At 41.8% G+C, this 114965-nt stretch overlaps 4 protein-coding genes across 5 annotated transcripts; 3 read left to right on the top strand and 1 right to left on the bottom strand.

Moving 5' to 3' along the window:
* The first annotated feature begins 6973 nt into the window (after positions 1-6973).
* Positions 6974-16593, top strand: pla2g15 (phospholipase A2, group XV). The gene is made up of 7 exons (XM_080002495.1): positions 6974-7278; positions 8795-8951; positions 11426-11544; positions 12452-12550; positions 13581-13805; positions 14247-14359; positions 14999-16593. The coding sequence occupies exons 1-7, from the start codon at positions 7104-7106 to the stop codon at positions 15398-15400; spliced, it is 1290 nt and encodes a 429-aa protein (XP_079858621.1). The 5' UTR covers positions 6974-7103; the 3' UTR covers positions 15401-16593.
* Positions 16594-16983: 390 nt separating this feature from the next.
* On the bottom strand, positions 16984-24519 carry usb1 (U6 snRNA biogenesis 1). The gene is made up of 7 exons (XM_080001736.1): positions 24227-24519; positions 23946-24085; positions 22306-22489; positions 19801-19854; positions 17924-18029; positions 17670-17750; positions 16984-17219 (listed from the first exon to the last, which is right to left on the bottom strand). Exons 1-7 carry the CDS (start codon positions 24385-24387, stop codon positions 17112-17114), a joined length of 834 nt encoding a protein of 277 aa, XP_079857862.1. The 5' UTR covers positions 24388-24519; the 3' UTR covers positions 16984-17111.
* A 23712-nt stretch (positions 24520-48231) lies between these two features.
* csnk2a2b (casein kinase 2, alpha prime polypeptide b) lies at positions 48232-61539 on the top strand. 2 transcript variants are annotated; one of them, XM_080002552.1, is made up of 12 exons: positions 48232-48437; positions 50632-50743; positions 52807-52908; positions 56225-56275; positions 56543-56602; positions 57360-57443; positions 58501-58611; positions 58748-58849; positions 59436-59536; positions 60495-60643; positions 60775-60858; positions 60960-61539. In XM_080002552.1, exons 1-11 carry the CDS (start codon positions 48334-48336, stop codon positions 60849-60851), a joined length of 1053 nt encoding a protein of 350 aa, XP_079858678.1. In that variant the 5' UTR covers positions 48232-48333; the 3' UTR covers positions 60852-60858; positions 60960-61539. The 2 variants fall into 2 exon arrangements, with proteins under 2 accessions (XP_079858678.1, XP_079858677.1); XM_080002551.1 differs by having other exon boundaries at positions 60957-61539.
* Positions 61540-78328: 16789 nt separating this feature from the next.
* Positions 78329-111267, top strand: fa2h (fatty acid 2-hydroxylase; the record flags this gene model as incomplete). Its single annotated transcript, XM_080001812.1, has 7 exons — positions 78329-78601; positions 98269-98403; positions 101164-101306; positions 101564-101664; positions 103121-103293; positions 104000-104252; positions 111200-111267. 7 exons carry the CDS (start codon positions 78329-78331, stop codon positions 111265-111267), a joined length of 1146 nt encoding a protein of 381 aa, XP_079857938.1.
* Positions 111268-114965: the final 3698 nt, after the last annotated feature.

Here is a 114965-nt window from a genome sequence, read left to right as displayed (position 1 = left end):
ACATGGGTGTCAGTCAGAACAGATCGATGCTTTGATTTCACATGTTTTAGGGTAGAAAACACAGACTCGCAGACGTATGGTGACCCAAACATTGACAGTATCTTAAGCGCAGCCCATTTGACATTGGGGTATTTTTCCATTGGCACACTTTTCCAGAACTCAATGGTCCCTTCCCTAAAAGCAGCTTTCAGTCGGTCCTCCTCACAAAAATCGATCATCTCCAACTCAGCCGTAGCCTCATCTGTGACGAGCGAGGCTTTCAAACAGTCCGTATCCGCATTAAACGGGTCGACGAGGAACGTAATCTGTGGCCTTTTCAGTTGTAGATCACGGAACCGGGTCACAAAGCTTTCGTGCAGGTTTTCAACCAGTGTTGCACATCTGTCTCTTTTCTTTTTCAGGGCGGCGCTGGTGACTTGCCCGCTGGCTTTTAGCAGAGTGGGAAAATGCGTTAGATCTCCCTTTTGAATATGCGTCTTGAACAGCTTCAGTTTGTTGACAAACGCAAACACACTTTGCACCAGGTCAGGCAGCGTTTTTAACTTACCCTGCAGGGTCAGGTTCAGTCTGTCCAAGTGACACAGCAAGTCGACCAAAAAGGCCAGATCCATAATCCCCTCGAGGTCCGAGAGCTCGGGATAGTCCTTGTCCTTCTCTTCCATGAACAGTTTCACGGCATCCAAAAGCTCAAAGAAGCGAGAGAGTACCTTGCCTTTTGACAGCCACCTCACAGTGCAGTGCAGCGGCAGGTCACCTGGAAGCCCTTGGTCCAGCTCAGCGATAAGATTCCTGAATTGCCTGTGGTTAAGCGCATGTGTACGTCATGAAGCCTGTGATTTCCATCACAGGCTTCATGACGTTGTCTAAATTCAATGATTTAGACACGAGTTGCTCCCTGTGGATGATGCAGTGGAAATTCCAAAACTCGGGAAATGTTTGGTCAGCTTTGCACAGCCCCACAAGCCCGTTCACAGATCCGATCATGGCTATTGCAGTTAGTTTCTGTATGGGCAGATTTGCTTTCGTAAATGCAGCCATCATTGTTTCTTTCACATCTATGCCACGGGTTCTGTCTTTTAATGGCACAATATCAAGGAGTTCTTCTTTGATCACACAATCGTTTGAGACAGACCGTACAAATATTGCCAACTGAGGCTTGTCTTGTATGTCACAACTCTCATCCAATGCGACACTAAAATACTCACATGCTTGAAGGTCAGAGTGCAACTGTGATTCAATAGCCGTGTTAATGGCCGATATTCTGCGTTCAACAGTGCTGCGGGACAGTTGGATGTCTGATACACTTTGTTTTAGTTTGTGGTCTTCAGGAGACAAGATTTCAACAGCGTCACTGAGGCATTTTTTAACGAAGTCCCCTTCATTGTATGGCTTTTTAGCCTGTGCATTGTTCCAAGCCAGTTGATATGATGCAAGCGTTACGGTCTCTGAGTGCTTCGTCAATTTTTTTAAAAACTGTATCTGCTTTTCTGCCTGACTTTTCAAAGTGACCAACTTGTGCTTGCGAAGTTCAGTCCCTTTTGGAAATTCCTGGTCGATGTTAGCATGGAGTGAGCTGAAGTGGCGCTGAAGATTTGAAGTTTTGAAATGCGCTAATGACGCCTGACATATAAGGGAGAATGGCTTGCCATTTCGTTCAACAAAAAAAATATAAACTCTCCCACTCTGTCAAAAACGTCCTGTGTTCATCTTCATATTTTCGTTTTGCTGTGCTTTTTCTCCCTGCCATTATGAGAGCGAACTTGACACATTGTTTATTACTGAAATGATCTCACGGTCCGCTTGCGACCGTAGAGATCAGTGTTGCCAGATTGGCCCAATCTGGCAACACTGGCTGCAGCTCGCGTGTCGCTCGCGAGTCGCGACACACACACACACACACACACACACACACACACACACACACCCCTCCAGCCTTCACAGTTCTCCATCGGGGATGTCGGATACGCAACGCAATTCGCCGGCCGATCCATCTTATATGTTGACTACTAACCATGTCAATAGTGTTGAAAATAAACTTCCAAAGCTTTTCTAATCTTATTTGGTGTTTTATTAGTCCTAATGCCGCGTTAGACGCGTTCCAGTCGCCTGGAATGCGTCTATACGTTGACTACGCTGACGTGGCATTAGGACTAATAAAACAGGCGTTAATGGGACATGACTCCTGCTGCTGGCCGCTTTGAGTAAATGAGGAAGTGATCCGCGGTGGAAAACGAGTGATACATCATAGCGATTTTATAATCATAATAGGGAAAGCCCCTTAAGAGCCGCATGAAACCAGCTAAAGAGCCGCGGGTTGGCCAGGCCTGCTCTAGACTGATCACAATAGCTACCTTATTTCTACTTGACTAACTGAAACTAACCGATTCCTAAAACGTAATGCAGTAAGTAAATAGAATAATATAGAATAAAATAAAATAACAAAGTAATACAGAGTGGGGGTACAAAATAGAAATAAAGGGAATAGACTTATGTATATGGTATGCTATGATATATACACAGATATATGCATCAATGTGGCTTATGTGAATAAAGTGAGGTCGTGTGTGCGGAGATATTCAGTGCAGTGTACAACAGTACAGCGCAGCAATACAGTAACACCAAACAGAACAGCAGTACAGCACAGTATGCAGTAACCCAGAACAGTGATACAGTATGGGGCACAGTATGCTACATACGGTACAGTAAGGCAGTGGAGCCTGTGTGTGTGGCTCAGTGAGGACCTTTGGCGAGGTCAGCATTGACAGTTCTTATGGCTTGCGGGAAAAACTCCGTCTCAGTCTCTCTGTTCTCGCTGTGACTGCGGAGGCGTTTGCCTGACCACAGCAGCTGGAACAGTCCACTGTTGGGGTGGTGAGGATCCTTCATGATCCTGCAGGCTCTGCTACTACACCTCCTGGTGTATAAGTCCTGCAGGGAGGGGAGTGATCAGGCCCACGACAACGGTGTCATCAGCAAACTTGATGATGGTGTTGGAGCTGGACCTGGCCACACAGTCATGAGTGTACAGAGAGTACAGTAATGGGTTGAGGACGCAGTCCTGGGGGGATCCTGTGTTCAGAGTGAGGGAGCTGAACAGGTGCCTCCCTACCCTAACCACCTGGGGCCAGACTGTGAAGAAGTCCAGGATCCAGGCACAAAGTGGATTATTCAGTCCGAGTGCCTGCAGCTTGACAGCCAGTCTGGTGGGGACTATGGTGTTGAAAGCTGAACTGTAATCGATGAACAGCATTCTCACATAGGCCCCCTTCCGGCCATCCAGGTGCGTGAGCGTGGTGTCCAGTACCTGGGAGACCGCGTCATCCGTGGATCTGTTCTGCCGGTACGCAAACTGCGACGGGTCCAAGGTGCGGGGGAGGGAGGCGCAGATTAGATCCTTAATCAGCCTCTCGAAACACTTCATGACCACCGAGGCGAGGGCCACCGGACGGTAGTCATTCAGGCAGGCAGGAGAGGCCATCTTCAGGACAGGAACGACGGTGGACCTCTTGAAGCATTATGATTTTAATATTGCAACAGTAGCTCTACTTCATCTTTAATCTTGACATTTTGACTTATCTTGTAATTAAGTGTGTTTCAATTCCAAGCTACATTATAACAAAATACATTCAACTGTGAAATTCTGTGTATACATTAAGGTCATGAGAGGTCACTAAAGGTAGGCTGGGGCAGTGCAATATAACTGAAAAAAAACCAGGATAAAAATATAAGTTTCAAAAGAAGTTAAAGTTCTATTCTCCAGTCAGTCAGTAGTTAACAAAGTCCAAGAACAAACTTAAAACATCTCAAACAATTCAGCGTCCACTCATTTAAAGCCGCGTTTCCAGTCCAGTCTCCCTCAAAAAACAAAATAACCACGTCTTCCCTTCAACACTGTCTCCACATTCTTAATATACTTTTAACCTTGTCCTCTACAGCACCTGTCCTATTTGCTGTAATTGCGTTTCATTTCTTGTCTTTCTTGTGTGAATTTCCTGCATGTTAAAAGGACATGCTCTATGGCATGGATCGCAAAGTCGCATTGGATGTTTTCCTATTGTTGTAAAGTTAACTGTTTCTGTGGTTGCTGTGCCCAATTGTCATCCTGCTGCTTTTGTTCCCCAACTTCTTAACATACCTACTCTGTTTTGGATTGTGTGTAAATGTCTCCCTTTTGTTGCATTATCCCACTGCTGTTTTACCCTTTCCTACACTATTCCCTTTCCCTCTGATTTTGATCATTTAGTATTGATTTCAACAAATCCTTTTTTGACTTCTTTTGCCAATTTGTCTGCGCTTTTGTTTCCCGGAATGCCTAAATGTGCTGGAACCCACACAGATGTGACATTTCTCCCCTTGTCTAACTATTCTTGAGTTGGAAGACAAGATTTCACGAAGCAGATCCGGGTGATTTCTGGCTGCACCTGTCTTAATGCTTGCGAGGGCTGACACGGAATCACTACATATTAATATTTGTTGCACCCACCCTGTTCAAACCATCCTAATGCCATCAGTATGGCAAACAATTCAACATTGTACATATTCAAACAGTCAGATGTTAATGTCCATCTGGTACCTAGGCACAGCGACTGCAGACCCTGTTGCCTCTGTTTGCGGATCTTTTAATCCATCTGCAAAAACACTACCTTTATACTTCTGGTCTCGATAACGATAGTATTCACTGATTAAATCGGTAGCTCTATTGTTGTGCTTCTAGACCTACACATAGTAGTTCACATCACAGTTTTGTACTCTTTATCATAGACTCCCATATCTTTTGCCATTTGGTCTCCTGTCCAGCCAAAGCTCGTTTTTTTGCGCCCTCCCCTTCTCCCAGCATGTCTGCAGCACCCTTTTTGTTGGAGGGCTGTCTCTGTGCCCCCTTAGATTGACCCAGTAATTGGCCACCAGTTGTCTCTGACGCAACCACAGCAGCATTTCACTTAACATCCAGGTCTGCTGACACAGATTTTGCCGCTGATCCATATACGATATGTTTACTACTGCCTGGGCTTGCTTGTACTGAATCATATGTTGAAAATGATGAGTTGAGTATAACTTGTTAACTATTTTAATTTGTTATTTATATTTCTCACTGCTTCTTCACAGTCATCCCACCATGGCACTTTTTCTTTCTTTGTCCTGCCTTTACTTTTAGGAATGGATTCAAATGCAGCCGATAATATGCCTTGCTTTATTTTGCTGTCAAGTGCTTCTATGTTCATTCCATCATTAACCTCACTTAAATATCCTTCACTTTTCTTTATAGAAACCTCTCCCAATTAGCTCTCTCAAGAATCCATTTCCCACCCGTGCTCTCTATTATCAATGAGGTAGTAATATTTATCTTGCACCATATTTGGTACTGATCACTCCCTATAGTGCAGTTCCTTCTTGGGCCACTGTCCAATAGCATACTGATGCAGTGGGGTTTGATACCAATGTAAGATCAGGCAAAGATTCTTTTCCTGTATTAAGAGAGTAAGAGAGCGTCCATTACGCACGATCCATTACGCACTATAGTTTTTCTTGTTTTTTGTTTTGCTTTGTTCAATAATGAGCGGAGTATAATAAAATACTGTAACCTGAATCCAAAATAAAACAAACACAATTTTTTTATTTGGAGGAATGGGGCAAGCGGACACACAGTGGAGCTCATCGCTGGCGCACCAATCCTTGATAATAAGTCATAAACTGGTGTAGATATATACAGGAATTTAAACATTCCGTAACTTGGGCTGCGGCTGAGAAACTTCTACATTTTGATACACATTTTGAGCTTGTGTCAGCTACCACAGTTTTGTAAGCACACACAAATTATACATCAAAACGTGAGCAATTTTGTCCCCTCATCCATGAAAAAATATAGCTGACAGAAGTTATAGTTTTTAAGTAGTTACCCATTTTTCCCTAAAAATTTCCCTCGAAAAATAGTGTCGCAGAAAAATCCAGTCTTTGAGATGTCACAATTGTCAAATGGAGTGTGGAAAAGAAATACGGTCTTTGTGATGTCACAACTCTTCAAAGAAATACAGTCTTTGTGATGTCACAACAGGCAAATAGAGTACGGCAAAGAAACCCAGTCGTGGAAACGCATGTAAACACATTAGGGGAATTCCCCACAAGGCTGTATTTCATGGACTGTCTCCAACCATTTTCATGCACACATGCGCAGCCACACAGGGCCAGCACACGATTCAGATTTCTCCAGGTATTGTCTAGTATTGGTTTTATTCTCGAAATATAATAAAAATATATTTTCTTATTGACCCTAAAGCTCTTCCGTACATCAGAGCTAGCGTTGCGTCACCACCCTCTGATGGTACGAAATGCACTATCCTGTGTGTCTATGTAATGAGCTCATGTTTTAAATGACTCAAGAATCTGAAGTCACTCCGGCAAGAGTTAGGCGACCAAGTGTATATAAACGGAAACTGAAAAGAATTACTTAGGGTGAATTGAAGTCGAGGACATTTCGCCTAATGCATATCGAATGTTCACACTTTGCATTCCACCGAAAAGTAATCATTTTGACAGAATCAAACGATTCCTGCGAGAGTTCCATTCACAGCTTGGAGAAAAAAACCGACTCTTTGGACTAGTTTACCCGAAGTGCATAAAATACACGGAATCAAAATACAAACTAAGAGTCTGGAAGTCGAACGACTCTTTTTGACTGGGCGACTCCTCAAGAGCCGAATCTCAAACTAAGACTCGAACCTTTCATCACAAAGTAACTATAAATATGAAGTTAATACAAACGACATGTTAAATGTCGTATTTATGGTCGAAATACACTCCGCCTTTCATTCCAACATTTCCACGCTAATCTCTTGTCATTTCTTCAAATGTGGCCCTAATCGTCCACCCGCACGGTCTTGAGCTCGACTGCTCCCGTCTCGACGGCGGGAACGCGCGCGATCTTGGATCGATTGCTCTGCGATCGCCGGTACCTCGTGACCATGGGCCGCTTATCGTCGGCGGAGCGGGGGCGTCGGCGTCCCGCGGATCGAAAAACCTTCCGAGCGCTCGAAAGTCACTGTTCCCCGAACACGACACCTAACCCCTGTCCACCATGACACCTCCGTTATGAGCGACCGGGAGCCATGGCTGCTTGGCTCGGGATAACTTCCCTCTCCTCACGGCCCCAAGTCACGGCGGCGGCGGCCGCGGTGGTGGTGTTGTTGCTGCTGCTGGTCGCGGCTCGGAGCAACGGTAAACCGCTGGAGAGACGTCCCCATGGCGAGTCGCGTCAGCCCGGAAGACCTCCCGTGGTGCTCGGTAAGTGTTGTGGAGCCTTCTTTGGGTTCCACGGGGCTCCCCGGCGAAATGGTTCCCAGTTAAACGTCGCTGTTATGTACGACGACGAGTGGTTCTCATCGTAGTTTCGCTGTCATCTCCCTAAAAGCATATATAGCCAGGCGTGGAGGGTTGGACTAAATCATATCAATAAATATCTTCTCGGACTGAGGTCCCAGAGACAGAACCTTACAAAACGGGGGTGACAGGAGCCTAATGCGTATCAAATCGGGGGTCCTGGGTGTGTAGAAGTGGAGATTCACCGGCTTCTATCTCCCAAGCAACAGATTCGCCCTCACCCGCTCCCACTCCAGTTTACACAGTTCACCAGGCACGCCACAGAACGACAAACAAACTAGACGAGTGGCATCTGGGAAGGTTAAAGTGTGTTTTGGGTAGTATTCTCTTTTTTTTTTTAAATCAAAACTATGCAGCGCTCTCTCGCCCGAGTCTTGAATTGGGCGTCTGTTTACGAACAGCTACAGCGCAGACTCACGGTCATGTGACTCCACTTGGCGTTGTAACCCAGCGTGCAGAGGTTTCCCAACCAGGTTCGAGGGAAATATGGGGAAGGGGTATATTTAGGCTCTTGTTTTCAATCTACGTCTGCCATGTACTTACATCAAGACGTGGTTCGGCTTTAGCTCAGAACCCTTGAAAAAACAAATCTACCATGTAATTGAATGTAGATTTTCTTTATTTTGTTTTCTTTTGGCATAAGCAATATCTCCCTTGTACAAAGCCATTTCAGGTTTAACCAAGTCACTGGTCTTGACCCGACGACTTGCAGTTTACTAGGAGTGAGTGAGTGTGTGTGTGTGTGTGTGTGTGTGTGTGTGCGTGTGCGTGCACGCACGCACGCGCGCGCTACTTTATCAAAGCACTCTTGTTTAAGTGACTATTCCACGCAAGGCATGGGAAGGAAAACTCAGGAACTCTAATCTTACAGATTGGAGTATGTTTTAGCTGAGCAGAATGGCTGCCAAGATTTGTGAAAAACAGGTAAACAAGAGGGGGAAAATAGTCTCCATTGATTGAGTTGAGCAACACAAATCTGTAAAATGGGGCACTGTGCTAGAACAGAGGTAAACACGGCCGGTATGCATTTAAATCAATACACTCGAGGGGAGTATCTACCTTCATAATCCCCTGTATCTCTCAGATAAAACACGATTGTCCCTCTGTTTTGTTACCTTTCTGTATTAAGCCACTGGATAACTAATGCTGGATTTCTGATGGGGTGGAAAAAAATGTAAAGTAATACATAAGTACCTTGAGAAGTAAAACAATGCCCATAATAATTGTACCTTGAAAAGACAATTTTGGAGGCAAGGTGTGTAGGCAAACCGCATAATACAGATCCAGTTTTCCCTGGGTGAACCCATTGTGTGACTATTTGACGCCTAGTCTTAATTGTATAAGAATTTTTTAGCATAAAATGTGTTTTCACAACTTTCCAAGGGAAAGTGTTTTGGTCAACTTTTGTTTTCATCTGTAGTTCCCGGGGACCTGGGGAACCAGTTGGAAGCGAAGCTCGACAAGCCCAGCGTAGTCCATTACATCTGCTACAAGAAGACAGACTCCTTCTTCACCCTGTGGCTTAACCTGGAGCTGCTGGTCCCTGTCGCCATAGACTGCTGGATAGACAATATTAGGTACTGTTCACTGTGTTCATGTGGGTGGTGTATATATGGAATGATTCATTCATGTACCATCCATCCTGTTTTCTTCATCCATGTCGTAACCATTTTGGGTAACCGTCCTTTCATTCACTAGATGATCAATAAGGTTAGACAATGTTTTGCCGAAGTGGTATTACGTATGTGTAAAGGTTACCAGTGGACTGAAAGCCAGCTCTTGCAATATTTTTGTGTAATACTCGTACTTAAAACAAAGAATAGTTGTGATCTAAACTTTCCAGATTCCTGGAGGGTCTGGCTATAGGTACGGCGGCCAAAAGACCCCGTTGACCTCCAGGGGAACAGGATTATCAGCCTACACTAGGCAAACTGAACTTTGAATTACCAACTTGTCAACAACATACTAAAAGAACTGGGTCTTAGGGCTGGAAAGCAACAAACAAAAATGTATACATCAATGAAAATATTACTCTATAAAACACAACATATTGTTGAAGATAGGCACAAGCATTGTTCAATGACATGACACTCTTTCTTTTTTGGTCTTTGACTGGAAAATGTATTATTCATAAACTAGATATGAAGACACAGGTTAAATAGAACAAATATCTATAAAGTACGCCCAATTTGAAACAACTTCCAGTTTTTTGTTTTTTTTAAGTTCATTTTGGGAGTTTTGTGGCTTAAAAGTCTCAGAATGTCAGGCGGTGTGACCATGTGTTAGAGAGGTAAAAGTCAAGACAAGGTTTTTGTGGCAGTCCCGCCTGCCCCACGCCTTCCCGAGTGGTGCTCTCAGGGCCCTCTGTCAAGAGACAAAAACGATGGGTTTGAAAACAAAACCGTTTTATTATAGAGAGTTGGCTAGGTGGAACAAGCCTCGGAGCAGGGACAGATGTCCATCTATGTCACGTACTGAACCAACGCTATTTTATTTCCATCCCATATGAAGAATGCAAAAAGAGGAGGTGCTCAAGGAACTACACTGTGCCAGACCCGCCCGGTCTGTTTGACGGTCACGTCTGGCCCATGTACGTCAAACACAAGAACATCAAACACAAAACACATAGGAGAGGAGCCCTTATGTCACCATAAGGGCTCCTCTCCTATGTGTGTGTGTGGGGGGAAGGGGGTTTTACCTGCTGCTCCTTAGACCAAGCAACAGGTACACAGTCACACTGATCCTGGGCCCAATTACCCTGAACCAGGACAGGTGTGGCTTCTCAAACCACACCATCCCCACACCACAGCTTTATTTACGGTTGTACCGCCTGACATTTTTAACAAATGATAACTTATATATATGTGGATAAAAAAATACTTTTTTTTCCTTTTTTTAACTAAATAAAAAACTATAAATGCATGTATGTCAATATTTATCATACTCCTCTTTTAAAAACATAATTTTTCATTTTACCATAAACACTTTTACATAGAACTGTGAGAGTGTAATAGGCTAGCTGCTGCTTAGGGGTTGGAAATGTATTTCTGCTCATGTGACACGCCAGATAGATCACCCCCAACTCTATGCCTGACTCTAAGTTGTGCGGTCTAGTATGAGAAATGTCTCTTACTTATAGGTAGTAAAAGAAGGAAGTAAGTGCTTTAGTTCCTGCTTCAAACCTTTTTCCCCCTCACTAACACAACAGAGATGAACTACTTATACAGCTATACAGTTATACAACTTATACAGCTCGCTGCCGTGGTTGTTTGTGCAGCGAACTTGCAAGGCTGACATTATACACTAATAAGATTCATGAATCTGCCACAATTACACAAGTAGCTCCTCCATTTCAGAAGTCCACACTCGCCCCCTTGCTGCTTTTTCTGGCTTTGGCATTGTGCAGGCACACCATATCATTGGCTGTTGAAAATTGCGATTGCGATTAGAGATGGATCAGATCTGGTATCGGGTGCCTATACTGACTTCATTCACTCATCTGATATCGGACTGATGTTGCCAATCCACATGCCGATCCAAATTCCAATCCATAGCTTGTGGTGGATCATGAACCCGCCGTTTTATTTAGCTATTTTAATGGTCTGCCTCCTTGAGAATTCAACCTCGGCAAATAATTAACCTGTAAAGCGCAATGCGCGAATAGGTATTGGCAGTTGAAGTTAGGCAAACCGTCACTGCACAGCAGCCATTCAGCAGTTATTCCAAGCTGAAATTTCCATTTGATTGTTGCACAGTGAACACACATTAGAGAAATATTCCTGGTAATGGTGTGTGAAGTGAAGACGCACAAGTGGAGGCGCACCGGCGCATTTCCCTCCCCTCCTTTATTCCGAAGTGATCTGCTGCGTGTGTATGCAGCTGGAAACGGAGTAAATTGAATACATCTAGATTTTTTATTTTCTTTGTTTAGAGAAAATAGCGCTCTGATCAGAGCTGTGGAACCGTGCGTAAATGCTTCTACTCTGTGTGTGTGTGTGTGTGTGTGTGTGTGTGTCTGTGTGTGTGTGTCTATGTGTGTCCTGGCGTGCAGGCTCATCTACAACAGCACCACCCATGCCACGTCGTCTCCACCAGGCGTGGACATCCGCGTCCCAGGCTTCGGAGAGACGTTCTCGTTGGAGTACCTGGACCCCAGCAAGCGCAGCGTGGGTGGGTGGAAGCCACATAGCTTTATCACACACACATGTGTGCATGGCAAGTAAAGTACTGGAGAGATGGGTTGAGTACTCAAAGGTACTCTTACTTTAACAAATATTATTTAATTACGTAACACAAGTAGAAGTAAAAGTAGAACTACTACTCTTAACGGTTATTACACCTGTTCTTAAATCCACACAGTAAGCGAGTGGTTTCAAGCTATTTAGTGTGTTTAAAAAAAAAAAAAAAAGGACTTTCTGTAAGCAAAACATGTTATAAAAACAGTACAAACGACGTTTGGGTAAAGGATTTAGCACTGTAAGTAAATTTAATACATTATATTAAAGGGCAATTTGCAGGTGAGCATACTCAGTAAATGAATGTGTGTGGAAACTATGTAGCAATTCGATTTTAAGAATTTCTTTTTAGAATTACAGCTGGACTAATTTTGGCAATTTTGTAAGCCATGCCCACCTAAAAATCTGATGTTGCCCGCAAACTTGAATGTTGACGTCACAGGCGTGAGATGGGATGGAGCTTGCGCTACAGTCAACTGCAACTTGGCAAGAGAAGCTCAGTGTGTTTTTTTTATTATTTTTTTATTTTATTTCCCAGTTTCCTCCTTGTACGAAAAACAAAGAACGTAAACATTGGCTTTGCCCCACGTGGAGTACAGAGTCTATCCAGGGAGATCTCCGCGAGAGATGCTTAAAATTATTATTTTTTTGTTTTTACAAACCATCTTCTCCATAAGCCCCCCAAAAAACATGAAGCATGTACAACTAGCCAACCCCCAAAACAAACAGTCCTTGGCATGGATCACATTTTTACCGCAGCCATGTCTTGTGTTTTCTGCTAAAAACATTTTTTTTTTTGTTTGAACTCTGCTTGAATATGCATGTGTTTGTTTGTCCACTAGGCATGTACTTCTTCACTATAGTGCAGGCGCTGGTGGAGTGGGGTTACACCAGAGGTGACGATGTAAGGGGGGCGCCCTACGACTGGAGGAAAGCTCCCAGTAAAAAACACACACGCACACACACACACACGCACACACACACACACACACAATTCAGTACACAATTTAAACAAAGGTGGTTGTTAGCATAGTTGGATTTATATATATTTATTTTGATAAGTTAGATATTTTATATTTGGAATTTTCATTAGAAATTTTGTAAACTTTTTTTATTTTATTTTTTTATGTGGGTTATTTTTTTTTTTAGATTTGATATATTTGAGTTCCAATTTTAGATACATAATTTTTCGACACTGAAAGTATGTTGTTGAATGAATGTTGTGCGGCTATTTTGTGTCTGATAATCAAGAGGAATGCATATTTTTCTTTCATTTAATTTAATTTATGCATTTTTATTTTTTCAGTCTTCAATAATATATATTTTTAACCTAGTTTTTGCATATGAGAATATCCCAAATAGCTGGGAAATATATTGAAGTGATTTATATGAATTCCCAAAGTAATTATAACCACAAACCACGAAGATGAACCATTCATAGCATCAGCGGCACGGGAGTCGAGGTGAATGAGTTTGCCATTTGACATTGGCTGTTTTTAATGGCGAGGTGATTCCTTGCACACAACGGCTGTGACTCATCAGCTGCAAGCACCATCTGCCTGGTACCTGTGAAGAACCGCTGCCACGTTCCTCCTAGGACGATCCCAACAACTGAAATCAAGAGTGGACAAGTTCCGATCAAGGCGTTTAGAGGCATTGGCCCGCACAGAACAAGTCATGTTTTCAATAAGATGCACATAATTAATGCTCGGTTCAAAATACATGTTTTGTTTGCTTTTATAAGGGAATTCCTTCTCAGAGAGGGCATGGCTTTCTTTTGGATGTGCTGACAGATTGAGTGTTTGTGTTGAGACAGGGACATTTAGCTTATGCTAGCCAATCAAAGCCACACCTCAAAAACCCAAGAGTACATAACACGATTTTTATCATATACATACAGTCTGAGCAAAAGCATATAATGCTGTCTTTAAAGTGTTACCCTGTTGGTCTGTCCGGCGATCCCTCTTCCAGACGAGAACAAGGAGTATTTTCTGGCGCTGCAGCAGATGATCGAGGAGATGGCGGAGAAGGCCGGGGGGCCGGTGGTGTTGATCGCCCACAGCATGGGGAACATGTACACGCTCTACTTCCTCAAAAACCAGCCGCAGGCCTGGAAGGACCGGTACATCAAGGCCTTCATCTCCCTGGGAGCCCCCTGGGCCGGGGTGGCCAAGACCCTCCGTGTGGTGGCTTCTGGTGAGACCAACAGCAGCGATGCAACATGCACCATGCTCTGTCTACACATGGCCATATTATCCATATTATCTCTGATATGAGACCAGATATCGACTGGGTTTTTGGTTATAGCAACATTGTGATACAGATAAGTGTTGTCTTTAAGGAGCATTACAGTAAAGTAATGCAATTTTTCTGAAACTTCAGATAGCTCTGTGAGGCAGACAGTACTCCAATATCCAAACGACTTTACACAGTTATTATGAAGGTTTTTTGTGGTTCGCAGCCCCGTACTGATAGGACTTGACGTGGTAGGACGAGTACCTCTCACAGAGTTGGGGTAAAAAAAAGACTACGATAAAATACGCTTGCATATTGAGCAAATGTCCGACCAATGGGCCGCAAAGAATGAAGGGTGAGTCAGCCGGTTGATTCTATCTGGTCCTCATCCGGTCTCTTCAGGTGATAATAACCGTATCCCAGTGATCAGCCCGTTGAAGATTCGCTCCCAGCAGCGCTCTGCCACCTCCACCACATGGCTCTTTCCCTACGCCCACTCCTGGCCCAAAGACCAGGTGGGTGTGTGTGTGTGTGTGTGTGTGTGTGTGTGTGTGTGTGTGTGTGTGTGTGTGTGTGTGTGTGTGTGTGTGTGTGTGTGTGTGTGTGTGTGTGTGTGTGTGTGTGTGTGTGTGTGTGTGTGTGTGTCCAGTGAATTGATATACATGTTGGTTTCATTCTAAAAGTAATTGCATGTTATTCATTTGATTGTATTGCTTGTGGCTTTGATTTCCATCAGTTTAATTTTAATTTTAGGATTTATCTTTCAATTGTTTTTTCCATTTCCATTTTTGCAAGCTTATATTTAATGTTCTTTGTCATTAGGTTTATTTATACATGACCATACCATTATTTTTGTCATCTTAGGTTCCACTTTCGGCTTCAACGCTCGATTTATTTCATTAATTATTGTGTATGACCACATTTTTTCCCAGTTCATTTGTTTCCCCATTGCTTTATTATTTTTGCTGATTTTTTTAATGTAACCTGTTGCTGACTGGGGATGTATGAAGTATCTGTCAAAGCAACAAGAACAAAATTGTAAAAAAATCTAAATCCAAATATCTTTCCATGTCAAATATATCTCCATCTCAGCGTGTCTCCATGTCCTTCCCTCCCCACAAACAAACAAATTTGCCTCATGGACCCCCCTCCAGGTCCTGGTGCGGACGCCCACCGCCAACTACACCGTGATGGACTACCAGCGTTTCTTCTCCGACATCGGCTTCTCCGACGGCTGGCTCATCCGCCAGGACACGGAGCCGCTGGTGGCGGGTCTGAAGCCTCCGGGCGTGGCCACCCACTGCCTGTACGGCAGCGGCGTGGCCACGCCCGAGTCCTTCCTCTACTCCGACAAGTTCCCCGACGTGGAGCCCACCGTGGCCACGGGCGACGGCGACGGCACGGTCAACCTGCGCAGCGCCACCCAGTGCCGGCGGTGGGTGGGGCGCCAGGCACAGCCCGTCCGGCTGCTGGAGCTGCCAGGCAACGAGCACGTCAACATGCTGCTCAACTTCACCACCGTGGCCTACATCAAGGGTGTGCTGTTTGGGCCCTGACGCCCGCCACAAAAAAAAGACGCGCACATCATCATCACCGCCGGCCGTAGCGGTGGAAGGATCTGGACTTTTTGTTTTTCCGTCTCTGTGTAAACACAGCCACACGGAGCAGGCCACTTCCAAGCCTGTCCTTTCACACTCAAATCCTACCTTGTTTGATTTCCGTTTCACACCGCGAGGCTAGAGTGCGTTTTGATGTCAGATTGTTTACCGCCGAATAGAACCAAAAACAGAAGATCTTTTAAAAATTGGATGCAAAGGTCGACAAAAGATTGATTTTACCTTGTTAACGCAAGTGTACTGATACATACATACAGTGTAGTCATTTTATATATTACTATGTGTGTGTATGTTACTAGAAATACCAGGCATGTGCCAATTTATTTCCAGACAGCCAGGTTGAGTTATGTACGGAGTTTTGTTTTTTGGTTGTTGTTTAGATTAAGCCTGAAGTCATTGAGCACACATTTCTACCTTCTTCAATGCGATGGGTCACATGGGCGATGGGTCTTTTACCTACTACTCTAATGCCGTTACAAGAAGACTTTAACTCATACTTTAACTTATGTCTTGTAAAGCAGATCTGAACCAATTTTTTTATTTCATATTTTACCATATTATTTAAACCACTCCAAGAACCCGTTTTTAACGTCCCATACTTTTATTTCTCAAGTTGCCGTTTCACCAAACGACTGGCTGTCTTATTTTTCCTATAAAAAAACACTTTTAACTTTGTATGAAATAGAAAGCTTTATTTATCGAGTTCCTTGCGGACGTTTGGGAAGACTGTCTTCGCTGCCAATTCCACTGCCCTTTCCCAAAGCTGACCTTATTTCAAGCCCTCTCTTCCCGCTGTAACGAATTTCGCCCACATTCCGACCCGGATGTGTATTTGGTACATGACGGGCACCTTTGCCCCCCCCCCCCAGATTTTCACCGTCGACGCCTCGTGATAGACATCTTTGTTGTGGAAGCCTTGTTCTTTATAACACCCATGCTCAGATCAGAGTCATGTAAAATGGAATATTTGTTCAAACGTTGACTGAAGAGCCCTGGACTTCTGTGTACTTGTACTGTGTCGCCAATGCTGGGCTGGACAGATATGATGTATTACACGTCATTTGCTGGGAGCTATCGTGAGCAGTGTGTTGTGCACGTGCTGCTTGTATTGTAGTAAAATGTGAAGAAATGCACTCTGCCTCTGGGATTTGTGTGTGTGTGTGTGTTAAAATCTTGTGATTGTTTCCCTTTTCCTGATCTGTAGAATTTAGCAGAGTCTACAAAATAGGGTAGTGAACTTTTTTGACTCACCGTTCAACTGAAAGAAGGTGTTAACCCCCTCACCTCAATGTTTCAGGCATTATTTTCTTGTTTTAAGGTCCATGGACTTTCCCGTCTACGCTTCCTGTAGTCTAAATGTAGTAGCGATACTTTGTGTATAGTGTTTTCATAATCTTATCCAGACTGATATTGTATCAAAAATCCAAGTTTTATTTACAATATAAAACATTTCACAAAATATATTTATAAAATTTCAATTTTTTTTTTTTTTAATAATTGAATAATTATAACCAAGGCTCCTGTCCGAAGTCCATAAGTGTTCAAAATAATCGATACAGAGTTCCTAGTTCCATGCTTTGCAGTGTTTTCATGTTTCACTATCAGGGTTAGGCCTTCATGGAGCTGAAGTTTGGGGTAGTGAAAAGGCTTCTTACGGCCCTAGAGGAAGACCGAAGGTCTTGTTTCCCGCCTTGCAGCGCAGCTCCCGACAGTCCACCCTCAGGAGGAATGGACCGTCCTCGTGGTCATCCGCCAGACTCTTAAAAGGGGGGCAAAAAAATAGCAAACTCATACAAGTCAGGTCTGAGTCAAAGACAAATCAAGTGGATGTAATTCAAAGTCAAATTTGTTGTTTAAATGACGAGGGGTGGTTAAGGATTGCCGTAATAACATTGAATAATGGAACCCTTTAGTCATGTCTTTGAGCCATTGACATGTTTGTATGCCCTGCTGTAAAATGAAATATATTCATCATGATCTGGCAAGTATATTCTCATATCCAGGGCTCCCGCATATTCTCAATCTCAAGGTTCCAGACTTCTCTGTCGATTTTTCAGACAGGTCTGACTCCCGACACAAACCCAAGAGTAAGACGGCTGTCACCTTGTATGTGTTGCTGATGAACACTGCAGTTCGGTGGCACACTACAAACATTCTGATTGGTCAGGGCTAAGGTTCATTTCCAGTTTTAGGAATGTTATCGCAGTACCTGCAGCTCCTGGAGACTGTCCTTCAACTGCTTGGTGAAGTCCCCCACGCACCAGGCCAGACTTACATGGAAGGATGGCTCCTAGTGGAACAATAAAACAAATGACCACCCCGACCACTTACTCAGTTTGCCGCTTGTTCAAAGTCTTACTGGGAAAGAGGAAAACTCAATACGTGATCTGCGGACGCACTCATTTGTGTCGCCTCGGAACAGCGACTCGCTTTAATTCACTTCCCTCTCCGACGTGGTGCTACCTTATAAAACGTCTCGAGACGAAACTCTGCCATGGTTTGGTCCACCGCTTTGACCACCTCCAACAACTGCGCCTGCCCGGTGGACACCTCCATCCCCAGGAATGTCCTGTAGGATGTGGCAAACAGAAAGAAAGATTCATGAAGACAAGAAAATGTGGCGTAGTAGAGTCGGTCCGATAAGTGGAAATGGAGCAGAGGAGAATTCTACACCGCGTTCCAATTATGCAAGGGACAGTCAGTATAATTTTCAAGTCATCAACCGTTAGGGTATAATTCAAATGTTATTGAACAAACCTCCCAATGATAACATTTTTTTTTTCAAAAATACAAAAACTCAAAATGCACTGTTCCAAATTATTATGCACAACAGAGTTTCAAAACATTTTATAGGTTGTAAAGAACTGAAAATGGTCATTTGTTGAATGTGCAGCATTAGGAGGTCATAGTTACTGAAATCAAAAGCTATTTCAATCAAAAACATCTTAACATTTACATTTAGTCATTTAGCAGACGCTTTTATCCAAAGCGACTTACAAGGGAGAATAACATTCAAGCTACATTGCGACTGAGATTAGTGTAACAACAACATTAGTGTAACAATAAATACTGCAAGGTGGTGCTAAGTTAAGGTCCTCTTAACATAGGACACTTCTTTGATATCACCTTCACAATTCTTGCGTCCATTGAACTTGTGAGTTTTTGGAGAGTTTCTGCTTGAATTTCTTTGCAGGATGTCAGAACAGCCTCTCAGAGCTGCTGTTCTGATGCAAACTGCCTCCCACCCTCATAGATCTTTTGCTTGAGGATGCTCCAAAGCTTCTCAATAGGGTTGAGGTCAGAGCAGGATGGGGGCCACACCATGAGTTTCTCTCCTTTTATGCCCATAGCAGCCAGTGACACAGAGGTTTTCTATGCAGCATGAGATGGTGCATTGTCTTGCATGAAGATGATTTTGCTACGGAAGGCACGGTTCTTCTTTTTGTACCATGGAAGAAAGTGGTCAGTCAGAAACTCTATATACTTTGCTGAGGTCAATTCCACACCTCAAGGGACCCTAAAGGGCCCTACCAGCTCTCTCCCCATGATTCCAGAACCAAAACATGACTCCGCCACCTCCTTGCTGACGTCGCAGCCTTGTTGGGGCATGGTGGCCATCCACCAACCATCCACTACTCCATCCATCTGGACCATCCAGGGTTGCACGGCACTCATCAGTAAACAAGACTGTTTGAAAATGAGTCTTCATGTATTTCTGGCCCCACTGCAACCGTTTCTGCTTGTGAGCATTGGTTAGGGGTGGCCCAATAGTAGGTTTATGCACAACTGCAAGCCTCTGGCGGATCCTACAGCTTGAGGTTGGCGTGACTCCAGAGGCACCAGCAGCTTCAAATACCTGTTTGCTGCTTTGTAACGGCATTTTAGCAGCTGCTCTCTTCATCCCATGAATTTGTCTGGCAGAAACCTTCCTCATTCTGCCTTTATCTGCACCAACCGTCTGTGCTCTGAATCAGCCACAAATCTCTTCACAGTACGATGATCACGCTTAGGATTTCGTGAAATATCTAATGTTTTCATACTTTGTCCAAGGTATTGCACTATTTGAGGCTTTTCGGCAGCAGAGAGATCCTTTTTCTTTCCCATATTGCTTGAAAGCTGTGGCCTGCTTAATAATGTGGAACGTCCTTCTTAAGTAGTTTTCCTTCAATTGGGCTCACCTGGCAAACTAATTATCACAGGTGTCTGAGATTGATTTCAGTGATCCAAAGAGCCCTGAGACACAATACCATCCATGAGTTCAATTGAAAAACAAAACATTAAATGTTTAGGACACTTAAATCCAATTTGCATAATAATTTGGAACGTGGTGTAGACTTTACCTGGTCTTCTCGGCGTTGCAATAGACCCTCAGCGTTCCTGCCGAGCAAACAAACCTGGCAACCAGAAACGCATTCCATCAATTTACAACCGGAGGGAAGAATTTCTCAAATAAATCTGTGTTGTTTTTTTTTTTATCATCATCATCTCTGTATACTTGTTTTTCAACCCCCGACCTCCCGCACACTCCCTCAAGGGGCTCCGGGAAATGTGCCTTCAATCGACAGGGTCAAACTTTAGGTTAAAAAGGATCCCGATCGTTGCCATGTCGCCTTCCTTTTTCACAAATGTCAAGTGTATTGCCAGCGGTACCACAATACCAGGTTCAATTACTGTTTCGTTTCGAGGTTTGCAGCTGGCCTCATTTATCTTTACATATTGAATAAACTGCATAAGAGAATTGTTAATGTTTCCTATTCATAGTTCGAATTTGAAATGGCTGTGACTCTAAAATGACATTTATTATGTATTTATGCACTTCCCCACAATGGGTCTTACTGTAACAGCCACTTCATCAGAAGGTTATGGGGTTGTGTATTTCAATTTCTGTCTTATTTGTGGATTATTTCTATCAAACAAAAATTGTTTTTTTTCCCCCAGTATTGAAAGTCGGGTGGTCAGGGGTCAGACTATTTCAAATGAAATTTGAAGACATCGAATGCTTTTTTCCCCAGCACTATTTATCTGGTCATAAGGACGCCACACAAATCCCACTTGAAATTGTATCCAAAACATTTCAGCAAACATAAGATCATTTTCATGACAATGAAGGAAAATAGAGGTTCACGTGTTTATGTGCTGCTTAATTCGCACTTTGGGAGAATAGATCTCTGTTCTGTTTGACTGGAATTCTGTTTATCACTGCAAATATTTTCCTGTTTAATGAGGAGTGAGGCTGCAATGAGGAGGTGTTTTTTCGGTACCTTCCGATATCAGAGGCTCATATTTCCAGATATCCTGCGTCTTAAAATTTAATAGGGTTCATTTTGTCATCACAAAAATACTTTTTTAAGCACTACTTTTTCCAATTTTCAAGGACTTGGCTCACGCAAAACAAATACAAATAATTGCTCCTTTTCAACCAGTTAATATAGGGATCTGAGGTCCCCAAGACATGTTTTTGAAGTTTTTATGCTGAAAATACCCCTCATATTACGCATTCTAGCCATTCTAACATGCTGTTCAGGGACACTCTGTTTCAGTGGGTGGCGCCACCCTCCTGAGGCCCATAGTTCTGTAAGGCACTGGGGTTTGAGCTTGACTTCCGGGATCCGTTGTATTTGGTCTGTAAACTTTCACTGATTTCACCTCACCAAAATCTGTTTCTGAATAACATGAGGCGAGAAATTAGCAACGCAGTTCCTGAATCTTCACTCATGTTCGATCTACAAGGCTTCATTTAAAAGATTATTCCAACTTTCGTTTCGCTTCAAGCTTGTTGGGGACACCACACTCTGGGAATTTTTGTCTCATGCAATCGTCAGATAATCAAATAAAATAAATACATCTACCAAAAAAAAGATTTTTTTTTATTGGAACCCTGTTCCGTGCCCTAGCCTACAGTCTATCTACTATATACTATTTTTCTGGTTTTTTTTTTTTTTTAATAATCACAGCAGCAGTCTTTTTAAATACTTACATTTCCATCGACTGCAGTTTTTTCAGACAGTTGATATTAATTCCTCTTTTTTATTTAAAGATTTGTGCTGCTGTGTGAAGCCAACAGAGCAGTTCCCAGCGGCGCTTGTTACTCTAAAATCATGGGTGGAGTTATTCAAATGGGGGAAAGTTCTAATTCTACTGAGGCGCCAAGTGATAGGAAGGGGCTGCAAATCTGAACGACTTGTTTCACCACATGTTTTCTGAAGACAGCTCACAAAAAAACTGACTGGGTTGTGTTATTTCAGTTTGTGTGTGAGAAGGCCCATCAGAGGCCCAAATGTACTGTGCATGCAGTTTTTCATAATAGGTCCCCTTTAAAGGAAGAAGGAAAAAAAAAAAAAAAAAAAAAAAAAAAAAAAATATATATATATATATATATATATATATATATATATATATATATATATATATATATATATATATATATATATATATATTTATTTATTTTTCTTAGTCTCATTGGCTATTATTTATCAAAGTATACCATATCTATTATTAATCTCATTGTCATATAGTATTATGAGTGTATTTCCAACCATGCTGGTTGAAATGTACATTTCCCTGGCATCATCTATGTCGTAAAAGTGAGTCTGGAAGAATCTTATTACGTTTATTAGGATTTGAATAACAAAACCAGGAGGAATATCACAAGTTTTCAATTATTGTGTTTTTTTAATTTTTTTTTTTACAATGACATCCAAGCACTTCAGCACAAAAGGGGATTATTTTGAAAGTATCCCAGTCCTTACATTTCTGAGAATGAAATTCAAGCACGTCAAGGCCCTGGTAAGAACCCTGTTCTAAGTTATTTTCTATTGGGAGGGTTAGGGGGGGGACAAGCTTACCTCCGACAGTGGACCAGTCTCGGTCTGAGGCTCTGCGTGAAGGGCTGGATCCAGTGGTGTCTCAAGACCACCGTCTGGGACAGGCTGAGATGGAACTCCGTCTGTGGGGTCAGGACCACATCGCGGGCCGCCACCGCCTCCAGCAGCTCCTCTAGAAGCTCTGAAAACTCCTCGTGCGGATGGTCTGGTGTGTGTGTGTGTGTGTGGGGGGGGGGGGGGGGCGATAAAGTGGGGTTCATTCTGGCCTTACAAAATTTAATTCAGGGACCTTATTACTTTTTTAAGCACTATTTTTTTTTATTTTAAAGGACTTCGCGCAAAACAAATATACCGGTTATCAATTTTCAATGTGATCTTTATTAATTAAAATATAATATATTCTTAGTCTCTGTCTATTTACATTTTTTTTTCTATTTACATTAGTATATATCTATATATTATTCATCTCATTGTTATCTACTACTAAAAATGTCCAACCATGCAGGATTAAATTTACATTTCCCTGGCATCATCTAAAGGCAATTCTGGATTTCGGTTCTTACGTTACGATTTGAATAACATTCAAATCGCTGAAAAGGATCACAGCCTTTCAACGATCGCAAGGGGCTAAGAGGGGTCATTTTCAAGGTATTCCAACACTTCATGTTCTGAGGTCGAAATTCAAGCAGGAAACAGGAACAGCGAACCGACAGCGACAAGAACTCGGGAGATATTACCTTCAGATGCTATTTCGATGAATTGTTGTATTATAGACTGTGTGTGTGTGTGTGTGTGTGTGTGTCAGATGCTATTTTGATGAAATGTGGTATTATAGACTGTGTGTGTGTGTGTGTGTGTGTGTCAGATGCTATTTTGATGAAATGTTGTATTATAGACTGTGTGTGTGTGTGTGTGTGTCAGATGCTATTTTGATGAAATGTTGTATTATAGACTGTGTGTGTGTGTGTGTGTGTGTGTGTGTCAGATGCTATTTTGATGAATTGTTGTATTATAGACTGTGTGTGTGTGTGTCAGATGCTATTTTGATGAAATGTTGTATTATAGACTGTGTGTGTGTGTGTGTGTGTGTGTGTCAGATGCTATTTTGATGAAATGTTGTATTATAGACTGTGTGTGTGTGTGTGTGTGTGTGTGTGTGTCAGATGCTATTTTGATGAATTGTTGTATTATAGACTGTGTGTGTGTGTGTGTGTCAGATGCTATTTTGATGAAATGTTGTATTATAGACTGTGTGTGTGTGTGTGTGTGTGTGTGTCAGATGCTATTTCGATGAATTGTTGTATTATAGACTGTGTGTGTGTGTGTGTGTGTGTCAGATGCTATTTTGATGAAATGTTGTATTATAGACTGTGTGTGTGTGTGTGTGTGTCAGATGCTATTTTGATGAAATGTTGTATTATAGACTGTGTGTGTGTGTGTCAGATGCTATTTCGATGAATTGTTGTATTATAGACTGTGTGTGTGTGTGTGTGTCAGATGCTATTTTGATGAAATGTTGTATTATAGACTGTGTGTGTGTGTGTGTGTGTGTGTCAGATGCTATTTTGATGAATTGTTGTATTATAGACTGTGTGTGTGTGTGTGTGTGTGTGTGTGTGTGTGTGTGTGTGTGTGTGTGTGTGTGTGCCCGGCGGCCTTACAAGGGAAGTATACGCAGGTGGCCCAGTTTCCTCTCTCGTGCTTGAAAGAACGGAGGCGTCCGCCGTGGAGGGAGCTGCCGTCGGTCTGCGGGTCCCCCTCTTCCGGAAACATGTCCAACAGACAACGCGGGACGGGCAGCCTGGTAAGGGGAATCACCTCACAAGTGAGCGAGCATCGACTCGAAACCAAGTAGAAATGGAGATTTAACACCAGTCACAGTCACTTCGGAGAACATCGGCATGAGGAGGATGTTCTCACATTTCAATTGGCGCACACGCACCTTGTTTCCGAGGTCGGCTCCTCCGCTTTGAGTTTTTTACTGACCGAGCTGCCACCGTGGTCAACGTCATGTCGTCTTTTACTGTTGTCCGTCAGAGCTCCTGCTTCACTCTCCTCGTCCGAGCCGCTGCTGCCGCTGCTGCTGCTGTAGCCAACCAACATTGTACAGTATCGAAAGTAAAAACACACGTCCGAACAATCGCAGCCGGTCTGCCGCGCAAAAAAAAAAACACCACCACAAAAACAAAACCTTCCGGGTCATTGACCAATCGGGTGCAGGCTGAGGACGGCGCTTCTCCGCGGAAAAAAAAGCTGCGTTCCTCTGAATTAGAACTCGGAGGGAAAAAGGCGTTTTTTTTTTTATTTGAAAACACGTGTAAAGTCGATCTAAACTATAATGTCATTTTTAAGGATACCTTGACGTATGTTCAGGAGTTTGGAAACGCACACGTGTACCATCAAACCTACAAATTCCGTGTTTCCCCGAACGGAGTCAACGGAACGCAAGCTCGGAAGCGGGGGCTACCGACTCGGAAAGGGCTGATTTCCGAGTTTCGTTGGAACGTAGCATAATTATCTTCCTTCCTGTGTAAACAATCTGTTGTAACCATAATGGATGTCCTACTGAAACACTGAGCGGTGTTAGAGAGTTCCGCTTTAGAACGGCGTTACATTAAACATGTAAAAAAAAACATGTTTTTTCACCATATTGAAAGTATATTTTTAGTCTATAAAGTGTTAATGGTTCCGAGTATGTTTCTGCCAATTTGCACTTTTTTTGTGAGTATGTCACTGTGTTTATTAATAGGTGGGTTAATTAAAGGTGCAGTGTGTAGAATCTACGGAACAGACTTGGCAGAAATAGAATTTAATATTCACAAGTATGTTATAATCCCATACAATTAAGAACCATTGTGTTGGCTTCACCTAACAATTCTACACACCGCAACTTAATAGGTGATTATGTACTCATTTAAAGTGTGTGCAGTGTGTAGAATGTATTGGCATCAATTGGCGAGGTTGCAGATCGCAACCACCTGAACACCCCTCCCCATGGCGGTGCAACATGGCGGTGCAACATGGCGGCCTCCGGGGACAGGGCTCAACACTAACTTTTAAAAGTGGTTGCCAGGTTGGCAACCAAGCACCAGCTTTTGGTGGCCAAAACTGAAAATAATATGGTTGCTATTTTTAGTCACCATATACAGTATTTTGAGTCTATGCAGTTATATGTCAGCTTAACAATGAAAATATGACATAAAAGAATGTTTAAAAGCTTTATTACAGTAAACAAAATAAATTCTTTGTAGTTAAGTGTTTTATCTGATATTACAGAATTTGACTCTTTAGAGGAGAAGAATTGGGTCAAGACCGACAACAGCTGTGATAACACTAACTCCTCTGGTCACACTTCGACCGGTCATACTGAGCCTGTCTCTGTCTCTCTCTTACACCCACATGTATATGCTCACCACACAGACAATAAGAATCTCAAACGTTCTTTGTCCCCTTATTGTTTCGATGGTAAATTATTTTTGGGTTTGTTTTTTTTTTAACATGGAAAAAACACACATAGAAACAAACAACAACATGTACATGGAAAAACATAAACATCAGACGACAACATGTATTGAAAAAACAAAGTTAATTAAGTCCAGGAAAACCGGAACAGTTATAGTCATAGTTATGGCAGTAAATGAGGAGGAGAGGGATGTAACCAGGAGGGTATTGGGGTGTGCGTGTGTGTGTGTGTGTGTGTGTGTGTAGTGTCCACCAATGAGTGTACAGGACTTGTCCCAATTGGTTCTGGTGTACAAGGCTGGTATTATATCGTAGCACCTCCAAGCAACAGAAAAGCCACCCCTGAGTTCTGCAGCTGTACAGACACCCCACGGCCTCGAGAAAGCCCCGAGCACCCCACCCTACAGCCACAGAAGACCCCCCAGCCCCCAGAGAACCCAGAAGCCTGCGGAGCCCCCCGGCCCAGCCCCAAATGGCATAACCCAGTCCCAGAGAGCGCGAGGAGACCCCGCACCCCCGAGGCGCATACATATGACCCACCCCCATGTGCAGGCACCAGACACAGGCGCAGAACCCGGGCCACGGGCGCTCGGCACTGACCGCAGGCCCGCACACCCCACCCGCCCCGCAAGTGAGCGGGCAGGGCCCCCGCACCCCACGCTAGGGCGAGACCCTGCCCACCACAGCCAACCAGACATCCCATCCAGGCGAGAGCCCCGAGTGCCCATCCACGTAGCAGAGTGTGTGCAGCGCAGGGCACCTGGATGTTAGCCCCTGCCGATGCTACTGGGCCGCCAGATATATGGGCCCTCCACCGCCTCCGGCGGCAACTGCCACAGAGAAGCCACACAGTGGGAGCAAAGGCTGACAGCTGCCCCCCACACCCCAACCCACACCCACAACATCAAGCAGCAAACAGCCCCGCCAGGTCGCAGCATGCCAGAAACCACCAGGCGCAAGCTGCCAGGACTCGAACAGGCAGGGGGAACCCAGCCGCCCCACGATCAACCACGACCCCACACTAACCCACCAGCGCCCGCCACCCCGGAAAAAAAACAGTGCTCGATGTGGGCTGTTGGCAATTGCAGTTAAAATTGCGGGGTGTGGGGGTGCGAGTCCTCCAAGCAAGTCCAACCCCTTGCAGCCCTCCTGCCCCGCAGACCCAGTTCTGGTCTGTTGGAGTGTTGTTTGGAGTAAGATTTGTGTGCGAGTGTATGTGTTCTAAGCTAATATGAGTGGTATTACAATTTCAGGACGGACGAGAAGCACGTCGAGGCAGGAGCGTGATGGGCAACATCGCAGCCACCCGCCACATCCCCACCTACATAGCTTGCACCCGACCCGTCCTGCAAACACTAGCCCCTTGTGTGGTGTATGTGCTGAGTATGAGTTTTGGTACCGGGAGAGATAGGCGAAGCGCAACCCGATCAACGGAGGGGTGCAGCAGGCCGGGCAGCGGCCACACGGACCCTCGCCCCCCCAGATCAGACCATGCACCAGCACGCCCACCTCCCGTACCCGGAGGCACCCAGCCCACAGCAACCAGCCATGGCGCAGAATGGCCCACCATCCGACTCCGCCATGCCGGGTAGCTCCGGGGAAGGGAAGTTTCTGGGTGACTGCATTCCAGTCTTCCCCACTGATTGGTGATAGTCCTGTTTATTGAAAAGTCTGAGATAGCTGAAAATTTTCATATAGGATTGAACACTTCCGGTAGGGATAATATTGCGTTCCGCAAATACAACAAAATATAATCTTGCATATAAACTGATTTTGTGAACAGAGTTTCCTGTTTGTATGCCAATGATATTACTGTTTTGAAGGATGGCCGCCGCAAGGGGTTCAGTAAAGATGGTGAACAGTAAAGGGGAGGGCGGACATCGTTGTCTTGTGCCACGTTGTAGAGTGAAACGCTGTGAAGTGTAACCATTGGTGATGACAGAAGCAGATGGGGAGTTGTAGAGGATTCTGATCCATTGAATGAGTGACTCTCCAAAGCCAAATTTCTTGAGGGTTGGAAAGAGATATGTCCAATTAACTATGTCAAATGCTTTTTTTCGGCATCTAAAGAAGCAATAACAGTATTTAAGTTGTTCCTTTGGGATATGCTGATCAGACTGAATAAATTGGCGCAAATTGCTGGATGAGTGTCTGCCCTCGACAAAGCCTCTTTGGTCTAGGTCAGGGGTCGGCAGCCTTCAGCATTAAAAGAGCCATTTGGGCGTGATTCCCACCAAATGAAACCCACCTGGAGCCGCAAAACCTATTTGACAGCTATAATGAAGATAACAGCGGATATACAGTATAGTTTTATTACACTTATGCTATGTACTGTATATAATAACTGTAGTTTGTTGCATTTATGAAATAAAAGAACTACAAACTGATAAAGACTGTCTTTTTTTTCTGCTTGACACAGCAAAACACTAAATTCTTTTGAACTCTGAAAAAAAAAAAAAAAGAATACCGGCACGTATCATTTTTCTTTGAAAAAATTACAAAATGAAGGTCCCTCACTTATCTGTGGATTTGGAAAAAAATAAATATTCACTTTAATTATAAGGGGCAAAAAAAATGTTCGTTTATGTTTTATCACGACTTAAGTCTATTTCATTGTGCCGTCATCCGCGACCTGAATATGAAACACAACGACATCAGTTCAGGGTCCCATATAAATATCTACATTTGCTAAATGAACATCTCGTTTCTCTCACCTGCTCAACGCGATTTCTGCCCCTGAACGTCACCGCAGAGCTTCTCCATATCCGGGCTGCATGACGTCACTCTGAGCGTCACACATGACTGTTTGCTGTCATCAGGGAGTCGCGACCGATTTTTGCTTCTTGTGGAGTTGATGGTGGAAAACGCCTGCTCGCCCAAGTATGTTGATCCAAAGATGGACAGGACCCCAAATGCGCACTTGTCCATGTTGAAATAGGTGTCGGGAATGGACATGGGAATTCCATGTCTCCATTCCGCTCCGCACTCCGAAACTTTTCATTTTTTGGGACGTATCCATGGTGAGCTCGAAACAAGTCACCGGCCCGGCGGCCACAGGCGACGCATACAGGGTGCGACGCATATTTTGATCGACAACATATTAAAACGCGTTTTATTCCAATGTTACGAGATCACCTACATCTCCAGAATCATAACTATTACTTTGGAAAAAAAATTAACTAAATAGAATAAAAGGCATTGGTATTAAATAGTCATTATTTATTCACACTATTTTCTCAAAGCCACAGGGAGCCACGGCAGAGGGATGAAAGAGCCACATGCGGCTCTGGAGCCGCGGGTTGACGACCCCTGCTTTATTTGTTAGTATTTGTTGGTTTATTTGTTATTTATCTGTATCTGTTAGTATATCTTTTAGTTTATATCTTTAGTTTATCTGTTTGTATGTGGTAGTACATGTTGGTATCTGTCCGTTCATCTGTTAGTTAATTTGTTTATATCTGTTAGTATCCGTTGTTTATCTGTTATTATCTGTTAGTATGCGTTAGTATATGTCAGTATCTGTTAGTTTATGTTAGTATCTGTTAGTGTATCTGTTATTATCTGTTAGTATGTGTTAGTTTATGTATTAGTTTAATTGTTAGTATCTGTTAGTTTATCTGTTTGTATGTGTTAGTATGTGTTAGTATATGTAAGTATCTGTTAGTTCATCTGTTAGTTCATCTGTTAGTATCTGTTAGTATCTGTTAGTTTATATATTAGTTTAATTGTTAGTATCTGTTAGTTTATCTGTTTGTATGTGTTAGTATATGTTAGTATCTGTTAGTTTATATATTAGTTTAATTGTTAGTATCTGTTAGTTTATCTGTTTGTATGTGTTAGTATATGTAAGTATCTGTTAGTTTATATATTAGTTTAATTGTTAGTATCTGTTAGTTTATCTGTTTGTATGTGTTAGTATATGTAAGTATCTGTTAGTTTATATATTAGTTTAATTGTTAGTATCTGTTAGTTTATCTGTTAGTATGTGTTAGTATATGTAAGTATCTGTTAGTTCAACTGTTAGTATCTGTTAGTATATGTTAGTATCTGTTAGTTTATATATTAGTTTAATTGTAAGTATCTGTTAGTTTATCTGTTTGTATGTGTTAGTATATGTAAGTATCTGTTAGTTTATATATTAGTTTAATTGTTAGTATCTGTTAGTTTATCTGTTTGTATGTGTTAGTATATGTAAGTATCTGTTAGTTCATCTGTTAGTATCTGTTAGTATATGTTAGTATATGTTAGTATCTGTTAGTATCTGTTAGTTTATCTGTTAGTTTATCTGTTAGTATCTGTTCGTTTTTTGTTAGTATCTCTTAGTATCTGTTAGTTTATCTGTTATTGTCTGTTATCTGTTAGTATGTGTAAGTATGTGTAAGTATGTGTTAGTATATGTTAGTATCTGTTAGTTTATCTGTTATTGTCTGTTATCTGTTAGTATGTGTAAGTATGTGTAAGTATGTGTTAGTATATGTAAGTATCTGTTAGTTTATATATTAGTTTAATTGTTAGTATATGTTAGTTTATCTGTTTGTATGTGTTAGTATATGTAAGTATCTGTTAGTTCATCTGTTAGTATCTGTTAGTATCTGTTAGTATCTGTTAGTTTATCTGTAGTTTATCTGTTAGTATCTGTTCGTTTTTTGTTAGTATCTCTTAGTATCTGTTAGTTTATCTGTTATTGTCTGTTATCTGTTAGTATGTGTAAGTATGTGTAAGTATGTGTTAGTATATGTTAGTATCTGTTAGTTTGTCTGTTAGTTAATCTGTTGTTATCTATTAGTTAATCTGTTGTTATCTATTAGTTTATCTGTTAGTATCTGTTAGTTTATCTGTTAGTTTATCTGTTGTTATCTTTTAGTTTATCTGTTAGTATATATAAGTATCTGTTAGTTTATCTGTTAGTATCTGTTAGTATCTGTTAGTTTATCTGTTAGTTAATCTGTTGTTATCTATTAGTTTATCTGTTAGTATATATAAGTATCCGTTAGTATCTGTTAGTTTATCTGTTAGTTTATCTGTTGTTATCTATTAGTTTATCTGTTAGTATATATAAGTATCCGTTAGTATCTGTTAGTTTATCTGTTAGTTTATCTGTTAGTTTATCTGTTGTTATCTATTAGTTTATCTGTTAGTATATATAAGTATCTGTTAGTATCTGTTAGTTTATCTGTTAGTTTATCTGTTCGTTTATGTGTTAGTATGTGTTAGTATCTGTTCGTTTATTTGTTAGTATCTGTTTGTTTATCTATTTGTTTATCTGTTAGTATCTGTTAGTATCTGTTAGTTTATCTGTTAGTTTATGTGTTAGTATCTGTTAGTTTATTTGTTAGTATCTGTTTGTTTATCTATTTGTTTATCTGTAAGTATCTGTTTGTTTATCTATTTGTTTATCTGTTAGTATCTGTTAGTATCTGTTAGTTTATCTGTTAGTTTATGTGTTAGTATCTGTTAGTTTATCTGTTAGTAGGTGTTAGTATGTGTAAGTATGTGTTAGTATATGTTAGTATCTGTTAGTCTATCTGTTAGTATGTCTTGGTATATGTTAGTATGTGTTAGTTTATCTGTTAGTATGTGTTAGTTTATCTGTTAGTATCTGTTAGTTTATTTGTTAGTATCTGTTAGTTTATCTGTTAGTATAGCTGTTATTATCTGTTATTATCTGTTAGTATGTGTAAGTATGTGTAAGTATCTGTTAGTATGTGTTAGTTTATCTGTTAGTTTATCTGTTAGTATGTGTTGGTATGTGTTAGTATGAATTAGCATCTGTTAGTCTATCTGTTTGTATGTGTTAGTATATGTTAGTATCTGTTAATTTAACTGTTAGAATCTCTTAGTTCATCTGTTAGTTTATTTGTTAGTATTAGTTAGTTTACTGTATCTGTTAGTATTTGTTAGTTTATTTGTTAGTATCAGTTAGTATCTGTTAGTTAATCTGTTTGTATCTGTTAGTATATGTTAGTATCTGTTAGTTTATCTGTTTGTATCTGTTACTTTATGTGCTAGTATCTGTTAGTTTATCTGTTAGTATGTGTTAGTATGTGTTAGTATGTGTTAGTATGTGTTAGTATCCGTTAGTTTATCTGTTAGTATCTGTTAGTTTATTTGTTAGTATCTGTTAGTTAATCTGTTTGTATGTGTTAGTATATGTTAGTATATGTTAGTATCTGTTAGTTTATCTGTTAGTGTCTGTTAGTTTATACTAGTTTATTAGTTAGTATCTGTTATTTTAACTGTTAGTATCTGTTAGTTTATTTGTTAGAATCGGTTAGTTTACTGTATCTGTTAGTATTTGTTAGTATCTGTTAGTTAATCTGTTTGTATGCGTTAGTATATCTTAGTATCTGTTCGTTTATCTGTTAGTATCTGTTAGTTTATCTGTTAGTTTATTTATTATCTGTTAGTTTATCTGTTTGTATCTGTTACTTTATGTGCTAGTATCTGTTAGTTTATCTGTTAGTATGTGTTAGTATGTGTTAGTATGTGTTAGTTTATCTGTTAGTTTATTTATTATCTGTTAGTTTATCTGTTTGTATCTGTTACTTTATGTGCTAGTATCTGTTAGTTTATCTGTTAGTATGTGTTAGTATGTGTTAGTATGTGTTAGTATGTGTTAGTATGTGTTAGTATCTGTTAGTTTATCTGTTAGTATGTGTTAGTATCTGTTAGTTTATCTGTTAGTATCTGTTAGTTTATTTGTTAGTATCTGTTAGTTTATCTGTTAGTATGTGTTAGTATGTGTTAGTATCTGTTAGTTTATCTGTTAGTATGTGTTAGTTTATCTGTTAGTTTATCTGTTAGTATGTGTTAGTATGTGTTAGTATCTGTTAGTTTATCTGTTAGTATCTGTTAGTTTATCTGTTAGTTTATCTGTTAGTATGTGTTAGTATGTGTTAGTATCTGTTAGTTTATCTGTTAGTATGTATTAGTTTATCTGTTAGTATCTGTTAGTTTATCTGTTAGTATGTGTTAGTTTATCTGTTAGTATCTGTTAGTTTATCTGTTAGTATGTGTTAGTTTATCTGTTAGTATCTGTTAGTTTATCTGTTAGTTTATCTGTTAGTATGTGTTAGTTTATCTGTTAGTTTATCTGTTAGTATGTGTTAGTTTATCTGTTAGTATCTGTTACTTTGTTTGTTAGTATCTGTTAGTTTCTGTTAGTATAGCTGTTATTATCTGTTATTATCTGTTGTTATCTCTTAATATGTGTAAGTATGTGTTAGTATCTGTTAGTTTATTTGTTGAAGTCTGTTAGTATCTGTTATTATCTGTTAGTTTATCTGTTAGTATGTGTTGGCATGTGTTAGAATGTGTTAGCATCTGTTAGTCTATCTGTTTGTATGTGTTAGTATATGTTAGACTCTGTTAATTTAACTGTTAGTATCTCTTAGTTCATCTGTTAGTTTATTTGTTAGTATCGGTTAGTTAAATGTATCTTTTAGTATGTGTATTGTATATGCATTTATTATGAATTCTTATGATGATGATTTGGGTTATATTTGGTCAATGAATGAATTTGCTATCACGGGTGTGGGATGAATGATTGACAGGCATGTGGGCCTCACTTTAAAAGGCACCAGCTGATCTCCTGCTGATGAAACAGAGTTGAGAGGCGGTGTTTGGGGAACCCACACTTTCGTTGACCGCTTTAGTTTGATTTCGTTGATTTGTTTTGATCGCTGTATTATGAGTTAAAGGCACCGTCTATTTAAGTTTCCTTATGTTCATTTAATAAACACCCTTAAACGCATTTGTTGGATTCAGCGTGTCAACATTTGTTTATAATGTAGTTTAAACTAGTTTATCTGTTAGTTTATACTAGTTTATTTGTTAGTATCTGTTAATTTAACTGTTAGTATCTGTTAGTTTATTTGTTCATATCAGTCAGATTACTGTATCTGTTAGTATCTGTTAGTTTATTTGTTAGTATCTGTTAGTTAATCTGTTAGTATCTGTTAGTTTATTTGTTAGTATATGTTAGTTAGTGTATCTGTTAGTATTTGTTGGTATGTGTTAGTATCTGTTCCATTATTTGTTAGCATCTGTTATTATCTGTTAGTTTATCTGTTAGTATGTGTTAGTTTATGTGTTAGTATATGTTAGTTTATCTGTTAGTTTATATGCTAATATCTGTTAGTTGATCTATTAGTATGTGTCAGTATGTGTTAGTATCTGTTTGATTATTTGTTAGCATCTGTTAGTTTAACTGTTAGTATCTGTTCATTTATCTGTTAGTATGTGTTAGTATGTGTTAGTTCATCTGTTATTACCTGTTAATTTATCTGTTAGTATGTGTTAGAATCTGTTGGTATATGTTAGTATCTGTTAGTTTATCTGTTAGAATCTGTTAGTTTATCCGTTAGTATGTTAGTATGTTTTAGTATGTGTAAGTTTGTCTGTTAGTATCCGTTAGTTAATTTGTTAGTATCTGTTATTATCTGTTAGTTTATGTGTTAGTATGTGTTAGTATGTGTTAGTATCTGTTTGATTATTTGTTAGCATCTGTTATTATCTGTTAGTTTATTTGTTGGTATGTGTTAGTTTAACTGTTAGTATCTGTTAGTTTATGTGTTAGTATATGTTAGTTCATCTGTTAGTATATGTTAGTGTCTGTTAGTTTATCTGTTAGTATCGTTAGTATGTGTCAGTATGTGTTAGTATGTGTTAGTATGTGTCAGTTCATCTGTTATTACCTGTTAATTTATCTGTTAGTATGTGTTAGAATCTGTTGGTATATGTTAGTATCTGTTAGTTTATCTGTTAGAATCTGTTAGTTTATCTGTTAGTATGTTAGTATGTTTTAGTATGTGTAAGTTTGTCTGTTAGTATCCGTTAGTTTATTTGTTAGTATCTGTTATTATCTGTTAGTTTATGTGTTAGTATGTGTTAGTATGTGTTAGTATCTGTTTGATTATTTGTTAGCATCTGTTATCATCTGTTAGTTTATTTGTTGGTATGTGTTAGTTTAACTGTTAGTATCTCTTAGTTTATGTGTTAGTATATGTTAGTTCATATGGTAGTATATGTTAGTGTCTGTTAGTTTATCTGTTAGTATCGTTAGTATGTGTCAGTATGTGTTAGTATGTGTTAGTATGTGTCAGTTCATCTGTTAGTATCTGTTAGTATGTATAAGTACATTAGTACATTACATTTCACTGCATATATGTATGAAAGTATGTATAACGAATAAACTTCTCGAATCTTAGTATGTGTAAGTTCATCTGTTAGTTTATTTGTTAGTATCTGTTATTATCTGTTAGTTTATCTATTTGTTTATCATCTGTTATTATCTGGTTATCTGTTATCTATTCGTTTATCTGTTATCTGTTAGTTTATCTGTTAGTTTATATGCTAATATCTGTTAGTTGATCTGTTAGTATGTGTTAGTATGTGTAAGTTCATCCGTTAGTATCTGTTATTATCTGTTAGTTTATCTGTTAGTATGTGTTAGTATCTGTTTGATTATTTGTTAGCATCTGTTATTATCTGTTAGTATCTGTTAGTTTAACTGTTAGTATCTGTTTGTTTATGTGTTAGTATGTGTTAGTATATCTTAGTTTATCTGTGCGTTTATCTGTGCGTTTATCTGTTAGTATGTGTTAGTATGTGTTAGTTCATCTGTTATTACCTGTTAATTTATCTGTTAGTATGTGTTAGTATGTGTTAGTATGTATTAGAATCTGTTGGTATATGTTAGTATCTGTTAGTTTGTCTGTTAGTATCCGTTAGTTTATTTGTTAGTATCTGTTATTATCTGTTAGTTTATGTGTTAGTATGTGTTAGTATGTGTTAGTATCTGTTTGATTATTTGTTAGCATCTGCTATTATCAGTTTATTTGTTGGCATGTATTAGTTTAACTGTTAGTATCTGTTAGTTTGTGTTAGTATATGTTAGTTCATCTGTTAGTATGTGTTAGTTCATCTGTTAGTTTCTGTTAGTATTTGTTAGTACATTAGTACATTACATTTCACTACATATATGTATGAAAGTATGTATATGTATGTATAACGAATAAACCTCTTGAATCTTAGTATGTGTAAGTTCATCTGTTAGTTTATTTGTTATTATCTGTTAGTTTATCTATTTGTTTATCTGTTAGTTTATCTATCATCTGTTATTATCTGTTTATCTGTTAGTATCCGTTAGTTTATCTGTTATCTGTTATCTATTCGTTTATCTGTTAGTTTATCTATCATCTGTTATTATCTGGTTATCTGTTATCTATTCGTTTATCTGTTAGTTTATCTATCATCTGTTATTATCTGGTTATCTGTTATCTGTTATCTATTCATTTATCTGTTAGTGTATCTGTTATCTGTTATTATCGATTTGTTTATCTGTTAGTTTATCTGTTATCTGTTAGTTTATCTGTTATCGATTTGTTTATCTGTTAGTTTATCTGTTATCTGTTAGTTTATCTGTTAGTTTATCTGTTATCGATTTGTTTATCTGTTAGTTTATCTGTTATCTGTTAGTTTATCTGTTATCGATTTGTTTATCTGTTAGTTTATCTGTTATCTGTTAGTTTATCTGTTATCGATTTGTTTATCTGTTAGTTTATCTGTTATCTGTTACTATCGATTTGTTTATCTGTTAGTTTATCTGTTAGTTTATGTGTTATCTGTTAGTTTATGTGTTAGTTCATCTGTTATCTGTTAGTTTATCTTTTAGTTTATGTGTTATCTGTTAGTTTATCTTTTAGTTTATGTGTTATCTGTTAGTTTATCTGTTAGTTTATGTGTTATCTGTTAGTTTATGTGTTATCTGTAAGTTTATGTGTTATCTGTTAATTTATGTGTTAGTTTATGTGTTATCTGTTAGTTTATCTGTTAGTTTATGTGTTATCTGTTAATTTATGTGTTAGTTTATGGGTTATCTGTTAGTTTATGTGTTATCTGTTAGTTTATGTGTTATATGTTAGTTTATGTGTTAGATCATCTGTTATCTGTTAGTTTATGTGTTAGTTTATGTGTTAGTTTATGTGTTAGATCATCTGTTATCTGTTAGTTTATGTGTTAGTTTATGTGTTAGTTTATGTGTTATCTGTTAGTTTATCTGTTAGTTTATGTGTTATATGTTAGTTTATGTATTATCTGTTAGTTTATGTGTTATGTTAGTTTATCTGTTAGTTTAGGTGTTATCTGTTAATTTATCTGTTAGTTTATGGGTTATCTGTTAGTTTATCTGTTAGTTTATGTGTTATCTGTTAATTTATCTGTTAGTTTATGGGTTATCTGTTAGTTTATGTGTTATCTGTTAGTTTATCTGTTAGTTTATGGGTTATCTGTTAGTTTATCTGTTAGTTTATGTGTTATCTGTTAATTTATCTGTTAGTTTATGGGTTATCTGTTACTTTATCTGTTAGTTTATGGGTTATCTGTTAGTTTATGTGTTATCTGTTAGTTTATGTGTTAGTTTATGTGTTATCTGTTAGTTTATGTGTTATCTGTTAATTTATGTGTTAGTTTATGTGTTATCTGTTAGTTTATCTGTTAGTCTATGTGTTATCTGTTAGTTTATGTGTTATCTGTTAGTTTATCTGTTAGTTTATGGGTTATCTGTTAGTTTATCTGTTAGTTTATGTGTTATCTGTTAATTTATCTGTTAGTTTATGGGTTATCTGTTAGTTTATCTGTTAGTTTATGGGTTATCTGTTAGTTTATGTGTTATCTGTTAGTTTATGTGTTAGTTTATGTGTTATCTGTTAGTTTATGTGTTATCTGTTAATTTATGTGTTAGTTTATGTGTTATCTGTTAGTTTATCTGTTAGTCTATGTGTTATCTGTTAGTTTATGTGTTATCTGTTAGTTTATCTGTTAGTCTATGTGTTATCTGTTAGTTTATGTGTTATCTGTTAGTTTATCTGTTAGTTTATGTGTTATCTGTTAGTTTGTGTGTTATGTGTTAGTTTATGTGTTAGTTTATCTGTTAGTTTGTGTTATCTGTTAGTTTATCTGTTAGTTTATGTGTTATCTGTTAGTTTATGTGTTAGTTTATGTGTTATCTGTTGGTTTATCTGTTAGTTTATGTGTTATCTGTTAGTTTATGTGTTATCTGTTAGTTTATGTGTTAGTTTATGTGTTATCTGTTAGTTTATCTGTTAGTTTATGTGTTATCTGTTAGTTTATCTGTTAGTTTATGTGTTATCTGTTAGTTTATCGGTTAGTTTATGTGTTATCTGTTAGTTTATGTGTTATCTGTTAGTTTATGTGTTATCTGTTAGTTTATCTGTTAGTTTATGTGTTATCTGTAAATGTATGTGTTAGTTTATGTGTTATCTGTTAGTTTATCTGTTAGTTTATGTGTTATCTGTTAGTTTATGTGTTAGTTTATGTGTTATCTGTTAGTTTATCTGTTAGTTTATGTGTTAGCTGTTAGTTTATGTGTTATCTGTTAGTTTATCTGTTAGTTTATGTGTTAGCTGTTAGTTTATGTGTTATCTGTTAGTTTATGTGTTATCTGTTAGTTTATGTGTTATCTGTTAGTTTATGTGTTATCTGTTAGTTTATGTGTTAGTTTATGTGTTATCTGTTAGTTTATCTGTTAGTTTATGTGTTATCTGTTAGTTTATCTGTTAGTTTATGTGTTAGTTTATGTGTTAGTTTATGTGTTATCTGTTAGTTTATCTGTTAGTTTATCTGTTAGTTTATGTGTTAACTGTTAGTTTATGTGTTAGTTTATGTGTTAGTTTATGTGTTAGTTTATGTGTTATCTGTTAGTTTATCTGTTAGTTTATCTGTTAGTTTATCTGTTAGTTTATCTGTTAGTTTATGTGTTATCTGTTAGTTTATGTGTTAGTTTATGTGTTAGTTTATGTGTTAGTTTATGTGTTATCTGTTAGTTTATGTGTTAGTTTATGTGTTAGTTTATGTGTTATCTGTTAGTTTATCTGTTAGTTTATCTGTTAGTTTATGTGTTATCTGTTAGTTTATGTGTTGGTTTATCTGTTATCTGTTAATTTATCTGTTAGTTTATGTGTTATCTGTTAGTTTATGTGTTATCTGTTAGTTTATGTGTTAGTTTATGTGTTATCTGTTAGTTTATCTGTTAGTTTATGTGTTATCTGTTAATTTATGTGTTATCTGTTAGTTTATATGTTAGTTTATGTGTTATCTGTTAGTTTATCTGTTAGTTTATGTGTTATCTGTTAGTTTATGTGTTATCTGTTAGTTTATATGTTAGTTTATGTGTTATCTGTTAGTTTATGTGTTATCTGTTAGTTTATCTGTTAGTTTATGTGTTATCTGTTAGTTTATGTGTTATCTGTTAGTTTATCTGTTAGTTTATGTGTTATCTGTTAGTTTATCTGTTAGTTTATGTGTTATCTGTTAGTTTATATGTTAGTTTATGTGTTATCTGTTAGTTTATGTGTTATCTGTTAGTTTATCTGTTAGTTTATGTGTTATCTGTTAATTTATGTGTTAGTTTATGTGTTATCTGTTAGTTTATATGTTAGTTTATGTGTTATCTGTTAGTTTGTGTTATCTGTTAGTTTATATGTTAGCTTATGTGTTATCTGTTAGTTTATGTGTTAGTTTATGTGTTATCTGTTAGTTTATATGTTAGTTTATGTGTTATCTGTTAGTTTATGTGTTAGTTTATGTGTTATCTGTTAGTTTATATGTTAGTTTATGTGTTATCTGTTAGTTTATGTGTTAGTTTATGTGTTATCTGTTAGTTTATGTGTTAGTTTATGTGTTATCTGTTAGTTTATATGTTAGTTTATGTGTTATCTGTTAGTTTATCTGTTTGTCGCTGGACTCGTACAGATGTGTTCAGTAGTGCTGCGTTCCAGTCAAACTCGGAAACCGGCCATTCCGAGTCGGCGTTGTCCACCTCCGAGATAAATCGCGTTCCATCGGCCCTGTTTGGGGAAGCAATGAAGGCCCGAAGTAAATTAGTTATTTGTTTGGCAATTTTTGTGCATGTTTCAAGCTATAAGATGCATCTTTATACAGCATTACAACTAACAGACAACTTCAGGTCAGAGTAGGACGCTGTTTCAAACCAATCATCGAAATGTTGAAGAAACGTCAACAGTTTGATTGTTGACGTAATGATTTGGAGACTCCGTCCATGCCTGTGTGAGCGAACAGATGGTTCGTATGTTTCTCATCTATTTGCATGTGCACCCACAATTAATACCCAGCCCCCGCCGGCGTGTTTTGACATAGTTCATATTCTTGGACATTGACTTGTTTTGCCGTTTTCCTTTAGACCGTCAAGCTGTGCGGTGGTAAAACAACGCACCCACCCAACACTTCGTACACAAGAAATGAAACGTTCGCTCCTTCCTCGTCGTCAAGGGGAAATTCGTGGCTTTCTCCGAGTTCCTGCGTCAGTGGAACGCACCAGGAGCATGCCAAATACCTCTTGGCTTATTCATGTTCCCGTGCCCGGGAAGCAGCTCTCCGGTGGCTAGCCGCTAGCCTGCTAGCTAGAGCTTCCATCAAAACCTCACCCGGGAGAGCGGCTCGGCCCGTCAAAGGCTTTTATGCAGGGGACGATAATGTTTAGGGGGGGCGGCGACCCGGGGTTCGGACTGTCTCACGCCGTTTCTTACGACCCACGCGCCTAAAAAAAAAAACAACCCAACTCGGGCCCCGGCCCCACGGCGGTTTAGCAGCGAGAGCATCCGAGAATCGTCTGCGGATGTGAAGAAGGGAGGAGATTTTCCCGGGCCTTGCTCCCTGCGAAAAACACAACCCGCCCGATCCCAGTGGGGGGGTGGTGGTGGCGTAAACGCTTTCAAGTAGCGAGCTCGTCGCGAGTGGGTACGTACGGTGGGGAAACACACCGAGCAGCGTTTGTGTTTCCGAGTAGCGGTAAATACAACAATGTCTCTGCACTGTCTCCCCTCTCCGTCTCGGCTAGCACGCTAATCGTTAGCTGTGTTCTATGTCTACCTGTGCTAGTGGGATGCTAGGCTAACGAGCTAGCCTTACCTGCTTTTCAATGAACGATGTCTCTGTGGTGGCGGTGATGGTGATGCGGAGACGCTGCCTCCCACTTTTTTTGCTCCGAATCATGGAGCATTTTTTTTTTGGTTTCTCCACCAAAGGGGTGGAACGAATAGGACGTCCATTCGGTAGTAGAAATATAATTAAGCAACCTGCTTTATTTTTATGGACGAACAAATTGGCAGAATGTGTATTGTCGATACAGAGCATTCTTGTTTATTGTTAGGTTTATTGCATATGGCCCAAGTTTTCTATTTTTTGTTAATTTATTTAATATAGATATTTTTTTAAATTGTTATTACTTTATTGCCTATTGTTTTGATGTGAGGTGCTGTAACACCGCATTTAGATCAAATTTTAACAGGCTTCGGACATGCGTCTGTCATTCAACATCCTTTAAACCGTTGTGTTAGTGGTAATAATTTGTACTTGACCAACAGTGTTTGACTCTTCCATTTTTCATGGATCGTAGCACAAAAATCCAATGAGCGAATATGTGGAGATTTAAAACATTCCCCGTTTCTGAGATTCATGTGTCTATTGGTCAAATCAGTCTCAGTAGAGCCCACAATATTAAAGGTCTGTGTTGATTGTGTGATGTTTTCTTTGTTGAAACTGATGGCAGTTTATTCTTTTTTTATTTTTATTTTTTTTCCCCTCATACAGATGCCATCTGAAGACGGGGAAAGGGGGTCAACGTGGATCTTGGCTTTGTTTTTACGTAACCCCTCACTTCGAGACAACCCAAATTCTTTCATAGTCCTACCCTGGCCTTTTGTTGTGCGTTGCTTATTCAACCTTTTGTCACAAGTACCTCGACTGGGACCTTTGGCCCGTTTTTCAGCACTATGCAGTGAAATGGCTGAGTGACTTATCTGCCCAGTATTCTCACTCCCTAAAGAGTTAAAGAAGATTAAAAAAACAACTCCCATTCTCTCCCTAGTTGGGCTACAACAGCCGGCAAACTGAATCCCTACACTCGAGCACGCATGACGGAGGCCTGGCAGCAGCACGCTGTCGCTCCACCCCAGGTCGTACACACCATCCCGCCAGGCGCTGAGAATGCTTTGGGCTGTGCTGTCTACGGCATCGTGCTGCAGCCGGACCCCCCGTCCCTACAGCAACATGGTCAGCACAACCAGCAACATGGTGGGGGTGCGCAGCATGGGGGTGGGCAGCACACCCAGCAGCAGCACCCGGCCCAGGCACAACAGCCTACCCTGCAGGTAGGCAACGGTGGGGGGCACAAGTGCGGGGTGTGCGGGCACGACATCTCCCACCTCGCCAACCCCCACGAGCACCAGTGCATGGTGAGCCAGGACCGCTCGTTCCAGTGCACCCAGTGCATGAAGATCTTCCACCAGGCCACGGACCTGCTGGAGCACCAGTGCGTCCAGGTGGAGCAGAAGCCCTTTGTCTGCGGCGTGTGCAAGATGGGTTTCTCCCTGCTGACGTCCCTGGCACAGCACCACACCTCCCACAATAGCAGCAACCCCATGAAGTGCTCCATCTGTGAGAAGACCTACCGACCTGGCTCCTCTGGCAACGCCACCCCCACCTCCTCAGCCACCAACCAACAGCCCGATGGGGCGTCGACCAGTGGCAGCTCATCGGGGTTGCCCTTCCCCTCGGCGCGCGACCGGCCGTACAAGTGCTCCGTCTGCCAGAAGGGATTCAAGCATCTGTCGGAACTGACCCGGCACGAGCGGGTACACACGGGTGAGAAGCCCTTCAAGTGCGACACATGCGACAAGGCCTTCAGCCAGTCGTCCCACCTGGCGCACCACCAGCGCACGCACAGCAACGAGCGGCCCTTCAAGTGCGCCGTGTGCGAAAAGAGCTTCAAGCACCGCTCACACCTGGTGCGCCACATGTATGCCCACTCGGGCGAGCACCTGTTCAAGTGCAACCTGTGCGAGCTGCACTTCAAGGAGTCGTCGGAGCTGCTTCATCATCCGTGTCACCCGCAGGGGACCCGGCCCTTCCGCTGCGCCGCCTGCGGAAAAGGTTTCAAGCGGCCGTCTGACCTGCGGCAGCATGAGCGCACGCACTCGGAGGAGCGGCCCTTCCACTGCGATGAGTGCCAGATGAGCTTCAGGCAGCAGTATGCGCTGATCCGCCACCGGCGCACACACAAGGACCCTTCGAGTGACCGGCCCTTCAAGTGCAACCTGTGTGACAAGGGCTTCTTGCAGCCCTCGCACCTGCTCTACCACCAGCATGTGCACGGCATGGACAACCTGTTCAAGTGCGCCTCCTGCCAGAAGGAGTTCAGCCAGTCGGGCGAGCTCCTGCGGCACAAGTGTGGCGAGCCGTCGTCCTCCTCGCCAGACAAGCCCTACAAGTGCGATGTGTGTGGCAAGGGCTACAAGAAGAGCTCCACCCTGCAGCGGCACCAGAACTCGCACTGCCAGGAGAAACCGCTCAAGTGCTCGCTGTGCGACCGCCGCTTCCTGTCCTCGTCGGAGTTCGTGCAGCATCGCTGCGATCCGTCGCGCGAGAAGCCACTCAAGTGCCCGGAATGTGAGAAGCGCTTCAAGTATGTGTCGGACCTGAACCGCCACCGGCGCGTACACACAGGCGAGAAGCCTTACAAATGCGCCAACTGCAACAAGGGCTTCAAGCAGCGCGAGCACATGGTCAAGCACCAGACCACCCACTCCAGGGAGGGCCAGTTCAAGTGCGTGTGGTGTGGGGAGCGCTTCAGCGACCTGGGCTCGCTTCAGGACCACACGGTGCAGCACACCGCCGAGAACGGGGGCTACCCGGTCTCCGCCTGCATCTAGTGGTGTGAGCTGAGGCCCTTCCTCCGGTTCGGTTTGACTCCTTCATCCAGAAGGAACTGTACCTCCTCTAACATGCGGCCCCTGGGAACCCCCCTCTTCTCCGTCCTTCCCTAAAGTCCCCGCTACCCGCCTGCGTCTTAACCTACCCACCCCCCCTTTCTCTCCCATCCCTCTCCCCTATTCCCCGGCCTCCTGTCTTCCAACTGTCCCCGGCTCCGTATCTCCAGGGTCAACACCCAACACCACAGTCCCCTCTGACCCGCACCCCCCTCCCTCACAACACACCATGTTGTTCCGCACTCGGAAGAGAAACAGGTGTCGATACGTATCATCTCGTCATAACCAAGCAGCCGTCGGTCGATGTCTGTATTCATGTAAATACAAGTATGGCAGTGAGATTTGTGGAAGAGAATTGTGCAGGAAGGGAACCGGAGTGGAGGCATATATTTTTTTCTGTCTCAACTACATAACTATCGACCAGCGCACGCAGATTTTTATTTTTTTTTCCCCACGCGATATCATTTTCTGCTTCCCGCGCCAAACCAAAAAATTGTGTGTGTAAATATGTACACACACGTTCAAACATAACAGACTTTATATTCTGACCTTGATTTGATCACTCGTTTCCTTTCCTTCTCCCTTACCTCCTCCCTTTCCTTCTCCCTACCCCGGGGGCCTACATGTTTGAAAATGTTATTTTGTCGTATGAAGAATTTTACCCATGGGCTCCTCCAGCCTACAAGTTCTCTTTTTTTCTTCCCCTTCTTCATCCTTTGTATCATCATGTGAGGGTGGGATCGTATCGTGCTATTGTGATTTGTTTTTTACTCTGACACTGGGGGGGTTAATTTTCTGTGGACGTCGACAACGGCTGTGGTCGCAATCTAGGTTGTACCAAAAGGTGTCGTGTCAAAGCGGCGCGCCAAAACAAATCTGCTGACATTGTAGCTCAAAGAAAGGAGGGGGGGGGGGGGGGGACAAAAAAAAACAAAAAAACCCTGGTCGTGGACTTCAATGGACGCCCTCCGTGCAGACTTGTGCATGGATCGCCGTCGACACCATGTACCAAAGATGGCGTCAGAGTTGGACCAATGACTCTTCCCGCTTCGGCTTGTACATAGTGCGGATGTGTGATCGCGTTGAAACATCAGACTTTGTCTTTCGTAGAAAAATGTGGAGAAAGTAAAAAAAACAAAAAACAGACTAACTTTTTTTTTTTTCTATCTGCCGCTCCTGTTTTGTTTTTTATTTTTATTTGTATTTTTTTACATCGTAGGTTGTTCTCACAGCTCTTTTGTGTTCAGTAGTACGTGTATCGATGTTGCAAGCACTCTCAAAGAGTGCGCGTGTGTGTGCGTGCGCGTGTATGGGGGGGTACTCGCCCTCAGATCTGGAAAAAACAAAACGATCATGGAATACTGTCATATGGGGAATGGAACTGAAGAGGATTCCGTGAGAAATGCAAATTGTTTCAATGGATTTGCGCCTTTGTCGTTTTTAATCACTAACTTTTACAATGTGTCGAATGGCATTTTAATTTTTGATGATGACATTTTCGTTTTTTTTCAATATATTTTCTTCAATGTGCTTTCTCTCGTTAACCATGTGTTCTGCTCGATGTACTGTCTGTTGGGTTGGGTTTATACCGAGGTTCATTATGTCCAATGCTATAGCATGCTATGAGATTCTAGTTAGTTCCTCAAGAATCCTGGTACACCAGTTGGTCCACATAGTTAGGGGATGGATGGATATATATATATATATATATATATATATATATATATATATATATATATATACACACACACACACACACACACAAATTTGATTGCCCAACCCCTTAAATTCATGTTTGAGTGCAGTATTGAGATATTTTATAAAAAAAAAATATAGTGAGCTAGGTGATCTAAGCTACATTTGTGATTCTGTGTTAGTCTTTTTCCTTTGCTTTCTTTTTCCCCTTTCAGCCTTAATTTGAGGTCGAGGTGCCTCTTTGCTTCCATTTTTAAATGCTGTCCACTTCCTCTTCTGTCTCTGTCCATCTTCGTTGTCATAATGCAAGATCAGGTGGCCGCTCTGGACATTAGTTGACAAGGGGTGGTGAGCGTTTTAGAATTCAAAGGAGGACGTAAAAAGTACTGTAAATGTTTCTTCTCTCTAAAATGAGTGTTTTAACATTTTGGGTTTCATATGATTTATTTTTATTTTTATTATTATAGTCTTCAAACGGATGTGAATATATTCCCGAAAGAGAGACCAGGGCCTCGTGGGAAGTCTGGGGGGGTGGGGTTCAAAGGTTACACATGAGAATAATTTGGCTTCGCCCGTTACTTTCCAGTTAACTTTTTCCGCCTTCATGCCTGAAACCTGAGTGTAAGCACAGGTGTAGACTTGAGGCCAAACTAGCGAGCTGACAAAAATGGGAAAACGGTGTCACAAGACAAGAAAAAATGATCTCCAGGAATTACACTGGCCGGCACAGAGGTTCACATCGCCAGTCATCCAAGGAATTTGACTTGGTTCAACTGAGCGGTGCAAGACTGGCTCACAAGACGTGTGACGAAACGCGCAGAGAATACTGTATGACAGTAACCAACATATGTACACATGAAGTGTATCTTCAAAGCCAAAGAGTTGTTGCTGTCAGTTGTGTGGCTGGTGAATGCAGTGTGGAGGCTGGTTTGCTCTCAGCACAGCATTTGGCCACAGATAAGACTGGGGCTGACTGAAGGGTATGCTGGTATATAATAACTGGTATTTGATGGTAAAATATGTGTAAATGACCATGGCGTACATGGGGCCGCGGTTAAATTATGAATACTGTGTGTGTGTGAGAGAAATAAGGATTCTTTTGAAATAAGCACAAAAACAAATCTCCACCCCCCCCCCCCCCCAATTCAAAGAGGCCAATGAGTTACATTCCTGCTGTGCTATCTTATCCTATCCTTTACGTTTTGTTACATTTTCTCCCGACAGTTGACCCCCACCCAGACCCTGGTGTCTCTTGCTTTCTGCATGCTTGCTGTGTTAGCTCCCGTATTTTGTCCCCGGGAACCGGCGCCCGCCTCACACGGCGTCGCTCCCTTCCTATAGCTTTTTTTCCCTATTGTATTGTAGTTAAGTGAATGATGTAGTTATAAAAAAAAAAAGGGTAAATAAAACAAAAAAAAAAAGTTGTGGCGATGTACAGTATGTGTACATTCACGCTAAGATTATCTGTATGTATGTAGCATTTGATTATACACAGCACTAACAAATTTTTTTTTTTTTTTTTTTTTTCATTGATAAAGTTGTACGTGCTAAGCTTGATCATTCATGTGAAAACCTGCCCCTATAATGTATCAGAAGGTATTCCGATTTATCTTGAGCCTTTGGGTATGCAAAGGTGTAACACACAGTATGTAATACCTTTTGTTTGGACATACTTGGATTAATAAACCAATTTTCAGTACATTTGTATGTTTTTTCTTTTTGTTTTATCCCAAACTCAGTCACAAATCTTACATTCAGAGACATTTGACTTTTACTCCACTGTGTTTCAATAGCAAATAATATACTTTTTACTCTGCGACATTTATAATACAGTAGTGTTAAAATAGGAATTCAGGATTTACATTTATATATATGAAAATATGTACAGTAGGCATACTTTATGCTGTATTACAGACTACCTTTTTAATACGTGTAAGTACATTTAAAGCAAGTATAAATAAAATACTTTCACCTGAGTGGAAGTGTCAGTGTGGTACTTTACTAGAGTAATTTTATCTTTGGTGTTCTGGGTATTCTTAGTCCTGGATTTCTTCGAATCTGCTGTAGGTATAAATATAAGTGTTTATTGATTTAAAAAAAGTATAATACATTACATGAACAAATAATAAATACAACCAATATAATCAACAACAGAATTTCAATAACATACGTTTGACCGCACTAACCTCCAGGCCGCCGGGCGGCGCTGTTCCCCCGTTAACAACGCCCATTGGCGATCAGCTGGAACGTCCCCCCCCCCCCTCCTCGGTTTGCCCCGGGCGGACCAACGACAGGACTTCCGGGTCGCGGAGCTCCTCTCGATCGCAATCCGCTGCCCTGCGGTGCTGACCGGGGGGCGTCTCTGCAGAACGCCCCGCATCCCCGACGCCGCGGCGGGTCCTCACCGGGGACCGGAGGTGCGCGCTCCGCATTTCCTCACCACCGAAGGCTTTTATTTATTTAGTTCACCTTTTGGGGGGAAAAAAAAACAAAAAAAAAAACAACAACCGGGTAACGTAGTAACCCCCCCCCCCTCCTCCTCCGTCTCCTCCTCCGTCTCCTCCGCCGCCTCCGCCGCCCCCGTTTCTTGGACATTTTTTTTTTGACTTGAGGCCCATGAGGTGGGACAGTGGGTTTAACGGGGACGGGTTAACCAGTGACGTTTGATTCCCCCCCGAGCCCCACTCCCACCCGCCCCCCACGAAGCCATGCAGCCGGGCTCTATTTGAGGGTCCGTTTTAATGAATTCCGTGGGTTGTCGTATAAGCTAATCAACCGGCGTTTTCCCGTCGTCTACCTCAGCACTTCCAGCGCCCAGCCCCCCTCATCCGCCCCGCGATTCTCTGCACTATACCGGGAGTCAAACGAGCCCCCAGCCTCTCCGATCATCCGCTGCTGCTGCTTGCTGCTGACAATCCGGAGGACCGACCGAGGCAACCTGTCAGCCTGTTTGGTCCAGCCCTGTCCCTAGTCACCCCCCCCCCCCCCCCCCACCTCCCCGTGTGCCTCCTCCTCCTCGCACCGGGAGGTTTGGATCCCCCCTCGTCCTGCATCGAGAGCCAAGCCCAGGCCGAGGATCTCCGCCATGCCGGGTCCGGCGGCCGGCAGTAAGTCCCGGGTGTACGCCGACGTCAACACGCTGAAGAGCCGGGAATACTGGGACTACGAGGCCCACGTCCCCAGCTGGAGGTGAGAAATCCCAACCACAATGTAAATGTATTTCCTGTCGATGTGTGGCATTGCTCAATATGCTGTGTAGTATACATCCTCATGCTTGTTATTAGTGTTAATAACGTTGCCCACTCGGCATCCATTGCAGCCTGGCCGTCCTGGGAGGCGGAGGGGATTCCTCCCCTTGTGACCTATTCCCTAGGTTTATTCCTTTCTTGGGAGTTTTTCCCATGGCCAGGTGGGGGTTAAGACTATACTGTTGTTTTCTGAAATTTTAAGCTTGTGAAGCCCTGTGAGACCGGACTTGATTCACAATTAAATCACAACAGATTGGGTCCAAATTCCTTGTTCACTGCACCTCCATGCCCACAGTGTACATACACGTATGTCTGTCCTCTTCCCCGCCTCCCTACCTTGTACGTTGTCGCTTATATACCTCTTCTCATGGTGGCTCAGTGGTTAGTTATGTTTTCTCACAGCAAGAAGGTTCTGGGTTTGAACCTGACGGGAGCCTTTCAGTGTGGACGTTGCATGTTCCTCCCACCCTTGAGGTTCACACTCCTGCCGATGCCCTTGACCAAGGCATTGGCTCTAGTGTTGGAGTTAGTTAGCTTGTTGTGGTTGCCCCATTGCTCAAATATAGTTATGGTTGGTTAAATGCAGAGGATGTTTTTGCAGTAATGATTTTCATATGTGCTTCTGTAAAAGAATGTCTGGCTTGAGATTAAAATCATGTCATTTACCAAGTACGGTCAATTCCATATGAGATGGTGGTGCATGATCAATAGGACTGGCCGTAATTTGAAGCATCGCTGGTTTCGATTCCCGGATCCTCCTGGTAGCATGTCGAGAGAAAGAGAAGGTACACTTTATTGATCGCCCCCGTACAGAATTTTTTTTTTTTTTTTGCATTTTGCTAAGTAGTCAGTCCCAGCACACCTCCAGGGTGGGAGGAAACCCACATGAACATGGAGGATAACATGCAAAGACATAGAAAGGCTTTGGATTCAAACCCAGAACCTTCTTGCTATGGGGCAACACTGCTAACCACTGAGCCACCATGCCGTTTTTTGTTTGTCTTCAATTTGACAGCTAACGTAGAATCCCACGTTCATCTGTGCAGAGATGGTGGTATTGGATTAATAGGACCAGGTGTAATCGGAGGACCGCTGGTTCGATCCCATGCTCCTCCTGGTAGTAGTGAGCAAGACACTGCATCCACAACTGCTCTTGATGAGTTAAAAAAAAAAGAAAGTACAATACGCATCCAAGAATTCAATTAGAATCTGCAAATATTTTTTCATCGTCCGGGTATACCCTCGTCTTCACTCGAGAGTCACTTTCTTTTCTCAAAATATGTCTTCTTCTTTGATTCATTTTTTTCCCATATATTTTCATCAGAGAGGGCCGTTCCCTTCTGTGAATGTTATCATCCGTATCAGCAGTTTACTGACGAGCTATGCTGCTTTATCAAATTCACTTCTTGCGTGTGCCCCATCAGTGCATTCTTGTCAGGTAAGACAGACGCCACCAACAATGGAAACAGAACATAGAGGAGTACATTCATGACACAAATTAATGTATAGCTGTTTCTTAAAACGTGCCAGCTAAAAAAGTATAAAATGGCGGACTCAAACTAGAACTAAACTAGATTCACTTTTACTTGTGCCTGCAATATGATTATACACTTGTAATACCACACAAATCTTCTGGATAAGTTGCAGTGGCCTTTATTCCTTCCCAGTCGATCAGTGGCAAATACAAAAAAATATACTAATAAAGAAGACTAACATTTACCACACTTGTGCCTTTCAACATGGTATCATAAATAAAGTGACGCTTTCATGTACCTTTCCAAGCTGTCTGTTGCCCCGGTAACCTCATGAAGTATATAGAGGAATTGGTAAAGCATACTGTATGTTTTGGCTTGTTGACACGCTATTGTCATAGAAGGACCTAATTGGCTTAAAACAATGCAGAATCTGATTGGTTAAAAGGAGCACCATGAATTCAATTTCGGAGCAGTAAATGTATCCCAGAATGCAATTCTGTGGCAGTAAAAAATTGCTGCTAGAACACCCAGTTCCAACCAAAAATGGCTGTGACTTACTCTCAGTCAGAGTGTGTATTGCTAGCATTAGTTTGAGATGTATGAGCTCTTTCTCTCTCTCTCTCTCTCTCTCTCTCTCCTTTCTATCTCTTTTCCATGCAGCAACCAGGAGGACTACCAGCTGGTTCGTAAGCTGGGCCGGGGGAAGTACAGTGAAGTGTTTGAGGCCATCAACATCACCAACAATGAGAAGGTTGTGGTCAAGATACTAAAGGTGAGAAATCCAAACCTAACTGATGGAGGGGGGCTGCTATTTTTCTGTTTCTTTGGTCTTCATTTGGATCACATGTTTTTCCCACTGCAATAGTCAGTTTTTCCTAGGCCCGGGCGATGTTTCTTAAAAGCCTTATTGCAGTATTAGTTTGAATACAGACAACCAAATCACAGAAGGTTACTAAATGGGACCAGTGTTCGTAATATCCCAGTTGTCAGTGGATTACATGGTGAGGCCTGCGGTGTACGGTTGCATTGTTTGACACCACGGTAGCAATTTTTACCCCAAACCCTCCAGAAGTAGCACTATTTTTTATATTCATGTTTAATCCATCCAGATGTAATATTTAGATCCCTAATGTTATATGCTCCGGAGCTCTAGTGACAGTTGATATATCACTAACTTCAGGGTTAGATTACAGAGTTTCTGTATACTTAAATTAGGAATAGTCTTCATTAAAACAAAGTTGGGATATATGCATTTCAGGGTACCTGTATGAATCCAAATGCCCCCTCCTCCGGGGGGGGGGGACATGCCCTCGGTATCACACAATCATCACCTGTAATTGAGTTTTCAAAGTAGCCAAGACTTGGCGAGAAATTCACAAAGCTGTCATCCCCGGCGGTTCAGACGTAGTTTACACCGTTGTAAGTCTGTGACGTAGTTTAGCATAGCTGCGCAGTCGAGGCAATACCTCTGTTTTGGTTGGACATATGTACCATTGTGCCATCATGTGTACACATCGATAGTTTCAACGCATTCCTTAATCAGACACTCTTTGGAGTAGACTGGGATCATCTTTATCTCTGGGAATCTTGTTTTTAAGCCCCTAGTTTGTGCTATTGCACAGGGCTTTGTGTCTTTTTTTTTTTTTTTTTTTTTTTTTTTTCCCACTCAGAAACCTCTGAGGCTGAACTGCTTTTATATTCCGTGCTTTTTATTTTCGTCTCGAGTGGGTTTCTTGCTCAAGCTGCCCCCGAAGCCCGTCTGTCCAACAACAGCAGCCAAGTCTTGAATAAAGGAGCCACCACCACCAGCAGCAGCAGCAGCGATACCGGTCTCTCTTGGAATGTTGCCCCATGGTGGAAATGGCCTCGAAACACAACCAACACTCCTTGTGACTGCCACCCCTTCCGTGCAGGCGTCTGGATTATTTTGAGCTTGTGATATTTCGTTGGCTGCAGTTAATGTGGTCGAGGAAGTTGGCTGCCCTCCCAAGCTAGTTAATCGACACACAGAACAAGGGATGCACAGATAACATATTTTTGGGGGGTGGGAGTACTGAATAGTGAGTGCTCAGTCTTGGGTACTTGTTGACATAGAGTACTGACATTTTCTCTTCCAATAATGACAGGATCATTGAGGTGGGAACCGCTGGCTCAAACAGATTCAGTCACACAGGTGAAAAGTGGCAAACCAGGCTTTGAATCCGGCCTGCGGTCTTTTGCTCGTAATTGCTCTTTAGTAATTTCAGTAATTCATGTATTCATGCTTTATTTGAACAAAATCAATTTTAGCACAAAATTGTCGCAAGTTTGAAAAAGGAAACCTGAACCCAGAGGAACTACGGGGTGCCACACGGTGTTTTGGCGTTTTGCTGTGGGAGCATTTTTTACTCGTATGACTACAGATTAGCACATGCACAGCATCAGGTGAAACCATACCAATCATGGGCGTCTGCGCATCCAAACACAGAACTAAATCCGCTGTCTATCCAAATGTCAGTCGGGTTAGGGTTAGTTAGGGTTAGGGCTAACCTTACCCCTAACCCCTGACCCCTGACCCCTAACCAAAGCCTTCACTCCTCCACGCCCAGCGGGTCACGGAGCCTGACGAGACTGACAGAGTGCTGTTGGAGTGGCAGAGCCCAGAGTCAGCTGTGTGTGTGTGTGTGTGTGTGTGTGTGTGTGTGTGTGTGTGTGTGTGTGTGTGTGTGTGTGTGTGTGTGTGTGTGTGTGTGTGTGTGTGTGTGTGTGTGTGTGTGTGTGTGTGTGTGTGTGTGTTTCTGCGTCGTCATCTCCCCCTTTACACACATTTGCTGTTGATTTTTGCCCAAACATCAGCCCGTGAAGAAGAAGAAGATCAAGCGTGAGATCAAGATCCTGGAGAACCTGCGCGGCGGGACCAACATCATCCGACTGGTGGACACAGTCAAGGACCCAGTGGTAGGACCTCCTGCCCACACTCAACACCCTTAAACCCCATGTCGCGTCCTGCCCGCCACATCAAAACAAACAAAATCATTTCACCCCAGTACTGGCTTGGTATGTTTATTTACGATTCACAGATATGGCAGTTATTCTGCATTTTTTTTTAAATAAATAACTACAATTACAAGATGTCCCAGGCTAATACAGGCTTTGTGAGAAAGGATTTTTACCTGTAAATGTGTACACGTCCTTTTTTCTTCCTTTTTTTTGTGGTATTATTTTCCTTAAAGGGACAGGTAGAAAGGGAGGTTTTAAATTGTAGGAATCAGGGTTTATTTTTAGTGCTCACCTGCACAAATCACAGAATTATCAGCCCTGAAATGAGACTTTTATTTTTGAGAAACTTACCACTCTGCTGCAACTTCTCATTGCACTTAAATGCAGTCCAGTGTGGCTAATGTTAGCTAGGGCTGCCCCCAAATAGTCGACCAAACCTTAGTCGACGAGAAGTTTTTTGTTGGTTGGTCGCAGGATAAAAACGACATTCAGGAGCTGCGCCTCATCAAAATTAACCTTAAAACCTATAGGGCTGGTGTATGAAATGCAATACGGCTTTTAATTTGAAACTGATTTTAACAAAACTTAATGATCAGTCTCCTTGTTTGTTGACACATTCAGAAGAATAATTACAGCTTTTGATGGTTTGCCAGTAATTTACAGAATGCTCGCTTTATGCGTGTGCACCATGCAGCGCTTGTAAATTAAATGTATCTTTTAAAGGCTGGTTATAAGTTACTGTTTGGAGTTACTGATAAATTAACAAAATTTTCCGCCCGGTCCTCGGCACGAGTCCTCGCCACCGGGAAGTGGCGAGGTCGGGGCTGAGGGGCACTGTAAAGCCGGCGGCTGTCCATGCATCCCGGAGGGGATCTCTGTCCACCTGGGACAGGGAAGGCGCTGTGCGTGACAAAGTCTGCGGCCCCTGGAAGGAGGGGTCCCTAACGAGGGGAGGAGAGGGGGGAGGAAAAAACGGTCTTCCATTCGCCACATTTAAGTGCAAATTATGTTTTACCCCAATATGTTTTATTTTGTATTGTTTATTTATTTGTTTGTTTGTTTATTTTTAGGAAAAAAAGCAGAGGTAGCAGAATAAGAATTACATTTTGAATACTTGCATTTCCCTCATCTGCAGTGTTGTCACGGACAGTTGGTATTAATTCCTCTTTCTTTTAAAAGATTTGTGCTGGTCTCTGCAGCCAACAACAGAGCACTTCCCATGCTTAGCTCTTGCTTTCAATGCTAGTGGGTCCGGTCCACTCCAGTGGCACGTCAACTGTGGGTGGAATTACTCAGGTGGAGGGCGGTTCTGAACCCTGGGACACACCAGAAGCAACATCATCAGTGACACCAAAGTGTCACGTCATTTGATAGTTTGTCAATTTCTTCCGTCTTCACTCCATTTACGATGTACTCGTGTAAGCAGCATCTCCAGACTTTAAACTTCAAATTGTGAAATTTCTCGACTGTCAATGGGTGAGTGAATTAAGTGAATCTTTGCATTCGTTTTCAACCTTTTGCTTTTCATTTTATTTGCATTTGAAGTCTGTTCATTAACATAGTTCGATTAGTTTGTGAGATGAGTGTTTATTGTTTATATTTCATACAGCAGCTTCTGGCTTGAATACAATGTGTTTTTTCGCTGGATTTAACAATAATCTTGAAATACACTGCAGCTACTAACAGGAGGAAGGCGATGGCGGTTCTCTGTGGGTCTGAGGGAGAAGGCAGGGACGGCAGTGGTGGATCCATCCCATTAACCAGTCTATATATGTTTTAATTGAGCTGTTTTCGTAATAAAGTATTTTCAGATTATTTTTTGTTATCAGTTATTTGTGGTTATTAAATCAAGAAAAAACATTCAATGGATATATTCTTGTGCATTTCATAAAACATTAATATCTTAATAATACCTTTTATAAATAAATCGACACATTTGTCTACTCCAAAAATCTATTGCTTGACAAGTCAGTTTGACTGGAACCCACACGTAGGGACTATAAGCAGCAGGAGACCATCCCGTTTCCGTGTCGCCAACAGGTATGGTATACCATACAAATAAAGTTTGTAAAGTATGAAGTAATATATAAAGTCTATTCCTGGGCGTGATATTTGTTTTCCTGCTGCATTGATAATATTTTCTTTACATAAGTGAGGTGGAATTTGTTGGGGAAAATTGTTAGTTTGTCAGAAATCCACGTTTAGGCCGCACATCAGCGATTTTATATATTTGGTTGATGCATTCCAGGCTTGGTAATTAAATATTTTTGCTAAATACATCTTTTGAATGGACCTCTATGTGAATCTACACACCAGTTTACGCTTTGCGCCCGGAAAAATAGAGCCGAGTCCTAACTAACGCGAGGGATTTAGGGGCCTCGCGGCATGGCGCTTTCACGACGCTGACACTTCTGCTTGGTGTGACCTTCCATATCGATTCAAACGGCAGCGTATCTGAAGCGCCTTCGTGACGCTGATGTGACGCTTCTGGTGTGGCCTAGGGTTAATTCCACTGAAGCCCTGGATGACGGTGATCAGGGCTGCAAATCTGAACGGCATGTTTTGTGATATGTTTTCCGGAAGATCCAGCTTGCAAAAAACTATCTGGGTTGCCTGATTTCAGTTTGTGCGTTAGTAGGCCCATCAGAGACCCAAATGTGTGTGCACAAGCGCTGAAAAAGTGAGTTTTTCGTAACAGGTCCCCTTTAATCACAGTGACAAGCTGCAGCAGAGAGGTAAATTATTCAGTAGTAAAGGTTGCACTTTGAACGGTTCTAAATGATGGGAATCTACATTTTATAATGGGTTGAAAAATAGCAATGGCTTATATTTGATCCAAGTCTTGTCTGCCAACACCCCTCACTCTTGTTGCAGCGCTTCAAGGAATGGCCACATTTACATCCGTGTCAAGTATAGGTGATACTACAGAAGTAAGCATTCGCCATTAAAAGGCTACAATGATAAAACTACCAGGAGCAAAACTGGGTTTCAGTATGGCTGATCAAAATTCTAAACTTCAAAATCAGCATGTAACTGGTGTAAGGCGTTTCTTTTTGCACCGTGATTGTGTTCCACGGTACAGAGGTGAGGATCTTCCCCATTCCCGCTGGCATGCTACATCCTTATTCAAAATCAGTTCACAATGAATCAATCTCCCTTTTAAAAGTCGCTCATTTCCCTGGAAAAGCAACTTTTTTTTTTTTTTTTTTTTAATTGTTGACATTTGATCCTTCTCCGACCCTCCCCTGTGTCTCTCCTGGCGCTGGCTGTGCAGTCCAGAACACCGGCACTCGTCTTTGAGTGCATCAATAACACAGACTTCAAGGTAAGACGACACCCATATTCTGCATTCTTTCAAAAACACGAGCGTGAGCGTTTTGAATTGAGTTATCAGTTCCTATCTGTGTCTGGTTACAGTTTCTGCTCGTACACATTTGGCTTCAATATCGAATCAATAGAGTTGTGAGAGTGACGGTGTTTTCAAACATTCACGTCAATGAGCCTTGAGCACACAAAGGTGATTATAACAGACGCATCTAACTAGAGGCGCAGGCATAATTACTGAAAGTTGTTTTTTTTCTGTCTTTTGCAGGAATTGTACCAGAAGTTAACAGATTTTGATATCCGTTTCTACATGTTTGAACTACTAAAGGTAAGTGTTGCTACTACTGTACTTGATTGAGACTTGTCATCTGATGGATTAGTCTCATGTTGAACGGGGGTTTGAGTTTTATCACTGGTACTTTCGTAATAGTGCAGTGTTATGTTTTGCACAGTGTAGCTTTGGCAAAAAATGACCAACTAGCTCTACAGTATAACTATTACAGTATGTGTTATCAAGTTCCCCTCACTTCACTTTGCAACCTCCAGATTTTGCAGGGGGCGCTATTTGATAAAAAATGACAAACACAAAAAATAGACAGTTGATCAAAAATTGCTTCAGTCTGTTAACTGATATTTTCTTAGGTTTCTCAATTTAAAATTGGAAAATTAAGGTGTAAATTTTGATTACTCTATTTTTTTTTTTTTAAGTTGATCCATTGACTGTAATCCAATGCCTTGGCGTTCTTGGTTGGAATGTACCCCTGATCGAAAACTCTATTCATACAGAAATTTATTTGGAATGTTACAGGGTGCTAGAGCTTGTAGGTGGCGCTATAGACTCATACACTACTCCCTGAAGCCTCTTATGGTTAAAAATGTTAAATGTAGTTACTATAGTGCCACCTGCCCATAAATAACTGAAGTGAATTAAACAGTCTGCTTACAAGTTTGATCACTTTATTTGTGTGTGTGTGTGTGTGTGTGTGTGTGTGTGTGTGTGTGTGTGTGTGTGTGTGTGTGTGTGTGTGTGTGTGTGTGTGTGTGTGTGTGTGTGTGTGTGTGTGTGTGTGTGTGTGTGTGTGTAGGCTCTGGACTACTGTCACAGTATGGGAATCATGCACCGCGACGTCAAACCCCACAATGTGATGATCGACCACCAGATGAGAAAGGTGTGTGGCTCTCAGCATCTCAATGTTAATTCAGCTTTCCCCTTAAAGCGGCATTGCAGACATTTGGTTGCTACGTCCTGCACCGTCAGTGCCACAAAAATGCTTCCCCTACACAAAGTTGGGGGGAGACTAGATACGTGTCTTCTTTTTGTCAGCACGATTTTAGAACGGTAGAGCTATCAGCAATGTGGGGGTCTGACACCACATAGGACAGTTTGTTTTCATACTAATCTACATCCAAAAACGGTGGTATGGTCAGCTTTTTACAGACTACAGGTACTCCTCACTTAACAACCTACCGGTTTAACGACCGTTCAGACTTACGACCGGCTCTTTGACCAGTGTGTATTGTGCACTAAGTACAATACCGTAGCCTGCGCGGTGTGTGCGCGGCGTCTCAGCGTCAAGCCTCTCATCGTGCATCACCCTTTATTAGTATACACTATATATACTATACACACTATATATGCTATATATACTATATACACTATATACATTATATATGCTATATATACTATATACACTATATATGCTATATATGCTATATACACTATACGACCTGGTGCTAGCAACGAAACTCGGTCGTTAAGTGAGGAGTAGCTGTAGTGTAACGCACTCGTGAAAGGCATTCACACAAGCAGACTTCCGAACATGGCCGGTAGGGGGCGTGTAAACACTAGATCCAGTACAACTGCTGTTGGGTCTCTGTTTGAGGCAAATAGGTCCATATATTTGTATACTGCATGTTTTTTTTATGTATATTAAGTCGTAAAATTATTCATTTTGTTTGTCGCATTCACAAGATTTCTGTGCTGAAGGCTGATTAATCTGAAGTTTATTCGCATGTCAAACCACCTTTCATAAACCGTTACCGCATTCATTTCCTCCAAAATGTATTTTGAATTGCAAGGGAAGCTTCAGACCCAAAATCCAGGTTGAATAGAGACTCAAAAGTAGAGAAACAAGACAGATAGCCAAGAAGCTATATATAAATAAATCAAGTTCAATGTTGTATCTTGAAATGGAGCTGAAGTTTAACAACCCCATCTTTATGTAGCTACGTCTTATAGACTGGGGCTTGGCAGAATTCTATCACCCGGCCCAGGAGTACAACGTCAGGGTGGCCTCCAGGTATTTCAAAGGCCCCGAACTCCTGGTGGACTACCAGGTAACGCACACAAATGAACACGGGGAAACACCTACACCTCGTCACATAACACCTTTTCTTTAACGTTGGCTCTGCGCTGCTAAATATTTATAAATGCACTGGTGGTGCAATTTGTTTTATTGTTTTTGTTCTTCAGATGTATGACTACAGTCTGGACATGTGGAGCTTGGGCTGTATGCTGGCCAGTATGATCTTTCAGAAGGAGCCCTTCTTCCATGGACAAGACAACTATGACCAGGTACCACGGAAATGCTTGTACGTGTGTGCGCACATGTGTGCACACTTACGTAAGTATGTACTGGTATGTACTGTATGTATGTACTGGTATGTACCGTATGTATGTACTGTATGTATACACTGGGCTGCAGTTGCACTGATGCAGTTTTTTAATGACATATTAAAAATAAATCAATTTCATATTTCAGGCTAATATTAATTTCCCTTATAACCCTTGACATGCCAATTATTTATTATAAATGCATACACTCACGCACAATAACTTCTGTAAAATAATGTATTGAAAGTTCTATTAATCACCCGCAAATTGATCAAATTGTGTTGTATGGTGATTTACAATGTGAAGTGAAGTTATTTTTTGTAAACATATTAAGCAATTTAAAGATATATCTATAAAGATTCACAGCATTCATTCAGGCTCGTTTATCACTTTTTTTTTTTTTCCCCCTGTAAAGTTTCTTACTATACATTCATGGTCTATTTTCATCTCATAGATTAATGGAATAATTTACAGTTTTTTCAATTCTGAAAATAAAAGCTTGCTGCAGCACGTCCACCAAACCGCCATCTTTTCCGCCTCCTTACAGCTGGTGCGGATCGCCAAGGTTCTGGGCACAGATGAGCTGTTCGGATACCTGCGGAAATACCACATTGAACTGGACCCGCGCTTTAAAGACCTCCTGGGACAGTAAGTCAACATCATCGGGTAGCACAGCAAAAAGTTCGCTATTTTTCAACCCAAGCCTTATTAAAATGATGATTCCCATAATTTATAACTTTTCATAGCACAACCTTACTAAACGCTTTAACTATTGAGAAACTGACCACTCTACTGATGCTCACAGTGCTTGAATGCAGTCCAATGGGGCAAGCTTTTAAGCCATAAAGGAACATGACATCTCCTCAAACCGCGCGTTATGTCAGGTTTTTTAGGGTTTGATTGAGGGTTGCGTCCCTTTTCTCCTGGAAATCTGCTGTAGCCAATGTTACACTTTGGATGTACTTTGATCATTGGAAAATGTTGTGCTAAAGAAAAAATAATATTTATTTTATTCAAAATATGTAAAAAAATAAATAAATACACTGAGACTAGTTAAGACCTAGTTAAGACATTAGACTGCATTTAAGCACAGTGTGAAGCTGCGGCCAAAAAATCATTTCAGATTAATACTACTGTTATTCACTAGGCCACGTGTAATTATAATTTGAGTTTCCTGTTTTCGAAAAAGAGATTGAAGGTTTTTTTAAGGGTTAAGCGTTTGCCCCAGTTTAGCTGCATTTAATCACAGTGTGAAGCTGCAGCGGAGTGGTACGTTTCTCAACAGTAAAATGTTCAGCGAGGTTGTGCCATGAACAGTTATAAATGACGGGAACCAACATTTGAATAGTGCCTGGGTTGAAAAATACTGAAACCATCCGTTTATGCCCAGTTAAATGGCGAATGGGAATTTCCTGATGCTGATGTACGAGCCCTCAATACAAAAAAAAAAAGGTGCAATTTCTATCTGGGAAAATAACAGTTAAGCTGTTAATCTGATCTCCGACAAAGCCCTGAAAGCAACTTCCAAAATAAATCGGGGACAAACATTTACGTGGGGGAGTTCCCAGCTGAACAGCAGATGATTGTAGGGTTTTGTCCACCCCAGGCAGAGCAGGAAGCACTGGGAGCAGTTTGTGCAGACAGAGAACCAGCACCTGGTGAGTCCCGAAGCTTTGGACCTGCTGGACAAGCTGCTGCGCTACGACCACCAGCAGAGACTGACCGCCACCGAGGCCATGGAGCACCCCTACTTCTGTGAGCGCACGCCAAGACGGCCGGTCTCACCCGCTGGGACCCAAACGTACAAAAATCTGCCATTTTGTTTTACGCACCAAAATTCCATTGTGTAATAGGGTCAATCTTGCTTTCTCCCTCTTCCTGTCCAGACCCGGTAGTGAAGGAGCAGTCTCTGTCAAACTCTGACAACAACATGGTTTCCAGCGGCAACACTACGGCCCGATGAAACATGGGTAAATTCTACACTCACGATGTCACAGGTTGCAAAGCAAATGTATATATTTTTTCATCTTTCTCCCTCTCTTTCTTTCTTTCTGTCCTTCTCTCACAGAAGAAGAAGGATTTTCGTTACCTCAGCTTTGTACCCGGTTGTGACAGTAACTTTTGACAAGTGTACAGTGACAGTGGATCAAAGTAACCCTTGACCAGTTTCAAACTCACAGATATGTTCTTATTTAAACACGCACACACATACAATCAGACGCACACATAATGAATAAGCAGACACCTATCCATACACTCTCCTCCTGTGTATGACTCTGTGATTGGCTTGTCCTGGTTCCCTGTCAAGCAGCCAGGCCAGTGAGCTTTAAGCCGCCCCCACCCCAACCGCCTTCCTGTCCCCACCCCCTCACCACGAGTGGTGACCAAGAGGAAAAGCTATTTCTAAAGACAATTCCCTCCTCGTCCTCCCTTTCTCTCTTCCTTCCCCATCCCGACCCCCTATGTCCCTCCTAGTTTGAATCAGCATGGGTAATGAAACGGAGTGTCAGCCTGCCCCCCCCCCCCCAAACCCCCCAGTCTGTCTGACCTCCCCCAGTCAGACAGACGGACGGGGCGTCTTAACACTACTCCAGTTCTGAAAGTGGCATGGTGGACTCTTCTCTAGATAGATTGACAATGACGATAATAATGGCGATGATATTATTAATGGGAAAAAATAAATAATTTTTATTTAGATGAACCCTTGGGTCTTTGTCGTGAGTGAATTGGGACTTTTTGTTGATGTCATCGAGGTTGTGCATTCACTATCCCCGGCACTTCTGGTGTAAAAGCCGCCTTTAATCCTATAGTTCATAGTTTGTTTTGGGAAAAAAAGCCTTTCTTGCTAAATACTCAGTGGACTGATTCACAAATGGAAAATGGAGTGGTAGTAATGTTTGGCGTCTTGCCCTCTGTGAGTATATAAGGAATGCAAAAGGTTTCAAAAAAAAATGTAATATGATAAGTGATGATGAGCAACTACCATTGTCTTTATAGCAGAGACTAACTACAAGGCAGATAAGCCATTATTTGACACTCAATTAGTTGGAACTTGAATTATGTTGCTCCCTACAAACTATGAAAATATCCAAGCCACACACCCTTTTCTCCAGCATATCTGCCGGTCAATTCGGATCAAACGCTTTTTTTAGACCCCTTTTCTGGTCGTAACAGACTGTTGAGACTGTTAGGAGAAATCATCCAATCAAGAAACACATTTTCTAATTTCCATGAAGAACACTGGACTCCCTGCAATTTGCTTACCACACTAACATGTCGATGGATGACGCCTTTACATTACATAAGCACTATGTGTGAATGCTGGTCCTCTATTACAGCTCAGCGTTTAACACCATCAAGTCCTCCATCCTAATCCCTTTAACCGAAGGTCCCCAACCCCCTGCAGCAACAGTGTTAGACTTTCTAATCAGAAGCCCTCAGGTGGTCAGGAAGTCCTCATCCGTCCATCATGGACGGCGCAGCCAGACACAGCTCCAACGCCACCAACAGTAGCATGGCCCCATCAGCAGTAATGACACCACAGCTGACATACAGATGAAGCGATGGAACAACCTTGAGCTCAATGTCTGCACCACCTAAGAGGAGATTCCTGGACTTGAGGAAGAGTGGTGTGCATGCGCCAATAACCATCAAGGCGGGCACAGTGGAAAAGGTCAAGAACATTGAGTTTCTCCTGAAGTCCATGTCTCAAGAGGTCCTGAAATGGTCTCTGTACATGGACTCGTCGGGAAGAAGTCCCAGCAGCTCCTTTATAACCTAAGCCTTCTGAGAAGGCTTTGGAAATCTGGTCTCAGGAACCACAGATGCAGCAGTTGAAAGCACCTGGTACTGTAACTGCAACACGGCAGAGGAAAATGCAACCGCTTCAGCGGATCTGAGAAGCGTCCTTTACACCAATAGATGCGCTGCAAAGACCATTTACATCATGGATGATTCCAGACAACTTTGCCATCCATGGCCTCTTCACCAAGAAGCTGTCCAAAAGACTCAGCACGGTGGCTACCAAACGCAATCTCTAGGTCATCCGGATGCTAGGAATACGAAATGGCATTCTAGTGTACTATTAGATACTATACTAGTACACCAGATTCGTATGTGAACGTGTTTAGTATGTCCAAAACCATAGTACGCTCAAATAAGATGCAAAAAGTTGGACAATAGTAAGCACGTGGTATGTAGCTTTAAGTATGCCATTCCTGACACATGGGCTGCTCTTAGACAAATTTCTCACAAATTCAGCGTTAATTGTAATTGGTAACACATTCGTATATATGGATATACAGTAAATAAATGTATTAATTGACGCCCGGAGAAGTGGTAAATTGGCTGTATACGTTACAGGTCACCAAATCCTAAGTGTTTTGCGTGTGTTTGTGTACTTGTAATCCAAGCATGGCAGCCAGTATCAACTTCCTCCCCCAGAGAAGTAACTAGAGCAGTGGCTTCCTGTCCTACAACCTGACTCCTTCCTTATGTTTAGACACCCATACAAATACACACACACATATACTGTGTACACACCGATCAGCCACAACATCAAAACCACCACTAATAACCACTGATATTGTATAGCTCCCCCACGTGCCCCCAAAACAGTTCTGATTCATTGAGGCATGGACTCCACCTGACCCCTGAAGGTGTGCTGTAGTATCTGGCACCAAGAGGTTTTAGCAGATCCTTTAAGACCTGGAAGTTGCGAGGTGGGGCCTCCATGCATCGGGCCTGCACTGTATTCTGACACCTTTCTATCATGCCCACATGAACTTTTTCAGCAATTTGTGCTACAGTAGCTCTTCTGTGGTTTCGGACCAGACGGGCTGGACTTCACTCCACATTGCTAGTCAATGCTGACTGAGATGCAGTGTGATGCTCTGGGCAATGTTCTGCTGGGAAACATTGGGTCCTGGCATTCATGTGGGTGTTACTTTGACACCTATCACCTCCCTAAACATCATTGACCAAGTACACCCCTTCATGGCAACGCTATTCCCTGATGGCAGTGGCCTCTTTCAGCAGGACAATGCGCCCTGCCACACTGCACAAAAATGTTCAGGAATGGTTTGAGGAACATGACAAAGACAAGGTGTTGACTTGGCCTCCAAATGACCCAGATCTCAATCCGAGCATCTGTGGGATGTGCTGGAACAACAAGCCCGATCCGTGGGGGCCTCACCTCCCAACTCCCAGGACTGAAAGGATCTGCTGCTAATGTCTTGTTGCCAGATACCACAGGACACCTTCAGAGGTGGAGTCCATGCCTCCATGGGGCAGAGCTGTTTTGGCGGCACGAGGGGGACCTACACAATATTAGGCAGGTGGTTTTAATGTTTTGGTTGATTGGTGTATATGAGCCACGCTGCAGTATCTGTCTCTACCTAAAGGCCATGAAACATTCAGAGGTAGGGTTGTCGGTTTAGATTTGACTGCTGTCGGCTCAGATTTGGCCATACCCCCCGCCACACACACACACACACACACACACACACACACACACACGCAGGGTCAGGTCCTATGTTGTCCGTGATGTTGTAAACGTGAGCTGTAGTTTCCACTGAATTTCTGTCAACACAGATAAATAATTTGGAGGCGGACTTGGTAACTTTAACCCGACCAGCCCTTTTCGAGTGTCAAACTGCTTCGTCGTCAGTCCACCTGTAGATATTTTGCAAAGAACCAGCTTTTCAGATTGTTTGCTTCTCAGATTGCACATTTAGATGCCGTTTGTCCATCGCGTCCAAAAACAAGCAAACAAAAAAAAAAAGATCCCCACAACCATGGATGGAATGGATCAGACTGCACCTTTTAGTCGTGTTTTAGCGAATTCACTTGTGATAATTATATAATAATTATAATAATTCACCCGCTACCTCAAGTGCAACTGTCTACGCCCTAATCAGGACAGTGACTCGCCGTGTTGAATTAATTGACAAAGACTTAGCTAGCACGCTAAACAAAAAAGCGGAGTCATTTACATTATATTCTTTGGCACGAGACGAAAGTAATGACATAAAGGACACCGCTCAGCTTTTAATTTTTATCAGAGGGATTAATGACAAATTTTGAGAAAACGGAGGAGTTTTTGGCCATGGAATCCCTTAGAGGGAAAACACGGGGAGAGGACTTGTATGACAGTGTGTCGGCGGTCATCAAGAGGCACAAGCTACCTTGGAGTACGCTCGCCAACGTTACCACAGATGGATCGCCAAATCTGACGGGAAAAAACGTCGGACTGCTCAAAAGAATCCAGGAGAGGGCGAAATAGGAAAACCCTGAGCAGGAGGTAATTTTCCTAGACTGCATAATTCACCAGGAAGCACTGTCTGTATTGCAGCTTGACCACGTGGTGAAGCCAGTTGTAAAACTTGTTCACTTTATTCGAGCGGGGGGACTTCACCAACGTCAGTTTATTAAGTTTCTTGAAGAAACTGACGCTGATCACAGGGACTTGCTTTACCATTCTAATGTCCACTGGTTAAGTTTGGGGAAAGTATGTCAACGAGTGTGGAAGCTCAAACGGGAGATTATCTCATTTTTGGAGCTACCTGAGAACGCTGACCGGTTTCCTGAGCTGAGAGACACAGATTGGATTTGTGATTTAGCTTTTGCTGTGGACATACTGACACACATGAATGAGCTGAACGTGAAGCTACAAGGGAAAGACCAGTTTGTGCATGAAATGCATTCAAACGTCAGAGCCTTCAAAACCAAGCTAGCTTTACTCTCAAAGCAAATGCCAAACAAGTCATTCGCTCATTTCCCCACACTGGCTACGTTGAAAGAGGCCCCGCAACATGTGAAAAAATACAGGAAATCAGTGGATGACCTGCATGAAGAATTCTGCCGTCGGTTCTTTGATTTTGGAAAAATTGACAAGTCACTTCAGCTGGTGTCAGGTCCCTTCTCACAAGACCCTGAAACGGCGCCACAGGAGTTGCAGTTGGAACCGATTGATCTCCAATGTGACACCGTCTTAAAGGAGAAGTTCAACTCTCTTAAACTGGATGAGTTTTATGCTTCATTAAGTGCAGCCACATTTCCAAACATCCAGAAGATGGCACAGAGGATGCTGGTGTTGTTTGGCTCCACGTATGTGTTTGAACAGACTTCTAGTGTGACAAACACCAACAAAGCACCCCACAGATCCCAGTTGAGTGATGAACACCTCAGATCTGTTCTGAGAATTGCCACAACAAAACTAACACCAGACTCCGATGCACTGGCAAAAAGGGATGATCAACAACACTGTTCCCACTAAAAGGTAAGTGTATTAACACTGTAATGCTTTTTTTCTGTTTATGTTTGATATGTCTGCATCTTGTGCTGACCCGGCCCGTCTGTCAAATTTTAAAAGTCAATGTGGCCCCTGAGCCAAAATGTTTGCCCACCCCTGGTCTAGAAGCAGTGAGGGAAAAGTAATAGAAGGAGCCACACTTGAGTCATAGAAATATCTTACGAAAAAACGACTCTGGTAAGAGTGAAAGTCACTCAGTAGAATATGACTTGAGTAAAAGTCTTAAGTCAAAGACTTAACTGAACGCGGACAGGGTTGCCAGGTCTGCATGACAATCCCAGCCATCCCCCAACACAAGGACAAAAAAAGCCCCAACCCGCTTCAACACATGAAAAGTAGCCCAATTCCACGGGAAAACCGTGGACCTGGCAACTCTGAACACCGGCTTGAGAGTGTTTGTTGACGCTGAGCTTGCTGCTAGATGTCACCCTTGATTCCAACATGAACCTTGTGATAACCAGGTTCACTAACAACATTCTCCAGTTTTCCTCCCATTTTATTTAGCAGCGAGTAACGAAGGTGAAGGTTAAATGTAGATCGATCAAAGTAAAAAGTTGAAAGAAATATAATAACACAAGTAAAGCACAGACACTCCCAAAAAATACATACTGACAATGTAAGCATGGTTACTGTGGCTTTACACCACATCCTGGAAGTACCCATAACATGCAGGTCCGCCGAGAGTGACTCAATTGGGAAACCTAATAACCAAGGCTGTGGTCAGTGTTGCTTGGCTGTGTTCTGTTGCTTCGTGTTGCTTGCATGGATATGTGCAAAAATGGTGTTTGTTGTTGCTGTCTGTTCTGCTGTTTCCTGTTGCTCGGCGTGGCTCGCGCCCTTCCTTGAGAGTTCCTCTCTCGTTGCCGTTGCTGTCTTTATGGCTTTACGGTTCTTTGTTATGTAAATGTTATCACTTTATAGGTTTGTTTGTTTTTTTGCCCCAAAGGACAGCGGTTGAAAATCACTGGCACATTTACACAAATGTTGATTTATGTGTGTTGTCCTTGTACATGAATAAATGAAATGAAACGAAAATAAAGTCATGTCTCGCCGGGAAGTGCAATACCACACTATAAGCGCCTCGTTAACGCTACAGATCTTTCTTTGAGGTATTTCAAATGTTAGACTCTCTCGTTTGGTCTTCGCCAATTTGACCGAGAAATGGCAGAACAGTCCAAATAAATGTTACTCCCATAAAATGAACCTAATGCAGCTTTAAGTAATGTTTGTAAATGGAGGAACCGGAACCCAACGTTCAGGAATGATCCAATGGGGGCACAGAGTCAGTATCTAAGAGCCGGGGTAATATCAGAAAGACAATCTCAGCGTAATTTCCTGGATATACAGGAGAGAATGAGGATAAAAATATTTTTTTTTTTTGGTCCTTAAATGTGAACATTTGCTTGAGTCAGAGAGGGTTAAATAATTTCCTAACTAATTCCCTTTATTCACCTTGCCCTGGATGGATAAAAATTAATCTATGAACTTAGTCGACAGATTATGTTATGATTTATTAAACTATTTTTGCATCATTCAGCATCCTTTGTTATCTCTTTGTCTCTTTATTTTATTTGTCATAAAGGTTTAGACTGTAAACTACATTTTTTTTTTTGCAGACAGGGTTTTAATGATGTTTCAACCAGAATTCTGCATGCAAGGATGCATTCATTTACAAATTCGGGCTGAAATCAACTAAGACATATACACATAGTCCCCTCATTTTGCCAGTTTCAGCATCGGGACTGGACCCCTATTGTTTTCGTTAATTAAAAACTGACATCAGTAGTCTATGGATGAATAAAGTCTGTATTTGGGGGGATCCTGACATGCGGTCGTCCAAGTTTGATCCGGATCGGCCCATTATTATGGAATAATTGAGTACAAAAAACTGTATTTTTTTATTATCATCGCCGCAACATGCGCATGTGCGCAAATGACTGCTCGCACAGGTCACATGATAGCATTGTAGTCTAGTGATAGGTCAACAATCGGGACCTCACCAAAATGGCGGCACGTGTTTGTATTTGGGGCGGTTCCAACATGGCATCGTTCAAGTTGAATCCAGATCGGTTCAGTATCGTGGATGGAGTTTGTGGTCAACAACCACAACCTCATCAAGATGGCGCCGCGCATAGTATGCTGCAACAGAGAAATCCTTGCGCACATGGGCAAGTTGGCGGTGTACACAGGTCATCTGAGTCAACAACACAAACCTCACCAAGATAACGCCACACACACCGGGAAAATAAGAAACAAACTCTTAACCATACACAGTTACAAAGTAACAGGTATTATTATATTACTATTACCCTTTATTATGTTTGAAAAAATTAACTTAAAGTATTACCAGAAGACTTGAGAGAGATTGGAGGTGCAGCGCATTAAACGTCATAAGTTTATATGTTTCTGAGGACAACTCACATGCACCAGATATACCAAATAGTTTATTTTGACAAACCAACTAATCCTTCATATAATTGATGCATCTGTCCTTTACTCTTATTCATTCTTTATGTCCTTTACATTCATGTTGAGAGCAGCAGAGAGGACTTTGATATTGATGCATAAAAAGCACAAACTGGCCCATGAAGGACAGACACCCACTTGACTTGTGTCCCTGGCAAGGTGTCCTTTATTTTTCTACATTGAAGGTGGCAACTCTACGCACAGTGGCTCAGACCCCACCAGGCGGGAACAAATTAACATCTGCAGTCACAATTTAATGAAGGGCCCACTTCACTGGATCCTGAGTATTGCTGCCTGCAGCTACATGTATTATTATTATTATTATTATTATTATTATTATTATTATTATTATTGTGTCATCATACTTCTTCTTCTTCTTCTTCTTTGGGCTGCTCCCGTTAGGGGTCGCCACAGTGGATCTTCTGCCTCCAATACCTTATGTTCTGCGCATCTTCCTCCTTACACCAATCGCCTGCATGTCCGCCCTCACCACATCCATAAAGCTTCTCTTTGGCCTTCCTCTTTTCCTCTTGCCTCTTGGGAGAAGGATCCTCAGCATCCTTCTCCCAATGTAACTCTCATCTCTCCTACACACGTGTCCAAACCGTCTCAATCTGGCCTCTCTCACTTTTCCACCAAACTGTCCAACCTGAGCTGTCCCTCTAATGTACTCATTCTTAATCCTGTCCATCCTTGTCACTCCCAATGAAAATCTCAACATCCTCAACTCTGCCGCCTCCAGTTCAGCCACCTGCCTTTTTGTCAGTGCCACCGCCTCTAAACCGTACAACATAGCTGTTCCACTACCGTCCTGTACTATAAATGTACAGATTCCGATTGAGAATGTCCATTGCCCCCGTATCCAGTGTGCAGTGTGGACTCTGTGTTGTTCTACGTTACCAACTATCAGTTTACGTGTATATTTATGTACTTTCTTTCCGTGGTCCCCATAACTTTGGCGGATTAATGAAAACTAGCAAAAAGGTTATCCACAAAAGTAACCACGTCGAGTCGAAATCACTGAAATGTGCGACTCTGACTGAAACGTGCAACGCCAACAGAGTGATGCGTTCAAGATCCAGCAAGGCGTTGGAAAATAGAAGCTGCGAATGGTAATTACTGACAGAAAAACCACGTCTTTCGTATTTCATGAAAAAGTAACTTGTTGAAAATGTTAACACGTACATAATACGAATAAACTGGACCCCGTGTATTGCTGCCTGCAGCTATATTTATCATTGTTGTTGTTTTTGCTCGGATTCTGACATTTCACGTGTCAATGTAATGTGATAGTCTGGTTCTCACCAACCGTCAAACCCATGGACACAAACTGATATTTCTATTCAGAGCTGTCCACACAGGCTGTGTTCCAAGTTCAATCCACATCCCATTATATCTGTAGGAGGAATTGCACACAGTGTTGCCCAATCTGACATTGTGTGTAGCGTGTGGCTCTGGGGGGCATTTCACACAGGGTGCTGGAATCTGGACTCCATTGGTGTTTTAGTTGCTTCTCGCAGGATCTGCGCCGGGTGGAGATGAGAGAGAGTAGCAAGTGATGCTGCATTTCACGGTAACTCAGAAAACTATTTGTGTCGGTGGTCCCAAGGTCTGTTATCTTGGTGCTTTTTCACCAATGCATCGTACTCAACGCTCAACTCCGGCAGGAGAACAAATTTTTGCGACTAAACTGGACTCTGTGCTTTGCGGCCTGCAACTACAGTATATATTATTATTCCACACTTCAAATCCACTTCATACAGCAATACTTATTCAAAATAGATTATTTGCTTATAATCTGTTACTCTGCATACACATACAATTGCACAAGGCGTTACGTGTGCATCTTTCGCATTTATTTCACATCAAAAATCCAATTCTTGTCTCATACAGAATAGAGAAATATACACGTTACAAACATGTTACACAGAAGGAAAGAAAAGTTTAAATTATTATTAATTATTTTTGTTAATTAAATTTAATTATTAAATAATTATTATTGGATTAATAAAGGTCCAACCAGTACAGCTTTAATGATATTATAGACAATTAGATTCAATATACATTTAGCTAGTCCCCGGAAAAAGTGATTAATAGATAAATGTCACTGTTATTTCCATTAGAGAATATACAATAATGACTTGTTTTGATCCTTGTTTCACCAGTATCTCCATAACTAAAATATAGACAAGGGTGGAAGTTTGGACGAAATCATGTCCGACAATACAAACCTCGGGGTCCCAGAGACAAGATCTTGGGAAGAAGAACACCCTTCACAAACAAACGGATATCAGAGACAATCAGCCCCAACTCCCTCCCTCCCTGTTGAAAAAGGTTCTCTCCATCTTTGGAATGTCCTCAGGTTTGCGTCGGACCGTGGGTGAAGTGTCCTTCTGTTGCGATGAGCGTTCAGCTTCCACTACACACACCGGCCGGTGTCCGGTGCTACAGTCAGTTTGGAATGTACTGTATATATGTGTGTGTGTGTTCAGGGGGGAGACGGGAGGGTGGAGACCTTCCATGGGGTCAGGTCATCCTGCACGCTTCACGTTGTTGCCACGCCTGCGTTTTGCACAGGCGGGGAGACAGCGTTTCTCCGGGCGGGCGGCCGGGGAGGCCGGGACCGGAGCCGCCAAGCCCTGCTTTCTGTGGGGGTTGAGAGAGATAACAGTCAACAAGGGGGCAAGCTACGGGGCCTCGCTGTACTGTCGCGATGGAAGGTTCGGCTCTTTTTCGAGAGTCGGTTCTTGACGACTCACTGGACCTCTCACAGGAATCTCTTCATTCGGTCACGATATAATATAATATATTTGGGGGGAATTCAAACAGTACACATTCAATATGAATTACGCCAAATGCCTTGGCCCTTTATCCACGTCGGTTAAAATAACGGTGATTCTTTCAGTTTGTAAGTCAAAGATCATCTCTTTCTCTCTAGCTTGCCCACTCACTGAATGGACGCTTGAGGGCGCGCAAGGAGGCGCATGCGCGACTCGCAGCTCACGGCTCTTCTCGTTCAACAATCGAGACTCAGTGAATGCCTGCGTGCCAGAGAGTCACCAGCAAAACGACTCTGTGGCCAGAGTGAGTCCCGACTCCTGAATCTTTTAAAGATTTGTTCGCTACGAATGAATCGTTTGCGAATCTTGCATCACCATTACAGGTACTGCTAGTACCTGTAAGTTATTCACTAGTGAGTAGTTTCTGTTTCGGGGCGGCCTGAGAAAGGCTGTTTTTGCCTCTGCTCTACGATAACATGTTTGTCAGAGTTTCATCATGAAGTAGCCCTCAGCCAATTAGAGCTGCAATTATTAACTAATTGGCTAATTGCAATTATTTGACTTATCCATAATCTTTTTGCAAGATCATTAGATACCAAAATCATATGTTTCCGTCTAAATTTGAGAAGAATTTGAAGCCAATGTTAAATATGAACGCAAAATGAAATGTGATTTAGTTGCGCTCCCATTAGGTTTAAAGGAAATGAACAGTTTACTTTTTCCTCTACTTTTTGATAGAAGAATTATGTTTGGTTTTGTAATTCATATTATATTTTCCCCACCAAAAAGCTTCTTCATCACTTTCTGGAAGGAAGGTGGTGTTTGTTTGGTACAGACTGAAGCAAACATGCATATGTGGGTGTGACAACTATCAACCCAAATGTGATTATTTTCTCATAAATTCCCATTTTGCCGGCCGATTTCTTCCTTATTTTCATCTCTTCCCAGCAAATGCATCAGACGGGAAGGTACGTTGATATCAACACATTTTGTCCTTTAGCCATATTAGTAATGCTTCTCTCCCCATTCTCACCTGTTGACCGCCAGGGCCGCCTCCCTGGCCCGAAGCTGCTTCATGACCTTCAGCATGCGGCAGATCTGACGCAGGGTCATCTTGGGGGAATGGCAGACCAGGCGGGGCCGCGGGGCGCAGCGGGGCCCCCGGTAGGTGATGAGCGACAGGTAGCCTCCGCCGGGACCCTTCCCAAAGAGCCGCAGGGGCTGGACACTGCTCTGAGCATAGCAGGACGCACACTGGGGCCGAGATGAAAGGATGAGGGTTAGGGTTAGGGAGAGATAGGGAAGAAGGTTTGGTTGACGGGTTAGGATTATTTGGGTTATAGTTAAGGGGTTTAAGGTTAGAGGGAGGGTAATTGTCAAGGAAAAGGGGACGTGAGAAGGACATAAAGAGGAGAAAGGCTACAGGAAAAATGTGTGATGGATTGAAAAGGTTTTGTTACCATGTGTGTGTTGGCACGGGCCCTACCTGTTATTCCATTCTACTGTGCCCGGCTCTATTCTATTCTCAGTAGAATGAAGTTATTTTTGGGTAGGGCTATTTGTGCTGGGTCATTTAATATGTAGAGATCATTTTAGTAGCCTCAATCATCACTTTAATTACATTAAGACTCAAGTTTGGTGGTGACAATATAGTGACATGAACGTAAAAACTTTGTATGTATTTTAGTGACTTGCATTCTGCTGCTTGGACTCAGGGCTGGTAAAACTCAGAGAAAAAAACTTAAGATAAGCGGCACTTGAGTTTATCATGTGAGAATGAAAAAGAAAACACAATTCAAATTGAGCTCTTCGTTCAACTACGGTCCTTTTTAATACGTCACTTTAATTAAAACATCATTTATTTTTCCCTGCAGAATTTATTTCTATATAATATAATTTTAATGTCACTTTAATCATTTGTTTTACTACACGACATATATAATGCAATCGGGGAGTGAGCATCCAAATGTGAATTCATATCAATTCAAGTCATCATTAATTTAAAATAAAAGTCCATCAGTTATGCGTGTGTGTGTGTGCACCAAATTCCTATATTTTTGTATTTTCTGATTTACAGTCTCAATATTGTTCACCTGAGGAATATTTGCCTTCATCCCATGTGTTAAACTTGGAGGCGAAGAATGATTATTGCTTAATACGCATTTCTAAGCGCATATTAGTCTTTGGCCATTTCCACACAGACACAGTGCATTGTTCAGATCGTTCCACAGAATGAGGCCACGGGTTTGCAGTGTCACCTGCGTAGCTCTGCTGTTCACACACACACACACGCACACACACACACACACACACACACACACACACACACACACACACACACACACACACACACACACAGGCACACACTTTTAATTAGCATATGTTGAGCTGCGACCGCCCTCTTTCAGACTTAATCACCCTCCATCAGTAACGCGAGACAAGCGGTGCTCACACACACACACACACACACACACACACACACACACACACACACACACACACCCCACATCGAGAATTCTGATCTGCAGATTCATTTACAGGGTTGACACCTGATCTTGAAGAATGGCACGCCAACTGCTTCACATGCGCGCACACACAAGAAACGCGTTAATGTAATAAAGTGTAGTAATGAAAATACTGTACTCAGCGTCTATTTACGTCTCCCAAAACTGTTAATCAATTCTTGGCACTCGGAAAATATGTCCAATATACATACGGTCATACATATATGCAGTGAAATGTCATGACAGCCAATACCAAAAAAAAAAAAAAAGCTAAAATGTGCGTAATCGACAGGAGGTGTTCGCGCAGGCGGCTGCAAGGGGCGGCGCCGCAATCGCGATTCTGGTTCTATAATCATATTATATCATTTATTGTTTGTCTTTTATTAAATATACATTTAAATCCTCCTAAATGAAACTTACCTTAACCCCAGCACTTACCTCACAGAGCACGTGACAAATAATCTCGTGAATTTGAGAACACACACACACACACACACACACGCACACGCACGCATACTCACAGGAACTACTGTAGCCATGGATGCGGGTGGAGGTTGCTGGCTTTTCGAGCTTTTTACTGTTGTTCGCGACACTGATGCGCCACCTTCTTATAGGTACCAAGCTGACCGAAGGTGGAGGGTCAGCCAATCAGCGCCCAGGACACACTGAAGCAGCCCCGCCCGCCTCTGACGTCACACACGCACACCTCGCTTCAGGTGACACTTACAAAGGAGGAGCGCTCTATGGACGGCGGTATATTTAGTAGGCAGTGTTCTGTGGGGACGTCACTACTTGTGGGAAAAGCTGAGTGTGTGTGTGTGTGTGTGTGTGTGTGTGAGAGAGAGAGATATGACGGGATGAGGAAAGAAGAAGGGAGGTGTCAGGCAGAACAAGGTGACGGAGCTGCAGTGTGTGACTGGCTGGCAGCCTCGCTGAAGACGAGCCAAGGGCAAGGCTGACAAAAAAAATAAAAAATAAAAAAAAAAGACCCAATATTCAATATATATGAAGTCTGAGAAACTATTAAATCGAAGCTTCGGTGATCGTGTCAAGACTTCTTCGATTCAATGATCTTCTCAAAAACATTGTTGGTGTTGGCATTCCAGGAAGTTGTTATGTACAAGATGTAATTTAAGTATGTGACCTTTTATATTTAATTTCATTCTTTTATTTTTGTGGATTTAGTTTGATGAAATGTTGAGTATTTAGAAACCCTTCAGTGGTCATCCTTGACTTCCTGATTCACTGGGGCAGAACATAAAATAAATTCACATTCACATATAATTAAGTACGCGCCTACATTTGGTTTGCGATCTTGAAAATTGCGCGAATGAAGTTGAGAACAACTCACTCACTCAAGGCTCCAAAGCCACAGCTGGATGCCACCCCCATGCCTACAAGCTATTTGGAATACAACTATATACTTTTCTCATATTGTTCAGCATAGCAAACATTTGATGAACAAAGTGTGGGGTGTCCAGCATTTATTATCCATATTAATTTTTGGGTACCTATAATTCAAGATTCTAGATTCAAGAGGTTTAATCGTCACATACATATACATACTTTCATACATATATGCAGTGAAATGTAATGCAACGCACCCGGTTGATACCACACAATAAGTCCTGGGCTGAAGTTGCGACCTAAGAAAATTTCTTTCTACTAGACCAACTAACTGATTCCTAAAACGTAATACAGTAAGTCGATTACTTATAGAATAAAATAAAATTGAATAGATAAAGGGAATAGACTTATGTATATGGGATAGACTTATGTATATGGAATAGGCAATTATGTATATACAGATATGTGCATTAAAGTGGCATGTGAATGAAGTGAGGTAGTGTTTGTGGGATAATACAGCACAGTATACAACAGTACGGCGCAGCAATACAGTAACACCGAACAACCCAGAACAGTGACACAGTATGCAGTACAGTATGCTACATACAGTACAGTAAGGTAGTGGAGCCTGTGTGTGGCTCAGTGAGGACCCCTGGTGAGGTCAGCATTGACAGTTATTATGGCTTGCGGGAAAAAACTCAGTCTCTGCGGAGGCGCTTGCCTGACCGCAGCAGCTGGAACAGTCCGTTGTTGGGGTGATGAGGATCCTTCATGATCCTGCCGGCTCTGCTACTACACCTCCTGGTGTATAAGTCATGCATGGAGGGGAGTGTAGTTCCAGTGGTACGTTCAGCAGAACGCACCACCCTCTGCAGCACCACCCTCTGTACTGCCCAGTCTGTCCTGGGCAGTACAGTTCCCAAACCAGGCAGTGATGTTGCCTGTCAGGATGCTCTCCACCGCTCCACAGTAGAAGGACTTGAGGATCCTCACTGAGACCTGGAATTTCCTCAGCTGCCTGAGGTGGTAAAGACGCTGCCCCGCCCTTCTCACCAGAGTGTCTGTTTGTACAGTCCATGTTAAGTCCTCTGTGATGTGGACTCCCAGGTACTTGAAGCTGCTCACCCTGTCAACAGAAGTCTCATTTATCACCAAGAGCGCATGCGTCCTCTGTTGTAATCCTCGCCTGAAGTCCACAGTCAGCTCCTTAGTTTTGCTGACGTTCGGGTGGAGGCTGTTGTCCTGGCACCAGAGTGACAGGTCAGCCACCTCCTCGCGGTAGGCCTTCTCATCGCAGTCGGTGATCAGGCCCACGACCACGGTGTCGTCAGCAAACTTGACGATGGTGTTGGAGCTGGACCTGGCCACACAGTCATGTGTGTACAGGGAGTACAGTAGGGGGCTGAGGACGCAACCCTGGGGGGATCCTGTGGTCAGGGTGAGGGAGCTGGACATGTGCCTCCCCACCCTGACCACCTGGGGTGGGCTGTGAGGAAGTCCAGGATTATGGAGGATTATGGATTATGGAATTATGGAGGATACTATCTGTATGTTTATAAATAAATATATAGACAATAATTATTTTACATTCTACAAGCATGATGATGTCTTGGCCAAATAAGCCTTTTCAGGAAATTGTTTTTTGAAAATGTGGTTCCACTAACTATAGAGGTTATTTTGCTGCAAATATGAAAAACAAAGTGTTTTAATTTGGCAAATAGTTTTTTTTAAACATTTAATATTACTGTACTGTTAAAATATCAAAGAGGACTATGTTAAACAAACGAAAAAACAATAAACAGGTTATTAGTTATTATTAGCTTTCGTGAAAATCCTGCAATCGTAAGTGTTCTATCAGACCCCGTTTGTGAAATATAGTCTATATATTATTTTTCTCCCTCTCTGGTCCGTTTGTGCCACCTGCCGTTCCCTGTACTTTCAGTGTATATGACCCGAGTCCACACGATAGAAGGTAGAGAAACTGTATATCGTGCTGTGTCAGAATAACAGAAGTAAGATTCTATCCACTAAATTCACAAAATGTATAAAAGAAAATAAAAAAAAACAAGTAATAGACAAGCACATGGGCCAATATGCCCCCACACTCCAAACATTTGATGGCCCCGCATGGGGGGGGGGGGGGGGGTCACTAACTTCTGATTTCGATTTTGGATATTTTATGACATTGTGATATTTTACGACGCAAAAGGGGCAAAAGAGTCATTTTTCCCGGGACCGAATGCAGACTGTGACCTTCCCCACTCAAGAGAAAAGACGTCGGCGGGCGTGACGGCAGACGTGTGGTGGAGATGAGGCGTTCCGCACCGGCAAGCCGCGTGGCGGACATGCGGCCAGGGGGCGCTGTCGGGCAACGTGACGCGGGGATCGCTCGTCAGCCAAAACGCACGAATGGCTCCGGGGACGCGGGTCGTTCCGCGCCAAGTTCCCCGCTTCGAAGTGCTCAGCGTGCTCCACTGCCGCGGTGCAATGCAATGTGAATTCAGTTCAGCTCGTTCGGCTCCCATGAGTGAGGTTAAAGCGCATCCGCGGTCGAACTGAATGTTTATGTGGCAAACTTAAATGCCCCCAAAAACGGCTGTTCTGCAACAGGTGACAGGGCTGATCGATACGTTTTGTTTCATGCATAAATGCATCGAAACGAAATGTATTCAATTCCATGGAAAAAAAAATATATACATAATAATAATAATAATAATAATAATGATAATTCCCCTAGTTTTCCTCAAATCTATTCGACGTATGACAATGAACGGGCCTTGCTGACACAGGTGAAAGCAGGTGTCTTCGAAACCACGCCCCCACCTGCATGAATAATCCATGAGCACGCTAATGAGGGATCCGCCCCGGCTCCTCTCTCCCCCGCAGCCAAGCAGGGTGAAGCAGGAGAAGTTTGGGCTCTCTCCGGTCAGTCTGAAGGGCCTTGGTCAGGAGGGTCTCTCCACAATTCCTCCTCCTGCTCCTGCTCCTGCGCCCGGGCGAAGTTTCGGGGTCTCCTCTCCACTCCCCCAGGATGTCTCCGCCGCGGCTCTTCTCGGAGGCGGAGGTGGCCCGCCACTGCACCGAGGACTCCTGCTGGGTGCTGCTGGGCACCCGCGTGTACGACGTGACGGGCTTCCTCAGCACGCACCCGGGCGGCGAGGCGCTGATCCTGCGCCGCGCGGCGAGGGACGTCGGTCCGGAGATGGAGGGGCCCCCGCACCGGCACTCACTGAACGCGCGGCGGTGGATGGAGCAGTACTACGTCGGAGAGCTGGAGCGGAGCAGCCGCGGCGAGGAAGCGCAGGTTGGTGGAATAATAATAATAATAATAATAATAACAATATGTATTATTGTTGTTGTTTTATTTAATAATAAAACATTAAAAGTTTAAAGTTAGTGTTAATGGTTTCTTTGTAAAAGGGTGGAGCAGGTTCAGGTGTATTTGCAGAGAAATACATACACACACACACACACACACACACACACACTGTATTAGTGTGTAGTGTCATATGACTTATTGTCTGCACCCCCTACCTGCCTACACTCAATGTTGTCACATGAAAGACTGGAGATATGTCTTTCTAAAAATGAAAATACAATGGGTTTTTTTTGACACCCTTATCAGACATTTAAGAGAGCGCCCCACCCCCGCACAGTGTTGTGTATTTGTCTGTCACTTTACTTTGTTGGGCGTAGCGCCCCTGGGGTGAAACTCACTTAACTCCCCTCCTCCACTCCACTCCTCCCCTGTTCTGTTACTTCACTCCGGTTAGGTCCGACAGGAGCGTTCGGTTGGATTATTGGAATGAGGATGTGTTGGAAACAGACAGTGTGTGTGTGTGTGTGTGTGTGTGTGGAGGGGGGGGGGGCTGCACAATGACAAATAGTGACGATAACGTCACCTTTCTGATCTGGGTGGCGAGAGGAGAAAGGGTGTAGGGAGGATCCCGGTGGAACTGGCAGGGTTAGGTAACCTGGGACATGGGACCATAGACCTGGTATCTGGTTCAAACAAAAGGCGATTGGCGTGGTTATGGGGGTGATGATGATTCAACAAGTGTGTGTGTGTGTGTGTGTGTGTGTGTGTGTGTGTGTGTGTGTGTGTGTGTGTGTGTGTGTGTGTGTGTGTGTGTGTGTGTGTGTGAGGTGGAAGCAAAACAGGTCTATGTTGACACTATTAGATACAGGGACCAGAAACAGGGTTATTACCCTGTTTCTGGTCCCCGGTCTAAATCTAAGGCAGATGCAGAATGAGAGAGAGAGAGAGAGAGAGAGAGAGAGAGAGAGAGAGAGAGAGAGAGAGAGAGAGAGAGAGAGAGAGCTATTAGAGAATGGATTATTATATGAAATATTCAATTATTGATAGTTTGATGTAGGATATTGACAATTTGCGTGGGAAACTGATCGAACCCTTATTATTTATAAAACGTTGGCTTTTGTTACGTTGCAACATGGCACCTTGGTTTTAATTGCAAAAGTGTTTTTATTTTGTAATGATTGGCCAGACTGTGAGACTCTGAGGACCCGAGGCAGGACAAGCCCCATTTGGCACAAACAATAATTGCCGAAGTAGAACGTGTCGACGGAGTCAAAGTCAAACCCTCGAAGTCGCTGCCAGCGATGTAAATCTATCCGTAAATCTCTGAAATCCGATTGGTGGAACGGTATGTCAGTGAGCAGGATCCAAGCCTTGTCAGGGAACTTCTAACTGCGCTGGATTTTGTATTTGTAGCCTGGGGCGGCAGGGAATTGAGTATTTATTTCTCATTGCCTGTTTTTAAAGTGACCAGATTGCCTAACGCCTTTTTAGATTCGATTGTTTGGGCTCTAGAAAAGCCATTGGACGTAAACATTTCAAGTGCCACAGTTTCCATGGAGCGACTGAGCAATTACAAATGTCGTAGGCATGACCCCTCATAGAACTATACTACAACAGGTAGATCAGACAGGTCTCCCAAACATATTTTGAATTCAAACCCTTTTTCATTTGTAGATACATATGATGAAGTGTGTGTGTGTGTGTGTGTGTGTGTGTGTGTGTGTGTGTGTGTGTGTGTGTGTGTGTGTGTGTGTCTGTGTGTGTGTGTGTGTACACACGGCAGCTTGATTGTGTCATGGTTTACAATCAAACAGAGATACTGTTGACACGGTCAACACCTTAGCAGTCGGTTTTCATGTCCATTCACCAGAGGGTCCTTCACCAGGTTAGAATACGCACAGGAAGTAGAGTGTCATGTTAACAAATACCCATTACGGAATAAGCGACTTAAATTTGGATTTATTTTTTTTTAACCATTTTGCCTTTTTAAATGTTTAGAGCGGTAAAACTGACTCTGTTGCAGAGATAGTCCCATTTCAAATCCAACTTTGGCTACAGTTGGGTAAAATTGGATATTTACCAAGCTGTTTATCCTCAAACCGACACAAATACAATGTTAAACTTGCACAAACATAGGCTCAAACTGTAGTTTGGTAGGTAAACACACATCATGTGATCTCTCTCCAGATAAGTAGCTATCCAAAAAAATGACACCACATTTGCAAGTGAAACATCGCCTGTAGTTTATAATTTTATTTTGTTAATTTATAGATAAATATATTTCAGAAATTTGGACTTGATTGGGGTCCCTGACTTCCAGACCGTTTGACTTACTGGAATTGCTTCTAATGAAGACGTTAAGTTGAGGGTTGGACATGAAGGATTTGCTTGGTAACTTGGATTCTTTTCACCAGTCACTTTCTTCCAGGATCTGGATACCACAGTGTTAAAATAATAACATCAAAATAAAATATAAGTCAAATAAATACAATTTAAAAATGTAAGAGTTTAACAATAGAAGACCAGTATGCTACAGTTTCGTACCTATAGTGTGCATAGTGTTTATAGTATTCATTAATGGCAAAGAAGTAACATGAAGATCATCAGTCTGTTCAGGATGTTGTGTCATTTGTTGAATGACGAGGCTGCATCCAATGTCAAGTAAATACGACGTAAAGTTTGTGTACATAGACTAAAGAGGAGTCAAACACCTTATATATTACACAGAGTGATCAAAACACCTCTGTCAGACATTAGACTTTGCTTGAATTCAACGCGTTTGCATCTGTTGTATGACTCCCAAATGACCCCAAATTTGCCCAAAATGACCCAACACTGGAGGCTCAGACCCAGGACAGCCTTTTGGTCAAGGCCTGGAAGACAGTTATCTGAAGTCAAGGCCCACGTATATGGTTGAGCTTGTCGATCAAGTGCAAATAGTGTTTGCTCTCCGCTCCTGTTGCTGTCTCAAGTTTCCACCTCCTGCTCGGGCAGGATGTTGAAACGCGCCGTTGAAACAATCCGTGATGCATTGCTTTCTCCTCTGCACTCCTTCGGTCAACGTCTGTAGTTGGGAGTTGGGAGTTGGAAATGTAAATGCGTTCTCACGGGTATAATGTACATACACGACCAGACAGACAGACAAGTATGATAGAATACAACATATACAGAACATATACTGTAGCAAGACAGAGTGGAGGGGGAAAACGGAAGGGAAAAAAAGTTCATAGTGCTAAAAGGGTTAATAGCGCTAAAAAGTACACTAGAATGAAGTTAATCTGTAAGTCAAATATTCCCTGAGGGTATTTGAGAGAGGGAGGAAAATGAGCTCCAACAGAGATGAAGTCAGCGCAGCGCGGAGGAATAAAAAAGAGAACATTAACCCTCAGATGAGGCCGACATCCTGTTGACGACAGTGCAGGTCAAGATAATGAGCGATGACGGCTGTCGGCTTGGAATTCAGTAGGACGGCTGTGTGCATGTGAGTGTGTATTTTGTGTGTGTGTGTGTGTGTGTGTGTGTGTGTGTGTGTGTGTCTGCGGGGGGGGGGGGGGGGGGCGTAGTGGGTTGGCGGGGTTGGCTAGAGGAGCGGCCAAATTTTTCATCTGCATCAGGCACGATCTCGGCTGAATGACACGATTGTCCGGCATCGGAGGCGCCGAGGACAACGGGGTGGGTGTGGGTTGCGCGTGGTGTCGATGAGAAGCGTGGAGGGAGACTGGACCCGGTGAGGGAGAGAGGGAAGGGGAGGGAGGTGGCACGACAACGTGGACGGGTGGAGAAAGGCGGAATGCGGCAGGAGAGGAGGAGGCGGTGGGAGAGAAGAGGTTCCAGCAGTCAAATATTAGGGTGAGCTCAAAGCAAATGAGCTGCAAGGCCTTTGTAGCATCCAACCTAACATGTTTGTGTCGAAAACAGGACTAGCTTATGTTCCGGATACATTTGGTTGAAAAGTTTATATTTCTAGACGTTTATGCCTAGACGGGCATAATGGCCGTCACTTGTTTCAATCAATTCGACTATTCACTACCATTTTGGGAGGTAGGGCATCTTTTGAAACGTACATTAAATTGAATTACGTTCGCTTTAGGGCCCGAGCCCTAAAACTGCTGTCGCTGTGATTCTCAGTGTAAACGAGGGCTAAACTTGTGTAAACTCCATTTCAACCGCAATTGGACAAAGCTCAACCTCTAATGATGTCAAGTAATAGTTATAGACAGGAGGACAGAGGACTGAAAAGCCATCTCTTCAGACTAAACCTGCAGCCTACTTGCACCGACCCGTCTACCCCGCGAGGATCTCTTTTCCCCTTTCTTACTGACTTGCTTTCATAAAAGGACTGTGACACACAGTGGAGTGATACTGTGAGAAAATGTGCTTTTTGTAAGTCGCTGAGGACAAAAGCGTCTGCCACTGTAAATGACTTGATGTAATTTAATAGCCAGGCAGAAGGCAGCACGGCAACTTCATCACCGGCAAAACCAAACCAAACCAGATATCAATCAGTCTTTGAAAGAAGCCACAAAATCCTAGAATAAAGCAGATACGAAAGAAATGTCAAAGCTTCCATGGCGTCCCCTGTCGATCATTACGAAATCCCCGGGTGAAGCCAAACCCTCAAGTTGCAGCTTTTATTTTGGTCATGTAGAAATTGTTGAGCATTTTAACCACCAGGCTGTCCGTGTCTAATAACCTTGTCAACTCTTTGAATGTATTCTCCAGACTTGGTTGTCCATGGACTTCCGTGTACTTCCTATCCGTCTGCTATGGCCAAAGTTCAATGGACTTCAAATGCATCGGCAAAGGAAGACTTTCCTATGAAGTGTCCCTGAGGTTTAGTGGAAGAGGAGGTCGAAAGTGAAGAAAGGAGGTGGTGATGTGAGAGAGAGCTGAGGTGAAGGAAAAAAAAAAAAAAAAAAAGAAACGAGAGGAGGACGGGAGAAGTCTCTCCGGTCCGAGCCTTTCAGGTCACACACACCGGGTCAAAGTGCACTGCCACGGCGACGCGACGCCCTCACACTGTTTACCTCCGCTGCCGTAGAGACTGCAGACGCTTCAATTAGCGCTTGCCCCGTGATCCTCAGGGGGCGCTCCCTAGTCGTCACGACAACCCTCCACACAGGAGGATGGGCGGAGAGAGAGAGAGAGAGAGAGAGAGAGAGAGAGACAGAGAGAGAGAGAGAGAGAGAGAGAGAGAGGTTGGTCAAAGGGGAAGGACTAGAGCAATATGTCTGAGGGCTTCAATTGAATTAGGCTCAGCGACGCAGAGCGTCAGTGTGTGTGCGTGTGCGTGCGCGTGCGTGTGGACTTTCCGTTTCACCTTCTGGAAGCTCTAATTGCATTTGCATCATGGCCGGTCTCCGGGTGCGAACTTCCTCTCCCTCCTGGGGAGCTCGGGTTTGTCCTCGGCTCGCTGAACTGAAGGAGGCAGGGGAAAAAAAACCTCACTGGACAGATTTCAATGCACCTTGTCTGCGACACAAGTGTTCATACCAGCAATTCAAAGCTATTTTTTCAATTATTCAGATGAATTAGTTATTCTAATTTCAGCCACCAATAAGCTGCATTGTGCCCAAACCAGTCAACCAGTCCTGTGATCTGGTGTTGGGTTGGCTTGTTAGTCCTGCTGTCCTTGAAACGCTGGCGTCCAATCCGCATTGGCTTTTTCCAACCGTGTGCAATAGAAACGATGAAAAGCAAACTCTGGTCTTGGGCTCTGAGGGCGGGTGCAGGGAGACTGAAACTGTCCTCCGGCGCGCGTAGATCACGCCCTGCGCTCCACGTAAATGAGTTACCTGGGAAATACATCCTTAATCTTTATGTAGTCACCCGCCCCGTTCCCTCCTGTGTGGCAAGGTGCGGTCCTGCTGAGCGTGAAACGCACTCACCCTGTGCCTGATTTGGGTCATAGAGATGGTTCCTCATGTTGATCATGTTCCTTGACATTGGCTGCCACACAGGAATGCAGACTGCAAAACAAGACAAATTGTTAACTAGCTCTTATAAGAGGGTTCTCTTCCACTCCATCACCACCTGACGGTGAAGGTGGTGGGCAAATATCGTTTTGGTCCCAGCCTGGCTCTGGCCATTTTGCAGCCCTACGCAATCTGTTGACGGTCCACTACGCGCGGTGCTTCTCTGGCTTGTTCATTAAGGAACGGAGTAAAATAAAAAGTTTTTTCTAATTTGCGTTGACGCACAGCGGAGCACATCACTGGTGCATCAACGCAAATTGACGCACCCTTGATCGGCAGTGGGCCCCCGCTGCACCGGCTGCATTGGCGATAGTTACGCCACTGAGTGAAGCTATGGGTCCATTCGTCTTTTTATAATCGCTGTTAAAATGGCAATGAGTAAGATTCTCTAATGTTGTTTGTTTATGGTTTAATGCTGTTGAGGTTGTTCAGGGTGAGTAAACATCCTCAAATTCCAATTAATTCTTCAGTTGACTACGAGCGTATGAGGAACTTGAGTCCAGTCGGAACATATTTACTGTCTGTTAAGCCTTAGATTCACTTTGGCAAGAGAGGGGACGACAGGTCAGGATAAACGTGTTTAGCATTTTTAATTCAAATGATAATTTTGTCGGATCACGCGTCATCTCACCTCAACACTTTGCCTTTCAGTGCCTAGTTAACGGGTGGATAAACTGAGGAATGTATCCAAATTTCAGGTTGATTACTCACTGTGTACACAGCTAGAGGCGGAACCCAGTGCTCTTTCAAGATGACAATGTAATTAGACAATAATTCATTGCAGAGAAGAACTCGGCGCAATAAGGTACAATAGTTAATAAATGTTCTCCGCGGTGAACTTTATTGGTCCATAAAATGCAAGTTCTTAACAAACAAAAATATCCTTGAGCCCCTTGTCGCTGTTGGCAAGATTTGGTTAGATGATGTTACGTTATGTTACGTTACGTTACGTTACGTTACGTTACGTTACGTTACGTTACGTTACGTTACGTTACGTTAGATTATGTCATGTCAGGTTAGATTCGATTAGATTAGATTAGATAAAGTTAAATTAAGTATTAAGTTAGAATCGGTTAGACTGGAACTGGACTTTGTCTGTGTACTTTCTGCTCTTTTCACACTGTACTACTGCAGTGCTGAGGAGGACTAACTGTAAAATCTGCTTTATGGAATGTTTCAGGACACAGGTATTTTCATTGATCTGAAAACCCCTTCAAAAAAAAGACAGACTCCAGGGGGTTAGCACACAACATTCTATATCCACTATATTGTAATGTGACACTGCAGGCAACGCTAGTTGTCGCTACAGGAGGCCTCTGATTCTACTCTTGGAGTGTACGCACGTGCTCTCAGGCACACACACACACACACACACACACACACACACACACACACACACACACACACACACACACACACACACACACACACACACACACACACACACACACACAAGGAGAGAGCGATAGAGAGGGAGATGGGTAGAATCTTAACTCTTGGTTTTTCAAGTTTGACTGGTTCTGTAAGTTGGAGGGAGGTGAGTGATCTGGTCGGGGACACACACACACACACACACACACACACACACACACACACATACACACACACACACACTCCTTTCATGCCATTCTCAGTACTCAAGACCACGGACCTCATACAAAATGATCGTATAGTTAGGATTCGATTGACGTCGCCACCATCTTGTTGACATAGCGCTGCGCACTTGAGAACTCCAGTGAGGGCCTGTAGGTAAAGGCAGCGCAACAGGCAACCGTGCCGCCGTTAGTTATTGCTCTTCCAGTTAACTAACGTTAGGATCTGTTGAACACGGCTGTATTATTAACAGAAATCAGAACCCTGGGGCTAGTTTTGTGCCGCACCTGCCATCCGCAGGTACGGCACAGAGCAAAGAGAGCAAAGAGCCATGCTAACGCCGGATGGTGGTCACTTCAGCAGTATGGCCGCCGATAGCTGCTTTGGGGTTTTTTTTGCTATTAGCTATTCTGCTTTTTGACCTCAGGGTAGATACTGAGCAGTGTACATGTAAGCCAGTCACTGTCCAGGGTTTGGCCTTCTCTTTCCAGCTGCGGTTGAATGATATGGGAGCAGTCCCTTTTTCTCAATTAGATTTCTCAAGTTGGTTTTCTGACACGCGAGTCTAGTTTTATGGGCATAGATGTGATGGTGTTGAATCTTATGTGTACTGTTTCTAAATTAAGTTATCACATGACAGTTACTACTACAAACAACTACGTCACTACTCTTACTTGCATTAGCTTACATAAGCTTTTAAGACAACGTTAGCTTTAACAGTCTGTTTATTTGCTAACCAAACTGAGAGACAATGACTTGCTCAGCATGAAAATGAACTATGTGGTCATCAAACCAAACAGCGATGTCCATCACGGTTTCACTACTGAATTCCCCTAAACACTTGCAACATAAACAGAAACTATTACTCATAATTTAACAACACTGAACAATCATGCCTAACGCCTGTGTACGGCATTTAAAACTTATACACATTATACATGTTCCAAAATAATTGCTGGAAACATGTGACAAGACTGAACGATGTCGGAATCCAGGTCGGAATCAGTGGTGAAATAAGCTAAGCTAACAGCCCAGGGTTTGGGATAAAACATGTCGCCCGCAGCGTCGCAGAGCAGAGGGAACTGCCTTTTTCCCACGATTTTTAAACCTAATTTTATATACTTGGCGATTTTTTTTTATCATTCAAAGGTGATTAAAGGTGGCTGGGTGGTTAATTACACATTTTTTCAGTGGCGTGACAAACTTAGAACACAATTTAATGTTCACTTTACAGGTACTTTAAGAAAAAAAACTCTCAAAGTCGGAACACAAATGCATGCTGGGAAACAGGAAGGCACAACGCTAACTCTGTGGCAATTACACAACTTGAATTTTTGGCTGTAGGTACTTTTTCATAGTTCTAAGAACAGTCGGAGGACCCTCCTTTTATTATTGTCTCCGCACTGCAGGAACTAGGAACTATCGTACTTCTCAGAACTCAGTTTTGAGGGACTTTCTAAGCTCCTACTCCAGGGTAGGTTCTCCCCCAGCACAAGAGGAACCTTGAGTGATGTAAGTGCACAGTTATTGGTCCAGACGTCAGTGTACGTTGATTGGTAGAACACATGAGCCGATGTAGCACCGGCAACGGCCACATTTAAAAACCTGTGTGAAACATTAGCAGTTAACAACAACTTGTAACGGTAGCCTCAAAAAATGGAACAAAACACAGACAAATGGACCGACAGTGAAGTCCAGGCTTTATTGGGTGTATATGCGAACTGGGAATTACAAGGTGGTTTTGACTCGTCAAAGTAAACTCGCAAATTTGCACATCTCCTTTCAAACTCCGTTCAAATGAAAATGAAACCCACAACACACAGACGAGGGGCTCAGACCAGGGCGTCCTCAGCACCATTGGTGGCACCACCAACATAAACATTAATAAACTTGATAAACAGAGCAGGACCAATTGTAATCCAAATTATTATTTCTCGCAATGTGAAAATAAACATATAAGATTTATTGAACGGATGGGAGAGGTGTGTAGTTGGAAGATTACACCCTCAACCAAGCCATACGATCCATTTCAAGGTGATGGGACATAGGAGGATGTAGGCATTGGCAATATGGAATTGTAAGGAACTTAACATAATGTCGATAGTATGTCATGAAATCTGCGTGTCTTCTAAATGTTGCAGAACTTATAGCTTAGTACCACTGAAAGATGGTACAGTGTTCCTAATGATCTTGATCTTGATCTTGACTGTTTGGTGAAACTGATCGTTAATCCTTAATATTTATCGATCCACGTTTAGGCTATTGATTTAACCAATAAGACCGCACCGAAATCTCCTTTTTATTCCGACTGCAAAGCAAGCAGCCACTAAAAGCATACAAACTAAACTAACACAATGTGCATTGACAAGAATATCCCCCTATCCTACATACAATCCTTATATAATGTCCCTGATAATTTGATGTGTGTGTGTGTGTGTGTGTGTGTGTGTGTGTGTGTGTGTGTGTGTGTGTGTGTGTGTGTGTGTGTCTGTGTGTCCGTGTGGCTCCATATAGAGCCATCCATTACTTGGCAATTCCAACAAAAAACACACTACTGAAGTGCTAATACTGTACATACGTGATAATGCTTCACAAGTGATACTGTTTAGCCTTAGAAACAGGCTGACTCTTGAAAGGGCGACAGCGTAGTAACCTGTTGCCTGGTTTAGATGGCAACCAAAACATCAATAGAACAGGTTAAAGCACTTCAACTTGGGATTGGCAGTGTTTTTCCTTTCAGACAAGCATAAAGAGAGCATGCCAGACTGTGTGATGCACAGTGCTTCAGTATGTTGTTAAGCAACTAGAGAGTCCCAGAACCCCCATCCCTCCTCACCTGTCTTGTCTGCTACAGAGGTTTATGTTAGAGGTGGTGTCATTAGTTTGGACAAGGTGTGGACTGCCCAGTAGGCTTGTTGTGGTACCGCTGGTCAGTATTACTGGTGGTACAAGGCTCCAGAGGTACACCTGAGGTATCTTCTCCACACCGTCAATAGGATGGTTCTCTGATTCAGATTGTCACGGGTCAGATTAGTCTAGTGGGCGCGCTACCGTAATGGATTCACCAACACTGCTAATGGATTGCAGATTACTCTGAAGGTAAACTCCAGCGAAAGGAAAATGACAAATCTACAGAGAAGATCAACGAAAATGGATTTAACCATTTGAATTTCAAATATAGATCAGTCACAATTCAAAGTCTTTTTCATGTATCAACAAGTTCAGCAAGTGTAGTAACCGCAGCAATACAAGTTAACTCACATAAAATCTTGGAACAAACCTTTCAGGAAGTGTCCATGTGTGAAGTGAAGTGAAGTGAGAGGTTTGCTTGCCATTTCTATTTGTGGTTTTCAAATGTTTTATTTAATTTGGAATCGGTGTAAGTGTACAACAGTTTGTGCGGGAACAAAACATCCGAAACACTCGAGAGGCTGATAAGAAGAAGATGGTGGTGTCTGATTACAGTGCAGACTGGGTCACTACAGCTTAAACTACAGCAGCGTTATCAGAGGTGATAACCTAAACATTTGGAGTGCTGGTGCGACATTCAGACAGAGGATAGACCTGTCCACCACCCAAAATGAACCTACCCCACCAACACTGGTGTAAAGGTGACACTGGAGGAAACCAACACCCACTGCAACAAGCTATTTATTTGGCGGTAAATGTTGGGAACAAGGGATACCCTCCCAAAAAAATGATGTATCTTCACTCTATGACCTTTCCAGTCCCTTTTAACCCCAGCAGAAGAAGAAGAAGAAGAGCCATCTTTAATCGTCACACAGCACACCACACTACAACACATGCACGCACACACACATGCACATGCTTTGGATGGTGGCCGGTGAAATGAGGATAATTGATATTGTGTTGTTGTGTTGACAGCTCTCTTACATTTCAATATTGCATGTGACCATAAGAGGTCTTCTGGCTTTGTTTGCCTGCACTGAGTATACAGTAAAATTACTCAATCTTGTCTGCTCCTTTGTAATTGCCGCCTCTTAAATTCCGTATTGACAAAGACCTGTCTGTCTTTTTGCTCTCTCTTTGGACGCTGACTATTCTCTGTGACAATAGAAAGACCGCAAACTTTGTTGTGTTACAGGCTGCAAAAAGTGAGAGCCCTGAAGTGTCTGCAACAGAAGAGGTTGCATTCTTTGCATCAAACGATGTGAGATAAAGACAGGGTTAGATAGTTAGATAGACACTTGCGTTGAAAGCTCGAAGTGTACTGGTAATGTTCCATAATGGCGTCATGTGGGAAAGGGATCCGGTGTCGATATTCCATGTCTTTTACAGTAACGTGGGGCGTGCGACCGTGCAGAGACATCGGGCACAAGCGCTTTGCTTGCTCGCCGGCGGCACCGCAGTATGGACCAGAGGGAGCGAGTGGACAGGGACAGGTAGAACAAATGGAGAACTTGTTGAAAATGATCACACTGATTACGTAGTGTATCAACATCTAATGTGGGAACAGACTCCATTCAGATGTTACAAACATTGTCAGGTGAACCCAAATGCAGGACACAAAGCGGTTTTGTGAGCAGGTGCAAGGTTTTAATGAGGGGGACAGGCTATCAGGACCGGGAGTCAGGACCATGGACAGGACACACACACACACACACACACACACACACACACACACACACACACACACACACACACACACACACACACACACACACACACACACACACACACACAACAATCTGACAGGGGACCAGGTTAAATACCGTTGGAGTGACGATGAAGTGAAGACAGGTGGTGAGGTTGCTGACTGGGGACAGGTGTGCAGTGGCAGGAATGTGAAACCAGACACAGACAGACAGAGGGAGCTAGAGAGGGGTAGAGGGAGACAGAGAGGGACGGATAGAACACAAAAGCAAGGCAGAATCCTGACAATCAAACTTTTCCGTGAAGGAGGCCAATGTGGGAATGACTACCTACTGCCTTTGCCGGATGTTTTCTATCCAGCAGTGTTATGCATTCCATGTGGAAAAGGTGCTATAGAGAGCTCTGGCGGAGGCAAAAGAACCAGAATTTGCATCCTGGCTCAGTGTTCTTGGTTTCAATCAATCAAAAACAAATCCATCTTTAAGAATCTCAAACTCGCCTGTTCCCTTTCTCCCCGACAGCTGAGACTGTACTGTAGCTTCTTGTCTTCTGACGGTACCAGGCCATGCTGCCGCCCTCCTTCACCCCTCTCCTTTGTTACTTGTCTCGCGGGTGTATTTCTCTCTCCTCCTCCGGCTCATCCTCCTGGTAGAGATGGTACTGGCCAGAGTGACCCAGTGTTTGATGGCCTGATGGCCTGTCTTTTTACTCCTTCCAGATATGCCTCTCAATCACTGACAGTCTGTCCTCCTTGAAAACCAGTTTCAATTATAGATCGGTCCGATCCAAAATCTGTATCGGGGGTGATGCTGACGGCATTCACTAACCTGATATCGGACTGACCTCGCCGATCAACGTGCCGATCCAAATTCCATTCCATGGTCTGCCTCCTGGAGTATTCAACTCGGCAAATAATTAAACCGTAAAGCACAATTTAAAGCGGCGCGAATGGGAACTACAGCGGTACACCGCTTCATTTGTTTCCTACATGTATGAAACAAAATGTTTAAACACAACTGAGTTCGGGGGCTGTCCCGTTCCCTCCTGTTCCAAAGTACCTGTCTCTCCGTTGCTTTCCGTTGCTATGGGACTTAATTTAGTAAAAACTGGATGTTTTTGTGTAAATAATTTACTTGTAAATAATAAATCCTAAACTTCTGTAACGGGGAGACTATTTCCTGACCAGACTTTAATATGATGCAGTTTATTAATATTTATTTATTTTATCGTTTATTATTATACATTTTTCATTCATAAGTTGTTATTTTTACAAAGTGTAGTTTTTTTGAATACCTGTGGACATTTATTTAGTTGATACATTTTTTTTTTAAATAAGTGCACTGCAGAGACAATGCAGACAATAATATTCGTGTTAAATAAATGTTAATTTAAGTTCAGCAATTTTGTGTCTCATTTATTATTTTTATTATTATTATTATTATTTTTATTCATAAAAATAATAATAATAATAATAATAATAATAATAATAATAATAATAAATAGTTATCATAGTATAGTATAGTAATTGTTATCAGATAAAAAAACAACAACATCGGGATATCTGCATTATAGATTGTCCACTGAAAAACCACTATTCATGCAGCACCACACTGAAACAAATCAACAGAAGAAGATTAAGAACGAAGGATTACAAAGCACTTTGCGTAGGTCACTGAGGACACTTTCTCCCACCCATCCCCGTCAACAGTTTGCCGAGAGCGACAAAAGCAACGCCCCTGGCTAAAGTCAAGAGAACTCATCCTTTCATCCTTTTTTCATCTTTCCAGAAGCCAAAAGAAGTAAATCTACGTGATTATCAGCTTGAAATAGCCATATTACCTATGACAATTTATACAGTTAGGTAAATTGATTGTAATGGGTATTTACGGAGAGTCAAAAATTGCATAAACTGAATTGATAAAAATGCGGTGTTTCCGTGTGTTAAGAGGGTCTCGAGTGACATTGTAACAGAGAGGTGTGAAAGGACATGTGAAGAGTCACGAAGGCTGCCAAAAGGAGGAACCACGTGATGGCTTCAGTTTTCATTTGTTTTCGTTGAGATGCATTTACTGCAAAAGACCATTTGAAAAGTGTGAAAAACACCTCTGTGTAGCTCCGGGAAACTGTCAACAGTGTTTACTCTAGTTTAATTTCTTTAAAAAGCGAAATAAACCCGTTCAATTTCCCCTTTCTAGGCATCTACACTCTGTCTGGTCTCAAAAGTTGGACATTTGCAGACTTTTCATGGTTGTTAAACAATTCCACTAGAGTTTCTTGGATGGCTTGGAGTTAACCTGTGTAAGCTGTCAGGCCACAGTCAGTGGTTGTCATTACGGCTGTTACAATGGGCCGCCATGGTGTAAGACAACACTGCGGCATGCCACTCATTGTCTTCGTCAAAGCTGCGTCACGAGTGTACACAAGCAACACAAAACACTGCAAGACAATGAGTATTTTTGAACAGCTCACACGACATCGTCGGCATTGCTTTTGTATGGTACAGCCTCAATGAAGGGCAAAAAGATCCGTCAAAGAAAGTTTGAATTAAATTGAAATTGGCCCAGAGTGAAAAACAGAAGGAAACATGCTTGAGCAAATCAGTAAAGATTGTTTCATAGTTCACATTTGTTGCCATGGTCGACTGGACTTTCCTGAACAAACTCGGCGGCCAAAAGAGAGCTGCTGTAGAAAACCTAGAAATGATCAACCTGAGCATTGTTATTTTTATTGATTCTGTCTTCGTCGTGTAATCCATACCGTTGGTGTGCCGGGCTTTTGCGCTCATGGCATTGGATGTTTGACCAATGTTTTGTTTACAAGAAGAATAATGCCCCATAAAGACAATCAGCACAAGGTCGGCGGTTGGTCCTGGTCTGGTATCTATATCAAACTGTGGTCAGGAAAGTGTGCAATTTGATTGCAGTTAACCAGAATTTCCGGTGCGGTGGGGTGAGAAGAATGAGACATAAAGAATGAGGCTTATAGTTAGTTTGGGCTGCATGTCCCTGTGTTATGGCCGACTGGTGAATGGGGATGTGACGTATGGCACCATTAAAAAAAAAACAAAAAAAAAACCCTCCTTTGATCAATACTGGAGAGGTTATGAAAATGGAACGCAATGTATGCAAGTATGGAAATTACATGTAGATTCTTTTATGACACCAACTGAACAATTTGTGACTATATCTTTTTGTAAATATGAGGCTTGTGGTTTGATGCATTGATCATTTCTACTAAAAATGTGGCTCTTCATCTTGAATTTGATTCCTTTCTTTATATAGATTTTTATGGTTTGCCCCAGAGATCAAACCATTAAACACACACACACACCCCTATAATAACATATAGAGATGTGTGCGATTAGTTGACTAGTCGATTAAATGTTGCTACCCTCGCTATTAGGCACCAGAAATACTAAACAGTTAAACTTATTAGGCCCTATTATTGTTTTATTAATGTTAACATTTAAATTACATATTGACATAATTTGCACTGAAATGTGGCTTTTCCCGGGGCCGCGGACTCGGTTACTCGCTGCGCCTTCCCCGTCCCTAACGGGCCGCAGGGGAGATGGGGCTTGAGTGCGTGTGATTTACCCTCAAGATGGTGAACGATGTCTGGGCAGCAGCATTTAAAATATGATTTAGTTATTGAAGAATGTGATTAACGGTTCCAAATTGCTTAGATAATTTATGCAATATTTTCTATAATATACACAATATTTTCACACTATATCCCAGAACTGTGCTGCCATGGCTGCTTTGAAAATGGTCTTTAACTGAAAGGCCTGTTTGAGGGAATATTAATGCAAATAGCTTGACACGCATTTTCACCATATTTATAATCATTTTACTTTATATATATATATATATATATATATATATATATATATATATATATTTTTTTTTTTTTTTTTTTTTTGCATTAATTGAAACTTCCCTATCATCATCTTAATCCTCCTGTCATGTCATACTCTCCAACACAACCTCTTATTCCAAATGATCAATGCAGTCTGCTGCAACCTTCCTGTTCCCTCAAGGTGCTTGAAGGAAACAAGTGTGACTAATGATTAATAACACCTACTGTATGGGTGTGTTCTCAGCTCTGTACTGAAACAAAACCGAATCGAGTATCGGAAAACTGATGCCAAATTATGATATCTGAGTTTCCTGTTTTCAAAAAGGGGAAGAGATTAAATTTGTTTTTTTTAAGGCTTAAACATTTGCCTCAATGGACTGCATTTAAGAGCAGCTGCGGCAGTGTGGTAAGTTCTCAATCGTAAAGTGTTGACAAATATCCTCTTGAACTTGAACCAGCATTTTAATTAGGCCCATATATATATATATATATATATATATATATATATATATAAAAATATTTCATTGTTTTTTTTTAGGCAAGCTAGGCAAAGGTGATTTTATTTTTAAGCAGTCAATGACCTTTTCATGTGGTATTCCCAGTACAAAATAAAGTAAAGAAATAAAATAAAAGAAGTAAAAGAAATAAAAAGTAGGGTTTAGGAACCAGTATCAAAGTCAAGGTTATCAACACAGGTACCCACAATACACCGCGGGTGCCGAATACACCCCCAGCTTAGGAGCCAAGTCCATCGTGGTGACAATGGCATTGGCGGTAATAACATGGTAATAACCACTGTAATAACTTTGTAACAACTAGCAATAACTTATACCGACTCATTCATTGATATCCACGCCGCTGTACTCTTGGATACATATGTATTCATCTCAAAGTATATCTGTTTATAATAAGACTTATATTTTATATGCACAGCCATTCTGACAACCATATTGCCTCTTATTACTAAGGCAGCTTTTGACTGAACTTATCCTAACTTAACTTCTCCTTTGCACTGATTCACTTTTTGTATATTCTTTCCCCCATCACATCCCCCATGACATTAGAGCCACCTAATAACCATCAATAACCATTAATATTGTTTAGGTCCCCCTTGTGCCGGCAAAACAGCTCTGACCCGTCGAGGACTCCATCAGACCTCTGAAGGTGTCCTGTGGTATCTGGCACCAAGACATTAGCAGCAGATCCTTTAAGACCTGTAAGTAGTGAGGTGGGGCCTCCATGGATCAGCCTTGTTATTCCAGCACATCCCACAGATGCTTGATTGGATCGGACCCTAACCCCCGACCATCTACATAATGTAGAAGAAAACGTGATTCATCAGACCAGGCCACCTCCTTCCATGGCTTCATGGTCCAGTTCTGACGCTCACATGCCCATTGTAGGCGCTTTCAGCGGTGGACAGGGGTCACCACGGGCCCTCTTAATGGTCTGCAGCTACGCAGCTCCATACACAGCAAGCTGTGATGCATTGTGTGTTCTCAAACCTTTCTATCATAGCAGCATTAACTTTCTCCATCAATTTGTGCTACAGCAGCTCTTCTGTGGGATCTGACCAGACGGCCTAAACTTCACTCCCCACGCGCATCAATGAGCCCATGAGCGCTCATGACCCTGTCACCTGTTCACCGGTTGTCCTTCCTTGGACCACTTTTGGTAGGTACTAACCACTGCAGACAGGGAACACCCCACAAGACCTGTCGTTTTGGAGATCCTCTGACCCAGTCGTCAAGCCGACACAATTTGGCCCTTGTCAAAGTCGCTCAGATCCTTACGCTTGCCCATTTTTCCTGCTTCCATCACATCAACTTGAAGAACTGACTGTTCACTTGCTGCCTAATATATCCCACCCCTTGACGGGTGCCACTGGAACGAGATGAGCAATGTTATTCACTTCACTTGTCAGTGGTTTTAATGTTGTGGCTGATCGGTGTATATTTGTATATTTGGCTATTTTTGTTTATTTTATATTGTTTATTTTCTTTCATTGTTGATCTTTATTATGTAGCATTAATAACAACAGCTAAAACAGTCTAAAAAAGTTCAGAAAAGTTTATGCTTCTAAACACCAGTATGTTTTTAACACTATTTTTTACACAAAGATAGATACAATTGGCATACATTACTTTACAATTTCATATTTTGTTATGTAGTCATGCATCTTTCATTTATCGTCCTCAGTGTGTCTTGTTTGGTTAGGGATTCTATGGACCATAGCCATGTTGTTAGAGTGTTCAAGGGGGCTAAATAGGGTAGAGCGGCTGCACAGGAGATAACTGATCCTGCGACAAAACAAAGACAACCCTTTTTTTTTTTTTTTTGTTCTTTGTTGTCATGGCCTCTTGTCTGTTTGTTTTGGTTTTACATGTCTTAGTGTTTGTTTTTTTTCTCAGCATTTCATATACTTTTATAGACTTTATCGGCTTTTATTAAGGTGTTTCCTTTGCTTTACGTCCGGTAATTTTCTTCACCTGTGTCCCTTCGCATGCCACCTGACCACTCGTGAAGAACTTTATGCAAAAATATATGTTATATGTGCTATAGAAATACATCTTTACTTATTTACAAACACACACACATAGGCTTGGAAAACTGAGATGAAATAGGGTATTTTATCTTCCCTAAAGTACGAACATCTCTCACCCTCTGTCTCTTCTGTCCTGCAAGAAAGAACCGCAAATATTTGACGGATTATGCATTTAACTTACACGCACAAAATGATGTTTCCCCAAACAGCATGTGGGGTGTGGACATCTTCCACTCACTGCTCTTTCTTTTGTTTGAGCGCCTGCCCTGTAGCCACTCACATAACGCCAAAACCATTATGTTACTTCAGTAAACAGAACCAAAATTGACCATTGAGTGCCAACGCTGAACTAGAATGCCTGCAATGGATTCAAAATAACAGTCCATCTAATGTCCAAACTGGGAAATTCACACTGTATTTTATTATATTCTAAGTTTCTTCTGTGTGTATTTTTGTGTACTGTGTGTGAATAGATGTGAATTGGGTTAAGGGAGCTTTTCGATCCCCCCCCATGGGATCAATAAAGTGTCATCTTATCTTGCTATGTAGTAAGTGTCACAAGGATTTAAGGTAAATACAGTGGGATGCATACCATGGGTAAATTAAAAAATAAGGGAAACATGTGAAACCTTGGGGAAATTTATCATTACATTTTTTCTAAGCTGTGTATACTTTGCCTAGAAACTGCCGTGTAGCTGACATGTAACTTCAACAAAAAGTACCAAATATCACAACAAAAACTCACCATCATTAGTTTAGTAGAGGAAACATATACAGTTTATATATTTTTTTATTTCCATCTATTTTTTCCCACAAAATATTTTTTCCACTTAATATATATAAAAACATAAAAAACGAAAGAAAAAAAAAACCCTGCGGTTACTTGGACCCCCGTTGGTGAACTCCTGGACCTAACCCTAAACTATCCCCATCTGTTGACAATTTTGCTCCTGTCCATCAGAATGACCTTTTTAGTGTTCATCTCTCCGTTTACTCTGATCATTTATTTCTGTGAAAAGAGAAAAAGAAAAGCCCCATTTTAATGTTTGTCCCTCGCCTTCTTTTAGCCGCTGAGAGAGAGGAGGAAGCCTGAGGAGAAGACACAAGCAGCGGAAAAGGAGAACACAGCGGAGAAACAGGAGGAGGAGGAGCAGGAGGAGTGCTCTCCGTTCAGCCTCTGCAGTTCAGTGGACCTAGAGAAGGTGTGTGTGTGTGTCTGTGTGTGTCTGTGTGTGTGTGTGTGTGTGTGTGTGTGTGTGTGTGTGTGTGTGTGTGTGGACATTTTGTGAAGTGAGGACATTTTGGCCGGTCCTTGATTTATTTTCTAGATTCTGCACGTGTGTGTGTGTGTGTGTGTGTGTGTGTGTGTGTGTGTGTGTGTGTGTCTGTGTGCGTGTGTGTGTGTTGCTGAATGTGTCCGTCTTTAAACAGGGGCTCAGGGTGGGAATGGGATGAGCGAGGGAAAGAGAGATAGAGAACAAATGGAAATCCATAGCTCTTCGGTCGTTCACCTCATCCCTGCTTGAAAATGTCCCTTGTTTATCTGTGCTGCAGCGTTCCCGCCGAAACACATTGCATATAGCTCACAAACAAATATTGTGTAAATATTATTATGTAGATTCATTAAACTATTTGAGATGTTTGTTTGTTTGTTTCCAAAATTTTTAGGTAATTCAGGTTTAGGTTTATTACGTATTGCAAAATTTTAGTACGTTTTTAGTAGTTTTATGTTTGTATATTGTATATTTCTTTTTTTCTGTTTTTATTATTATTATTATTATTATTATTATTATTATTATTGCATATTAATATTATATATTAATAACATAATATATCTGTCTCTCTATCTGGATTTGGCTAAATTTGACTAAATGGCCTATCTAGTCACCGTCTCCATCTGGTCGCACTTCATTTGTTGGTGTCAGTCTATCACATGACAGACCTGGCTGCATACTAAGTGTGTCAGCTTCTCCCGACACTCTCAGCCACCAATAGTTGAGTTCTTTTAGGCCTGATTCACAATCCTAACCCCTAGTGGCCGTCAGATGAGCTGCGTCTGGGTTTCGTATCCCCAAAATACAGTATGTCAGGAAAAATGGGAGAGGTGTTTTTCCACAACAACAGCGAGTAGTTTACTCAGCTGAACCTTTGCTTGTTCCTTGAATCAGTTGAATGTCCCCACTCACACCTTTTCGCCTGCGCCATCCGACTCTCCAAAGGAATGCATGGACTTCTAGTTTGTTCTTGTCCTTTGTCATTTTATGTGTGAAGCACGCTTGAGGTGCTTAGCTTACAAAATCCAGCATGTGCGTGTGTTTGTGCATGCGTGACGGATGGATGTCAGATAATGTCAGAACACCAAGTATTCACACCTGCACGTGTGGGTGTGAGTGTGTGTGTTTCATGCAAAGTGATGCCTTCACTGTTGGCACGTTGCCCATCAGTCATCACCATTCCAAACCTTGTGCTACGCATACTCTCTGCTCTGGAATCATCAGCCGGGAACCAGCAGGTGAACTGAGGCTTGGTGTAGGGGTCTGCCACACCCCGAGAATGCACTGATCAGGCATGGGGGGGGGGGGGCTGGAATGACTGTTTGATTTGAACACAGGAAGACATTGATCCATCTAAAGGCTTTCACTGAAAAGGTCGCAAAAAGGTCATGGACTTTTTCTAACCCTAACAAAATACAAATGATACTTGTATGTACTGTATTAGCCATAGGGCTAGCCATTGTTTGACGTTCTGTATGCAAACTTTTATCGTGTTGCATGTACCTCAAGGTAACCTTTGACCTGGGTTTACCATCGCCAAAGAAGTCCTTTAGCAGCAGCAGCGGTCGTAGGGCTTTGCAGGAGTTAGGGGGTCTTTACCAAGCTGAACATAAACATGAGCCAGAGCTCAGTCTCATGTCCTCCTTGGGGGTCAGCTGCCATGCCCTCTTTTTTCTAGCCCTAAACTAAGGTTTAATAAATCCTACTCCAGCTCCTTATGCTCATGGGAAACGTGGACCATCTTTGCACATCGCTGCACTACGGACTGCGGCTGCAAGCTGCCTTTTTGGGTCCACCGCACAAAGTGATGAAGTGCGATGACTGTCGTTAAATCCAACAGAGCTGAGGTGGAGATACGGACGAAAACCACACCACCACACAAACATAAACGCACGCGCACACACACGCACACACTTCCTGAGTTCCCTCTGGTCTTGTTTTTTATTACTCTAATGCCACCTGCTGGTGCGACGCTGTCACAGCAGGCTACCACTTGGGACGTCGCGTTCACTTTTAGAAGCGGTTTGCAAGCTGGCAACCACGCATCCGCTTTTGATTGCCAAGTCCGACAAAATGGTTGCCAAATTGTAATCATTTTAGAATTGAGTGATATTGATCCTATTTAAATAACTCCTATTTGTATATAGCCCCATATTAAGAAAGCAATGTGAAGAAGCGGGAAACATTGGTTAACAGAGAATGTATTTCTTGGTTTGTCAGATTGTCTTTTATTAAGGTAAACAATACAATTATCAGTAACTTGACTGAAGTCTAATTTAAAATCTTTTTGTACAGATTGAACTACTGTACGTTAGATCCATATAAAAAACCGTTTTGCTTGAATCCCCGTCCATGGTCAACCATCCACAAGATGGTTGACCATGTCACCAAATCAGGTTGCTGAGATTTTAGATTTTGATGAGTTATGATTTTAACACCCCTCATACGCAAAACATCATCGCCACCTCGTGAGGATGTTTGAATAGAGCTTATTGTGCGTAATCACCGGGTGTCATGACATTTCACTGCATATCTGTATAACCGTATGTGTATGTATGTGACAAATAACCTCTTGAACTTGAACTTGAACTGATTACTTCTTGTCACGTTCCTCCGATCCGCTTTCACTCTCTCTCTCTCTCTCTCTCTCTCTCTCTCTCTCTCTCTCTCTCTCTCTCTGTTTTCCAGGACTTGGTGGACTGGGGCAAGCCCCTGGCGTGGCAGGTGGGTCACCTGAGGGAGAGGTACGACGCCTGGGTGCACCAGCCCGTGGACAGACCCATCCGGCTGTTTGGAAACCCCTTCCTAGAGGCCAGCACCAAGACCTCCTGGTGAGATGGGGGCAAATTCTTCTGGTCCTTTTGGTTTTTCATTTAGTCGACAAATGTCAACGTTCCGTGTGGTGAATTAACAATCACACTAGAGTTTATAGCCTTACCTTGAGAAATCGTCATTGATTGATTCATTTAACTTTTCACAAGCCAAATGAGAACTCAAAGTAAAATACAAATGATACTTGGGCTTATTTTAGACGGCCTAGGGTTTCTACAAGTGTATTGAGTATAACGTCCAATAATTCTTTTGCCAGGTACTGGGTGCCGGTGGTGTGGCTTCCCATCATCTTGTATTTCAGCTGGCAGTGCTACACCACCCTGGCTCAGGAGACCACCAGGCTGGCACTCACCTCAGGTACCACCGCACCCCCGTTCACACCAGTTACACACCACTGTGCAGGGAGGTACCATGGCGTTGTAGCAATACTAGGTAGTCCAAAGTCCTACATACATGTATAAAGTATCCTATCCATTTATTTAATTAGACAGTACAGATTTAAACAGCATTAGAACATAATAATTGAGATTTAACTTTAGTAGTAGATTGCCGGTTCGATCGCCGGATCCTCCTGGTAGCGTGCTGATGTGTCGTCGAGCAAGACACTTATCCCCCCGGGCCAGGTTAGATGGCAGCCCACTGCTCCTAGATACATCAGTTACTATGATGGTTGAAATGCAATTCATTGCCTCTGTGCAATGACAATTAGTTTGATCTAATCTATTTGCATGTGCTCCTCTGACCGCTGTTTTCCATTGTTGGTGGCAGGGTCCGCCACACGCAAGAAGGGAAAGTCAGCTGCGAAGAATTTGTTAATGCAGCATAGCTAGTTGTGGTCAATTATGACCATTATTGGTGAACATTTACAAAAAAGTACAGCTTCCTCGTAGAAGGCGAACTTGTAAGGGGTCGCCACAGCAGATCATCTGCCTCCAATACCTTCTGTTCTGTGCATCTTCCTCCCTTACACCAACCACCTGCATGTCCTCCCTCACCACATCCATAAAGCTTCTCTTTGGCCTTCCTCTTTTCCTCTTGCCTCTTGGGAGAAGGATCCTCAGCATCCTTCTCCCAATGTAACTCTCATCTCTCATACACACGTGTCCAAACCGTCTCAATCTGGCCTCTCTCACTTTTCCACCAAACTGTCCAACCTGAGCTGTCCCTCTAATGTACTCATTCTTAATCCTGTCCATCCTTGTCACTCCCAATGAAAATCTCAACATCCTCAACTCTGCCACCTGCCTTTTTGTCAGTGCCACCGCCTCTAAACCGTACAACAAAGCTGTTCCACTACCGTCCTGTAGACCTTCCCCTTCACTCTGGCTGGAACCCTTCTGTCACAGATCACTCCGGACACTCTTCTCCACCCACTTCTTCACCTCTCTCCCGCACTCTCCGCTTCTTTGGATGGTCGACCCCGAGTACTTGAATTCATCCGCCTTCTTCAAAGGCAAACATTTGAGCAAATGTAATGCCCCCAACACAGACTATCTGATGGATTTACACTTTAATAGCTGACATTGGACTGTTCTGATATATCGTTGTATTGGTGGATAATCCCATTTATCAGAACCCTCTCTTAGCCTGTTATTGAGTATCTCTAGTTCGATCTCTGAGGTCTAACATTCGTATAAACTCCCTGTGAAAAGCTAAATCTCACACACATACAAACTGTTACCTTGCACTACAGTGCCTCCTAGTGAGACGCTTCTTCAAACAACAACAACAACAAACACACTCATCCTCATTAAAATGCCCGTCCTTACTGAATGCGTATGTTAATGTATGTATTTGCTCTGTGTGTTCACAGATTTATCCATCCCGGTCTACAAGTACAGCTTCCCCCTGCTTTTCGCGATGGGCTGGTTCCTCTGGTCCTTCATCGAGTACTGCATCCACCGCTTTGTCTTCCACATGAAGCCGCCCGCCCACAACTACTACCTCATCACCATCCACTTCCTTCTCCACGGACAGCACCACAAGGTACGCCGCGCTCTTCAACATGTGAAAATGTGAAAATATACAGAAAATATACAGAAAAATGTGAAAATATACAGTAAACCTAGAAATTAACAATAACCTGTAAATATAATGATAAGCAATAAATATAAGCCTAAGTAATTAACAATAAAATAAAATAAATCACCTAAATATATATACTGTAAACCTAAACAGTAACACACCAAGATAGTTTGCCCTGTACAAAAAAAAAAGAATAAATTATCAAATAATGAAATAAACCATTAACAATGACCAATACACTTAACTAATAAGATGTACTCATAATATTTCCTAACTAAAAATATGTATGTGATAAATAAATGTCTTGAATCTAATAATTAGTAATAAATAACAAATAACTATGAGTTACAGATATCTGTAACTCATAGTTGCCCCTTGCCCCTCGGGGATAAATACATTTTTGTTGAATTGAATTCTGCAATTTGTTAACCTTCATATTATTAAAGTCCTGTTGGTGAGATGTAAAATCCACTTTTCACATTTTTCCTCAAATCTTCCTTGTATTCTTCTTTTCCATCTTGAGTTGGGTTTTTGACTTCCTACCATCTTCTTGCTTGGCTTGGCTTTTCTGTCATCTGTATTCTGTGGACGAGGTCCTTCTCTTGTTTCTATTACATTTCTGCCCTGAAAGATCTATATATTTTTGGAACCCTTTCTCTCGTCCCAGTCTCCGTTTGACGGCTCCAGACTGGTGTTCCCGCCAGGCCTGGCCTCAGTGGTGGTGGGGGTCTTCTACCTGGTCCTCCACAAGACGCTGCCCGACGTGCTGGGGCAGGCGGTGTTCGTGGGCGGCCTGTGCGGATACGTGGTCTATGACATGATCCACTACTACCTGCACTACGGCTCGCCCAAGAGGGGCTCGTACATGTACAACCTCAAGGCCTACCACGTCAAACACCACTTCAAGCACCAGAGGGCAGGTGAGATACTGCGGGGGGAAAGGGGATTGGACAACAAATAGCCTCTAAGTGGGGACACTTGTAGGGGCTGGACTTAAGAAATCCAACCAATCGGGATTTTTGCATTATGGATTTTCAAGGATCGCTGTTGCACTGTAAAAAACAAAAAAACAAAAAAAACTGTTATTCTCTGGCAGCAGAGGCGCCAGAAAATTACTGTCAATTAAAAAAAAATGGTTAAACGGTAAAAAAAAGGAATTATCTTTTCTTTGAGTAATTATCAATTAACATATATTACTGTAATCTTACAAGAATTCTCCCTACAATTCCATGAAATGTTTGACTTTTAACATATCATATATTTATTTTTAGAATAGAGTCATAAAAAACAGAATAATTATCTTTAAAAATGATGAAGAAAAGCTTGAGTACTGATAATTACTATTGTTATTTGAAAAAAAAGGACCATAAATCTAAGGCCATTTACATATTAAACACAAAAAAAATGTAATTTTACTTTGCAAATGCCTAAGTTTAAATGAACTGTCAGGAGTTTTGCGAAAGAAATCTGTCCAAAATCCTTTTTTTAATTCACATAAGCACATAAATTAACTGTCAAAATAAATGCATTTTCTTTCTCTAAATACACTCTAAGAAATAAAACATCACATTTACTTAATTTAGTTATGTCAACCTATCCCACAAAACTAGGTTGAATAAATGGGAAAAAGACTAGAAAAGTAATTACTACATGCTTTCAAGCAAATCTCACCGAACCGTCTTAATCAAATGCAAAAACATACAGTTATGCTGAATTTACTAAACACAAATGAGTTATATTCATGTAGGATTTTGTTGATTGTATACTTAACATGACGCAATCCTACTTGCTATTTCAGTGTAAGAAATTCAAATAAATACCACTTAACTTAACGCACTTCACTTGATTAATTTTTTATTTTTTTAATTCAGGTCTGTCATGTGCCAAACAAACAAACACGAGTCAATACCCCAATAACTAAAGCTTGACATTTACTGACCTTTTTGAACAACCTTGCAACCAAGTAAGAAATTCCCAGGGTAAACAAAACTGTATACTATTTGGTGCTTAGCACTTTACACTTAAACATTAAATAAATTAAAGAGAAAACACAATAAAAAGACAAAAATGTACAAATAATAAATTATCAAAAAAAAAAAAAAAAAACTGACAATACTTACCCCCCCCCCCCCTTTAATTTACTTTACCACTAAAGGAAAAAAAACAACATAAAATGTTATAATGCTCAAGATAATAAACAATCACACAACTTTGCAAGTACTAGTAACTCCCATCACACATCTGCACCAGTTGTATCTATGATCAACAGCTTCCAAGTTTAATCTGCAGTGCATGCACACCTCCAGCGGTCACTCTTCTGCCGGCCATCTAACAGTCCAAAACTCAAAGATGCTCAGTGACCATGACATAAAACAGAAACTAGGAAATCCTTGTTATTTTCTAAATAATTGTATGGCATTTTGGTTCCTTAAACATTATTACCAAAATAGTTGCCAATTACTTAATGAATGAAGTAATCGTTAGAGCTCTTAATTAAAAAACTGGAAGACTTCAACTTGTATTGTCATCATTGGCCAAATTAAATCATCCCAACATGCAAATACACTTGATGTTAAGTGATGACGGTTCTTACTTGACCCTGACCTAAAAAAGTGGCAAGGACACAATTATCAGTATTAAATCCAAGTACAGAAATTACAAAGATATATTTGTGCAAATTTCGACACAGCGACACCATTACATAGATAAAAAAAATGATACGGTATCTCGCCAATAATGTTTGGTTATGTTTAAATATTGTCTGATATTACTAGATTTGTTTATTTGTTTGATTTGTTGGGCTATGGTTCTTACCGTATGTTGCAACCCACCAAGTGGTTCTTTTATGAAGCTTTCAGGATTTTCACTGAGGTGGACACAAAGTGCTTTGAGAACGCATTCTCATGTCAACAGACAAACCTTCACAATCTACACACAACAATACAGAATATGCCGTGTTCCCAATACCCATACACAATTTTTGGCGAGGTAAATAAGCAGGATCAGGGAGGTAAAACAGACAGAGATAGAGGCAGAGCCGCTTAGAGATATGCATATATGATAGAAGGAGTAATAAAGATGGTGACACAGGAGCAAGAGCCCAAACTACACCATTTAATTCAACTATCTACCTTGTCCTTGGCTGCCGTGATGCCGTTATATTGCGTCCTGCTGTCCCCCCCTTCTTGCTGAGCACCTTATGAACTGGTTCCAGTAATAATCCATGTGGGACATGAATGTGGACAGCAGGGGAACAGTGGTGCTGCGAGTGAATTCTGCATTTACCTGAAACACATTGAGAGTAATACAAAATGTTATTTGAATGAAATAATAATACCCCAGTACAGGTAAAAGTCGGGCATTAAAAACCTTACTTAAGTGAATGTAAGAGAAGTAAAAGTACTCATTGTGCGGTAAAACAGTCCCTGTCAGTGTTAAACTATAATGTAACATTTTTTTGGATTAATATTACTGCTGCATTAATGTGCATGTTGCATTTTACTGTTGTAGATGGTTACGGTTGTGGTCCTTTTAACTACTATATAATACTGTCGGGTAGTTTATCCTACAGCAATGCATCGTATTCTATAAGATCATCATATGCTTGTTGCGTCGCTGTCCTGCAAGAGCAACGCGTCTCTAAAAAGTCAGCTTTTCATGAGCTCAGAAAAGCAGCAAAATCAGCTTTGTGATAATGCCTTTTCCACATAGTCCAGGGCGATTGAAAGGTGCGGTGTGTCCATCAGTATATTTTAATTAGTGTATAATCCCATGAAAATAAGAATCGTGTTTTCGTTACCTTAGAATGAGCCCCTTATATCTAAATAGGAAGCGGGTACGCTTCTATGGAGGCCGCCATGTTTCTCCAGTAGTCCACAACGGACAAACCAATCACTGGCTCTAGAGAGAGACTTCTCGTTTTTGGTGCCCACCGTCTGTTCCACGGAGGCCACCATGTTGCACTGCCGTGGGGAGGGTTCAGTTGGTTGGGATCTGCGACCTCATTGCTCGATGCCACTAAACTCTACACACTGCACCTTTCAATTGTTTATTCATCTTAAAGGTGCAGTGTGTAGAATGAAGTGACCTATTCCAAATCTGCCAAGTCTGTTCAGAAGTTCTTGCCAAGAAGGTTTTCACATACAAGAATTATCCTTGGTGCTTTGGTGCACAACAATAAATATATATGATCAAATAAATAAAAAGCAAGTTATGAAAAAGTCAAGGATCAAATATAAAATATAAATATTTGCAATAAAAATATGACAAATTTTATTGTGCGTAATCACCGAGTGTCATGACATTTCACTGCATTACCGTATATGTATGTATGTGCCAAATAATCTCTTCAACTTGAAACTTGAAATTTTCTCAGCACAAAAAGGCACACAACACACCACGGCTTATCAGAAAAATTCTAAATTTCCAAATATATACATGTATACATGATATACATGTTTTTTACTGGACAGGAAGGGGATGGATAAGTGTAATTTGGAAAGTCACTAGTAAAATAGAAAATAGAAATAGAAACATCCAAGTGAAGGACAATTTCCTCAAATGACTGTAATACAGTACAGTGGTACTTTGACTTACGAGTTTAATTGGTTCCGTGACAGAGCTCGTAATTCAATCTGCTCGTATAGCAAATCAATTTTCCCCATTGAAATTAATTGACATGCCATTAATCCGTTCCAGCCCCCAAAAAACACCCCAATTTTTTTCTGTTACGTGTTTTTAAATAACAAAAATGTATTTATAAAAAATAAATATTGTATAAAAACATATTAAAACATAATAAAATGTCGAAGAGAATTGCTCATATTTTTCTATGATTTCATGCTTTAAGTCAATGGACATCATCCGCTTCTCTTCCTCAGCACTTACTTTCTTCGGACCCATGGTTCGGAGAAAAAAAATTGGCAAAATAACAAAAACACAAAAGCGATGCTCCCACGCTCGGGTAACCACGTGTAGTGAAGGAGTGAGACGCGGGATGTTGGCCGCATTCGCTCGCCACGCCCACCAGCGGCGGTGCACCTGAAGCTCGCTCCTCGTAACTCACATTTTTGCTCACAAGTCAATACAAAAAATCGACGGAACGACGGCTCGTAACTCGGAACACTCGTATGTTAGTGCGCTCGTAACTCAAGGTACCACTGTACTTGAGTAAGTGTAATTTTTTCAGGTGTCTGTCCACTGCCTTTTGGCCGTGTGCGGTGAGTTAAGGTAACATTACCAACTAAAACCAAATCAAGCTAAAATGATTGACTGCAGAACTATTACAACTCCTACAGATGAAGGTTGAAATGTTGCTTCTTTTGTGACGGATTCTAACACTTTCAAACCATAAGGGCACATCGCTTGTATATGAGTCAAATTAGCCATACACAGCTTTTCAAATCTAACATCAAAGTACACGACCGATCGTACAAAAGCCGAAAATACTCTTCTCAAAAATACTCAAATACTCAAAAAGTTCTTCTTCTTAAAAAAAAATACTCGTCTGATGTACTGTACTATCGGATGGACCGTTCCTATCGTTTAATAATTCATGTACTTATGAGAAAATCCCAGGATGGCTGCCCTCCAAGCATTTTGGCGGTTAGCTCCCGAAAATGGCGTCTTCGTCCGTATTGCGCATGTGCCGAGAAAGAACGGAAAAGATGCTGTGGCAATCTTCATTCAGTTCACCTTTTACTATTATATTAATGCAAATGAAACTCTCTTGTTTTATTGTCAAAAATAATGATGTGATGCAAACAACACCCATGTTTCATTTCTTGACTGTACTTCAACGTTGTGTCATACTTCATTTAAAATGTATAAACTGTAAAACAATAGAATTATCTTATTGAAGTTGGATGAAATTTGTCTGCATAATACTTAAAAAATTACTGTGAAATATGGTGAAATTTTGCAGCAGTTGCCCAAAAAACATACACAAAAGTTATGCTATAGAATTAAAACTTTATGCCTGGAGTAGATTTTGAAAATGTTTCACAATATAAATTAAAATTGACACCACCACTCGTTTTATTTTTTTAAATGTAAAATTATTATTCAGTTCTTGTGTGGTTAAGTTATGCAAAACAACAAAATATTTCTTTCTTTAGTCAAACATTTTCTTGTAATTTTAAATGTATTATTAACGGTATTTTTTTAAATGTATTTCACAGTGATATATCGCCATAACAAAATAATTTTCTTTGTAAAAATTACAGAAAATGCTGCTACTTTTGTGAATAGTTTTTTTGTTAGTTTTGTTAAAATTGTAATTTAAAAGCTGTTAAAAATCAGATATTTAATGTATTCAATTATACTTTGAATTGTTTTGTTAAATCACATGACATATTTCAATAAACAGCTTATTTTTGTACTTTTAATAGCATTTTCCTGTAATTTTGAAATACATGGAAAATTTGTACAATTTATTAGGGAAAAACTGTAAAAATCCTTTTTTGTTATGTTGCATATCGCTCACTTCTCAGACCCAGGTCCCGCTATCAGTATTCGAAACGGCTGATATTTCTAATGTTAGATTTTACAATTTGACGTATAACTTTGTAGTTTCTTTTGATAATATTGCTACAACATTGATAGTCAACCACCCTAAATTATTAGAAAAAACATAATTTTGAGGAAAGTTCCTCTGATTGAATATTATAGATAAGAGGGCTCCAGAAATGTATTTTAGAATATAGTTTTGTCTTTTAATAAGGGATGTACCAATACAATGGTACCAGTATGGGATATCAAGCCAATATTATGCTAAAAAAGAGTATATCTGTATCGGAGAATATGCCGATACAAAATCTTAATTTATAAGATATTTAACTAGAACTATTTCTGTTTTTGTTAATGAAAAAAAAAAATAATAATAATTTTTATTATTTATGTATGCAATCTCAAACAGATTTAAAAAGGTACTTAAGGCAGGTAAAGATAAAGCAAAATGAGCATTCAGGGCAGGGTGATGACGGTACAAGGTACAAAATAATACCTATAGAAACTTTAAAAGGACCAGGTCAGAGGGATGTACAGTCCTCTCTAAAAAGAAGGCAAAGGCTCCCTGAGAGGAGAGGAATAGGGAAGATCACTTTGCAGAATGTATTACAAGATGGTGGATGAATGTTTTATTCATTCAAGCATTATCGGACTATACATTGATCAGCCACAACATTTAAACCACTGGAGCAGGGTTGGGTGTCGACACCCGGAATAAACAGGCCCCGGATCAATCATTATTAAAGACTGTATGTTTACCCTTATTCATAATTCCTCATTTAAAATGTTATCCCTGGGCATTTTGTAAGCTTCTGTTTTATCCTGTTATTGTAATGCACACTGACAAAAAAAAAACCCCCAAAAAGAACGACTGCTCGATTTGAAGAATCTCAGTCGACTGACAGGTTTTCCGAGTGATGATTCGTCCTGGTGCCAGATACCACAGGACACCTTCAGAGGTCTTGTGGAGTCCGTGCCTCCACGGGGCAGAGCTGTTTCGGCGGCAGGAAGGGGAGCTAAACAATATAAGGCAGGTGGTTTTAATGTTGTGGCTCATGGGTTAACCAACATGAGCCACTAGATGGCACAAACTCTAATTCCAAAAACGATTCTAGTTTTTCGAAATTAATTCCAAAAACTATCAAATTCCAAAAAGGACTGAGATAACGGGGTCTGAGTTAAAAGTTGAGTCAAAAGTGTGGATTATTAAGTTCTGATGACCTCAAATTAAGAGTCTAAAGCCCATTGCAGTGACATCCAAGTCCATCCCTACTTCGAACGCAAACCTGGCTGAACGAACCAATGGACTGCGTCCTTGTCTTTCTGACATGTCCCTCTTTGGCTTTCTCCTCCGGCTTAGGGTTTGGAATCACGTCCACGTTCTGGGACCACCCGTTCAACACAGTCATCCCGCATGAGAGATTCTAGAACAAAACCCCGGTGGACATCAAAGAGGCATGGGACTCTCATCAGCCAACCCTCCCGCCATACCCAGCCCTGGTGAACCTTCCTCTTCCACCACCGAGTAGCCAGTCACGACCAACACTGATGTACCATTCCACTGTCTTGTCCCATCGGAGCACACCCTCGTTTAAATTCCATTCTTCCGTCGTCATGCTACTCTTCTGCTATCGCTCCCCATAAGTTGAAACGCGCCTGTCAATCGTTGGCCTTAAGCCGATGGGACGAGCTCATGTCAACGCATTAACCCCTACGTCAGTAGAGCGTCTTTGTTAGGTCTTTACCTAATCATGAAGTTATCAATATCTACTGCGCTCTTCCCGCCATTTTTGTAATTGATGCCTAAAATAAGGACAACACAGCCTGACTGGAGTTATGCTTTTCTTTTAACGTAGATCATTTACGTTGTGTAATAACATATTCATTTACATTTTTACGTCACATCCTAGCGTTATGCTCAAACAAGCCACCCACAATCAAATTAGCCCGCAACCGCTCGCTAAAGCAAATGTCTCTATTGTACTTTCAATTGTAAACTTGTAAGCAACTCGTTGTTCCAAAGCGCACGAAAACCTCATATCTCTCAGCAACGTTCTCACTCATGTTACATACTGTATATCAAAGAACAAAACACACCACATTGCCCTCATGAAATGTATACCCAGGGTGGCTAAACACAAGCACACTTTCGGGGTTCAAGGACGACGAACTGACAAGTTCTCTCATATAATAAAACATGAATTTATATAAAAATTGAACGGGAGAAAAGGAAAACCAGCTGTTTGGACGGCGGGTCCAACGTGGACGGCAGGCAGCCGAGGAGGACGGCGGCAAACCAAACCGGGGAATCGGGGAGAAAGGACCTCAACAGGGGAAAGTGCTGCGTGAGACTGTTTGTGTCAGAGGGGGGGACCCTGCCCTGCCCCATTTAGCCAGATTCATAGCTTTAAATCAAACAAACCACTCAGGAAACTACAAGCTAGATCCCGCTGCTTGAATTAGCCTAGATTAGGAAACCCTTGTGCCACAGTGCTCGCTTATTTAGCGCTCGCTAAGTAGCCATACCGCTAATGGAGGAATGTTTTAGTCACTGGTCTTTTACTCACAAACTGTCTGTATTTCCATGTACAACAGACAGCTAATATAAAGGAGTTTGTTTTAATATATTGCGAGTCCATTTAAACTCTTGAGCCACGAGGATAGCCACAGTAAGAGAGTGTTAATATCAAATTGTAGCTAACAGTCACGTACAGTGCGATCTTTGGGGGAAACCGCTCCGAATAAGTTTTTTGTTTGGTTGTATATCAGCTGTTTTCTTATTCCCGGTCTTCGTCATTTTGTAAAATGTGTTGTACAGAAGAGGAGATCTTTTGCCCTTCGAATGCATCGTCAGTGTCATGGATGGAAGAGTCCATTTATTAATGTCTGGATGGGAAGGTGCAATAACGAATGGTTGGATCGGGAGGGCTCAGAGAGTGAGTCAGAGGGCTTGAGGCCAGACGACCAGGCCTCCTGCCGAGGGGCTGCCCCCGCCCCCGAATCCCCAGGATGACGACGACTCAGGTGTCTGACTGGGCGGCAGGAGGTCCAAACTGGTGGATCCTCGGGACACAAACCTTCCAAAGACCCAATTTAATTTCCAAAACTCTTCCCATGAGGAATACCACTAATAACACAGGGGGGTTCGAAGTTCGGGTTCGGGTTCGAATGATGTTTCATGTCACATGCTATTGTCGAAGTTAGTTGTTAAAAGAAATAAAGAAAGAAATAAAAGAAGGATTTTTTTTTTTTATATTGACCGGGAACAAGAAGAGATGGTCACAGAAAAGACCAAAAAATAAATATACTGTATGTGGGTGTGTTTTTGATAATGATAGAAGGAATAATGACCACAACGTGATGAAAACCATAATGTATGAAAATGAATGCATTGAGTTCCGTCTCAAAGGGAGAAAAAACTTTCCACGTGTTGGAATTACATACGTACGGATCCTATTTATGTATATTTATATGATTTAACACAAAAAAAGCACAACTTGTACTCTTCCATTCCGACAACAGAAATATTCCTTATGCTAAAGTGAGCAGCGTAAACAATGTTTCCTAAATCTGTTTACCACAAAATACATTTGGACTTTTTAACATGACGTTTTGAATGTCTATGCAAATGCATGTATTTGCATTTAAATGTATTTGTAAATAAATGTATATTTCTGATGTCCAGATGTCCTGTTTTTCTTCTTCCGATTCACACAATATTTCCTGTTTTCCCACTTGTTAATGCCAGTTTTTGCCAAAGAATGATTAGAAATAACAACAGCATACCACCATGTGTGGGATGGCAAGTTGATTGGCAGTTGATTGGCAGGTTGTGGAAGTGCCGCCTGCCACGCGCCACCCAAATGGCGTATTCAGGGCCCTCGGAGACAGAGACACAGGCAGAGATGTTGCAAACACACCAGTTGATTGTAGAGAGTGGCAAGATGCGACATGGAGCAGATGGACACATGTCATGGCAGGCTCCCCGTGTCTGTGTGGGGATGGGTGATTTACCTGTTGCTCATCGATTGCTCTGACAAGCAACAGGCGTGCAGCCACCCTATTCCCAGGCCCAATTACCCAAGACATGTGTGGCTGTTTAAACCACACCACCCCCCCACACCATACAAGTAATTCCAGGGCCAGATCGCCCAAAGAAACTGTTATTATTGGTTTTGTTTTGATAAATTGTGAACGGGGACAGAGATCTCCCGTTCACCACGCAGTGACGGGCACCAAGCAAGAGCAAGTGAGGATATGTATTGGGAGAAACTGATCCCTTTTTTGGTATCGCTCCTATTGTTGCTTGAATCAATCTTCAAAACTAGACGTAGTATCCTTAGTATCGATACTTTTGGTATCGATCCGCCCACCCCTACAATACGGCCCGTTCCGAAGAGGCATGTTTTGAACGGGAACATCACTAGAGAAGCCATAATTCTGAAAATAAAGTCATAATTCTGGCATTAATCTGAAAACTACATTTTTTTTTTCAATATATACAAATAATAATACAAATTTTGTCCATATATTTACTTAAATTTGATACTTATTTGAACTTGAACTTATAATTTTAGACTTGTACTTATTACTAACTTATACAATACTTAAACAATATTTTTGCAAAGTGGTTGGAAGCATGTGGACTTACATATGATCAACCATCAAAATCATAACAAACAAAACAATATACTAGAACTGCTGCAAAATGTGCGTAAACACGTACCTGAAGATCTACATAAAATACAAATATGAGGGGGTATGTCAATAAAAGTTAGCTAGCTAACGTAGCATCTTGACCACTCGTGTGTACAATCAGCCACAACATGAAGACCACTGACAGGTGAATAACATTGATCATCTCCCTACTGGGGGCAGGTTGTCTACTGATTCAAAGATTGCCAGTTCTGCAGTGTCCTTGAACAAGACACCTAACCCCCAAACTGCTCCTCAGGAGCCCCACGGGGAGCAGTTTGGAGCCCCCACAGGGATTAATAAAGTAAACATTATTGTTATTATTATTACCCGTCAAGGGGTGGGATATATAAGGCAGCAAGTGAACAGTCAGTTCTTGAAGTTGATGTGTTGGAAGCAGGAAAAATGGGCAAGCGTAAGGATCTGAGCGA

Source organism: Zeus faber, assembly GCF_960531495.2.
Source record: "Zeus faber genome assembly, chromosome: 6".
NCBI lineage: Eukaryota > Metazoa > Chordata > Actinopteri > Zeiformes > Zeidae > Zeus > Zeus faber.
The sequence above is the reverse complement of the archived record's forward strand: the minus strand, read 5'-3'. Positions and strand labels throughout refer to the sequence as shown.

What these genes read in the sequence shown, in the direction of transcription:
- csnk2a2b (XM_080002552.1), top strand. Translation starts at nt 48,334, where the DNA reads ATGCCGGGTCCGGCGGCCGGCAGTAAGTCCCGGGTGTACGCCGACGTC. An exon ending in ACATGTTTGAACTACTAAAG is followed by an intron (nt 56,603 to 57,359) that starts GTAAGTGTTGCT and finishes GTGTGTGTGTAG; the next exon opens with GCTCTGGACTACTGTCACAG. An exon ending in CATGGAGCACCCCTACTTCT is followed by an intron (nt 60,644 to 60,774) that starts GTGAGCGCACGC and finishes CTTCCTGTCCAG; the next exon opens with ACCCGGTAGTGAAGGAGCAG.
- usb1 (XM_080001736.1), bottom strand. Translation starts at nt 24,387, where the DNA reads ATGTTGGTTGGCTACAGCAGCAGCAGCGGCAGCAGCGGCTCGGACGAG. An exon ending in AGACTGGTCCACTGTCGGAG is followed by an intron (nt 19,855 to 22,305) that starts GTAAGCTTGTCC and finishes TCTGGTTGCCAG; the next exon opens with GTTTGTTTGCTCGGCAGGAA. An exon ending in GTCTCGAGACGTTTTATAAG is followed by an intron (nt 17,751 to 17,923) that starts GTAGCACCACGT and finishes TTGTTCCACTAG; the next exon opens with GAGCCATCCTTCCATGTAAG.
- pla2g15 (XM_080002495.1), top strand. Translation starts at nt 7,104, where the DNA reads ATGGCTGCTTGGCTCGGGATAACTTCCCTCTCCTCACGGCCCCAAGTC. An exon ending in CGACTGGAGGAAAGCTCCCA is followed by an intron (nt 12,551 to 13,580) that starts GTAAAAAACACA and finishes TCCCTCTTCCAG; the next exon opens with ACGAGAACAAGGAGTATTTT. An exon ending in CCTCCGTGTGGTGGCTTCTG is followed by an intron (nt 13,806 to 14,246) that starts GTGAGACCAACA and finishes CGGTCTCTTCAG; the next exon opens with GTGATAATAACCGTATCCCA.